The sequence below is a fragment of the Kogia breviceps genome, chromosome 5 (genome assembly GCF_026419965.1).
Source record: "Kogia breviceps isolate mKogBre1 chromosome 5, mKogBre1 haplotype 1, whole genome shotgun sequence".
Taxonomy (NCBI): domain Eukaryota; kingdom Metazoa; phylum Chordata; class Mammalia; order Artiodactyla; family Physeteridae; genus Kogia; species Kogia breviceps.
Window position 1 is genome coordinate 95,216,392 of NC_081314.1, and position 144,179 is coordinate 95,360,570.

The window sequence follows — 144,179 nt, forward strand, 5'->3', positions numbered from 1 at the left end:
ATCTGACTCCTTGACCAAAAAGTAATGTTCTATTTATTTATTGATATGTAACAAATCACTCCAAAACCTTAGAGTTAAAACAATAATTTATTATTCTCTCTCTTGGTTCTGGGGGTTGACAGGCTTATTGCAGATGGCGGTTGAGACTGGAATCATCAGAAGGTTTACTCATTTGCGTGTCTGGCTCCTGGGCTGGGATAGCTAGACAGTTGGGGGCTGGTTGGAAATCTCTCTTTTTGTGTGACCTCTCCATGTAGCTAACTTGGGTTTCCTCATAGCATGGCGGCCATAGGGGAGTTGGACTTCTAACATGGCAATTCAGGGCACTAAAAGCAAATATTCCAAGAGACCAAAGGTGCAAAAACTCTTGTGAGGAAGGCTTACAATACAGTGGAGTGATTCTGTGTGACACCCAACAGTGATGAGTCACAGGGGTAAGGTCTACACATGGCTGCGAACACTAGAGACTGTGGCTCCCTGGGGAGCCATCTTGTGGTAGACTAGTTCCCACAAGTAGGTGTATACCTCACTACCTCCTACTCCTTTAACCCCTGCAATTTCTTTTATTTCCTCTGATTATCTTTAAAGTATTTTCTTTTTTAAAAAACATCTTTATTGGAGTGTAATTGATTTACAATGGTGTGTTAGTTTCTGCTTTATAACAAAGTGAATCAATTATACATATACATATATCCCCATATCTCCTCCCTCTTGCATCTCCCTCCCAGCCTCCCTATCCTACCCCTCTAGGTTGTCACAAAGCACCAAGCTTTGTGACTAGCTATCTGTTTTACATTTGGTAGGACATATAGTCTATGCCACTCTCTCACTTCATCCCAGCTTACCCCTCCCCCTCCCCATGTCCTCAAGTCCATTCTCCACGTCTGCATCTTTATATTCCTGACCTGCTCCTAGGTTCTTCAGAACAATTTATATATTTATTTAGATTCCATATATATGTGTTAGCATACACTATTTATTTTTCTCCTTCTGACTTACTTCACTCTGTATGACAGTCTCTAGGTCCATCCACCTCACTACAAATAACTCAATTTCGTTTCTTTTTATGGCTGAGTAATATTCCATTTTATATATGTGCCACATATCCTTTATCAATTCATCTGTCAGTGGACACTTAGTTTGCTTCCATGTCCTGGCTATTGTAAATAGAGCTGCAATGAACGTTGTGGTACATGACTCTTTTTGAATTATGGTTTTTCAGGGTATACACCCAGTAGTGAGATTTCTGGGTCATACGGTAGTTCTATTTTTAGTTTTTTAAGGAACCTCCATACTGTTCTCCATAGTGGCTGTATCAATTTACATTCCCACCTACAGTGCAAGAAGGTTCCCTTTTCTCCACACCCTCTCTAGCTTTTATTGTTTGTAGATTTTTAAATTATGGCCATTCAGACCAGTGTGAGGTGATACTTCATTGTAGTTTTGATTTGCATTCTCTAATGATTAGTGATGTTGAGCATCCTTTTATGTGTTTCTTGGCAATCTGTATATCTTTTTGCAGAAATGTCTATTTAGCTTTTTTGCCTAGTTTTGGATTAAGTTCTTTGTTTTTTTGATATTGAGTTGCATGAGCTGCTTGTATATTTTGGAGATTAATCCTTTGTCAGTTGCTTCATTTGCAAATATTTTGTCCCATTATTAGGGTGGTCTTTTTGTCTTGTTATGGTTTCCTTTGCTGTGCAAAAGCTTTTGAGTTTCATTAGGTCCCATTTGTTTATTTTTGTTTTTATTTCCATTTCTCTAGGAGATGGGTCAAAAAGGATATTGCTGTGATTTATGTTATAGAGTGTTCTGCCTCTGTTTTCCTCTAAGAGTTTTTATAGTGTCTGGCCTTACATTTAGGTCTTCATTTTGAGTTTATTTTTGTATATGGTATTAGGGAGTGTTCTAATTTCATTCTTTTACATGTAGCTGTCCAGTTTTCCCAGCACCACTTATTGAAGAGACTGTCTTTTCTCCATTGTGTATTCTTGCCTCCTTTATCAAAAATAAGGTGACCATATGTGCATGGGTTTATCTCTGGTCTTTCTATCCTGTTCCATTGATCTATATTTCCATTTCTGTGCCAGTACTATACTGTCTTGATTACTGTAGCTTTGTAGTAAAGTCTGAAATCAGGGAGTCTATTCCTCCAGCTCCGGTTTTCTTTCTAATGATCGCTTTGGCTATTCGGGGTCTTTTGTGTTTCCATGCAAGCTGTGAAATTTTTTGTTCTAATTCTGTGAAAAATTTCATTGGTACTTTGATAGGGATTGCATTGAATCTGTAGATTGCTTTGGGTAGTATATCATTTTCACAATGTTGATTCTTCCAATCCAAGAACATGGTATATCTCTCCATCTGTTTGTATCATCTTTCATTTCTTTCATCAGTGTCTTATAGTTTTCTGCATACAGATCTTTTGTCTCCTTAGGTAGGTTTATTCCTTGGTATTTAATCTTTTTGTTGCAGTGGTAAATGGGAGTGATTCCTTAATTTCTCTTTCAGATTTTTCATCATTAGTGTATAGAAATGCAAGAATTTCTGTGCATTAATTTTGTATCCTGCTACGTTAGCAAATTCACTGATTAGCTCTAGTAGTTTTGTCGTGACATCTTTAGGATTCTCTATGTATAGTATTATTTCGTCTGCAAATAGTGACAGCTTTACTACTTCTTTTCCAATTTGGATTCCTTTTATTTCTTTTTCTTCTCTGATTGCTGTGGCTTAAGCTTTCAAAACTATGTTGAATAATAGTGGTGAGAGTGGACAACCTTTTCTTGTTCCTGATCTTAGAGGAAATGGTTTCAGTTTTTCACCATTGAGAGTGATGTTGCCTGTGGGTTGGTCATATATGGCCTTTATTATGTTGAGGTAAATTCCCTCTATGCCTACTTTCTGGAGGGTTTTTTTCATAAATCAGTGTTGAATTTTTTTGAAAGCTTTCTCTGCATCTATTGAGATTATCATATGGTTTTTATCCTTCAATTTGTTAATATGGTGTATCCCATTGATTGATTTGTGTATATTGAAGAATCCTTGCATTCCCAGAATAAACCCCTCTTGATTGTGGTGTATGATCCTTTTAATGCACTGTTGGATTCTGTTTGCTAGTATTTTGTTGAGGATTTTTGCATCTATGTTCATCAGTGATATTGGCCTGTAGTTTTCTATTTTTGTGACATCTTTGTCTGGTTTGGTATCAGGGTGATGGTGGCCTCATAGAATGAGTTTGGGAGTGTTCCTCCCTCTGCTATCTTTTGGAAGAGTTTGAGAAGGATAGGTGTTAGCTCTTCTCTAAATGTTTGATAGAATTCACCTGTGAAGCCATTTGGTCCTGGGCTTTTGTTTGTTGGAAGATTTTTAATCACAGTCTCAATTTTAGTCCTTGTGATTGGTCTGTTTATATTTTCTATTTCTTCCTAGTTCAGCCTTGGAAGATTGTGCTTTCCTAAGAATTTATCCATTTCTTCCAGGTTGTCCATTTTGTTGGTATATAGATGCTTGTACTAATTTCTCATGATTCTTTGTATTTCTTCAGTGTCAGTTGTTACTTCTCCTTTTTCATTTCTAATCCTATTGATTTGAGTCTTCTCCCTGTTTTTCTTGGTGAGTCTGGCTAATGGTTTACCAATTTTGTTTATCTTCTCAAAGAACCAGCTTTTAGTTTTATTGATCTTTGCTATCATTTCCTTCATTTCTTTTTCATTTCTTTCTGACCTGAACTTTATGATTTCCTTCCTTCTGCCAACTTTGGGGTTTTTTGGTTCCTTTTTCTCTAATTTCTTTAGGTGTAATGTTAGGTTGTTTATTTGAGATGTTTCTTGTTTCCTGAGGTAGGATTGTATTGCTATAAACTTCTCTCTTAGAACTGCTTTTGCTGCATCCCATAGGTTTTGGGTCGTCATGTTTTCATTGTCATTTGTTTCTAGGTACTTTTTGATTTCCTCTTTGATTTCTTCAGTGATCTCTTGGTTATTAAGTAGTGTATTGTTTAGCCTCCTTGTGTTTGTAATTTTTACATATTTTTTCCTGTAATTGATATCTAGTCTCATAGCATTATGGTCAGAAAAGATACTTGATGCGATTTCAGTTTTCTTAAATTTACCAAGGCTTGGTTTGTGACCCAAGATATGATCTACGCTGGAGAATGTTCCATGAGCACTTGAGAAGAAAGTGCATTCTGTTGTTTTGGATGGAATGTCCTTTAACTGTCAATTACATCCATCTTGTTTAATGTATCATTTCAAGCTTGTGTTTCCTTATTTATTTTCATTTTGGATGATTTGGCCATTGGTGGAAGTGGGGTGTTGAAGTCCCCTATTACGATTGTGTTACTGTCAATTTCCCCTTTTATGGCTGTTAGCATTTGCCTTATGTATTGAGATGCTCCTATGTTGGGTGAATAAATATTTACAATTGTTTATCTTCTTCTTGGATTGATCCATTGATTATTATGTAGTGTCCTTCTTTGTCTCTTACAATAGTCTTTGTTTTAAAGTCTATTTTGTCTGATATGAGAATTGCTACTCCAGTTTATTTTGATTTCCATTTGCATGGAATATCTTTTTCCATCCCCTGAGTTTTAGTCTGTATGTGTCCATAGGTCTGAAGTGGGTCTCTTGTAGACAGCATGTATATGGGCCTTGTTTTTGTATCCATTCTGCCAGTGTGTGTCTTTTGGTTGGGGCATTTAATCCATTTACATTTAAGGTAATTATTGATATGTATTTTCCTATTACCATCTTCTTATTTATTTTGGTTTTGTTTTTGTAGGTCTTTTTCTTCTCTTGTGTTTCCCCACCTAGAGAAGTTCCCTTAGCATTTGTTTTAAAGCTGGTTTGGTGGTGCTGAATTCTCTTAACTTTCCTTTGTCTGTAAAGGTTTTAATTTCTCTGTCAAATCTGAATGAGATCCTTGCTGGGTAGAATAATCTTTGTTGTAGTTTTTTCCCTTTCATCACTTTAAATATGTCTTGCCACTCCCTTCTGGCTTGCAGAGTTTGTGCTGAAAGATCAGCTGTTAACCTTATGGGGATTCCCTTGTATGTTATTTGTGTTTTTCCCTTGCTGCTTTTAATATTTTTTCTTTGTATTTAATTTTTGATAGTTTGATTAATATGTGTCTTGGCATGTTTCTCCTTGGATTTATCCTGTATAGGACTCTCTGTGCTTCCTGGACTTGATTGAGTATTTCCTTTACCATATTAGGGACGTTTTCAACTATAATCTCTTCAAATATTTTCTCAGTCCCTTTCTTTTTCTCTTTTTCTGGGACCCCTATACTTCAAATGTTGGTGCTTTTAATGTCGTCCCAGAGGTCTCTAAGACTGTCCTCAATTCTTTTCATTCTTTTTTCTTTATTCTGCTCTGCAGTAGTTATTTCCACTATTTTATCTTCCAGGTCACTTATCCATTCTTCTGCCTCAGTTATTCTGCTATTGATTCCTTCTAGAGAATTTTTAAGTTCCTTTATTGTGTTGTTCATCATTGTTTGCTCTTTAGTTCTTCTAGGTCCTTGTTAAATCTTTCATTCTCTCTGTCCATTCTATTTCCAAGATTTTTGATCATCTTTACTATGACTACTCTGAATTCTTTTTCAGGTAGACTGCCTATTTCCTCTTCATTTGTTAGGTCTGGTGGTTTTTACCTTGCTCCTTCATCTGCTGTGTGTTTCTCTGTCTTCTCATTTTGCTTAACTTACTGTGTTTGGGATCTACTTTTCACAGGCTGCAGGTTTGTAGTTCCCGTTGTTTTTGGTGTCTGCCCCCAGTGGGTAAGGTTGATTCAGTGGGTTGTGTAGGCTTCCTGGTGGAGGGGACTGGTGCCTGTGTTCTGGTAGATGAGGCTGGGTCTTGTCTTTCTGGTGTGCAGGACCACGTCTGGTGGTGTGTTTTGGAGTTTCTGTGACCTTATTATGATTTTAGGCAGCCTGTCTGCTAATGGGTGGGGTTGTGTTCCTGTCTTGCTAGTTGTTTGGCATAGGGTATCCAGCACTGTAGCTTGCTGATTGTTGAGTGGAGCTAGGTCTTAGCGTTGAGGTGGAGGTCTCTGGGAGAGCTTTTGCTGTTTGGTATTTCGTGGAGCCAGGAGGTCTCTGGTGGACCAATGTCCTGAACTCAGCTCTCCCATCTCAGAGGCACAGGCCTGGCACTCGGCCAGAGCACGAGGACCCTGTCAGCCACATGGCTCAGAGGAAAAGGGGAAAAAAAAAAAGAAAGAAAGAAAAAATATAAATAAAAAGAATTACAGTTATTAAAATAAAACCTTAAAAAAGTATTAAAAATAAAAAAATTAAAGTTTAAAAAAAAAAGAAAGAAGAGAGCAAGAAAACCAAAAAACAAATCCACCAATGATAACAAGTGCTAAAAACTTTATTAGAAGAAAAAAAAAAAAAAGACTGAACTCTAGGACAAATGTTAAAAGCAAAGCTATACAGACAAAATCCCACAAGGAAGCATACAGATACACACTCACAAAAAGAGAAAAAGGAAAAAATATATATATCTATATATTTTTTAAAAAGAGAGCAACCAAATCAATAAACAAATCTACCAATTATAATAAATTCTAAATACTAAACTAAGATAAACATAAAACCAGAAACCAGTCAGTGGCATACAGCAAACCCCAAGTTTACAGTTGCTCCCAAAGTCCACCGCCTCAATTTTGGGATGATTCGTTGTCTATTCAGGTATTCCACAGATGCAGGGTACATCAAGTTGATTGTGGAGATTTAATCCTCTGCTCCTGAGGCTGCTGGGAGAGATTTCCCTTTCTCTTCTTTGTTTGCACAGCTTCTGGGGTTCAGCTTTGGATTGGCCCCGCCTCTGCATGTAGGTTTGCCTGAGGGCGTCTGTTCCCAGCCCAGACCGGACGGGGTTAAAGGAGCCGTTGATTCGGGGTCTCTGGCTCACTCAGGCCAGGGGGAGGGAGGGGTATGGATGCAGGGCGAGCCTGCGGCGGCAGAGGCCAGCGTGACATTGCACCAGCCTGAGGTGCGCCGTGCGTTTTCCCGGGGAAGTTGTCCCCGGATCACGGGACCCTGGCAGTGGCGGGCTGCACAGGCTCCTGGGAGGGGAGGTGTGGAGAGTGACCTGTGCTTGCACACAGGCTTCTTAGTGGCGGCAGCAGCAGCCTTAGAGTCTCATGCCTGTCTCTGGGGTCCGCGCTGATAGCCGCCACTCGCTCCCATCTCTAGAGCTCCTTAAAGTGGAGCTCCTAATCCCTTCTCCTCGCGCACCAGTAAACCAAGAGGGATGAAAAAGTCTCTTGCCTCTTTGCCATCTCCAGACTTTTTCCCGGACACACTCCCGTGTGGCGAGTATTGCCCTCTGAGGAAGGAGCCATTAAGACCCTCATAAGCCTCAGGGCCCGATTGTACTCTCCTTGGTATGCATCCTGGACTTTATGGTATGAACGTAAAAAAGGAGATGGCCCTTGGCCAAATCGCTCCAGGGACCTGCTCAGTTACTGGGAGTCCCTGGTTGTTCCCTAAAGCTAGGAAAAGCAACCCTGGAGGGGAAATTGGTGCCTTTGAGGGAGAAGCCGAGAAGCCAATCAACCAGCTGATGCCGATAAGGCGTGACTAAGCCGAGAAGCCAATCAACCAGCTGATGCCGATAAGGCATGACTAAGCAAATTCCCTGCTATAGGGGTATACAGATGGCTATGCTTTGTTATTAAACTTGCCTTGCAACCATCAGTTGCTTGTGCCCTTCTGATCCCATACCTTGGTGCGTTCAGTTCCCTACCCCCTCTTGTCGATTGTTGCTGCACTTTGAGGACCCGCCGCGGCTGGCGGCACTCCCGGCTAGCTGTGGTGCACTAGCCCTCTTCAGGCTGTGTTCACGAAGCCAACCCCGGTCCTTTCCCAGGGATCTGACCTCCGCAGCCCGAGCCTCAGCTCCCAGCCCCCGCCCACCCCAGCGGTTGAGCAGACAAGCCTCTCGGGCTGGTGAGTGCTGGTCGGCAGCGATCCTCTGTGCGGGAATCTCTCCACTTTGCCCTCCGCACCCCTGTTGCTGCGCTCTCCTCCGTGGCTCCGAAGCTTCCCCGCTCCCCCACCCGCAGCCTCCACCCACGAAGGGGCTTCCTAGTGTGCGGAAACCTTTCCTCCCACACAGCTCCCTCCACTGGTGCAGGTCCCGTCCCTATTCTTTTGTCTCTGCTTTTTCTTTTTTCTTTTGCCCTACCCAGGTACGTGGGGAGTTTCTCTCCTTTTGGGAAGTCTGAGGTCTTCTGCCAGCGTTTGGTGGGTGTTCTGTAGGGGTTGTTCCACATGTAGATGTGTTTTTCTGATGTATTTGTGGGGAGGAAGGTGATCTTCACATCTTACTCCTCCACCATCCTGAAGGTCTCTCTTAAAAGTATTTTCTTAATTGGTTCTTTCAAAATTCAGTGATGTCTCCTTTTCCTCAAATTAGCATGTCGAAAACCAAACTTATCCCCTTCTCCTGAAGCTGACATATTTCCTGTGGACATTTTTGTTACCAGCAGCACCCTGTTTCTTCCGTCACCCAGACACTAAGCCTAGAATTGATTATTTGTTTCCTCTCTGTTCTTGGCTTTCCAATCAATTATTACAGCAGGTCAATCTTGCACTGTCTTGCAATTTTTCATTCCTATTCCCTCTCACATGTATGACTTTCATTATCTTTTAACTGGACTATTGCAGTGGTTTTCTAAATTATCTTTTTTTTGCTTTTAGGCTTTTTTCCCAATCTATTTTAAATAATATCTATATGCATATTTTGAGAGATGGCTTTATTGAATCATGTCCCTGCTTCAAAGTGAACTCCAAACTTGTGCCCTTCATGGGACCCTGTGGCTTGTGATCTGACTCCACTTGCCCTAGTTTAGATTCTGGTACTTTGTTTCCTGGACCCTCTATTTCAGCCAAATATCCACTTTCCCACCAATATGCCTTTTCTAACTGAACTGTCTCCGTGGAATGCTCAAGTTCAACTTTTCTTATTAAAATTTTATCTGTTTCTTAATTCTTGTAGCACTTTTGGTGTCCCCCTTTACTGCTGCATTGTATGGTCTTTTCCCTTTGCTTCAATAGAAGACATCTCTAAGGCAGAAGCTAGGTCTTATTTTACTCATGTTTACTCTATGCTTTCCATAATCTGTACACTCAGTTACTAGCATTAATCTGTAACATATGCCTCTTGGGAATTCTGTGGCTCATAGGTTTAACAATTTGTCCGGGGTCACAAAAATTATGTGGCAGAGCTGGGCCTCAGCTCCAAATCCTGTGTATATCTGTGGGTGACTGCATTCTGCCTTACGTATTTGTTGGTGGGATAAAGTGATTCTGTTCACCCTCATAGGCATATACATTATGCTGAACTTTATCTTGAATTGTTTACTTCATCTTTTCTTGACTTATAATGCCAGAAATGCCAATACCCAGTGATACAGTGGAAACTGAAGTATTTTTGAATGTATATTAGGCTGACAGAGAGGCCCAGGGCAATTTAGAAGTTATAGGCAATCTCACAATTATCTTGATTATTTTGAATTCCCATTGGTTCCTGAATTTCTAGGAGGCAGCATTTTTATGCATCATTTTAAGAGCCAGCGTTAGGGTGAGTGTGCATTATTTCATTAACTTTTTCCTTCTTGGTATCAAAATTTAGTGTCTATGTTTAGACTTAAACTTGAAGTTCTTTTGAAGGTACCACCCCTTTGAATGTTATACCCCTCCACAGGCCACCTTTAGATGAACAATCTCATTGTCTTTTGCAGATCTTGCTTATGAAAATACTTTTTCAATTGAAAACGCTATACCAGTGTAAACAATGCCCATGGATAACTACCATTTGAAGTGGTGCCTTTCCTGTGTGCCCAGTGGCTGCCTACTCTGCAGATGTGCACAGCTGGCTTCTCTTGAAAACTGGGGATTCTCTGGCTCCTTTGCTTGCCATATCCACAACACTGACTAAGTTGTCTTACAGAGATCTGTATTCTTTTACCTTCAGCAAACAGGTGTGTAGCAGAGCACACTCAGGACCACAAGCAGAATTGGCATTTTTCCCATCTGGCTGTGTTCCTCTTGGCCCCAGTTCATGGGTCATTTATTATTGGAGAGAACGTATAATAAAGACGGTTCACAGAGTCATCATATTTTTATCCAGTTTCTTCTGGGACCCAGGATTCGTGACAATTTGAGCCAACTAGGACATTAAGTCAATTAATCCTTAACATTTCCCTTGTTGTTATGTCATACAGTGAATGCTTAGGAATCTAGTATCTAGTGCCTGACTTTTTTTTTTTTTTTTTTGCATCTGCACAGGCAATTATCAGTTCAAATCCTAAACCCAATGCATACTAGCTGTGTGAAATGGGGCAAGGTATTTAGCCTCTCTAACTCTGTTTTCTCATTTATAAAACAGAGGCAATCTGAGTTCTTGAGGAGTATTGTGAGGAAAACAGCAAGTGTGCCAACTTTGACTATCAAATTACTTTCAGAAGTGGGAGCAAACATATTCAACATTTGAAATATTAAAAATTGCAGACTATCTAAAAATTGTTACCTGTGTCACTACTATAGCTTCTAGTAGCAAGTGGAGAATGTGGGTAATTGAGTGTGGCTGGCATTTGCCATCAGTGCTCTAAACTACATGATGCTGATGGCATTGTAGAGAGAGCTAATCATTGAATCTTTACCAGATCTGGTTTCATAACTACCACCAAGCGTGGGTGTGCTATGGAACATCTGAGAATAGAACTATTCCTTGTCAGCCTCCAAATGGGCAGGCACCTGATTTGCCTCTTCCCTTGTTTGCTAATCAGTGGATAATATCCCAAGTCAGTTAAAAAAAAAAAAACAAAACAAATTTGGGGGTTGGGGTTTATAAGGAAAGCTTGAAGGTGACTTCTAAGTAAACTGGGGCGGGTATGTTGGCCAACCTCTCACTAAGGTCTGCAGTAATTTGAGTGTCCTAGACATTTATTAAGTGCCTATTTTGTGTCAAGGACTACATGTGGCCTTGGGAATATAAGATGTAATCTAGGAGTCTTTCATAAAGAGTTTAAACTAGTCATTAGGGTAAGCTTAAAGAGAACAATCTTCAACAGAGCATAGGCTCCAGCAGAAGAGCTCCAATATTTGCTGATTCAGAAGTTTCCCAGAGGACCAAACCTGGTGTCATCTTTGAAATGTTTTTGGTCCTTGGCCATTGCTATATCATAAAAGTTAGTTTAACATTGAAACTGTTAGACTCACTACCAGATTTCACAGTTTTCCCTATTTTCTTGGGATGCCATTGGTGTGATCCTTTCTTTGTTGTTGTTGTCCCTCCCCCTTCTTCCCCTCCCTCCCTCCTCCTCTTCCTTCTTTTTCCAGAGTACTATTTCTTTATAGAGACGAAAGTCTCATGGGGCTGTTTTATGAATTGTGATTTAAAACATGTAAAGAACAAAACACAAAAACAGCTATGTGAAATCTACAGAACTGTGGTTCTATAGTACCACCAGTGTCATTTTATGACTTCTGACCATATTAATAATGAGAATGCAAATTATAGCTAAGTAAAGAGGATAGTACCATCTTATACTTGGCAGCCCTTCTTCCTGAAAATATTGGGTTTCATAGTCATTGGCATTAGTTTCCAGAGTGTGGCAAGAGTCTGATGATTAGATTGGTTACTTAAACCAGGTAGAGGTGAAAAGGCCACATGGCCTATCCATTTCTTCAAACATGAACAACCAATTCTGAGAAGTTAGAGTTTAGGATTGAAACGTTAACTCAACAGGGTAATCCGGAGCCTGCAGCCTTAGTGATAGGGAGGGGTCCAGTTGTTTTGACAGTTTAAATTTCTGTTATTGTGCTACCGCAGCTCAGATCCATCTGCTTTTTCCTATCCTTCTTGGTCAGCCCTTTGGATTTCCTTCCTTCCTCCTCCATCTCTTCCCATCTTTCCTTTCCCTTCCCTCTGAGCCTACCCCTTTGTTAACTGAGCTCCTAATATGTGCTAGACACGATTCAAGGCACTGGGGGCATAATCTGTGAATAGATGGAATCTCTACCCTCATGAAACATATTCTAGCAGGAAAGAAAGATGGTTAAATATATAATACGATGTCGGGAAGTGAATATGTACTTCATCACTGACACGTTTTCTTCTTCAGAAAAGCAATGAATTCTAGAGAGGGTCCCCAACACCCAAAGAGTCATTTCTCCATTAATACCTATAATCTGAAAAGTTTGGGCCTCTGGAGGGCCCAGACCCTGAGTGTATTGTGCTTTCCTAAATTAGAAGACATGGTTTCCCAATGCTGACTGTGGCTTTCAGGGCAGAGGAGAGCACAAGGGTCCCAGGAACCACCCCTCCCCTCCTTCCTTATGCAGCTAATTCAGCATGGCCTCTATAAAACATGTCCAATCTTTCCTTCTCAACTCGTAGGGTAATGCTGAGAAGCTCTGTAGTCTGTATGAGGAGCACTTGAATGAAGCAAATGCAAAACTAGATGAAGTGACTCAGTTGGCAAATGATCTGATAGCACAGAAAACAATGCTACAGAGTGAAAATGGTAAGTAAACTTTCAGTGCTGCTTCACTTATGAGTCTCAATCCCGCAGACTGGTAGAGAGACCACTGAAATGGTGAAACAGTTATTGAGCCTGAGTGGGCACTTAAAAATTCTAGGGGACAGATGAGGCCCTTGATGTTACCTTGTCCACAGACATGCTCTTGTCTGGGAAGGATCACCTCTGTACCACCTTGGGAGTCCCCACCCAGGTCTCTTCCATGAAGGGGAAATGCAATTTGCAGTTGACTGGAGCAACTTTCAAGATCAAAGGATGGTAGGGGCTGTCCACACAGTCTACAGACATGCCTCTTTATCACATCTACCTCATTGAAATAGGCATTTTTCCTAATTTTCAGTAATGAGCCCACACCTCTTTTTTTATATTTAAATTTATTTTTTTAATTGAAGTATAGGTAATTTACAATGTTGTGTTGCTTTCAAGTATACAGCAAAGTGATTCAGTTATACATATGTATGTATTCTTTTTCAGATTCTTTTGTATGGTAGGTTATTACAAAATACTGATTATAGCTCCCTGTGCTATACAGTAGGTCCTTGTTGTTTACCTATTTTATATATAGTAGTGTGTGTATGTTAATCCCAAACTCCTAATTTATGTCTCTCGCCCATCCCTGCTATCCCCTTTGGTAACCATAAGTTTGTTTTCTATGTCTGTGAGTTTACTATTTGTTTTGTAAATAAGTTCATTTGTATCATTTTTTTAAATTCCACATATAAGTGATATCATATATTTGTCTTTCTCTTTCTGACTTATTTCACTTAATGTGATAATCTCTAGGTCCATCCATATTGCTGCAAATGGCATTATTTCATTCTTTTTATGGCTGAGTAATATTCCAGTGTGTGTGTGTGTGTGTGTGTGTGTGTGTGTGTGTGTGTATGTATACACACACACACACACACACACACATATATATATATATATATATATATACACATATCACAGCTTCTTTACCCATTCATTTGTGGATCGACATTTAGGCTGTTTCCATGTCTTGGCTATTGTAAATAGTGCTTCTATGAACATTGGTTTTCTCTAGATATATGGTGGCCAGGAGTGGGATTGCTGGATCATATGGTAATTCTTTTTTTAGTTTTTCAGACACCTCCATACTGTTCTCCATAGTGGCTGCACCAGTTCACATTCCCACTAACAGTGTAGGAGGGTTCCTTTTTCTCCATGCCCTCTCCAGCATTAATTTTTTGTCGACTTTTTGATGATGACAGTTCTGACTGGTGTGACGTGATACATCATTGTAGTTTTGATTTGCATTTCTCTAATAGTGAAGCTGAGCATCTTTTCATGTGCCTGTTGTCCATCTGTATATCTTCTTTGGAGAAATGTCTATTTAGGTCTTCTGCCCATTTTTTGGTTGGGTTGTTGGTTTTTTTGATATTAATCTGTATGAGCTGTTTGTATATTTTGGAAATTAATACCTTGTGGGCATTGTTTGCAAATATTTTCTCCCATTCTGAAAGTTGTCTTTTTCCTCTGTTTCTGTATTCCTTTGCTGTGCAGAAGCTTTTAAGTTTAATTAAGTCCCATTAATTTATTTTTGTTTTTATTTCCTTTATCCTAGGAGACAGATGCAAAAAGATACTTCTGTGATTTATGTCAAAGTGTGTTCTGCCTATGTTTTCCTCTAGGAGTTTTATAGTATCCAGTATTACATTTAAATCTTTAATCAATTTTGAGTTTATTTTTGTGTATGGTGTTAGAGAATGTTCTAATTTAATTCTTTTACATGTAGCTGCCCAGTTTTCCCAGCACCACTTCTTGAAGAGACTGTCTTTTCTCCATTGTATATTCTTGCCTTCTTTGTCATAGATTAATTGACCGTAGTGTGTGGGTTTTTTTCTGGGCTTTCTATCCTGTTTCATTGAGCCATATGTCTGTTTTTGTGCCAGTACCATACTGTTTTGATTACTGTAGCTTTGTAGTATAGTCTGAAGTCAAGGCGCATGATTCCTCCAGCCGTGTCCTTCTTTCTCAAGATTGTTTTGGCTATTCAGGGTCTTTTGTGTTTCCATACAAATTAAAAATTTTTTTGTTCTAGTTCTGTGAAAAATGCCACTTGTAATTTGATAGGGATCACATTGAATCTATAGATTGCCTTGGGTAGTATGAACCCACACCTCTTTTTTACACTCAGTAAAAGCCATAGTCTGTACAGTGGCCTACAAGGGTCAGATGCTTGGGCTCCATTATCTCTCTGACCTCTTCTACTTTCTCTTCTCTCATTCTGCCTTGGTCACTTTGACCTCTTTGCTGTGTTTTGAACATACCATGCACACTCCCACCCTAGAGTGTTGCCATGACTATTTCCTCTTGCCCTGACTATTTCCTTTCCACCCTATTAATTCAGCAAAGACTTAAAGATGAGGGTTAATCAAATAGATCTGGGGGGAGTCAGGATAGGCCTTGTTGGGAAGGTGACATTTGAGTGCTCTCAACCAGTTTTCTCCACGTGCTTCTATTTTCATAGCATTTAATACCTTCAAAGAAGCTACATGCTTGACATAATAAATAAGTTTGTCATGTCTCCACCTGCCAGAATATAAGCTACACAAGGGCAGGGGTCTTTGTTTTGATCACTGATTTTTGTCAGTCATCTAGAACAATGCCTGCCACTTATTGGAGATCCACAAACATTTGATCAATTGAAAGTAGAACAATGTTCTGTTGACTTATTCTTAACTATCAACCACTATTGTTAGTGAGATCTTTTTCCTATATTTTACATGGTGGCAATCTATTTGAGGTTTTTCTTTTTCAATTTGTCATGAGCTTTTTTGTATCTTGCATACTCAGTCACTTATAAGAGTGCTGCTAATCCCTCAAGTAGATGGACAATGGTTACTTCATCTTGCCCTGTAACTTGCTTGTCTGCTATGAACAGCATGTGGCTAGCTGTTTGTCTGTAATTCGAATTATTTTTAGTAATATATTCCCAAAGATAGAATTCCTAGGTCAATGAAAATAAACAATGTGTTCTTGATGCCCAGATGCACTCACCTTAAAACGAGAGTGAAAACCGTTTATCCATCGGCCTATAGACACCTCTGTTTCTAGATGTTAATCTAGAGTCAAAGCTAAATTAAAATGAACTGGCAGGGCTTCCCTGGTGGCGCAGTGGTTGAGAGTCCGCCTGCCGATGCAGGAGACGCGGGTTCGTGCCCCGGTCCGGGAGGATCCCGCGTGCCGCGGAGCGGCTGGGCCCGTGGGCGTGGCTGCTGAGTCTGCGCGTCCGGAGCCTGTGCTCCGCAATGGGAGAGGCCACAACAGTGAGAGGTCCGCATACCGCAAAAAAAAAAAAAAAAAAAAAAAATGAACTGGCAAAATAACAAACCTGGAAATCTATAAGAGGAAAGAGTTTTGGATTCTAGCAGGGACACTAAGTAGGACTCTTATGCTGGTGACAGGGTGTATCACACTTGGCCTCATAAAATCTTCTGTGCCATTTAGGATGTAGTCTTCATGGGGACTGTGCAGTTCAGAGACTGAGCTGGAGTATACCTTTTTGTCCAACTCTGAAGGTAGTATTGTATACTAGTTTTTTCATAGGCATTGCCTACCTCTCTACCTATTGGCATTAATTTTCTACTCATTTTTTTGATGAGGAAATTGGTGGGTGAGTGAAATGAAAGTGGATCTGAGATGATAATTCTGCTTAGGATGCAGGACCTTTTATTTCCTCCTTTATTCTTAGCTTTACCTTTTGGCTTTTGTACAAATTAAATTTTAGGTATATACCTATCCAAACCTCCCCTCCTCTCACTAGGTCTATGCTCCAGATTTTTTTGCTGCTTTTTTTGCTACTATCACCAAAGTTTCTTTCTCATGCCCTGTCCTGTCCACTGATTATACTCTGCTTTCAAAGGAGACCAATAGTAAATGTGATCAATTAAGCCATATTAAGTGGGTCCTAGTTCTATAAAATATATGATATGTTTGTCTTAACCCCCTAATGCAGGGGTCCCTAACCCCTGGGCTGCGGTCCACAGCCTGTTAGGAACCAGGTTGCACAGCAGGAGGTGAGTGGTGGGTGAGTGAGCGAAGCTTCATGTGCTACTCCCCATCACTTCCCATTGCTTGCATTACCACCTGAACCATCCCCCCCACACACACCCCGTCTGTGGAAAAATCGTCTTCCACAAAACCAGTCCCTGGTGCAAAAAAGGTTGGGGACTGCTGCCCTAATGGATTGGCATTTCTCCAGAATACTTTTAAATATGACGTGTCACCCAGAGCTTCTCAATTTTGGTCTATGCAACCCCAGCAATTGTCAAGACTCTTCTAGGGGAACTAAGTAAGAGGTTAGAACTATTTCATTCTAATACTAAGATGCTGTTTGCTTTTAAAATTCTTTTGCTGCTGTTATTGATGGTGCAAAAGCAATGACGATTAAAACTGCTGGAGCCTTATCACAAGCTGAGGCAGTAACACCACACTGTAGTATTAATCATTGTTTTCGCTGGTACATACTCAACAGTTTAAGATAAAATAAGTCAATTTTACTTAAGAATGTCTTTAATGAAACAGTAAAAATTAATTATACTACATCTCAACCCCGAGTATATATCTTTTTAATATTCTGTGTGACAGAACAAAAAGTATGCATAAAGCACTTCCATTTCATACTGAAGTAGGATGTGTGATTGTACAAGTTCTGAGTTGAACTAGCAATCTTTTCAGGAAGAATCATATTTACTTGAAAGAACATTTGACAAACTATCCTTATTCAGACTTAGATATTGCAGATATTTTCTCAAAAATGAACAAAGTGAGCCTGTCACTACAAGGAAAACAGCTGACAATATTTGTTGCCAATAATAAAAGTGGAGCTTTTAGATAAAAATTAGATTTCAGAAAACAGGTAGATACTATCATAAGCTTGATGGCTCTCAATTCTTGAAGACTTTTCTTTTTTCTTCCTTTTTTATTGAAATATAGTTGACATACAATATGATATTAGTTTCAGGTATATAACATAATGATTCAACATTTATTTATATTTCAAATTGCTCACCACAATAAGTCTAGTAACTGTCACCATACAAAGTTATTTCAGTACCATTGACTATATTCCCTATACTGTACATCCTGTCCCCATGCCTTACCTATTTTATAACTAAAATAAGAAGTTTGTACCTCTTAATCCCCTTCACCTATTTCACTTAACCCTCCCACCGCCTTCCCCTCTGGCAGCCACCACTTTGTTCTCTGTATCTATGAATCTGTTTCTGTATTGTTTTGTTTGTTCTTTTTTTTTCAGATTCCACATATTAGTGAAATAATATGGTATTTGTCTTTGTTTGTCTGACTTATTTTATTTAGCATAATTCCATCTAGGCCCATCCATGTTATTGCAAATGGCATAATTTCACTATTTTTTATGGCTGAGTAATATTCTATTGCATACACACACACACACACACACACACACACACACTGCATCTTCATTATTTATCTATTGAAAGACAACTTAGGTTGCTTCCATATCTTGGCTATTATAAATAATGATACTATGGATATAGGGGTGCACATATCTTTTTAAATTAGTGTTTTTATTTTCTTCCAATAAGTATCCAGAAGTGGAACTGATGGATTGTATAAGGTTTTAAATTTTTTTTAAGTTTTTAAGGAACCACCATACTGTTTCCATAGTGGTTGCTCCAATTTACAGTCCCATCAACAGTGCATGAGGGCTCCCTTTTCTCCACATTCTCATCAACACTTGTTATTTGTTGTCTTTCTGATGTATCCATTCTGACAGGTGTGATGTGATATCTCATTGTGCTTTTGATTTGCATTTCCCTGATGATTAGTGATGTTGAGCATCTTCTCATGTGTCTGTTGGCCATTTGAATGTCTTCCCTGGGGAAAAAAAAATGTTTATTCAGGTCCTCTGCCCAATTTTGTTGTTGTTGTTGTTGTACGCAGGCCTCTTACTGTTGTGGCCTCTCCCGTTGCAGAGCACAGGCTCTGGACGCGCAGGCTCAGCAGCCATGGCTCACAGGCCCAACCGCTCTGCGACATGTGGGATCTTCCTGGACTGGGGCATGAACCCATGTCCCCTGCATCGGCAGGCAGACTCTCAACCACTGCGCCACCAGAGAAGCCCTCTCTGCCCATTTTTAAATCAGATTTTTTGTTTTGTTGATACTGAGTTGTGTGAATTCTTTGTATATTTTAGATATTAACCCCTTATTGTATATATCATTTGCAAATATCTTCTCCCATTCAGTAGGTTGTCTTTTCGTTTTGTGGTGGTTTCCTTTGCTGTGCCAAAGCTTTTTAGTTTGATTAGGTCCCATTAGTTTATTTTTACTTTTGTTTCCCTTGCCTGAGGAAAGAGATCTAAAAGCATATTGCTGAGACCAGTGTCAAAAAGTATACAGTCTATGTTTTCTTCTAGGAGTTTTATAGTTTCAGGTCTTACATTTAAGTCTTTAAGTCATTTTGAATTTATTTTTGTGCGTGGTGTGAGAAAATAGTCCGTTTTGATTCCTTTCATTTAACTTCCAGTTTTCCCAACACCATTTATTGAAGACTGTCTTTTCCCCACTGTATGTTCTTGGCTCCTTAGTTGTAAATTAACTGCCCATGTAAGTGTGGGTTTATTTCTGGGCTCTCTATTTTGTTCCATCGAACTATGTGTCTATCTTTGTACTAGTATCATAAAGTTTTGATTACTGTAGCTTTGTAGCATAGTTTGAAATCAAGGAGTATGATGCCTCCAGCTTTGTTCTTTCTCATGATTGCTTTGGCTATTCTGGGTGTTCTGTGGTTCTATACAAATTTTAGGGTTATTTGTTCTAGTTTTGTGAAAAATGCCAAAAATGTATTTTGATAGGGGTTGCATTAAATCTGTAGATTGCTTTGGGTAGGAATATTTTAGCAATACTAATTCTTCCAATCTATGAACGTAGAATATCTTTCCATTTACTTGTAACTTCAGTTTCTTTCATCAGTGTCTTATAGTTTTCCAAGCACAGGTCTTTCACCTCCTTGGTTAAATTTAATCCTAGGTATTTTATTCATTTTGATGCAATTGTAAATGGAATTGTTTTCTTCATTTCTCTTTCTGATAGTTTGTTATGAGTGTACAGAAATGTAACTGATTCTATATATTGATTTTGTATCCTGCAAATTTATTGAATTTGTTTATTAGTTCTAATAGTTTTTTGATGGAGTCTTTAGGGTTTTCTATGTATAGTATCATAGCATCTGACAGTTTTATTTCTTCCTTTCCAATTTAGATGTCTTTATCTCTTTTTCTTTTCTGATTGCTATGGCTAGGACTTCCAGTACTGCGTAGAATAAAAGTGGCAAAAACGGATAACCTTGTTTTGTTCCTGATTTTTGAGCCATCTTCACCATTGAGTTTTCACCATTGAGTGTTATGTTAGCTGTGCTTTTGTCATAGATGGTCTTTATAATGTTGAGGTATTTTCCCTCTATATGTTCTGTCTCTTTCTGTGTCCTTCTCTCTCTCTCTCTCTCTCTCTCTCTCTCTCTCTCTCTCTCTCTCTCTCTCTCTCTCTCCCCTCCTTCTGGGACCTCTATAGCACAAATGTTAGTATGCCTGATGTTGTCCCAGAGGACAACAATCTCTCTTAAAAAGAGAGATTTCTTTTTTTTTCTGTTATGATTGGGTGATTTCCAATACCTCATCTTCCAGATTGCTTATCTGTTCCTTGGGATCTTTTAATCTGCTGTTGATTCCCTTAATGTGTTCTCATTTCAGTCATTGTAATCTTCAGTTCTGATTGGTTCTTTTTTATATTTTCTATATTTTTGTTGAAGTTCTCACTGAGTTCACCCCTTCTTCTCCTAAGTTTGGTAAGCATCTTTGTGAGTATTACTTTGAATTCTTTTCTGATAAATTGCTTATCTCTATTTTGTTTAGTTGTTTTTCTGGAGTTTTATCCTGTTCTTTCATTTGGAAAGTATTCCTTTGTTGCCTCGTTTTGCCTAACTCTTTGTATTTGTTTCTATGTATTAGGTAGATCAGCTCCATATCCTAGTCTTGAGAGAGTGGCCTTATGTGTGGCACAATTCCCCATGGTCACCAGAGCCAGTTTTTCCAGGGGTTTCCCCTGTTTGGGCTGCATGCACACTCTTATTGTGGTTTGGCCACAATTGCTGTGGGCACACTGGTTGAGGGGGCTGGCCCCAGGCCTGGCTGGCTGCATAGCTTGGTTGTGACTGCTGTAGGTGTGCTGTGGGTGGTGCTGACCCCCAAGTGGGAGCTCCTTGGAGAGGGTGCTAATGCTGGCCAAGGTGGCTCACCAGGTTGGATGGGGTAAGAGCCACTTTGGAGGGGCACCAGTGCCAGCTCGTGCCACCTGCCCGATGGAGTGGACATGGAGTGGCTTTTGAGTGGCCTTCCAAGGTGGGTTGTCAAGGGGATGTTGGGGCAGGGTACACTGTGTTAGCTAGATTGATTGAAAGTAACAGAAATGGTGCCCACCAGTCCTGGGCCAGCCAGCTAGGTGGCAGAAGAGTTTAAAAAATAAAAATAAAAAGGTGCCCACAAGTGCTTCTGCCAGTGGAGAAAGTTCTGCCAGATCCCTGCCCCTACAAAATATGTCCTAATATTAGTCAATGAATTTCCTTCTTGTATGACTCAGGTGTTTTTCAAGCTGTTGCCTCTCTCTTGGGACTAGGAGCAAGTGCGTTTGTACACAGGCCTTGTCTGCAGTTTCCTGTAGTCCTCTGGCTCTTCCGGCCCTAAGCCCCACTGGTTTTCAAAGCCAGACATTATGGAGACTTGTCTTCCAGGTGCAAGAACCCTGGGCTGGGGAGCATGATGTGGGGCTTGGACCCCTCACTCCCCAGTGGGGACCTCCACAGTTGTGATATCCCTCCCACTTATTAGTTGCCTTATCGGGGGTGTGGGCTCTGATTAGGCCACGTCTCTGTCCTCTTACCCATTCCCCACATGGCCTTTTCTTTATAGCCTTAGTTGTAGAAAATCTGTTCTGCTAGTCTTCAGGTTGTTCTCAGAGATAGTTGTTCTATATGTAGTTGTAGTTTTGGTGTGTCCATGGGAGGAGATGAACTCAGGATCTTCTAACTCCCCCATCTTGAGCTGAACCTTAAAGGCTTTTCTTATGAGTTAAGTGGTGATGTTAACAAATATGATTTTTTAAATATTCTGTGATGAAATGTGTTAACATTTGGAAAATCTGCATAATTCACTAAACGTATACTTTTCAAATCACCACTGCTTGATGTTGCAAAATCATGTGTAGGTAAAAGATCCATTCAAAGTTTAAGACAGATGCATGAATTTTAATGTAACAGAGTAAAAAATTCATTTATATGGATTCTACCATTAACCCTTAAGAAACTTCTATTTGTTGAGTTTTGGTGCAGTATCAAACAATAGTCACAATTATCTGAAAAGACTATGAAAACACATCTTCCTTTTCTAACTACTGATCTGTGAGAGCCTGGATTTCTTCATATGCTTCAACCAGAACAGTTGGATTCTTCAACCAGCTGACTTTTATTAAGCCAGAGATTTTTTAAAAATATAAAATAAGCTTATTTTTCTCACTAATTTTTTGTTTGTTTTGGAACATACAGTTTTCCCTCTAAAAATCGTTGCTTCTGTTAACATGTCATTAAGATTTTTATTATTTTAAAATGAGTAAATACATACCTTAAATTTCTCTTTTAATTTCAAATACACTGTTAATATAAAACTCATATAAACAAAATCTCTGTGGGGTCCTCAAAATTTTTTAAACGTATAAAGTGTTGCTGAGACCAAAAAGTTTGGGAATTGCTGTTTTAACCCAAACACTCTTATAATGTTGAGAGTTTTAGAACTTGTTTGTAGCAAGAGGGGTGGGAATCATAAATATTGGGGGCTTTTATTATTGCACTAATCGCATAATAGAAGTAACTGCCTTTGCTCAGGATTGGCTCTGCTTTAATACCATTTCTAATAACCAAGGCATTTCTCACCTATCATTAATGAAATAAGCTAAGCTGGGAAAGTAGACTAGAGTGACATAAAATTTACCCTTCTCTTGGTCACATTCTGTACCATTTAATGACGATTTCTAATATTTATTTAGCAAGTCAGTCTACAAAGTACATTCACACTCATTTAATTTTCATTAACAATATTTTATTGCCATCCTCAATTTACAAATGAGGCAAAGAAGTTGTAATTATCTAAAAATCTTATGGTCAGAAATTTGTAGAGCCACACATAGTAAACAAGGGAGCATGGCACAGAAGAAAGAAGGCGTTCGTCAGGATTAAGAGCTTAACTTGAATCTACGTCCATTGCATAGCTAGTAACCAGGCTTGTGTTTCAATCACATTTAAGTCAGTTGCCATATTTTCCCTTCTGAAAAATGGGTAACATATTACCTATGTTATCAAGTAGCTATGAGAATTAAACTAGATAATATATATAAAGTACTTGCTCTATGGAAGAGTCTCAATAAATGGTAGCTCACTCTGGAAAGGATCTGGAAAGGAGTTCTGGAAAGGATCATTGCCATGGTTTGCTGATAACTGGACCCTTGACTCTTTATAAATATCAAAAATATGTGGATGATATTAGTTGCTCTTAAGCCAACAAGTTAAGTGGGAGAGGCAGTAGATAAGAAGACCATGATTAACTTATTTTGTGAAATCTTTTTGTAGGTGAGTTCCTAAAAAGGCTAGAAGAAAAGGAAGCTCTGATAAACCAACTTTCCAGGGAAAAGATTACCTTCACTCTGCAGATTCAAGACCTGAAATGGCAATTGGCAGAAGAGACCAAAGTCATGCATCTATTATTTCTCACCAGGAGCTTGATTGTATGTTAAAAAAAAAAAATAGTGCTTGCTAGGTCAGCCTGAATATCTTCTCATATAAAAGAAGGAGGGAAAGTGCCCTAGAAGTTATGGAAAAAGATGTGTTGGATCTTATACATGCCAGGAAGGACTCTGATCACTGAAGGAACATCCTCAGTAATTTAGATCGCTTCTCTAGTTTGTCAGATTTAGAGCAAACAAAGTATGTGTTTCCATTTTGCATTATTGCTAGAACAGAAAGTCGGCAAAGTTCTTTATGGGTCTTTGATTCTGAATTGCACAAAGAAGTGGAATTAAATAAAAGAGCAGGATAAAATGAATGGGGCTGGATTAGCTCAATATTATTTTCAAATTGTCAATATATTATAAATATTAGTCATTATTAGTCATTTCTTCCCAAAAGAATATATAATGTTGCTAGCAGGTGACCACCGTGAAAGTGGTTCTTTAATGTTAAAGCATAGTGACTAAGATGAGAGATGGATTTTTGAGCCCTGGTATTCAAGTCCGTTCTCAGTTCATGTTCAAGGCCTCTTTCTTACTAAGACCCCAAAGGACTTCACTTGTATATAATCTCACTGCAACTCTTCAGACCTCAGTTTTTAAATGTTTTATTTTATTCCTTCCTCTCTCCTTATTTTCTGTATCATATGTACATTTTCAAATTACTGTCATGATTTGTGCATCAAACATCATGCTAGACGCTTCTCTCATGCCATATACACCTTCATATATAAGTCCTATGAAACTGGTAGAACTATATTTTTTTACATGAAGTAACCAAGGCTTTGAGAAGACAACTCATCCAAGGTCATGCAGCTGGTAGTATACTGTAAAGGAAGTTTAGCAGGTTGTGAAATGACTAGATTTATAGTTTAGAAGATCTCTTTGGCTGACTTCCCAGTGGCTTCCAACTGGCATAGAAGGCCCCCTTTCTTGGCTCCAGCCTCCTTTTGTGACCTTACCTTCCACAGCTGCTTCTGTCATTTACTCCCCTCCAGTCACCCTGGCCTCCTTGCTGCCCCTTATACAAGCTGCCATCATTCAGGCCTTAGGATGTTTGTAGCTGCTATTCCCACTGTTTGAAGGCCCTTCCCCAAGGCCTTTGGGGGATGATGAGAAAGAACCAAACATTCCTCATCACGTCAATCTGTTTTATGTTCTCAGTGCCGTCAGCAATTTTATTTAGTAATTTTTGTACATGTTTGTTTTATATATCCTCTTACTCCTTTTAGCTCCTTTGGACAAAGGCTTTGTCTCCATCTCTTTTACTTCAGTTAACACTCTTGTTTAGAACAGGCGCTCAATAAATATATATTCAATAAGAGGAAGGGTAGCAATTTGAAGCCAGGTTTCCCAGATTCCAAAGCCTGTGTCCTTCTTAGGGTCGCTATTATTATTGCTCCTCATTCACTGCCCAAAGGTGTCTGCCTGAGGCTGCCATTTACCAAGCCTTGTGTTTTCAGAGCTGCATCTACCTAAGAAGATGCTGTTTCCTGATTTGCATTAAGGACCCATGAGGACTGACAGCGACCCTGGTTCTTCACACTAGGCTAGGTTATCTCTTGGGAATGATGTTGCTAGGTTAACCAGACCACCCCTTAAGTGCCAGCAATATTCATTAAACTGAGCTCTACTGTCCAGTAAATACAGTAGCCACTACTACACTACAGGTGGCTACCTGAATTTAAATTGACATGAATTAAAATTAAATAAATTTAAAATTCAGTTTTGACTGAATTTGACCTTGTTTGGGGCACATTTTGAGTGTTTAACAGCCACGTGGCTGGTGGTTACCGTATTGGCAGTGTACATATAGAATATTTTCATCACTATGGAAAGTTCTATTGGATAGTACTGTTTTAAAGTTTTTAGGGATTTACATGTGAAATAAAAGGTTTTGTTTTCCTTATGAATAGAATGAAAAGGCCAGACAAAACTCATTGGTCCTTTCTAGTCCAAACAAGATCTAACTCTTGTATATTGCTAAATATAAATCTTATGCCTAAATGATGGTGAGTGTTCTTCTTGCTGCCTTTGCATTCTGCACTATTTCTAGAACTCCAGGCCTGTCTATTGTTGAAGCCCACATAGTCAGGCTGGCATTTCCCTAAATAGAATGCTCTTCCTTGTTTTAAAAGCAGCAATTAGATACTCTCTCCTTTCTCTTCTTGTCCCCAATTCTATCCTTGGTATCATCTTACGAGGTTCAGGTTCAGCTTGCATTTGTGACAGGTGGTTATTAACCTTACCTAAAAAAGATGATGTCACCTCCAAGCCTTTCATCATTTGTTAATGGCTGTGGTGCCTTTTTGTAACATGTGGTGTGTCCCCTACAGTCACAGAGTGCCCTGGCCCAGGCTGTGAAGTCAGCCAAGTGTGACTGTGACCTTCTATGAAAGCAGTACCAGGAAGAGCAAGAGGTCAAGGCTGAGCTGCTCCGGGCCCTGTTCAAAGACAATGCTGAAACGGTGAAGTGGAGAACCAGGTATGAAGATGATACCATCTCGAGCACTGAGGACTTGGAGGATGCCAAGTGAGTGGGCCAGGGCTGCACAGAGGACTCTGAGAACAGTGACTTTGTCTTCAAGGCCACATGTGTACACTAAGCTAATCCTCACCAAGTGTGTGAACTAGCCCAAGACCAAAGCTGAAACAGTCACCACTGGCAAGAAACACATGCTCTAGAGGGGTTCAAAAATGAAAATTATAATACAGAGTGACAAAGACTAGAGAGAGGTCCTGGGGAAAAATGGAGGTTCTTTCTAGGGGTACAAGGGAAGTCTTCATAGATGTGACTTTGAACTAGGGTTTGAAAGTAAGCTAGCATGAAAATCCTGTGTTTCATTTGGAACACCAAAATAATGGAGTCCATGTGTGTACATGTCTCTGTACATTAAAGTCATCATGTCTCTGGTCTACAACTTGTACACTACAAAGTGGTCTGTGAAGATGGACAGGGGCAGCTGGAAACGTATTAGGATTTGTCATCCTGCCTATGGGACAAAGGTTTCTTTGAAAAGAAAGCACTTTGGGGCCACCTCTAAGATTAGGATATTGGTTTTATAGCCAACCCTACATAAAGGCTTTAGAAGTTCTTCTCAGGAGCTACAGAAGTTTGGGGCCCACATGAATCAAGACTTAGTACCAGGATGTAGTTCTAAAGCATTTTGCTCAGAGGTCAAAGGACTGTGTGTCTTTGAGAGAAAGTGTCAAACCATCCCCGGCTTATAATCATAAAAGGTTGACTCAAAAGAGTGTATCCCTGGCTTGGTAGCTTGGCAGAAATTCAGGGCAGATCAATACATTTCTCTTTAGCATCAACCAAAAATATTATTTTTTCAGTTCCTCACCTAAATCTTTCAAAGGCATTGCTGTGCACGTGCTGAACAGCTGCTGTGTTCTGTCCCTGAAGGGGTACCAAGCAATCTGTCTCTGTAGCCACAGTAACTTAAAAAGGGCTTTGGGATGACAGATACTAAAAATACCTGCAGTAAATGTGTTAAAAACTCTGGACTGCAGAAAAGTGGGGCTTTGAACTGAAATGGCACCTCATATCCAAAATATGGCATTTGTTTCTAAAGTAAGATTTTTTTTTTTCCTAATAATTGAAGAATTCTGGTGAAAGTGTCTACCAGTCATCCTGTTAGAAGGTTTCTTAGGGAGGACAGAAAAGAGGGAAAGTATATAGGTTACTTATGACCACATGGATTTGTTGGAACTAACAAATTGTGGTCCTGTAGTACATGACAATTAAAGAGAAATCATGGGCAAACGATATAATATCCAAAGACTTTTTTTTTTTTTTTGCTTTTAACTTAGTTGAACATCAAATAAATAAAGCATTGTCTGTATTATGATTTCCCACTAAAACCCCTAAGGAACGTGGAACTGCGAAAAAATCTAGTGTTCCATTTTTTTAAATTGAAAGTTGAGGATCTGTCTACTTAGATTTCCAGGCTGGGGTTCACATGGTGAGTTAGTTTAGTGGAATCAAGCTCCCCTGAGACCCCATTTACTGCTTCTGAGTTGCCCAAGGATAGGGATCTGATTTCTTCATCTCCCACACCTTCTTGCATATTCTAGGAAACTACATAGGTGCTTATGGTTGGCAAGTTGAGGAGCAAGATTGTAGCTGGTAGTAAATGTAGAACAACATTATCAGTCAAATGAAGGTGATCAATTGTCCAGTTTGCCCTGGACTTGCCCAGTTTGAGCACTGATAGCCCCATGTCCTGGTACAACCCCTCAGTGTCCCAGCAGTTGGTCACCCACCCAAAGTAAAATTCCCATTTTTCTGGTTCCAACTGAGCATTTCTAAAGTAGTTAAAATATGTGTAATTATTTTACAAGACTCCTGTTTTAGGTGGGATAAAGCAACAGAATCTCCTTTTTTTTCTCCCTTATTGAGATATAATTGACATATACCATTGTGTAGGGTGTACAAGTAAGGTGTAAAATGTGATAATTTGTTATATGCACATGTTGAGACATCTTTACCACAGCATGATTAGTTAACACTTCCTTTACCCCACTAAATTACCATTTTATTTTTGTTGTTATGGTGAGAACACTGAAGCTCTATTCTCATAGCAACTCTCACATATACAATACAGTATTATTAGATTTTTATAAATTTATTTATTTTATTTATTTTTGGCTGCGTTGGGTCTTCGTTGCCGCGCGCGGGCTTTCTCTAGTTGTGGCGAGTGGGGGCTACTCTTCATCGCGGTGTGCGGGCTTCTTATTGCGGTGGTGGCTTCTCTTGTTGCAGAGAACGGGCTCAGCAGTCGGGGCTCATGGGCTCCAGAGCGCGGACTCAGTAGTTGTGGCGCACGGGCTTAGTTGATCCTCGGCATGTGGGATCTTCCCGGACCAGGGCTTGAACCCGTGTGCCCTGCATTGGCAGGCGGATTCTTTAACCACTGCGCCACCAGGGAAGCCCACAATACGGTATTATTAATGATAAGTCACCATGTGGTACAGCAGAATCTCTTCTTACCAGTTAAGAAAAATGAAGCAGAGATGTGAAGTGACTGTGGTTAGAAAGCCAGTGAGCAAGGAGTAGTTGTTAGAGCCCAGGTCTTTCTTAGACACTGAGCACAGACTGGTTTTTGCAGGATTCCACCAAAAGGGGGCTTTATGAGCACACTGCTCTGCTGGGCTGCTGTGTGGAAGAGATCCTGAGGATCTCTTCCTGTTTAATAACTCTAGATTGGAAAAAGCTTTGGTACATACAGTACCTTTCATCTAAGAGGTGTGATGAGTGAATAAGAATGGGACTGCCAGGGTCCCTGCAGGAGATGGGATCAAGAGAACACTTTGCATCCATAAGGAAGCATAGGAGCATTGTAAGGACGGTAGAGGAAGCATTTTAATAAGCCACTGCATCTCAGAGGATTCTGGAGGGAGGACAGACAGGGCCTAATGTAACCCGACAGCAGTAGGACCTGATAAGTGAGCATAACGCTGGGATGGATGTGGGTATATAAATTTGGGAAGAGGAGCTGAGATGGAGAAGAAATTCAGAGAAAAGATAATTCGGGCATGTTTAGGAGTCCCAGGATGAGAGGGGGAGACAGCGAGCAGGAGAGAGCCAAAGAATGCTGCTTGGAAGCAATAAAGCCAAGGAGCTCTTTAGAGACTAGATGTGCCCCAAGACTTTTAACGGTTGCTTACTGTTGGGTGTTCAGTACCATCTTCCTCTTTCTCCCATTTCTTATGAAGTCTTCGATAAAGTCTGTATTGCTTACTTAAGGTCCAGGGGAAGCAGATACTTACAGAGATGCAGAGGTTCTGAGTTTCAAGTCCAGGTTGGCAAAGGGGGGGTGAGGATAAAGGACATGTGGACACAGAAGCCAGAGTGTGGTGGTCAGCAGACATCCGGGTTCCACAGGCACAAGGAGGTCGTTGTCAGACACAAGCTGCTTCCCTGTCAGACTATGAAGCCACCCTCAGCTCCCCCCCATCTGTACCCGAGTGCTGTGTTTAACAAGGACACTGCACGAGCTCTCTGAGGGTTGTGGCTTCACTCACCCTTTGCACCTCCCTTTCTCAGGAAGAAGCTGGCAATTCGGTCGCAGGAGGCTGCCGAAGCCATAGGGGTGGCCCATGCCAGAAGGGCCTCCCTGGAGAGGGCCAGGCTCCGACCGCAGCTCGAGCTCGGGGACACCCTGTCGCATCGTGGGAAGGCGCGCTGCGCAGCCAGTGCGCTGGACCGACAGCAGCAGCACTTCGACAAGTGCCTGGACGGCTGGGGGCAGGAGCTCGAGGAGCCTCAGGCGATGCCGGACGCCCCGCAGAGGAGGCCCGGGCCCTTAGCTCCCAGTTCCTCGAGCTCAGGCACACCTACGAGGAGAGCGCCGTGGGCCAGCGGACCCTCCGGAGGGAGGACAAGAGCCTGAAGGGTACGTTGCCCTGGGAACCGGAGCAGGGGCCCCGGGAGGACCCCGCGCCGAGGGCGAGGCTGCCTCGATGTGCGGAAACTTCAGCATCGTCCCGGCCTCGCTCGGGTCTTAACTTTTCCGTTTTGAATACTAACTGTGGATTTTGTTCTTTTTTTAAACCACAGATACTATTTTCATTAAAGGAGTTCTAAACATACGAGTACTTTCCTAACTTTAGCCCCAGTTCCTGTCCGTAAAGGAAGCCTATTAAGAATTTCTTTATATCCATAACCTGCATAATATGCGTGCAGGTATTTTTTACTTAAATTACACATTATTCTATGCCTTTTATTTTTTCCATTTATTAACTTATTTTCTAATTTAACAAATATTTCTATAGCCCATACTACGTGCCAGGCACTGTTCTATATATAACTATTCATTGTTTAAGTCTCAGAACAGCCGTATGTGTTAGTTTATCTGTAAAATGAAGATTAGATTGAGTTATTTAAGGTTAACAACGTGGCCAAATTCACATTTGGTAAGTAGCAGATCGGAGGTTTGAGCCCAGCCAGCTTGATTCCGGCATATACACACTTAACTTTGCGCTCTGCCACCTCCCATGTGCCTGTAGCTGGAGCCCTACCAAGTGTCTGTTTTTAGCAACAGAGTGTTTTATGATAAGGCTGACTAACACGTTTAACTAGACCTTATTAATTTTAGATAAAATTTTTCACAGTGATAAATAATCCTATATTGTACATCCGTGTACAATGGGGACGTGTACAAATATTTCAGTAGGGTAGATTCCTAGAAATGAAATTGCTGGATTAAAGGAGTGAATTTTCAAATTCTGAGCTATTGCCCAGCAGCCCTTCAAAGAGGCTGCCAACTTATACCAGCACCAACAGTGATGTGCATTACAACCCCGAGATGCCCTGGGAGTAAGTTCATTACTATTGGAGGCATAAATGAAACTTGCTTTTCTCTGTTGACCTACCTAGTCCATGAGCAGGTCACTGACTGGGCCTGTGAGAGGTGCTGGAACAGTTAGAAAACTTTCATGGCGTCCAAACTACCTGGAGAGCTTGTTAAAACATGGTTGGCTGGGTCCCACCGTCAGAGTTTCTGTTCCAGTAAGTCTAGGAGGGGGTCTAAGAGTTTGTATTTCTAACAAGTCCCCAAGCGAAGCTAGTGCTGTTCGTGTGGGGACCACACGTGCTCTGGGCTGGAGCCAGGGAAGAAGTCTTTTTCAAAAGCTCTCCAAGTGATTCTAAGGTATGGTCAGAGAAGAGAACCACTGCCTTGAGTTTTCTCTTGGGAGCCCCTCTTCTGGAGAGGCTTTATCAGAGAAGGATTTATTATTCATATGAGAATTGCCATCTCATGGGTTTGTTTTTGTAACTAAAAAATTCTTGTCACAGCCTATCCTAGCCAGGGATCTCAGAGCCAGAGGAGCGGTCAAGCTCTTGAATTCCTTCCACTGCCTCTGGACTGTGGGTAATTCCCAGAGCACTTGGCCCTGCTCCACACCTCTTAGGTTGCAGAGGCTTCCTTCATGAACAGGAAGAACTGACAGTAACAGTGTCAGGTGCTGGAGGTTTTGTCACTTCTGGATGCCTTGCTCTTTCAGAGACTTGTGTTCATCAGAGGGTTCATGCATTCATTGGCTTCTGGCAGACAGTGACCCAGCTTATGCTGTAAGTTCCCATTCTGGTGTTGAGCAACAGCTGACACAGTGGCCACCACCAATGTTGATAGCTAAGCTCTTCCACTGGAATAGTGATTCCAGGTCTATGTCCTAGAGCCCCACCAGGCAATATCTGGCATGGCTCTGACAAGCAGGACCGCCATGTACAGTTGCACAGGTTGTTCAATGCACAATACTCTCAGAAGCACCATCCTCACCAGTTGTTGTAGGCAACTTTGTGGCAGGTGCCAAAAGAATACTTTGAAGAGGGGATTCTTCTTTCTAATTCAAACAAACGTCCCATACGTGCCAGCAGTGGCCTTGCCATCAAGTTACCAAGGATGGCATGGCCAGGGTCCCTGTGGGCCTCTGGGAACAGTCTCTTGTGGCTGATATCATGGATCTGAGACTGGTTCTTTTCACTAACTTTGTTTTCATCCCTCTCCAGAAGAGATTTCTAATCTGAAAAGTCAGATGAAAGAAGGAAAGAAGAACTTAAGTGAAATGGAAAATGTCAAGAAGTAGATTGAACAAGAAAAGACTGAAGTCCAAATGGCATCGGAAGAGGCCGAGGTATTACCTCCAGGGAGCAAAGCAGGCTTCCATCACTGTGACAGTGCAGAACACCTGCATTCTAGTCACCACAACAGCAACAACACACTTATAACCCTTGACCCTTATTCAGGGGTTAACTGCATGCTAGGCAGTATGCCTGGCTCTTGGTATGCACCAGTTTATGTAATCACCCTAGCAAACTATTGTCCTCATTGTACAAATGAGGAAATCGAGTCTAGGGGAACAGGATAAACAATCGTGGATGCAAATCTCTTGATTATAAAGAAAACAAGAACCATGTTATCTTGTTCCCTAATTTATCCCCAGTACCTAGACCCTCACTACTCTAAACGTGGCATGTGGACCGGTTGCATGGGCATCACCGGGGAGCTACTTAGAAATTCAGACTCTCAGCCCTCTCCCCAGCTCTGTTGGATCAGAATCTGAATTTTAACAAGATCCCTGGGTGGTTCATATTTACCCTAACATTTGAGAAGCATTGGACTAGAACATTGCCTGGCATACAGTAGAGGTTCAATAAATATTTGTTGAATGTTGAATAACTAAATATCCTCATACCTGCCCATCTCTTTAAATAAAATCAGTTGAAACACGTTTTTTTTTTTTCCAAAAATATCTTTAGGTAGTTTTAAAAATGAATTCAAAGCAATGTTCTCAAACATTTGTTGCTGAAAGCTCATCTTTGTGTGGGTTGTTTGACAGGAGTGTTTTCAGTGTTACGGATTAAAAGTTCAGGAAAAATCTCTGACTTTATCCCTAGGTGTGTGCTAGTGATTGAAAGGACCCCTGAGAAAATCTTTTTGCCAAAGAGGGTGAACTCAGAAGGAAGTTATCCTGTCACGGTCATTAAGTAGTCAACAAGGCCTACAAAGCCTCTTTTCTCACAGCTGAATTTCATTTTCTTGACCTACCCTTTGACTAAGCACCCAGTCACATTAAAAATGCGTCCTCTACCCACTCACCCTCCAACAGAGACAATAATTTTTAAAAGGCACAGCAAATCCAGTTCAGGGAGGGGTCTTTTGAAAGGTGTGATAATGAAAAAATTAGACCCCAGAGGATTGCTCTGAGTCAAGCAATGTCTGATCAATTTATCTCACCACCACATTTCTGTAAGAGATCTACCAGACCAAAGATGTGTCAAGTGGACCGCTCTTGACACAGCTCTTGTCTTTTTATGCAAATTGTTTTCTGAGACCTTCTACATTTTATATAGAATCCTTTCAGTTGGCAGTGTGGTGTCCCCTAACAAGGCTGGTCCTCGTAAAGTGGGTGAACTTTGTCTCATTTACTTGCTTCTTTTGGTTCCCGTGGGTTCTCTGGCCACCCTGGCTAGGGACTTTCTAAGGCCACCACCTTAACCCAAAGAAGTAACTTTTATGGTAGAAATTTCAAGCAACATGAGAAGCCAATGAGAGCTGTGATTAGGTGGGGCAACTTTAGTCCTATATAACGTATAGACATCTTTACATTAAATTGACCCGCCCGTTGAAGGTGAGATGACTAAGGCCACAGCGCTCATACCATTCAGTAGCTCTAGATGGCGTTATATTCTATTCGCATTTTGTCAAGTTTTGCCTTCAGCTGCATCCATAAATACTTCATCAGCTTGGACATGTATTTGTAAAACTGGGTTATTTCTTTTCCTGAGTGAGCCTTTATGAGAAAGGTTATCAGATTATTTTTGAAGTCACAAAACTCAAATTATCCCAGGTCACCTTCAAAGATTCACTTTCTCAGTGCATTCAGAAGGGTTACAGTGACAGTTTCCCCCTGAAGGAAGGGCATTATTCCCTCGGAGGAAATTTCTATACCAGCATTTGTTTTTTATTTATTTTCTTTTATATTGAAGTTAGTATTGAGAGAACAGCAGCAAGGCTGTAAGCCATATTAAAGTCCCAACATCTTTCTTATTTTTATTTTGAAATTGCTATTCAGCTTTACCTTTTACTTTTGATGGTATGTGCTAAGCACTCCTCACAAGAGGCTAGAAAAATTGCGTTTGCCCTCAGGACTGTCTGCCAATGATTAACTGACCAATAGATGGTGGTCACCCCTTGTGCCCTTTATAAACATCCTCCTCAGTATCCTCCAAGTGTTTTGTTTCTTCTATATGAATTTTATCTTTGGAACAGGCTTTAAAGATTTAATCAAACCTACACTTTCAAACTTGAAACACCTTTATAACATCCCTGGCAGTATTTACTTTGCCTATATTTAAATACTCAAAGGGGCAGGAGATCTCCCTGCCTGTCAAAGCAATCCATTTTAAGTAATAGAAGTAATTATGGTGATAATGGCTCACACCAAGCATTATGGGTCAGGTACATCATAAATTCCTTTATTTGAGTGCTGTCCTGTTTCTTGCTCTCTGAATGCTTTCAACTTTTTTTCTATCCCCCTGTGATGTCCAGAAATAAATAAAAGTTTCCAGGTAGGAGTTATCACCTTCCTTGTTTTAGTTTTGATGCTTTTATTGATTCATCCCAAAGATGGAAACATTAGAAAAAGTCAAGGGTAATAAATTTAAAAATTGAAATATAGTCACAGACAAGATTGAAAATGTCTATTTTAAAAATGCTTTAGATTCCAGTTCTTAAACTACAGCTGAAAGCCCTCAGAACATCAGATCTATAGGTGACGTGACAAACTAAAGTAATCACTTGTCTCTCATCCTGTTTCAATCTTCAGGGACGTGATTTGAACTTAGATTATTCCTAGCAATTCTAAAGAGAGCTCCATTAATGACATACGTTTAGAGAAAAAAAATACTTTTGTCCAAAAGTGGGCTGAATTTAGTGCTTTTTATTTATATATTTCAGGGAGCTCTGGAACGCAACGAAACCAAGATTCTTCGTCTGCAGCTTGAACTTTTGGAAACTGAAGCGGAACTTGAAAGAAAGCTTTCAGAGAAAGATGAAGAAATAGAAAAAGGTAGGGTATTTACAGTTATTTTGATGAGCAACAGTTGCATATTTTAGAATCCTTAACTGAACAGAACCTGCAGTGTTTGGCTGCTTTTATGACCCTTGTTGGACTATTACCAAAGAAACAGCCAGTCTAACCCAACACTAGAATCTTTCTAGTAAGCTCAGTACTGTTAATATGAAGGAATACCTCTACACGATTACTATCAGTTTTTTATGATTTTCTTATAAAATTCTTTTCGAGCAGCTTCTACTTGCATACAAGACTCAAGATAACACACCAAAAAAGAATAAGTATGTGGACAAGGACTGTGTATACTGTCTGGGTTTCCCTACAACAAGCCGCTTTCTTGAGCGTTCAAGACACTGACTGGTAATGCTAAACAGTGGAGGAAAAGAACTAAAAAATGTGATGCTGGGCATTAAAATTAATGTCAGATCAGGGTGAAGTTTCCACATCCCCCCTGCCTGTACCTGTAGCCATTTGTTTGGAGAGGGGCCGAAGCCAAGAGCTAAGCTGCTTATGAATCCCTGTTGAAGCAGCTGAGTCTTAATAGTCAGGAAACTGAATTAAACAGGAATCCTGGGTTGCAGGATCTCTTCTTAGCTTCATCATAACAAGCTGATGATTTTAGAAATTTTGCTTCTTAGCTTCTCAGTGAAGTGAAGGGATGAAAGCAGCCCCATCCATGTCACAGAAGGTGGTGAGGAAGATCAGTAAGCTGATGTTGGCAAAGCACTTCACACTCTAGATCAAAGGCACAATTATAAACACATGGAATTAACTATGATTGTATTATCCATCTGATCTGTTCCCGTAAGTCAATGCCATATGTCAACATGGAAAAGCATTTTTGAGTCAGGGGTTCAACTGGCAATTTGCTTTTAACGTGTTTGTTAAACAATTAAAAGAAAAAGTTACCATGTTCAGTTGAACTGGCCTCTTACCCATAGCCCATCTTCAGACAAAACTCCCATGGGGGCCATTTTTTTAATGAGGATGTCAAGCCAGATTTGGTCCTCTGTGTGCTTTGAGTTATCTTTGCTCTCACTCACTGGCACTTTCCTCTATAGGACTGACTGTGGGGGTGAATTCTGGTCTACTTAAGAGGCTCTGAGTCCGTGTATAACAGAATTTTATTTTTTGATGGAGGGCAAAAACATTGGGCCTTGATATTTGCCCTACTTCCTTCCATGAGGAACAAAAACGAATGTCTCCTTGCGCAGTTAAAAAAAAAAAAAAAAAACCAAAAAACCCCCCCTCGTTTCAGGTAATGTCAAACCTGTGCCTATTAATAAACCCAGCTAAGTAAAACTGAACCCTGAGAGTCTGCATCTTGTCAGGTACTTCTGAATGTTGTAGAGCTGTTCACCAATTATAATAATTTTAGTGCAAAGGAAGCTGGAGATCCAAACAGCTAGGGCTGGGAGAAGAAAGAACTGAAGACGAGGCAGGAGCTGCAAAGGGGCTGAAAAAAGAAGGGCGGGCTGAAGGGAGGAATAAGCTATTCATGAGTTTTAGTTAATGATTCATAATAACTGTAATAGGTACATCCAGAAAGGAAAGATGAGCATATCTTAACAAAATATCACAAATACCATGTAGACCCTTTCGGTGTGAGTGCCCTGTGCCAGTGGAGATTGGATCAGAATGCCTCGGTCAAATCCAAGGGCTTAATCTGACTTCAGGGCTAGGAGAGGATGGGATCTTAAGGAAACTGAAGAGACTGCCAGGGGCAGATACTAGCAAAGCAGATGATTTTGAGCAATCAAGGGTAAACAAGGTAAAAATCCAGAACTCAAGGGAAATATTGCCTGAGGGAAAGATGAGGTTCGAGGTCCTATTTCACATAATCCTTGGGAAGCTCCGTAGAAACTGAAGGAGGCCTGTGAAGCAGGACCCGAGAAGCTGGAGGGACCAGGAGGACAGGAGAGAGACTCAGGGGCAAAGGCAAAACCTCGGTAGAGCTGCAAACTAGGTAACTCACTCACTCATTCTCTGCCACCCAGCCCGCTGCTCTTCCGCTCGGTGAGGACTGATCCTGCATGAGCCGGGCTAGAAGCCTGTTGGTGGTGAAAGAATGAGCAGCTGGTACACGAGTTGTATGTTTCACTTGCTCAACAGATATTTGAGCGCTTCATGTTGGCAAGATGCTGTGCCTGCTCTTCTAGACGGGGCTTCCCAAACTTTTACGGATTGTTAGGGCTTTTGTGTTTCCCTACAAATGTTATCATTAGCAGAGCTAGAGGTAGGCAGGTGACAGTGCAGTCACTGCTGGAAGGAGGGGAGGAGCTTTGATGGCCGACTTTGATCCTTGCCCTCCTCCAAACAGGAAAGGAAGAGTGACATCGTGGCTCCTTGAAGGCCGGCTGGCGGCCATGACTGCTGTCCAAGTCAGGCCCTGCTGCAAGGCCCCAGACTGGGTTGAGAACAAGTTGGTCAGTTGCGTCCTGAATCTTCTGGGGCCACTGACTATATACGTCCCCCTCCCAACTCAGGGAATTCAAGGAAATGCTGAAATGTGTGGTAGTCTTCTCAGTGGCCCAGAGCCAGGGTGCCCCTGACCTGCATTCTGCTCTCCCTGGACACACCCAGTGAGTTGCTGTGGAAGGAGCTTTTGGGAATGAGGTATCGAAATGCCTTACTCTATCGAAATGTGCTTGTTTGCTTTGGTTTGATCATCTATGGGAGGGTTAGATGTATGGGGTCCCATGGTAGATATTTTTGGCTTTGCAGGACATAGAGTCTCTGTTGTAGCTACTCAACTCTGCAATTGTAGCTTGAAAGCAGCCATAGACCATAAGAAATTAAATGGTCATGGCTGGGCCCATAGCCCGTAGTTTGCCCACCCCCAGCCTATGGCCCTAGGTACCTGGTAACATTCCGTCATCTTTTCCTTCCATATTGTTCACTCCTCTGAACTCAGTAATACCGAACTTTGCCACATGGTCTCAATTTACATGTACTATCCAACTTAATTTCTTTTATTGTCTGAGTCTCTGCCAGAAGAATATGTTTAAATCTCTTCTCATTTCGAAGTAAAATATTTCAGTGCGACTTCACGAAGTAGGAGATCAAACTCAGACATGGCATTTAGTTTGCAAAATATCTTGTTAATCACTTTAAAGCTGAATCATATGTATTAGAATTAAGGAAAATCTCTCATTTCCTTGATATAGGTGAGCAACATGGCAAGAGAAAAATATTACTGATTGAATTGACTGTCAATTTAAATCCTTAACTTTTTCAAGTTTTAAAAAAGAATGGTTTTGTTTTTGTTTGCATTTGATTTCTTTCCTCAAATTGTGTTTCACATTTCAGAAAAAAAGAGGAAAGAAAGAAAAGGAACTTCTTACTATATTGCCCTGGTCCTGACTGCTTCATTTTTCTTAAAAAACGTACTCAAAGAGCTTTCATTTTAAAGATTTCTTGACTCTGTATGGAATGCACTGATTGTTTAGTGGCCATTCTGTAGGCCTGTGTTATACAGAAGCCTCTTAAACCGTAGCACTTTCTACTTGTCTGTAGGCACTCATGAAGCTTCATAAACAACTGTGGAAAAAGTACAATTTGAAACATTCATTTTGTCTGCCTAAGTAGAAAATATCTCTGTACAGAGGATTTTGACACCAGCTTAGAGAAGCCTTAGTGTTCCTGCATAGGGAGAGTCAACTGTGGCAAAAATGAGTTTCCTCATGTAAGACAGAGCAGTGTCTTAAAGCTTTCAGTGATGCTGAGTGTGTGTCCCTGTAGTATTATGGGCTAGGGCTGCCATAACAAAATAGACTGCATGGCTTAAACAACAGAAATTTCTTTTCTCACATTTCTGAAGGCTGGAGGTCCAAGATCAAGTTGCTGGCAAGTCTGGGCATAAGACCTCTCTCCTTGGCTCGCAGGTGGCCAACTTGCTGGGTCCTCACATTTTCTTTTCTCTGTGCACACCTGTCCCTGTGTCTCTTTGTGTGTCCATATTTCCTCTTCTTATAAGGACATCAGTCAGATCGGATTAGGGCCTACCCTAAGGGCCTGGTTTAACTTAATCACCTCTTTAAAGGCCCTGTCTCCAAATTTACTCGAATTCTGAGGTACTGGGCGTTAGGGGCTTCAACATATGAATTTGGCTGGGGGGAAGAGAGGAGGGACAAAATTCAGCCATAACAGTCTCTAGTAACATTACATGCTGGCATTCCTATAGGATTCTGATCTGGGAGCAGAACAAAAGCCCCGGACTTAAGGATAGGCAGGAGAGGCTGGCCGCAGCATATGAGAGCCAGGACATGGCACTGGCAAAGGAGAGGTGCTGACTCTGGAATCAGAAAGAGTTCTTTCCTGTACATTTGCATAACTACTTCTGAAACCTTCACCCCATCAATGGGGTGACGGTGGTCACAGAAAGTGACACCTCCACCTGTCACCCAACGGGAAACTCTGACCACACTCTTACGCCTCTGTAGGCCGTGTGACTTGCTGCTGGCCTCAGAGATCAGAATACAGGCTCAAAGACAACTCAGTGTGGAACCTAATTCTGACTCAAGATGAATATGTGTCTGCTATTTGTGCTGATGGGCTCTATGAGTATGTCTTGTCTTATCTTATCTGCCCTTATCTTATCTTGTCTTACCTGCCCTGTTTCATAGGGTGAGCTTAACAGGGCCTGTGTTGTAACAGTTACACTGTCCTGACTCACAACCACCACATCTTGATGGCTTAAAGCCATCAAAGCTTATTTTTGCTTTGTGTCAGAGTCCAATGTGGGGTAGGATGGAGAGTGGGCCACTATCCCAAGTCACTCAAGAACCCAGGTTCCTTTCATCTTCTGATGCCAGATCATCCATGTGTGGCCACCAAGGTTGCTATAGATGGGGAAGAGAGAGCACAGGATCACACAAGTAAAAGGCTGTATGTGTGAGGCTTGGAAACACTTCTGCCCGTAATCCATTGGTCAGAATTCAGTCACATGGTCCCAGACTTACTGCAAGAGTGCTAGGAAATGATTGCCATGGGTTCCCCACAGTTTTTCATAGTCTCTCTGAACACACATCTATTGTGTAAGCTTCTGTCACTTTGCAAAAATGATTTCAGCATGGACCTTTCATTGTTATAAAGGCATATTGAAGTAATTCAGTATCACACAGCAGTTGGTTTTCTCAGCCTATCCTTGGCTGTACTCCCAAACTCCTGGAGAAAGATAACCATGCTATTCTGCGGGAATTTCGTGTCACAGGCTGTTAGAGCAGGATTGCTGGCGATCAGGACTTATTCCAACCTGGGTGGCTCTTTCTTGCTGTGTTCAGACATGTTTCACCATTGAAAGTATTTAAATATTACGCCTGTCTGAAAGTGCATACTTCTTTCACCCTTAGCCACTCTAGGGAATCTAGACCATCCTGGAGGGGGTCTTAGATAACGCAAAGACTGCCCCACAGGAACCTCAGAAAGATTCTGGTGCTTTTCTTGATTTTTCCAGGAAGTTGGTCTGGGAATCTTAGTCTGTTACGATGGACAAATGCTCACTGACCTAACTCTTCCATCTCCATGGTTTCCAAATGAAGACCCTTTAGACTCATTTTGGTAATTACATAGAATTTTTCTTGAATTTTACTGTTTTCTGATTCCTAAACAGTTGTGTGTACACAGCAGGTAACCTTTCTTAATTTGGGTGCATGATTTTTCCCCTGAATGTTATTCTAAAATTAGGAGGAAGCAGCAGTGTGCTATTGACTCCCTGCAGTCGAGTCTGGATTCTGAAGCTCGGAGCGGAATTGAGGCCACTGGGCTGAAGAGGAGCATGGAAGGGGACCTCACTGAGACGGAAGTCCAGCTCAGCTGTGTCAACCAGCAGATGTCAGTGGCAACCAAATCCCTGGGCCAGCTTCGGATCCAGATCAAGGTATTTTCAATTGTAATGCAGGGGTGAGGCAGGGATGTCTCTGCTTATGGGAGCAAACCAAGCGGCAGGTTGTGTGAGTACAACAAATCTAATCCTTCAGGAGAGCAGGAAGATGCTTACGTTGAATCGCTGGGGCTTGTTCAGAGCGCGCAGGCGTAAGCACAGGTCCCACCGAACTGCCAGGGATCTGTGTCCCCGGCGCGTGTTTTCTCTCGCAGGACCTTCGGGCGCAGCCGGAGGATAGCACACGCCTGAACAGTGAGCTTCAAAGCAGCAGTTGGCGGTGGCAGAGCTGCGCAATGCTCTTCTCCAGGCTGAACTCGAGGAGCTGAGGGCCTCGCGTGAGCAGACAGAACGTGGGCTCAGGCTGGCAGAGGAAGAGCTCCTGAAAGCCACAGGAAGAAAAGCAATCTTTTCCATGCCCAGGATGAAAAGCAATCTCTTCATCCCCAAATGCATTGGTTCCCTAGGGCTTCAGCAGCCAAGTTCCCAAACTGATTACAGAAATGTAATCTCTCACAGTTCTAAAGGCTAGAAGTCTGAAATCAAGGCATTGGCGGGGTCGTGCACCCTCTGAATCTTGCAGGGAGTCCTTCCTTGTATTTTCCCAGCTTCTGGTGGTTTGTTGGCAATCACTGGTGTACCTTAGCTTATAGATGCGTCACTCCAATTCACCTCCTTCACATGGCATTTTCTCTGCGTCTTAACATCATCTTCCCTCTGTATCTGTCATTGTCCAATTTTCCAAATTTTTATGAGGACATCAGTCATATTAGATTCGGACCCACTCTAATGACCTCATTTTAACTTGACTACCTCTCTAAAGACCCTATTTCCAAGTAAGGTCATATTCCGAGGATTGGGGGTTAGGACTTCAACATATGTTTTTTGAGGGAGGGACACAATTTGACCCAAAACACTAAGCCCTGCCAGAAGAATGAACTGTCAGGGCACTCATAGCTAGGATGCTGGGGAGAGAGAGAGGAACATTCGCTAGTGTTCCAGAATCATTTGCTTGCTTCTCCTGTTCCTGCTAAGCCATGCATTCCCTGAGCATCCCAGGATTCGAAAAAAAAAAGCTCCTGCCTCAGAGCCAGGAGATTTCAAACAATTCTGAGTGGCTGTTGACAGATATGATGAACTGTTAGGACTCTGGCTTCTCATGGAAGGTTATGTAAGTGACACAAAGCAAGAATTCTTAAATCGTTGCCATTCTCATGGAATCAGGAGAAGCCATAGTGGCTAGGACAAAAGCTCGATAAACATTTTTAGGGCACCCACCATAAGCTGAACAGGTATGTATGGTATAGGCAGATGCAAAATATCTCCATCGTCCTAAAAAGGTGGAGATCTAAGTTAACAAACTGCAGTGCACTGCTGGGATTGTGGTGATAAAGCAAGCACACCCCTACAGAAAGCCTTCCCTGACGATCCTAGACTTAGGTAGATGCACAGTATGCTTAATCTGAGTCATGAAGGACATGGAAAAAGTCAGCCAAGTAGAGAGAAAAGTCAAGGGCAGAGGCATGGGGAAAAGAGGGAATTTAGGATGTTAAGGAGAATTGATATACTTACTATAGCATACGGTAGGGGGTAGGAGAGATCAGCAGAATTGATGCTAAGGGAGAGGCAGGGAGAGCCAGGTCACCAGGGATCTTGATTTTGAGACTGATGGAGTTTGAATTCTATCATGAGGCTAATGGGGGTCTGTTGGAGAATTCTGAGTAACTGGGAGGGAAGTTATTAGATTTGCATTTTAGGAAGTTTACTCTGCTGATTGTTGTGAAGGATGGATTAATGCAACTAGGGGAAGATGTGCCATGCTCTGGGATATTTAGAAACATCTGTGGGATCATTTTGGTTGCCATAGAGACTGGGAAGTACCACTGACATTTAGTGGGCAAGGTTCAAAGATACAAATGCTCCTGCAAGATACAGGATAATTCAACATCCCAAAGAATTGCCCCTCCCAGAATGCCAACTGTGACCCCACTGAGAAACACTGGATAAAAGGAAGTATTAATATAAACAAAGATGTACCTTCTGGAAGGCACTGCATTTAGTTTGTGCCTACAGTTTGTGCCCATGTGTATGACACGATCCTATTAGGATACCATGTAGTATAGAACAAATAGGCTATACGTTATTCATAATTCCCAACAGGCTAACTTACTTCAATATTTTCTTTATCTCTCAAGAAAACTTAACTAAATACAATGAGTGGGAATCTTAGAAAGTAGAATATTGAATTTTTAAAAGTAAATCATTCAGTATCTGTAGTACCTAATATCTATCGGTAACAAATTATTTGCCATGCATGTTATAACTGATGATATACCAGTGAGTCCAATATGATGAAAAACCACCAGCCTAGAGGGAGATAAGGACATCAACCAGAGCAAAAGCAGACATAGAGAGGAGGAGATAGATTTGGAAAAAAAAAGAAAGAAAATTAGGTGATAGACTTGACCTCCAGAGCAGAGTTTCTGAAACTTTACATGTATAAGAGAAACTAACACAAAAATTCACATTCTCAGGCCTCACCCCAGACCCACTAAATCAGAATCTCTGCAGTAGGAGGAATCAAACGAGTTTTCAGGTGATGCTGCCAGTGCAGAAACTACCCTTTGAGCAGCTCTGGTCTAGGTGACGTGTTGCTCACAAAGGACTTCTCCCCCACCTTAGCCATTGGTGGCCCCCTTGCAATTACTAGAACACTGTCAATCTTCTGATTGACATACAATGAGTATTTTCTAGAACCTTCTGCATCCCCAGATTTCTAGCCTAGAACAAACATATGAGGCCAAACTTATCCTTGTCTAATTACATGTGTCCTTTTTCAAACCTGAGCTGTGACACTCTAGATTGCTCTTCTGCACAGTACACCCTCACCCCCTGCTTCCCAAACAAAACCAATCATTCAGCTTGAAAAGATTTTAACCATCAACTCCCTAGCAGATTTTAAATGATTCTATGTATAAATGAATCACCATTTATATTGTAACTTTCTTTACAGAGAAAGAGTTTCTATAGAGTTATGTGCAGTGAGCATCCCAGCATACTCCAGGAAATACCCTCATCCCTCCAGGCCACGCCCATGGCAGTGGGAGGCCTGAGGCACACAGAGCCTGGCTCTCCATAAGGACAGAGGAAGCAACCTTGATGAAGATGCTTCACGCCATCAAGGAGGTAAGGTAGAACCTGTGAGGCTGGAATACCTTTCTTCCTATTTCCAGAGGCTTCATCTTGCCACTGAGAGAGGTACTAGCTAGAGGAAAAGTGAATGAACAGAAGAGAAATTAAAAATAGGAAGGCTATGACTTTTAAATACATTCTCTATGCTAAGATTTCACACCCTCAGAAAAACTGTGCTACTAACACAGACCAAAAAGGAGTTTCAGCCTCTAATGTCACAACCCGGGAAGGAAAGAATTAGGGCAGCATCAGCCAAAGAACACAAATAATCCTCCAGTGTAATGGAGGCTTCTCAGGCCTGGAGGATGAGGCTCATCTAAATTGCTTTTCCCACCCCCCTCACTGCAAAATTAATAGAAGCAGAGGTAGATAATGGGGAAGATTTTCTTCCCCTGGAGCAGCATGCAGGAAATTGATTTTTATTCCCCAAACCCCTGCTTTCCACATGTCTGCTTTTGACCCTGGCTTCTGCTCTGGGACACTTGCTTCTTCCCTAAATAAAGAGCAAAAGGCAGACAAACATATTCCTCAACCAGCTGAAAACCAAACACATTTGGGGCTTATAGGTTGTCTGGGTCCATTTCTCCTTTCTGACTCAGGCAGTCATCTCTCCAGTACTAAACCTCTAATGGATGAAATCCCTTGCATTCAAGTCTAACGTGGTCTCCTGGGCCTGGAAGTATGGCTTCATGAGTATGGCTGATGAGAGGAAAACCCCCTCCTGGCCAGAGCCCCTCCCATTGCATGTCCTGAACAGACCAGCTTGCGTATGAACCACTGATCTCAACTTGCCTAATGAGGGTGCTGCGTTTCCTTAGAACACGAGCCTCCTCAGCCAGAAGAAGAAGCTGGAGGTTGATGTTGCCAGGATGCAGAAGGAAGCTGAAGAGGCGATGCAAGGGTGTCAACGTGCAGAAGAGAAGGCCAAGAAGGCAGCCACCCACCGAGGTGAGTCCATTGACTGCCTGCTTACTCCTGTCTTTCAGAGTTGATGGGAGCAGTAGCCAAGGGGCAGGGGCAAAGCTGCACACAAAAAGGATTCCATTGATTCTCCATATAGCTAGGGGGAGGTCAGCTGACCCCTCTGCCTCTGTCCCCAATTTGAAAAATTAGGCCAACTGGCTCCTCCCTTCTACCCTGTCCACACAATGAAAAGGAGCAGCTGAATTGCTATAGGCAAAATCTTATGAAAGCAAGAGGTTTTTTAAAAAGTTAATCCACTTTCCACTTGTGAATCAATATATCTAGTGTCTAGAAACAATTCCTCTTGTGTTTCCTTACCCATAGCTATTTTTCCTAAGGTCTGTAATAGCTTTATGATGATTTGCAAAGAATGCTTATTTCACTTATTTTTAAAAAATTTTTATTTATTTATTTTTGGCTGCGTTGGGTCTTCGTTGCTACACACAGGCTTTCTCTAGTTGCGGCGAGCGGGGGCTGCTCTTCACTGAGGTGCGTGGGCTTCTCATCGCAGTGCCTTCTCTTGTTGCGGAGCACGGGTTCTAGGCACGCGAGCTTCAGTAGTTGTGGCGCATGGGCTTAGTTACTCTGCGGCATGTGGGATCTTCCCGGACCAGGGCTCGAACCTGTGTCCCCTGCATTGGCAGGTGGATTCTTAACCACTGCGCCACCAGGGAAGTCCCTGTTTATTTTTTACAGCCCATACTATTGCTTCAGTAACAGAGTCAGGTTGGTGATGAAGGGCTTCAGGATTGGTGTACCTTCGTTATCTGCAAGTTAAAAATTGTTGATAGTGGTGCTTTTCCTGAATGAGACCAAGCTCAGGGTTGGCTGCCAGCCTTGACTGTACCTTTGTGGGAACTGGAAAAAGACACCCGCTGGACCCCCACTGTGGGTAGATGCAGACTTCTCTCAAAAGGTATGGCAAGCAGAAGGCAATACTCAGAAAAAAAAAAAAAATGTCATGGAGGAAGGAGGTGAGGAGAAGTCTGTGTGTGAAGAACCCAGCCTTGCAAGTGCCAGTGCTTGCTGAGCAGAGCTTGGGCTTGATTTCAGCCTCCACCCACTCCATCCCCATCAGGTGGCTCTGTATAGCCCATCAGACACAAAAACACATGCAGCAGCCCTGACCATGCCCTGTGCATGAAAACTGATCCTCTTGCTAAAAAGTATATGGGAATTGAGGAGACAAGATATTCAATTAGATTTTACATTAGTCATTTTAAAATTCAAAAGGAGGGAAAAGCTTACTGAGTTATTTAGCACTTGGGGAGCTAAACAAAACTTTTGCACTAAATCTTAGGACCAGATCACTGTAGAATCCAGAAGAATGGGGAAGCATGCCTAGCACTCAGCCATTTTGTATCAAAGCAGACACTTCCTGATGGAAAAGAGGTGTGTGAAAGCTTAAAAGCATTTGGCCGAGGAAAAAATAATATGCTTAACATTCATGAAAATCCACATAGATAGGAAGGAATAAAAAGAGCTCTTACTCTTGCTTGGTAGGTATATGCAGTCACACGTTAGGAAGACTCTATCTGCATAACCTCACCTTTATAAGATTTCCTTGACAATGTTGAAAAATGAACTCACTACCTTTTTCCTCGCTTTAATTCTCCAGTAGTTCAGGTGTGATTCCAACCCCACATAGCGGAACCCAGTTACCTCTGTCATTCATTCTTTGCCCCTACCATCTACACAGACGTCTCACACTTAAATTATACAGTTGTTTGGTAACCTGATAGACAGAGAAACTTTGTCTGGGAGGGCAGTGTTCTTACATTAAAGGCACTGAGAGAGTCATGAAACAGTTCTTAATAATTGCGGCAAGACACTAAACCCTTAGTATACATAGCCAAAGCCAAGAGTGGGCTTCCCAAGAATGAACCCTCCTGTGCTGGATTATTGGCACTGAGAGCCTCATTTGCTACCAAATTCCTGGAGCCTAAATTTGTTTGCAGTTGTGAATCACAGAATTATAGAAGTGAGACGTGAAAAAGGTTCTCATAGGCACTCCACACTCTTCCTGGTGCATGATGTTACAGGACGTGTCCTGGTGCTTTACTCAGTTAAAAGCTGTGCCTTCAGATGGTCATCTTTCTTTCAATACAGGTGTTGTATAATAATATTCACATGGTGTTTCATCTCTGGTCTGTTTCCACCACCTCTCACCCTAATCTCCAGTAGCTGCTGCTATCTTGATTGCCTTATAGTTAACAAACTCGAGGGCCACAGAGGTTAGGGAGAGCATGGTGGGAAGAGATTAAGAGCACAGAGGCAAGGCATGGCACCTAGTCACATCAGAAACAGAAGACTGTGGGTAGAAATGTTAAGTTTGATTGGCCGCTGGATTGTCTCAGTCCCTTTCCTTCTTTTCTAGGTAGCAAGCATGTCAGAAGAACTGAAGAAGAGCAAGATACCAATGCCCACTTGGAGAGGATGAGAAAGAACGCGGAGCGGACAGAGACTTACAGGAAAGGCTGGATGATGCTGAGCAGACTGCCATGATAGGGGATAGAAAGCAAAGCCAGAAACTCGAATCCAAGGTAGGAGTTTCCCTGCATCATCGTGGGGTCTTGACAACTCCCAATTCGAAGCCTTATTATCCTGTAATATCACACCAGACAGTCCCTATACCTCCCTCCTCACTTTTGCTTGTTAACATGTTCAGATCTTTGACAGTGTCAGAGCTCAGTATATTCTTTCATTCTTCTTGACTTCGGGCCACTAAATAGGACTTTTCTTGGACTGGGTGAAATCCGCCATCCTGCTAAATGAGAATGCGGTTTCTCCCACTCACCTGCCCCAGCTCTGGGGCTCCCCACAGCCAGGGAGACCAACTGCTTCCAAACACACCCTCACAGTCTTGCTTCTGTGCCTTTGCTCCTGCTATTTCCTCTGTGGAGAATGCCCGTTTCCTAACAGCCAGAGAAAGGGGAGGGAAATAACTAAATCAAGGATCAAAAAAGATTTCGTGAAAATATAGTAAGGCCTGACAGAAATGATGTAGTACCTGCCTTCAGGGAGCTCAAAAATAAATAGGAAGACCTAGCTTGAAAATAGGATTTTTAACATTATTGATTCAATTTCGTTGACACCGTATAGGTCATGTGACAAATGCTATAAGGATGGAAAGAATATTTGACTGGGATTTCATGGTTCAGAAGGGCCCCTGAAAAATAAAGTACTGCCTTTGCACATGTATGGTATATCCGTATAATGGAATACCAATGCACATTTATGGTACATCCATATAATCACACTGATTACAAAGGAGTGAGGAAGAGCTCTGTAATGTCCTGGAGATCATGGCTAGTGGTATAATGATGATAAAAGGTATAGGCGATGTTGAGAGTATACAAACTTCTGTGCAAGAAAGAGGGGAAATATGAAGACATGTACACATTTGCTTGTATTTTCAAAAAGAATTGGTGACAGAATAAAACAAGGACTAATAAAAACAATTACTCATAGGAGGAGAACACAGAGATAAAAGCTAGACCTTCTGAATGCAACTTGTGTAGTTGGTGTGATTGCAAAATCATATGAAACACACCCTCACCCTTCAACCCCCTACCCCATGTGCTGCTTTATTTCTCTCCATACCACTTATCACCATCTAACACAGTCTGTATTTTACTTTGTTTCGTTTGTGTGTTTCCCTTCCTTAGAATGGGTGCTTATAGAGGGGAGAGATTTTTGTCTGTTTTGTTCCCTGCTGTATCCCTGGCCCCGGTGTCTGGTGCATAGTAGGCAACAAATATTTGTTGAATGAATATTATGTTAACCGTGGTTGCATAACTCTGTAAGGCTGCAGGCCAGCTGTTCATCTGCACTACAGCTCTCCCACAAAGCAGGGCTATGGGGCCGTGGGTGACATATGTGTGACAAAAACTCAGAATCTGATTTCTTTAGAGAGTCAGAGCTTAACATGGAGAAAGAAGCTTAAGATGAGGCAGTACATTGGCTGAATCCTTAAAGAGTGCTATATATAGCTTATTCTCTCTATATACTTACGTACATTTGTAATACACACGTGTGTGTAATTTTGTAATCCAAGAGGGGAAGTTTATCACCTCTGCATGGATTAGCCTTTCACATCCTTGAGTGTAATCAGCCCTTTTACGAGCTCACATAGTTCAGCCAGCTCCCTTTTGGCAAGGCGGTTTTCCCAGAGACTTTGCCCTGTTTCACCACGGCCAGAATGAGAGTGCACCCGTCTTCCCTGATGGTGTCACTATTTCAAATGATCGTGCCGACAGGCAAATGCAACGCCCGCCTGGCTTGCTGGCTGCCCGCCTGTCATCTGAGACCGTGGTTTGCTTGCAGGTCCGTGAACTGGACAGTGAACTGGAAAGCGAAGTCCGATGCATTGTGGAGGCCCAGAGGGGAGCCCGCAGGTTTGAGTGATGCATCAAAGAGCTGACCCACCAGGTACTCCAGGAAGCCTCTCCCTGTTCGCATGGCTGCGCTCTACCTTGGGCAGATGTGCTCCTTCAAGTCTGAAAGGACGCCCTAGGTCTCCTGTAGTTCTCTCTCCATCTTTGCTCTCCTTCAGCGGGAGACATCAACCTGCCTTTCCAGGGCTCCTGTGCTATTATTGGTTCGGGATAGTCCCTTTTCAGAGCTCTCAGGAAGCAAAATGTGAGCAGCAAGTAGCAATTAGAAGTGAAAAGCTATTTATACTGTCCTTGTTTTTTCACACATAATGTCGGCAGCACTTTCAGAAAGATGTCTTCCTGTGAGAGGCTGAGTGAGAACAATGTGTAAATGAAGTGACTGTCAGAGACGGGGAAGGTGGGGGGGGCGACTCAGCCAGCAGGTTGCATGGGACGCCAGCTAAATTGGAGCAGGGGACATTTCCACTCTTGTTTTCTGGCCGCATGAACACTCCAGGCCACCGAGGACTCTATCTGGTGCTGGTGCCAGGTGGAAACACAGCAAATGCTGAGAGGCCCCTGCAGCTTTCTGACTGTTTCCCTGTGGACTGGCCTTGGTCTAAGCAAATAACTGAAAAGAGGTGGGCAGACTTCTTGCCAGTAACTAATGTATTGCCAAAGTAGCAACGTACTCCTTCACTTGTGTTTTCATTTTCTAGTCTTTCTTCCCTTCTCTTCAAATGGAGAAGACCAGAGATTCCATGGTAGCAGCGGCACAGTCTTGCTCACCACTCTGGGCCCAGCACCTTCCTAGCACAGAGTAAGTGCACGTGTTTCAGTTGTTAAACACAGATGCCAAAGGTCACTTCCTAGCCCTCTCCGCTGCACAGGACAGCTTGTTCCAATGGAAAGAAACTCATCCTAGGCGCCCGCTTTACAGCAACTTGGACAGCACTCATGTGAGATCTGCTGGCCCTGATGCTGGTTCCTGAGGTTGAGTTGGTGTCAAAGACATCAAAGTCTTCCTTCCTTGCAGTAGGAAGGATAGTGTTGATAAGAAAGCAGAACGCTTCAGAAGCATCATCTTGGGCTAATTAAGATGAAATGAAATGAGCTATTTGCACAGTTCTTCTTTGCCGAATAAGTGCTTTTCTAAGGCGAGTTAGTCTGACACTGAGGAGTGCGCCCATGGAATGTGTGGCTGAGGAAGTAAACACCTGGGCAACGTGAAAGGTGCGCTATTCTACTCTTTTTTTGAGCAAGGATAAGAAAACATGAGGAAGCAAAATGCTGCTTGTTAATTATCTCTGGCTTTTTCTTTCTATTTTCCTATGGATTATCCTTACAGTTTTCTTCTGTAAACAGGTTCGTCATACAACAATACACCAAAGCTATACCTTCTTTGGTTCTGTTGTCCCAAGGAACACAATCTTATTCTGTTGTATTTTTATCTTTGTTTCTTGGTAGCAATAATCTTAGTGTTTCCCTTGTACTAGTATGGTGGTGTATTTCTTAATTTCTTCCAAGTGTCTGCCCAATGTTTAGAGTATATCTACTCAATTACGCAGTGATTTTCTTCCATCAAGTCAGATAATACCTATTGAGTACCTTTTTATGCAGATAACAGGCTAGACCCTGTCAGTTTAAAGAGACATTAGAGAGCTCTCCACGTTCTTTGATATCAATGCCTGGTTTTGAAATATTCAAGGTAGATGTCGAGTCAACTCAATCTGTTCTCCTTTAACATCAAAATAACCATCACGACTATGAGGCAGGGTGTTTTGTGATAGTACATTGTAGATGCCATTATGAAATGTCATTTTGAAAGGGACATAAATATGGTTTTCCTTTCCTAGGAAAAATCCTCCAGGAGGATCATACTTTATTGGAAAAGGGAATCAAGTGTCACCCCATCCACAATAGTTCTATGGCCAGTCCCCACTGAGCATTTATCTTCCCCAGTATGTCCCTCTAGCGTCTGCAAATTCATTCTATTTTTCTCTCTCCAGTGTCTAAAAATGTATGCTATAAAGCAGGACATAGGATTAGGAAACTGTACTCGTTATAGAAGGTAAAGACAGTTTTCCTCCCCTCCTCCCACCTCTCCATCCACCTGCTCCATGTTACCTTTGTCTGCTTCCTATATTCAGGGATCTGTGTGTAGATGTTATTTAATCCTTACCAATCTAAATATGGATATAGTATCTTCATTTCTAGAGATAAGAAAACAAAATTTAGTCTTGGGTGTGTTCTCCAGGAACCAGATGCCAGGATGGAGTTAAAGTACAAGAGATTTATTGGAGGTAACACCTGGGAAAGATAAAGGGGAGAGCAAGCGGGCTGAGGCAGAGGAAGCTTTCAGAGCACCTTGGAGTCTGACACCTGTGAAAGGAAAGGGTGAAGGAAGGAGGATGGGATAGAAGGAGCCTCTGGTTGCAGTGCGGCTCTGGGCAAGTCTCCAGCACAGAGATTGCTGTAAGAAGTCCCATGCTGGGCAAAAAAGCCAGATTCTGGTAACTTGGCCATGCCCTACTATCAGCTGGGGGCTGCTTGGGGAGTGTGTGATCTCAGTATAAATGCTACAGCAGATCCCAAAGGCACTGCAGTTGGAGGGTTTCAGGTACCTGCGCTCCTCACAGCTGAATGGCAGGTTGTCTTCTTGAAGGGAAATCTGAGCCCTGCACAACTATGGCAACCACAGTTACTTAATGCCTTGGAGGGAGCTGAGATGTGAACCTAAACCTAATAAAGGCTTTGCCTCCCCACCCCCACGTGGGGGGAACATCAATATCAGCAGCCACCTAGCCTTTTTCAGTTTTCTTCTGTGTGGCTTCCTTTACCACACAGTAAATTTACTCACCTGAGTAAATTGGTTTTAAGCAGTTAAACCTCTACTGGGTTTGGAATTCCCTATGACCACATAATTCTATGAGTCTTCAAGTTTCTTAAACCTGAGAGGTAGAGAGCTAAGCAGATTAAAAGAAAGAGGGATTTTATTTATAAAGTAGATATCTCATTTCCCCAATCAGGTTATTTCTTATATATTGGCCCCTGCCTCAGGAAGCTTAAAATGAGTAATTAATTATCTACTGTCAGATTGTACTTTAAGGTGGGAGTGGGGGAGGAGTGCTCTAGGCAACACAGAGTTGGTTAAACCAAACTCTCCTTCCTCCCTCCCTTCCTTCCTTCCTTCATATATATATATATATATATATATATATATATATATATATAACAGATAACATGGTATCACTTTGGGGTGTACAACTTAATTATTTGATATATGTTTACATTGCAATATGATTATTACAACAAGTTTAGTTAACACCCGTCACCCCACATAGTTGCAAATTTTTTTTTCTTGTGATGAGAACTCTTACAATCTATTCTCTTAGCAACTTTTAAATATACAATACAGCATTGTTAACTATAGTCACCATGCTCTATATTACATTCCCAGGACTTATTCATCCTATAACTAGAAGTTTGTACCTTTTGACCACAATCACCCATTTCCCCCACCCCCCAATCACCCCCCTCTGGCAGCCTCTAATCCGTTCTCATATTTATGTGAGTTCAGTTTTTTAGATTCCACATATAGATGAGATAATATATTGTCTTTCTCTGACTGATTTATTTCATCTATTGTAGTGCCCTCAAGATCCATCCATGTTGTCACAAATGGCAGGATTTCCATCTTTTTTATGGCTGAGTAATATTCCTGTGTGTGTGTGTGTGTGTGTGTGTGTGTGTGTGTGTACATACACCACATCTTCTTTTTCTGTTCATCTGTTGGTGGATACTTAGATTGCTTCCATATTTTGGCTACTGTAAATACTGTTGCCATGAACATGGGGGTGAAGATATCTTTTTAAGATAGTGATTTCATTTCCTGCAGATAAATACCTACAAGAGGAATTGCTGGGTCATATGGTAGTTCTATTTTTACTTTTTTGAGGAAACTCCATACTACTTTTCATAGTGGCTACACCAATTTACATTCCTACCAAGAGTGTACAAGGACTCCTTTTCTTCACATTCTCACCAACACTTGTTATTTCTTATTTTATTGATGATAGCCATTCTAACTAGTGTGAGATGATATCTCATTGTGGTCTTGATTTGCATTTCCCTGATGATTAGTGATGTTGAGTACCTTTTGATATACCTGTTGGCCATTTGTATGTTTTCCTTGGAAAATTGTCTATTCAGGTCATCTATCCATTTTTTTTTTTTTTTTTTTTTTTTTTGCGGTACACGGGCCTCTCACTGTTGTGGCCTCTCCTGCTGCAGAGCACAGGCTCTGGACGCGCAGGCCCAGCGGCCATGGCTCACGGGCCCAGCCGCTCCGCGGCATGTGGGATCCTCCCGGACCGGGGCACGAACCCGTGTCCCCTGCATCGGCAGGCGGACTCTCAACCACTGCGCCACCAGGGAAGCCCCATCTATCCATTTTTAATCAGGTTTTAAATTTTTTTGATATTCAGTTGTATAAGTTCTTTATTTTTTTAGATATCAACCTCTTCTCAGATATATGATGTGAAAGTATTTTCTCCCATTCCACAGGTTGCCTTTTCATTTTGTTGGTAGTTTCCTTTGCTGTATAGAAGTTTTAAAGTTTGATGTAGTCCCACTTGTTTATTTTTGCTTCTATTGCTTTTGCTTTTGGCATCAAAAAAAAAAAAAAAAAATCCTTGTCAAGACCAATGTCATGGAGCTTACCCTCTGTGTTGTCTTCTAGGAGTCTTATGATTCCAGGTCTTAGACTCAAATTTGTATCCATTTTCAGTTCATTTTTATGTATGTTGTAAGATAATGGTCAAATTTCATTCTTTTGCATATGGCTGTCCAATTTTCCCAACACTGTTTATTGAAGAGGTGGCTGTCTTTTCCCCATTATATATTCCTGACTCATTTGTCATAAATTGGGCATTTATATATGAATATTTCTGGGCTCTCTATTCTGCTCAGTTGATCTCCATGTCTGTTTTTATTCCAATACCATACTGTTTCAATTACTATACTTTCATAATATGTTTGAAATTGAAATCAGGGAGCATGATGCCTTCAGCTTTGTTCTTCTTTCCCAAGATTGCTTTGGCTATTCAGGGTCTTTTGTGGTTCCATTCTATTTCTGTGAAAGGTGCCATTGGAATTATGGTAATGATTGCGTTGACTTTGTAGATTGCTTTGGGTAGTATGGATATTTTAACATTAATTCTTCCAATCAATGAGCACAGAATATCTTTCCACTTGTGTCTTCTTCAATTTCTTTCATTAATGTCTTATAGTTTTCAGTGTGCAAATCTTTCATTCCCCTTGGTTAAATTTATTCCTAAGTATTTTATTCTTTTTGTTGCAATTATAAATGGTATTGTTTTCTTAATTTCTCTTTGTGATAGTTCATATTAGTGTACAGAAACATAACTGATTTTTGTATAATGATTTTGTATCCTGCAAATTTACTGAATCCTTTTATTAGTTCTAACAGTTTTATTGAAGTTTTTAGAGTTTTCTATATAAAATATCATGTCATCTGTAAATAGAGAGACTTTTACTTTTCCTTTCCAATGTGGATGCCTTTTATCTCTTTTTCTTGCCCAGTTGCTCTGGCTGGGACTTCCAATACTATGTTGAATAAAAGCGGCAAGAATGGACATCCCTGTCTTGTTCCTGATCTGAGAGGGAAAGCATTCATTTTTTCTTCACTGAGTATTATGACAGGTTTGGGTTTGTCATATATGACCTTTACTATGCTGAGGTATTTTCCCTCTATATCTACTTTGTTTAGAGGTTTTATCATAAATGAATGTTAAATTTTGTCAAATATTTTTGGCTGACATTTTTTAGATGATCATACAATTTTTACCCTACATTTTGTTAATGTGGTGTATCACATTTATTGATTTGCAGATGTTGAACCATCCTTGCATCACTGGAACAAATCCTACTTGATCATGGTGTATGATTCTTTTAATGTATTGTTGAATTCAGTTTGCTAATATTTTTTGAGGATTTTTGCATCTATATGTGTCAGGGATATTGGCCTATAGTTTTCTTTTTTCGTGATGTCCTCTTCCAGTTTTGGTATCAGGGTAATCCTGACCTCAGAAAATGAGTTTGGAAGTGCTTCCTACTCTTCCATTTTTTGGTATAGTTTAGAAAAGATTTGTATTCTTCTTTAAATGTTTGGTAGAATTCACCAGTGAAGCTGTCTGGTCCTGGACTTTTTATGTTGGGAGGTTTTTGATTACTGATTTAATGACCTAACTAGCAATTGGTCTGTTCGGATTTTCCATTTCTTCATGATTCAGTCATGGTAGGTTGTATGTTGTAGAATTTATCCATTTCTTCTAGGTTGTCCAAACTGTTGGTACATAATTGTTCCTAGTAGTCTCTTATGATCCTTTGTATTTCTATGGTATCAGTTATAACATCTCCTCTTTCATGTCTGATTTTATTTGAGTCCTCTCTCTTTTTTTCTTGGTGAGTCTAGTTGAGGGCTTGTCAATTCTGCTTATCTTAAAAAACAGCTCTTAGCTTCCTTGATCTTTTCTACTGTTTTTTTTAGTCTCTGTTTATTTCCACCTTGATTTTTGTTACTTCCTTCCTTCTGTTAACTTTGGGCTTTATTTGCTCTTCTTTTTCTAGTACCCTGAGGTGTAAAATTAGGTTGTGTATTTGAGGATTTTCTTGTTTCCAAAATGTAAGCATTGGGACTTCCCTGGCAGTCCAGTGGTTAAGATTCCATGCTTCCCAGCTCATGCAGCTCAATATCAAAAAAACAAACAACCCAATCCAAAAATGGGCAGAAGAACTAAATAGACATTTCTCCAAAGAAGATATACAGATTGCCAACAAACACATGAAAAATGCTCAACATCACTAATCATTAGAGAAATGCAAATCAAAACTACAATGAGATATCATCTCACACCGGTCAGAATGGCCATCATCAAAAAATCTACAAACAATAAATGCTGGAGAGGGTATGGAGAAAAGGGAACCCTCTTGCACTGTTGGTGGGAATGTAAATTGATACAGCCACTATGGAGAACAGTATGGAAGTTCCTTAAAAAACTAAAAATAGAACTACCATATGACCCAGCAATCCCACTACTGGGCATGTACCCTGAGAAAACCATAATTCCCAAAGAGTCATGTACCAAAGTGTTCATTGCAGCTCTATTTACAATAGCCAGGACATGGAAGCAACCTAAGTGTCTATATACAGATGAATGGATAAAGAAGATGTGGCACATATATACAATGGAATATTACTCAGCCATAAAAAGAAATGAAATTGAGTTATTTGTAGTGAGGTGGATGGACCTGGAGTCTGTCATACTGAGTGAAGTAAGTCAGAAAGACAAAAACAAATACCGTATGCTAACATATACATATGGAACCTAAGGGGAAAAAATGGTCATGAAGAACCTAGGGGCAAGACGGGAATAAAGACACAGACCTACTAGAGCATGAACTTGAGGATATGGGGAGGGGGAAGGGTAAGCTGAGACGAAGTGAGAGAGTGGCATGGAGATATATACACTACCAAATGTAAAACAGATAGCTAGTGTGAAGCAGCCGCATAGCACAGGGAAATCAGCTCGGTGCTTTGTGACCACCTAGAGGGGTGGGATAGGGAGGGTGGGAGGGAGGGAGATGCAAGAGGGAAGAGATATGGGAACATATGTATATGTATAACTGATTCACTTTGTTGTAAAGCAGAAACTAACACACCATTGTAAAGCAATTATACTCCAATAAAGATGTTAAAAAATAAAAAAAGATTCCATGCTTCCACTGCAGGGGGCATATGTTCGATCCCCAGTCAGGGAACTAAGGTCTTGTATGCTGTGTGGTGCAGCCTAAATAAATGAAGGCATTTATCACTGTGAACTTCCCTCTTAGAACTGCTTTTGCTGAGTCTCATAAGTTTTGTTCAGTAGCATTTTGTTTAATCTCCATATATTTGTAAATTATTATTTTTTTCTTGTAATTGTTTTCTAGTTTTATACATTGTGGTCAGAAAAGATACTCAGCATGATTTCAATCCTCTTAAGTTTATTAAGAGTTTTTTTGTGGCCTAACATATCATGTATCCTGGAGAATGTTTTACGTGTGCTTGAGAATAATGTTTATTCTGTTGCTTTTGAATGAAATGTTCTTCATATGTCTAAGTCCATCTGATCTAACATGTCATTTAAGGCCAATGTTTCTTTAATGATTTTCTGTCTGCATGATCTATCTTTCGATGAAAGTGGGGTATTGAAGTCCCGTATGTTAATTGCTGTTTATTTCTTCCTTTAGGCCTGTTAATATTTGTTTTATAGATTTGGATACTCCTATGTTGGTGCATAAATATTTACAAATGTTGTATCATATTATTAGATTTACCCCTTTATCATTAAATAATGACCCTTGTTGTCTCTTATTAGCCTTTGTCTTAATGTCTACTTTGTCTGATATAAGTATAGCTACCCCACCTTTATTTTGGTTTCATTTGCATGGAATATCTTTTTCCATCCCTTCACTTTCAGTCTGTGTGAGCCCTTATATCTGAAATGAGTCTTTTGTAGGCAGCAGATAGATAGGTCTTGTTTTTTAATCCATTTGGCCACTCTGTGTGGAGTAGAGAATTTAGTCCATTTACATTTAAAGTAACTACTGATAGGTATGTACTTATTGCCCATTTGTTAATTGTTTTCTGACTGTTTTGTAAGTCCTTTGTTCTTTTCATCTTCTCTTGTTCTCTTCATTTATGCTTTGATAATTTTCTGTAGTGGTATGCAGGATTCCTTTATGTTTATCTTTTGAGTATCTACTATAGGGCTTTGCTTTGTGGTTACCATGAGGCTTACATAAAACAACTTGTGTTTATAACAGTCTATCTCAAGTTGATAACAACTTAAGTTTTGTTGCATTCTAAAGGTCTACGTTTTACTCTCTCCCCACCTATGTTATATATATATATTTTTTTTTAAATTTATTTTTTATTTTATTTTTTAAATTGAAGTATAGTTGATTTACAATGTTGTGTTAGTTTCAGGTATACAGCAAAATGATTCATATGTGTGTGTGTATGTATGTATATATATATATATATATATATATATATATATATACATACTTTTTCAGATTATTTTCCTGTACAGGTTATTATAAAATATTGAGTACAGTTTCCTGTGCTATAAAGTAGGTCCTTGTTGGTTATCTTTTTTTTTTTTTGACTTAAATGAATCAAGTGTTTATTAGCTCCTGTATTTTTTTTTTCCTACTGCCAACTTTTTTTTTAACATCTTATTGGAGTATAACTGTTTTACAATGGTGTGTTAGTTTCTGCTTTACAACAAAGTGAATCAGTTATACATACACATATGTTCCCATATCTCTTCCCTCTTGCATCTCCCTCCCTCCCACCCTCCCTATTCCACCCCTCTAGGTGGTCACAAAGCACCGAGCTGATCTCCCTGTACTATGCAGCTGCTTCACACCAGCTATCTATTTTACATTTGGTAGTGTATATATCTCCATGCCACTCTCTCACTTCGTCTCAGCTTACCCTTCCCCCTCCCCATATCCTCAAGTCCATGCTCTAGTAGATCTGTGTTTTATGCCTGTCCTACCCCTAGTCTCTTCATGACATTTTTTTTCTTAGATTCCATATATATGTGTTAGCATATGGTATTTGTTTTTGTCTTTCTGACTTACTTCACTCTGTATGACAGACTCCAGGTCCATCCACCTCACTACAAATAACTCAATTTCATTTCTTTTTATGGCTGAGTAATATTCCATTGTATGTATGTGCCACATCTTCTTTATCCATTCATCTGTATATAGACACTTAGGTTGCTTCCATGTCCTGGCTATTGTAAATAGAGCTGCAATGAACATTTTGGTACATGACTCTTTGGGAATTATGGTTTTCTCAGGGTACATGCCCAGCAGTGGGATTGCTGGGTCATATGGTAGTTCTATTTTTAGTTTGTAAAGGAACCTCCATACTGTTCTCCATAGTGGCTGTATCAATTTACATTCTCACCAACAGTGCAAGAGGGTTCCCTTTTCTCCATACCCTCTCCAGCATTTATTGTTTGTAGATTTTTTGATGATGGCCATTCTGACCGGTGTGAGATGATATCTCATTGTAGTTTTGATTTGCATTTCTCTAATGATTAGCGATGTTGAGCATTCTTTCATGTGTTTGTTGGCAATCTGTATATCTTCTTTGGAGAAATGTCTATTTAGTTCTTCTGCCCATTTTTGGATTGGGTTGTTTGTTTTTTTGTTATTGAGCTGCATGAGATGCTTATAAATTTTGGAGATTAATCCTTTGTCAGTTGCTTCATTTGCAACTATTTTCTCCCATTCTGAGGGTTGTCTTTTGGTCTTGTTTATGGTATCCTTTGCTGTGCAAAAGCTTTTAAGTTTTATTGGGTCCCATTTGTATATTTTTGTTTTTATTTCCATTTCTCTAGGGGTTGGGTCAAAAAAGATCCTGCTGTGATTTATGTCATAGAGTGTTCTGCCTACATTTTCCTCTAACAGTTTGATAGTGTCTGGCCTTACATTTAGGTCTTTAACCCATTTTGAGTTTATTTTTGTGTATGGTGTTAGGGAGTGTTCTAATTTCATACTTTTACATGTACCTGTCCAGTTTTCCCAGCACCATTTAGTGAACAGGCTATCTTTTCTCCATTGTGTATTCTTGCCTCCTTTATCAAAGATAAGGTGACCATATGTGTGTGGGTTTATCTCTGGGCTTTCTATCCTGCTCCATTGATCTATATTTCTCTTTTTGTTCCAGTACCATACTGTCTTGATTACTGTAGCTTTGTAGTATAGTCTGAAGTCAGGGAGCCTGATTCCTCCAGCTCCATTTTTCGTTCTCAAGATTGCTTTGGCTATTCGGGGTCTTTTGTGTTTCCATACAAATTGTGAAATTTTTTGTTCTAGTTCTGTAAAAAATGGCAGTGGTAGTTTGATAGGGATTGCATTGAATCTGTAGATTGCTTTGAGTAATAGAGTCATTTTCACAATGTTGATTCTTCCAATCCAAGAACATGGTATATCTCTCCATCTATTTGTATCTTTTTTTTTTTTTTTTTTTTTGTGGTACGTGGGCCTCTCACTGTTGTGGCCTCTCCTGCTGCAGAGCACAGGCTCTGGACGCACAGGCTCAGTGGCTATGGCTCACGGGCCCAGCCATTCCGCGGCATGTGGGATCTTCCCGGACCGGGGAACGAACCTGTGTCCCCTGCATCAGCAGGCGGACTCTCAACCACTGCGCCACCAGGGAAGCCCTATTTGTATCATTTTTAATTTCTTTCATCAGTGTCTTATAATTTTCTGCATACAGGTCTTTTGTCTCCATAGGTAGGTTTATTCCTAGATATTTTATTCTTTTTGTTGTAATGGTAAATGGGAGTGTTTTCTTAATTTCACTCTCAGAGTTTTCATCATTAGTGTATAAGAATGCCAGAGATTTCTGTGCATTAATTTTGTATCCTGCTACTTTGCCAAATTCACTGATTAGCTCTAGTCGTGTTCTGGTAGCATCCTTGGGATTCTCTATGTATAGTATCATGTCATCTGCAAACTGTGACAGCTTTCCTTCTTTTCCGATTTGGACTCCTTTTATTTCTTTTTCTTCTCTGATTGCTGTAGCTAAAACTTCCAAAACTAATTTGAATAAGAGTGGTGAGAGTGGGCAACCTTGTCTTGCTCCTGATATTAGTGGAAATGGTTTCAGTTTTTCACCATTGAGAATGATGCTGGCTGTGGGTTTGTCATATATGGCCTTTATTATGTTGAGGAAAGTTCCCTCTATGCCTACTTTCTGCAGGGTTTTTATCATAAATGGGTGTTGAATTTTGTCAAAAGCTTTCTCTGCATCTATTGAGATAATCATATGGTTATTCTCCTTCAGTTTGTTGATATGGTGTATCATGTTGATTGATTTGCATATATTGAAGAATCCTTGCATTCCCAGAATAAACCCCACTTGATCATGGTGTATGATCCTTTTAATGTGCTGTTGGATTCTGTTTGCTAGTATTTTGTTGAGGATTATGGCATCTATTTTCATCAGTGATATTGGCCTGTAGTTTTCTTGCTTTGTGACATCTTTTGTTTTGGTATCAGGGTGATGGTGGCCTCATGGAATGAGTTTGGGAGTATTCCTCCCTCTGCTATCTTTTGGAAGAGTTTGAGAAGGATAGGTGTTAGCTCTTCTCTAAATGTTTGATAGAATTCGCCTGTGAAGCGATCTGGTCCTGGGCTTTTGTTTGTTGGAAGATTTTTACTCACAGTTTCAATTTCAGTGCTTGTGATTGGTCTGTTCATATTTTCTATTTCTTCCTGGTTCAGTCTCGGCAGGTTGTGCATTTCTAAGAATTTGTCCATTTCTTCCAGGTTGTCCATTTTATTGGCATACAGTTGCTTGTACTAATCTCTAATAATCTTTTGTATTTCTGCAGTGTCCATTGTTACATCTCCTTTTTCATTTCTAATTCTATTGATTTGAGTCTTCTCCTTTTTTTTCTTGATGAGTCTGGCTAATGGTTTATCAATTTTGTTTATCTTCTCAAAGAAGCAACTTTTAGTTTTCTTGATCTTTGCTATCGTTTCCTTCATTTCTTTTTTATTTATTTCTGATCTGATCTTTATGATTTCTTTCCTTCTGCTAAATTGGGGTTTTTTTGTTCTTCTTTCTCTAATTGCTTTAGGTGCAAAGTTAGGTTATTTATTCGAGATGTTTCCTGTTTCTTAAGGTAGGATTGTATTGCTATAAACTACCCTGTTAGAACTGCTTTTGCTGCATCCCATAGGTTTTGGGTCGTAGTGTCTCCATTGTCATTTGTTTCTAAGTATTTTTTGATTTCCTCTTTGATTTCTTCAGTGATCACTTCGTTATTAAGTAGTGGATTGTGTAGCCTCCATGTGTTTGTATTTTTTACAGATCTTTTCCTGTAATTGATATCTAGTCTCATAGTGTTGTGGTCGGAAAAGATACTTGATATGATTTCAATTTTCTTAAATTTACGAAGGCTAGATTTGTGACTCAAGATATGATTGATCCTGGAGAATATTCCATGAGAACTTGAGAAAAATGTGTATTCTGTTGTTTTTGGATGGAATGTCCTATAAATATCAATTAAGTCCATCTTGTGTAATGTATCATTTAAAGCTTGTGTTTCCTTATTTATTTTCATTTTGGATGATCTGTCCATTGGTGAAAATGGAGTGTTAAAGTCCCTACTATGATTGTGTTACTGTTGATTTCCCCTTTTATGGCTGTTAGCATTTGCCTTATATATTGAGGTGCTCCTTTGTTGGGTGCATAAATATTTATAATTGTTATATCTTCTTCATGGATCAATCCCTTGATCATTATGTAGTGTCCTTCTTTGTCTCTTGTATTAGTTTTTATTTTAAAGTCTATTTTGTCTGATATGAGAATTGCTACTCCAGCTTTCTTCTGATTTCCATTTGCATGGAATATCTTTTTCCATCCCCTCACTTTCAGTCTGTATGTGTCCCTAGGTCTGAAGTGGGTCTCTTGGAGACAGCATATATATGGGTCTTGTTTTTGTATCCATTCGCCAGTCTGTGTCTTTTGGTTGGGAGCATTTAATCCATTTACGTTTAAGGTAATTATCGATATGTATGTTCCTATTACCATTTACTTGTTTCAGGTTTGTTCTTGTAGGTCTTTTCCTTCTCTTGTGTTTCTTGCCTAGAGAAGTTCCTTTAGCATTTGTTGTAAAGCTGGTTTGGTGATGCTGAACTCTCTCAGGTTTTGCTTGTATGTAAAGGTTTTACTTCGTCCATCAAATCTGAATGAGATCCTTCCTGTGTAGAGTAATCTTGGTTGTAGGTTTTTCTCTTTCATCACTTTAAATATGTCCTGCCACTCCCTTCTGGCTTGCAGATTTTCTGCTGAAAGATCAGCTGTTAACCTTATGGGGATTCCCTTGTGTGTTATTTGTTGTTTTTCCCTTGCTTCTTTTGTTTTTTTGTATTTAATTTTTGATAGTTTGATTAATATGTGTCTTGGCGTGTTTCTCCTTGGATTTATCCTGTATGGGACTCTGTGCTTCCTAGACTTGATTGACTATTTCCTTTCCCATATTAGGGAAGTTTTCAACTATAATCTCTTCAAATATTTTCTCAGTCCCTTTCTTTTTCTCTTCTTCTTCTGGGACCCCTATAATTCGAATGTTGGTGTGTTTAATGTTGTCCCAGAGGTCTCTGAGACTGTCCTCAGTTCTTTTCATTCTTTTTTCTTTATTCTGCTCTGCAGTAGTTATTTCCACTATTTTATCTTCTAGGTCACTTATCCGTTCTTCTGCCTCAGTTATTCTGCTATTAGTCACATCTAGTGTATTTTTCATTTCATTTATTGTGTTGGTCATTGTTGCTTGCTTTCTCTTTATGTCTTCTTGGTCCTTGTTAAATGTTTCTTGCATTTTGTCTATTCTATTTCCAAGATTTTGGATCATCTTTACTACCATTATTCTGAATCCTTTTTCAGATAGACCGCATATTTCCTCTTCATTTTTTAGGTCTGGTGGGTTTTTACCTTGCTCCTTCATCTGCTGTGTGTTTTTCTGTCTTTTCATTTTGCTTACTGTGTTTGGGGTCTCCTTTTTGCAGGCTGCAGGTTCGTAGTTCCCGTTGTTTTTGGTGTCTGTCCCCCGTGGCTAAGGTTGGTTCAGTGGGTTGAGTAGGTTTCCTGGATTGGGGGGACTAGTGCCTGTGTTCTGGTGGATGAGGCTGGATCTTGTCTTTCTGGTGGGCAGGTCCACGCCTGGTGGTGTGTTTTGGGATGTCAGTAGCCTTAGTATGATTTTAGGCAGCCTCTCTGCTGATGGATGGGGCTGTAGTCCTGTCTTGCTATTTGTTGGGCATAGGGTGTCCAGCACTGTTCTTTGCTGGTCGTTGAGTGAAGCTGGGTCTTGTTGTTGAGTTGGAGATCTCTGGGAGATTTTAGCCGTTTGATATTACGTGGAGCTGGGATGTCTCTTGTGGACCAGTGTCCTGAAGTTGGTTCTCCCACCTCAGAGACACAGCCCTGATGCCTGGCAGGGGCACCAAGAGCCTTTAATCCACACAGCTCAGAATAAAGGGGAGAAAAAATAGAAAGGAAAGAAGGGAAGGAAGGAAGAATGCAAAGAAAGAAGCAAGGAAGGGAGGAAGAAAGGAAGGAAGGAAGGGAGGGAGGGAGGGAGGTAGAAAGGGAGGAAGGAAGGGAGGAAGGGAGGAAAGAAGGGAGGAAGAAAGGGAGGAAGAAAGGAAGGATGGAAGAAAGGAAGGAAGAAAGGAGGGAATAAAGGAAGAAAGGAAGAAAGAAAGAAAGACGATAAAATAAAGTAGGATAAAATAAAGTTATTAAAATAAAAAATAATTATTATGAAGAAAAATTTTATTAAAAAAATTTTATTAAAAAACCCCATTTCATTCAGAAACCTAGGACAAATGGTGAAAGCAAAGCTATACAGACAAAATCTCACACAGCAGCACACACATACACACTCACAAAAAGAGAAAATGGTGAAAATAATAATATATCTTGCTCCCAAAGTCCACCTCCTCAACTTGGGATGATTAGCTGTCTATTCAGGTATTCCACAGATGCAGGGCACTTCAAGCTGATTGTGGAGCTTTAATCTGCTGCTTCTGAGGCTGCTGGAAGAGACCTCCCCCTCTCCTGTTTGTTCACACAGCTCCTGGTGTTCAGCTTTGGACTTGGCCCCGCCTTTGCGCGTAGGTCATCTGAGGGATCAGACAGGACGGGGTTAAAGGAGCAGCTGATTCGGGGGCTCTAGCTCACTCAAGCCAGGGGGAGGGAGGGGCATGGATGCGGGGCAAGCCCACAGCAGCAGAGGCCGGCATGACGCTGCACCAGCCCGAGGTGCACTGTGCGTTCCCCTGGGGAAGCTGTCCCTCGATCCTGGGACCCCGGCAGTGGCGGGCTGCACAGGCTTCCGGGAGGGGAGGTGTGGAGAGTGACCTGTGCTCGCACTCAGGCTTCTTGGAGGTAGCAGCAGTAGCCCTAGCGTCCCACGCCCATCTCTGGTGTCCACACCGACAGCCGTGGCTTGCGCCCATTTCTGGAGCTCCTTTATGCCGTGCGCTTAATCCCCTCTCCTCTCGCACCAGGAAACAAAGAGGCAAGAAAAAGTCTCTTGTGTCTTCGGCAGCTCTGCGCCCGTCTCTGGAGCTCCTTTAAGCTGCGCGCTTAATCCCCTCTCCTCATGCCTCAGGAAGCAAAGAGGGAAGAAGAGGTCTCTTGCCTCTTTGGCAGCTCCAGTCTTCTCCCAGACTCCCTCCCAGATAGCTGTGGTGCACTAACCCCTTCAGTCTGTTTTATATTTTTGATGTCACAATTTTTATCTTGTATATTCATTAGCAAGTTTTTGTAGTATAGTTTTTACCATTTTTGTCTCTTAATCCTACATAGTAGATTTATAAGTGTTTATCTACCACCATTACAATATTAGATTATTCTGAATTTAACCTATATTTATCTTTATCAGTGAGATTTATACTTTACTGTTACACATGAGTGCCCTTCTGTTTCAGCTTAAAGTCCCTTAAACATTTCTTGTACGGCCAGTATAGTGGTGCTGAACTTCAGCTTTTGCTTATCTGGAAAACTGTTTATCTGTCCATCAATTCTGAAGGACAACTTTGCCATTAGAGAATTCTTAATTGGCAGGTTTTTTTCTTTCAGCACTTTGAATATATTGTGCCACTTTCTTCTGGCCTGGAAAGTTTCTGCTGAAAAATATGATAGTCTTATGGAAGTTTCCTTTGTATGTAACAAGTTGTTTTTCTCTTGCTACTTTTAAGATTATCTCTTTGTCTTTAACTTTTGACTATTTAATATAGTCTTGGTGTAGGTCTCTGTGGGTTCATCTCATTGGGAACTCTAGGCTTCCTGAATCTGGATGTCTATTTCCCTCCTAGGTTAAGGAAGTTTTCAGCCATTATTTTTTCAAATCACTTTTATGCCCCTTTCTTTCTCTCTTCCCCTTCTGAGACCCTTATAATGCAAATGCTCATCCACTTGATGTTATTCCATAAGTCCCTTAAGCTGTCTTTACTCATTTTCTTTTTTTTTTCTACTTTAATGGGATGAAGTCCACTGCCCTGTCTTGAAGTTCACTGATCCTTTCTTCTGCTTCATCTAGTCTACTGTTGAATGTCTATTATATTTTTAAATTCAGTTATTCTATTCTTCATCTCTTTGATTTCTGTTTGGGGTACTTTCTTATATTTTCTCATTTTTGAAATGTTCACTTTGTTCATGCATTGTTCTCCTGAGCTTGGTGAGCATGTTCATGACCATTATTTTGAACTCTTTATCAGCTAAATCACTTTATCCTTTTCTGGGGTTTTATCTTGTTTCTTCATTTGGAACATATTCCTTTGTTTCTCTTTTTTTTACTCTCTGTGTTGGTTTATATGCGTCAGATAAAACAACTACCTCTCCCAGTCTTGAATGAGTAGTCTCATATAAGAGAAGATCTTTATTGTTCAACCCTACCCTAGCTCTTGGTTGTCTCTGAAACCTTTATGATTGTCCAAGTGGCCTTCTTTGTTCTTAGTGGCTCCCAGTAGTTGAGGGTGTCCAAGAGCTGTCAGTGTCCCAAAGGGGAAGATCTCAGTCAGTACCTAGATTCAGGCTAACTGGAAGCCATACCCTCAGGTGGGAGCTTTTAAAGTATGCAAATATACCTCTTCCAGGAAAGACTGGGAGATGGGAATTTGTTTCCTCTGTTCTGACCCTTGGGGTGACAGCCAGTTAAGAACTGTTTCTCTGTTTGCTACCATCCTGTTGAACCTGTGAACACAAGCCCTGCTTGTCACCAGAGATAGGATATCAAGGGATGTATCCTCGGGGCATCAGCTACAAAAGTCAGTGCACCAGACCTGTGCATAAGCTCCTTTCTCAGAGATACTGGTGACTTGGGTGGGGCATGTGAAGATGGTACCCACTGGCTTTCCCAGGCATTTCAGTCTGCTGCCACTGCCCTGAAGTAGCGGGTGGTTGCCGGTTGGAAACTCTTTCTGTTTGTTGCGGTACTGTAGGACCCATGAACATAAGTCCTGCTGGCCACCAGAGCCAAGCTTTCAAGGGGTGTCCCCTAGGCAGCAGCTGTAAAAACTGGGCCACCAAACATGTGCACAAGTTCCTTTGCAAGAGATACCAGCAACCTGGAGTGAGGCAGAGGGACAGTGTGAAGATGGTGCCCACCAGCCTCCCTGGTCTCTGGAGAGTAATGCAGTCAGCCCCTTGATGTATGTTCAATTAGAAACCTTCCCCTTGGGCCGAAGCTACTAAGAGAAGCAAATAGACCTCTTTCAAGAAAACACTGGGCATTTCTGTCTGCTGCCTCTGTGGTATGTCCTGGGGGATAACGGTTAACCCTAGCAAGGAGGGAACAAGCAGGATAGCTATGGAGGCATAGGAGATGAGACTAGTTGGAGTGAAGGGAGTCTGTGGAGGGCTGTGGGAGGTAAGTGGAGAAACCATGAAAGCCACCAGAAAAGTTGGTACTTGATAGAATAGGTAAGATGGAGCCAGAAAAAATTTTTGAGCAGTGGGGGTATGTCTTGGGTAAATTATTTATCTCAGTCATCAGCCAGTTAAGATACTTTCTTCTTCAGGGAAGTTCAACAGCTCCAAAATGGAGATACTCTATTTAAAAGGGTGTGGGAAAGGGGGTGACATGCAGAGCCTTCCTACATGTCTGTCTCTCCACTGCTTTCTCTTCAGAATACCAAGGGATTCACAGAGCATGGTTGAGAAACACCACCTCACTAGATTTTCTTTCTCCAGCCCAAGCCTGGATTGCAATGGAAGCAATGAGAACACACCAAACAGTGTCCCCACAGCTCATGGAATTTTCCTCACTATCTCTGCTGATGCCCACACCAGAATTCCAGAAAACTTAAACTTTCCTATAGTTCCATTATCCAAAGCCAAGGATCAACTAGAAAGTTCAAGGGAGGAATTAATTTGATGGGGGTTGGAGGCGGGCACTGAGAAACCACAGGCAGATGTGGCTTGGCTGGGATGGGAGGGCTGAAGACCAAATTGAAACTAGTGGCTTTAACTTCCATTTTAGCAAAGGCTGGGAGTTCTGTGGTGGATCGGGAGAAATGACTGTCATTACTCTGAGCTGTGTTTATTAATTTCTTAGAACTTGGGATGAGTAGAGTTAAACCCATTTTTCAAATCATAACTCTAAATTTGGTGTTTAATAAAATTTCTTTACTCTCATTTCCTCATATGGGGCTACACCCAATGCATACTGCTGGATCCCTCAAATCACCTTCACATACATACCTATACATTGCAGGCAGAGGAAGATAAGAAAACTATGAGCAGGGTGCAGACTCTGATGGATAATCTTCAGCTTATAACTTCAGCTAAAGTTATAAGCAGGAAATCGAGGCAGTGATAAGTACCTGAGGCAGTTGCAGCCTCATGGATTTCATAGCCATTTACTTTTGATTAATGGAGATATGTGGCCCTAAGCTAGATGAACAGCTTGTCAGAGAGGACCAGCTCAGCTTAAAGTCTGCTCATTCTGTTTTTTCTCATGCTAGAATTATTACCTATGGTTAAACTTTGTGCAACTTTTCCCTCCAGAGAGCCAGAGCTCTCTCCCTTGACCTTGTGGTTATGCCCAAACATGTGCATTGCAAAAAAAATGAGCCAAATAAGAGCATGGTATCATGTAAAGATGGAAAATTTTTGGTTGGGTTAATCACCCTGAGACCTCCCTCACCCTACGGCTTTCCTCACTCTATTGCTTGAGCATACATAAATGCAGCTCACAGTCCTTTTTCCTGATGCTTCTGGACATAACTGTGGCCAAAACGACCATCTCTTGAAATGTACTTGTCAATCCTGGTTAGTAGCCATAGGTCCATGGAATGTAATTGATAAGCACAATATATATTGGCTTATGCCTAATAATAATATATCTTGAAGGGTTTTGAATTGATTATTTAAATGCTTTGGGCTAAAATACTTCTATGTCTAATAATTACCTGTTGACCCTTATAATTGTAAAGACAAGCTCCCTCTACCCAGAATAGGATGTTAAACTGATTACAAAACAAATAACTGTGGTTAATCTATCACATACCAAGTCTGTGAAAGCTGGACTACATCCAGTTGGTGGAAAGTGCTGACCATGTTCTAAATTTCCAGGGAACAACAGTTATAAAATGGATCTGGTGCCTGCTAGGAATCTGAATCCATACATATATCATACCAAAATATGATATTCCATTCGATACTCAGAAGTTTAGATTCCTTTCACACATTTTTCAACTTTCTAATGTCAGAGCAGAACAAAAATATGACTAGTAGGCTCAGGGATTCCTCTTTTTTTTCATTTTTTATTTTTACAGGAAGCAGAAGCTAGTCAATACCTTTCCAAGTATAAGAAGCAGCAACATGAGTTGAATGAAGCTGAGGAAATGGAAGAGAATGCTGAATCTCAAGTTAATAAGCTCAAGATTAAAGCAAAAGAGTTTGGGGAAAAGGTACGTCAGATATTCAGCTCTGCTCTAACTTTTAAAGCACTTATATTTCAGGTTCATGTCATCACATGGAAATTTCTTGTTTCTCTCTTTAAAGGCTTTTTAAAAACTACATCAAGAAACAGGTTCTGACAAAATCTTCCTATATTTATTAATTCTACTTGTCCAGGTAGTATGAAGCACTAAGCATTTGAGTGGTATGCACATTGTATTTACGCTTCTCAAATGCTTAATTCTAGGTTAATGTGCAGGCTCTGAGCTCCAGGGCCTAGATTCATGTGGGTAGAACCGTCAGAAGTCCAGGGAGCAAAGATGATTAAAGAAGCACAGATGGATCTGCTGGATCTGCTTGAAATTCTAAGTGAACTCCTTCTATTGTGGGCAGGTATGTGACTTTGTATCATATTGACGTGGAGACCCCAGGCAGACACGTTTAAAATTGAGGCCATGAATGAGAACAAATGCAAGAGTCCTGCTTTTTAGCTATCTTCCCTAAAACAGAGAAAGGGACTGTCTACATCTCTGGTCCCCCAAACTTTAGTTCTGATCCAATAGTAGGGGCCAGTGCCCTAATTTTCCTGGTAAAGTGATAGAGTGACAGAGAGTGCTAAACTGTAGGCTTGGCAGGGTCATTGTCTTAGTCTGTTCAGGCTGCCATAACAGAATACCAGAGACTGAATGGCTTACAAACTACAAACATTTCTCACGGTTCTGGAGGCTGGGAAGTCCAAGGTCATGGTGCTGGCAGGTTTGGTATCTGGTGAGGGCCACTTCCTTGTAGACGGCCCTCTTCCCACTGTAACCTCCCATGGTAGAAAGAGAAGGAAGAAGCTCTCTGGGGTCTTTTTTGCATAAGGGCATTAATACCAGTCACGAGGACTCAACCCTCATGACCTAATCACTTCCCAAAGGCCCCATCTCCTACTACCATCACCATAGGGGTTAGGATTTCAACCTATGAATTTTGTGGGCGGGGACACAAACTTCATACTGTGGCAGTTAGGGTAGCCTCAGCTTCCTCATTGAGATTGTTCCCAGAAACACAGTTTTAAAGTGCGATCTGGCTTTAGAAGGAGAGAATTAAAGGAGGTTGGATACCCCCCACAGAATGCCTACAGGGCACTTAGCACAGGCACTGTCATTTCAGTTTTAAAAACATGGTACACGCTTGGTCTTTCTTATTTATTATAAATGAATTACTAATCGTGCAAGATAAGTAGATAGGGCAGCCAATAATAAATACTACCTTACGGGAGGGCGAAGGATTTCTTTTGAAGAAGAGACTAAAAGTTGGTTATATTGAATATATATGGATCCAAATATGAGAAATATGAGACATTTGCAGACCAGAAATTTCTTATCGATGAGCAAATAGTTGTCTCAGGGATAAGGCCTATATGGAGAGGTCCAGTTAAGTGGTTTGAACTCTGGCCTCAGTTTGAGAAGTGTTATGGCCTCAGATTGGGGTCTTCTGTGCAGAAGCTGCCCAGCAACCCCATGTAATGGAGTTGTTTAGGGAAATACTTCACACGTGCGGCAATTGCACTCAGCTGCAGGAGGTCGAAGGGCCTCGGAAACAGATGTAATGCATTCGACTTTGTCACGATTATTTCCAACAAAGAATAAAATGTGTGAAGCAGAAATTGCTTCTGAGAGGCCAGAGATGAATAGGAAAATCGTCCTTGGCAGTGCAATGACTAACTGTTTTCCATTCACAGGAGGAGAGCCTGAAATTCCTTCCACTGTCATAAACCAAGGGAAAAGGTTTTCTGATAGAACTGTGCATCAGGTCTGTGGAGCAAATTGGCGATGTGGCTAGTCTCTCCCTCATGGGGTCTTCTATAGAGGGCGCTGCCTTCACCGGCAATGCAAGGTGAGCAGAAAATTGCGTGACCGAGCACACCCTTGCGGTGAGTTACCGGTGTTGGGTTTCTCTCATGCAGATAATTGCCTCAATTTCCTGCCTCCCTTTGAAGCTAAGGAAGAGTTGGCTAAGTCCTGCTTACGTCTGGAAAGCACTGGGTTTGGTTCTTGGTATGCGTGAAAGTCACAGGAATCTCACAGAACACACTGATATTCCGTTTTTCAGGTTCATGAAGAATGACCAGTCCTTGTTTATGAAGGACAGAGGCTGGAGAAGTACAGGAGGTACTGTTTTATGGCCAGAAACTTAAGTTGCATTTGAAACATACACTTAATTTTTTTACTGAAGTATAGTTGATTTACAATGTTATATTAGTTTCAGGTGTACAACATAGTGATTTGACATTTGTAGATTATACTCCATTTAAAGTTATTATAAAATGTTGGTTATATTCCTTGTGTTGTACATTGCATCCTTGTGTCTCATTTATTTTATACCTAGTAGTTTGTACCTCTTAATCCCCTTCCCCTCCCTCTACTCCTCCCGCTACTGGTGACCACTAGTTTGTTCTCTGTATCGATAAGTCTCTGTTTTCATATATCCACTCATTTGTGAAACAGACATTTTAAAAAACATGTTTATGCTGTGTCAAAAGTAGTTTAAACAAGGTGATCAGAAAATGAAATAAAAGGGAATATTGTTGCCTCCAAGTGTAGTGGGGATTTTTTTGATCCTCAGAGGCAAGTAAACATTTCCCATGAAAGATTAAATAGATGCAAGAATCTTTTAAATTCTGATGTTAAAATAAATACTTTGTCCATATTCCTTCTTAATGAGTAATATTCACAGAAGACATGAGCTATGTTATGGTCCACGGGGACTATAAATGGTTATTACTGAAGTTAGTGAACTCGGCTGGCCTTATTTCTACATCCGTGAGTCTATATTTTTAGCCACTAATGGTGGGAGACAACAGGCTTTTCTTAGCATTCTATAGTGATTTACATATAGTCATAGTTAAGCATTTTGCACTTATAGGTAAAACCCTCCTGCTGGACAACCACGTAGGCTACATACTTGTGCAATACTGAAGCAACACCCCACACAAGATGTTCAGATCAGTGATAGCTGGTATGCTGTCTTTGTATTGTACCAATTTGGCTAAGCTGGAGGTATGTTTCCTGTGTGGTTCTGGATTAAAGTTGGTCACAAGAGAAATATGCACCAGATTTGAGAGGAAGAAGTGAAGGAACAGCTGGGTTCATTCTGTGCTCATAAGGTCAATGTATGGCCCCAGGCACAGTGACAGCTGGCAAATATTACTCCAGGCTAAAAAGGTGAGCTAGCTGAGATGGGCCACAGCTCTGTGGACCCGCAGCTCTCTCAGCTCCTGTCAGAATCCTCGCCTGGCAGGTGTGCAGCTCCATGGCAATGGGCGCCAGCTTATCTTACAGGTCACTCACAGTGTTGACTTTGGAGGCCCTGAGAGACCACATGGGGTCCAGTTTGTTCTTATAAATTCCAGTCCATCCTCAGTCCATCTCCAGCTGTCCTTCCTGACCTCAGGCCCAGCACCAGATGCAGAGGGGACAGCCTGGTGCGGACTTCTTCACCAGTGCCCACAATTGTATAATGTTGAATCTCTATAATAAATCCTTATTCTGTCGTTCTCAGCAGTCTGCCTCTCTGATCCAACCTGCTTCACACAGGTGGCTCTAAGATTAATTCAGGGACTCAGCGGCATTGAAGGACACAGAGTCCTTCTTGTCCGCCATCCTCAATGTGTTGGCTTTGGTCTTTAAATTTATCACCCTCATCACCGTAAGTAGACTAGAGTGATTCTGAGCACTTTCTACTCACCAAGTATCCTATGTCCTTTTCTCAAGTTTTTCTTTCAGTGTCCTTCATACTTCACCGTTTGTGATGAACACTGGTCACAACATTGTAGCAAATACCTGAAGTCAAGAGAACTATGTGCAAAGTAGGAGATTGTGAAAGAAGTCCAGCTGATAAAGAAAATTGGACCAGGTAGTATTAATACACAACTGAGGATTGGTTTTCTCCTGTAAGCTATACGATTAAAAACTTGAATAAGTTAAAAAAAAGTCCTGGTTAGGCTTTCTTTCTTATTTATTGATAATGAAATTGAAAACAGATTATCCAGTCATCTGAATTATCCATTCTCTCCTTGCATAAAAAATTTATATGAAAATCTAAATTTATTAGAAATCTGATTAACAATATGACAACTGAGCCAAAAGAGTAAATCAAATTATCTTCATAACTAGGGTCACTCAGCTATGCAAACCCTGGTGTTGAAAGGTACAACCCAACCCCAGAGATGTCAATTTTTTAGTTCGGCCCTTTGCACCCTGGGTAGTCTTAGAGATACTGACATTCTTACTCTTTGGGGGTCCCTAAGACTCACCATACTAAATCTAGTTGATTAAACTGATATTAACCATTCATATAAAACTAGAGTACAATACTTTAGCAAATCCATTGCCTTGTTTTCTAGGCTCTGGCTTTTCACCTTTTCACTAAAGTGACTTCTGCTTCTACCACTCACCCATCATTAGTTAATCAGATTTTGAATCATCTCTTAGTGATTCATTTCTTCTGAGTTCTTGGCAGAAACCTCACTGTAGCCTCTTGGGCTGATTGCAGCAGGAATGTAAATGAATGGGATAGTTCTTTTCCAAGCTGAACTGGAACCCTTGGCATCCAGGCATTTATAATCTTGATGCATGTAGGGGGAATCAATGAGTGATTCTTAGGTCGTGAGAAAGAACGTACTTATTCTCTTTCCAGTATCACAAGTCTTTGCAATGGTAGAATTGTCAGGTCATGAGAAGCCTTTGCTGGAATTGCAGTGAAGAAAGGGGAGGTGAGATCACTGGATATTAAGGATGTTTGTGCTGTGTTGTCAACTCCTGTCTTCACTTCCTTTACTGAATGAATATTCTGAAAGAGCCTAGAACCAAGAAAAATGGACTCAAAATCACTGTTGTTCATGTCAGAATAGCCATTTTTATCTTAAGTATTTAATGCTGGTAGTGTTTGGTTTTGTTTTTTGGGAGGAGGGGGTTTTAAGCTACTGTTTGCATCAGAGATCCATGAGACAGGTATAAAATAAGTAGTTATGAAGTCTGGGTCTTATCAGTTAATTTTAATTTTCCTGCTAGATGTTCCTGAGATTTTAACAAGTAGAAAAACAAGTTTACCCCACTCTTTACTGTTATTTATGCTAATTAATGGAACTCATAAATAATAAAAGATGTGCAGCAAAAAGGAAGTATGCAATCAAGCTATAATTTGTAAGTGAATTATAAGTTCTGAAGGAACCTAGAAGTGGCTGGAAAAGTGTAGGTCAGCAGTCTGAGTCCGGTCAGAAATTATAGTCTGCTTTTTTCTTCTTTATCTGTCTGTATTGCCTTCCACTCCTATGCAATCCCATGTTTCCATCAGAATAATAAGTATATTGGTGCATAGTGCCATTTGAAATCATCTTTACAAATAATAGTTGGAGATGATAAGAGCAAGCACTTATTTAAGCGAGTAGAGCATGTTTAATTACAGTGGGAAAAGCCTAAGTGTATTTTTTTTTTTTTTTTTTTTTTGCAGTACGCGGGCCTCTCTCTGTCGTGACCTCTCCCGTTGCAGAGCACAAGCTCCGGACACGCAGGCTCAGCGGCCATGGCTCACGGGCCCAGCCGCTCCGCGGCATGTGGGATCTTCCCAGACCGGGGCACGAACCCGCGTCCCCTGCATTGGCAGGCGGACTCTCAACCACTGCGCCACCAGGGAAGCCCTAAGTGTATTTTTTTTTCCCATGCTATTATCCTGCAATCCCTCCTGCCTTTTTTTCTGTGTAAAAGTCCTGCATGATGATATGTGAATCAGTCAAAACTTCAATTACCTTTTACAGTAGCATCCTTATACTAGAAATAGTTTGATAAAGGAAATGCCTTACCATGTTTTCTTCTTCAGTACCTGTATGGCTAGATCTCTGATCAGTAGGTGGATGCCCTTCTACAAGAAAAAACAGAACTTAAGAAAACATGTCTTTGCAAACACCCAAATTCTCCTTTATTCCCTCCTCAGTATAATTATGTTATTAGAAGCACGTTAGTTACTCCCCTCTTCAGATCTTTTTTCCAACAAACAGCATTAAAAAGGCATTTAATGTACAAATATCTCATCAGAAACAGACAGCAGTAAATTCTTATGGCTGATTCAGGTCCTCCAAAGCAGGGATAAAGGCAATTCAACCAGGCCAGCAATTCCTGGCCCTTTAAGATGGTTGGCCTGATTCCTACCAGATATAAACAATGGAAAATAGCCAAGGTGGTGATGGATAGGGAAAAGAGACATAATGTCATTTCTCAAGGAAGGCCTTCCTTCTGGGTCTTGCTAAAATCTAGGATAATTTATACTAAGGGCATTTTAAAACAGAGTAATAGAAAAGGGACTTTTAAAAGAAAACATACAAGCCATAGTCATATGAAACAACAACCTGGGAACTGGAGGTTTTGTGACTTTTAGTTTAACAGCTTGAAATATATTTTCAGCCCACCTAACTACAGAACCATGGAACTTCTTTTTATTTTAAGTGGTCAATACCCTAACATGGTTTTTTCCGATATCTCCTGACTGCTCCTCCAGAATCAGAATCCATCCTGCTCTCTGCCACGGGAAGCTGACCTGGATGGGTTCTACCTGCAGGGCTTCTCTTTCCTCTGGTTTCCAGTTGGAGTGGAGATCAAAGGGAGGTAAGGGCAAAATCAGGTACTTATTCTAGCTCCTTCCCTATAGTCTGCCTGTGTCCTCTGAGTGCAGGCGTCCCCCTTACAACACAGCTTGTCCCATGACTCTCCTTGCAGGTTTTGGGCACTGCTCTTTCTCCTTGTCCCTTCAAGTTCAGGTTTTCTAGCAAAGTTCTGGGGGAATGCACTATCTTCTGTGCTCCCCTTCATCCCGTTTTGAGTGTGCCAGGTACTTTGTGTTGGAACTTCACTTGTGCACACTTCCAGTCTAGAAACTAAACCATCATTTTTCAGCAGTATGTAATGCCCCCTCTCCTATACTTGGAACCTAATCTAATCACAAGTATCATTATATTAGGGTTTGCATGTGGGGGACAAACTAGGCTACCTGCAACCTCCCATCTTTTTCTACTTCTGGCAGCTAAGAGACAGGAGCAACAAGTAAGGGGACTGACCTATTAGTATAAACAATCACAGGGCTACAACTGGTGAAATCCTCACTCACTATCACCCTTAAAATCCTACCTTCAATAATGGTGTCTGCTAGATCAAATAACCCTAACTTCCGCAGGGGCAATAGGCAAATATCGGTCAAAAGAGGGGACATGGGATCTATTTCAACCTCCCAGGACACTCAGAGCTTTCTCGGAGAGATGATGAAAGAAGGGAGAGCTTCTTGGGGCCTAGATCTACCTCTGCCACTGGTCAGCTGCATCATCTTAGGCGGTGAAGGTAAGAGTCCGTTTCACATACCTACTTAGCATTTGTGTTAACTTTCTGGATTCTAGTTTTCTGATCTGTAAAATGTGGAAATAAGTAAATTCAAGCTTTTCATAGATCTAATTCTGCTGATAAAAGCAAAGTCTTTTAAGAAGTCCTGTGACCATGGAATCTTAATGTAGTTTCCAGCAGAAAATTTAGAAAAAGTGTTTTTAAAAACTTAACAAGGATTAAAATAAAATAGCCCATCAAGGACAATGCTGTTTTGAGCAGTAGCAACTATAGGCGAAACTCAAAGAAAGAGAAAAGAGAGCCCAGGGACTTAAGGAAGTCCAGACATAATAGAAGTACTTGGGCAGATGTATGGTGGAGAGATGTGTAGTACCTCTCTACAAAGGCAAAGAACATCTTGGCTTCTTTCCAGCTATTTTTCAATGCAAGATAATTCAGATCATCCTGTGTATTATTTTACTGCCAGATCTAAATTTTCTCTCTTTAGTAGAAAAAAGACAAAAAAAACAACTTCAATAACACGTGACCTTCCATTAATTTAATCAATTTCCTGTTATTTATTAAAATATTCAATGAAAAACTGGCAGTGTAATTCAATGGATGTGCTTGTATATAGCTTGCTGTGTCTCTGACCATTTAACTCAGGATAATTTCCTAGAAGTAAATAGTTAGGTGGAAATGTGGGCACCTTTTAAAGAATTTTTGAAAAAGTTTAAAAACAACTCTGCAGAAAATTCAGATCTATTTGCATGCCTAGCAGCAGTGTAGGTGTGCACCTGCAGGTGTATCTTTCATACACCTCTACCTGAACACCCAGGCACAAGACCAAATCCTCCATGAGATATTACCTGTGCAGAAACAGATGCATCTTCTTGATTTAATGGCTCGAGTTACCCCTGAAAGCAACAAAACTGCCACCACGACTGCCACCAATGTTGGAACAATTATTCCGACAACTGTTCCTTGACTTGCTTCTAAATAAAACAAACAAAAGGTCTATAAGCTGGAAGAAAAGTTACCAGAAAATAAAAGAAAATGTATAGATGGGTGAGTAGAGTATGTTTATTAATTTTATAACTAGTTATTTCTGCATTCTGGATGGGAGACAGATTTCATATTAGTGAAAAAACTCTTCCTAGTGAAAAGACCCATTAAAGATATGAACAACAGTCCTGTCTGGACCAGAGTTTTTCATAAGCATAAATAATAACTCCCAACCTTAGTGTGTCTATTGTGGGAAACCTGCCAAAGCTGTGATATTAACCAATTTGGGGCCTAGTGGGGATGAGAGTCAGGAGAGAAAAAGTCTGAAAACTTGAGAGAGAATGAGTCTTCTATGTATTTTAAGTCTTTATTATTTTTAATTGTAATAAGATAATCAACACTCTTTTACAAAGGAATAATTATGACTACAAACTAGCCTCAGCCTAGTGTATTCCTTGGGGGATGAAGGGAGGTTGCAGTGTACCCTTGGCATGGAGAAGGCAGGATCCTAGAGAAATAGAGATGAGCAGTGCAGGCGTGATGAGAAGAGTAGAGAGGAGCCATGATCTTGAGTAAAAGGTGACAGGTGACCACCAGGATAACCAACAGTGCTTGGAGCTCCTCAGGGATAACTGGAGGAGCCAGAACTCTTTCAGCATCTTGGTTGGAACTAGCATTGTTATAATTAGTATTAAAGGAAGTGGGGAACTCAGAAGCCAGGAGCTTGGAGACCTTGAGTAACCAAAGTCAGAACCAGCTAATCTTATAATCCATTTTCTACCAAAGAGTAAGGAGCAAGCATTAGAGAACAGAGGTCAAATTCAGGGGGGAAGATAATTATGGCTTTTCTTTAAAATGAACAGCTCTGTATAACAGGTGTCAATTTTTATGAATATACTTTTACTTAATGTTTTACAACCAATAAAACATTAATCTCTCCACATATTTGTCACCCTGAAATTCTATACCCATGTAGAGAAGGAGTAATTAAGTAGAAATGTTGACTTCCTAATGTGTTTTCATAGGCATATTTTTCCTCCTGAAGAAAATTCTGCAATGTATAGCTTCTTACTTTATCCATGACCCTCAGTTCCCCCATCTGTAAAGGGATTTGTCCAAGATCACGTATTGATTCAGCAGCAAAATTTAGCAAGAATTATTTAATTTCATTCAATTCAGTGCAACCTTTCTAGAGAAGATCCAGACTCTAGGAATCATAAGCCCCACTATCTGGGCCTCCTTTTCAAATACTGCAGTATTTCCTGGGCAAGGCAGCAAGCAGAAAATTGCAATTCAGTAAAGAACACCAAGTTTCCTTGAAAGAGTGTTTGTGCTGTTCCCTGCCCTGATGGGGTAGTTCCTGCTATCGACCTCTTTCTGGGGGGAAGTACGGGCAAACCCTCTTGCAGTCTCAACTGACCAGTATTTTACTTCAGAATGAGAGGTTCTGAAAAGCTTTTCTTTGACAGAGATGGAATGGTCACTTTGTGTAAACTGAAAATTAGACCTCTAATTAGAAAGATGGGCCAGATGTGGTCTTCAGACTGTTTCTTCCTGATTATTTTTCTAAACTCCAAAATGAATCCAACATTTAAGAAAATAGAATTAAAGCTTAAGTGTATTTTATGTAAAAGTGACAGTCCTATTTGGGGGGAAAATAGGAGCTTCATCTGCATCTCAGTTTTCAGTACCCTCAAAGTAGCAACTCTACAAAGGGAGTGTTATCACTTAGTGTCTTGAAGTTTCTATCTATTTGAAGTTGTCCTTGACCCAAGGACAACTCTGTATTCTTATCTCCAAATGTACTACATAGAATCTCCAAACCTTCAAATCTGTTATTTCTCCTAATTTTCATATATAGAATGATAAAAATATTTCTAAAGCATATGTTTCACTGACTCATATTTTAATAAAGAATAGAAAGAGACGTGCCATGGTCTCCCATGATGTCAAGTTGATCACTTAAGGGTAAGGGTGATCAGCCCACCTTGAAAGTCAACTTCATGAGTACACATTCCATGACTCTATGGATACTGGACTAGAAATATTTTAATTAATGTGTTTTACCAGTTAGCTACCAATAGAGGTAAGAAAAAAAAAAAGAGCTGAATCAGGCATACATGTAATGTTTCAAATGTCCTTTGATAACTGTTTTCACCAGATTCACAGACCATGCTTCCCCAGCATCCAGCAGAGTCCAAATTCTAACTTTCTCCTATACCTACACAGCTTCAACTCCCCAAACCCAGACCCTGAGGCACAGATGAGGCACAATGGTAAGCAGGAACTGAAGATGCTCAGCTCACAGAGTAACAAAACATATAGGTTCCCTCTTCATTTCTGAAGCCCTGAAACCCTAAAAAGGAAGTCTTCTGGGAGTAATTTTTTTTTTTTTTTCCAATGCAAGACTTGCCTGCGGTTGAAGGGGAGATTGTCGTGACTGGAAGTATCCCTGTAGACAGTATTTTCAGAATTTCTATTCAAAGGTATTCTTGAAATGGCAACCTAATTTTCCTGTTTGATGTTCACAATCTCTAATGCTGTACCCAAAACCCATTATCCAACCCTACTTGTAACTTACCTACATGCAGTGTTTGGATGGTGAGTAAAGTATACTTGCTTGAAGAAATATTGCACAGGTATTCCCCACTGTCTGAAAGACGAAGATCCTTCAAAGTCAAAGAGAAGTCATGCAGGTTTATCAGCTCTTTGTTCCATGAAAGTAGGGGTTCATTGATAATTGTTTCTTGTGAGGAGTTCAGAAAGTAAGCCAGGACCAAAGAATTCCCCCTGTCCACTCTGGACCAAGTGACTATGAAATCTTGATTTGGTAGGAAAGAACTGTTTTCAGGTTTACACGAGAGTGAAATGTTTTCACTTTGCATTTTACGAAGGCCATCTAACAACAGAATAGAAAAGTAAAGATTAATGAAAATTTTCAAATGAATTTTCTAAGTTACACTTAGAAATATCTTTGAAAATACCTTTTGGAAAGCAATGAGATATTTGTACTGTGGAGTTTATTAAAAGCTTTACTACCACTATTTCAAAGTCTCCCACCAAGGTTAAGCTTAGGCTTCAGGATACCTAAGCCTGGGCCAGCTAGAGAGGTGACACACCTGGGTTTTAACTCCTACAGCCTGACAGTGATCACTCAAGAATGTTGCTATGGTTATCAGCCTTTTAAACTCAGTGATCTTCTTCTGCTGACCCTGAGTGCTGGAGTTACGGCCTTGTCACTATCTACACCATGGCAGTCTCTGCTAGTGTCATGGTCTCAACCACTTCTTAATCTCTCTTTCAAGACAGAGTCTCTTTTCTTGCATGTAAGAAGTGTATTTCTGGGCTTCCCTGGTGGCGCAGTGGTTGAAAGTCCGCCTGCCGATGCAGGGGACACAGGTTCGTGCCCTGCTCTGGGATGATCCCATATGCCGTGGAGCGGCTAGGCCCGTGAGCCATGACCGCTGAGCCTGCACGTCCGGAGCCTATGCTCTGCAACAGGAGAGGCCACAACAGTGAGAGGCCCGCGTACCACAGAAAAAAAAGAAGTGTATTTCTAACTGTGCAGGTAATTCCTCACTGGACCGAGCTCTTAGAACAGGGACTCTGCTGGGTATTCTTAGCTTGCCCCTCCAGGGCTAATTCCATCTTGTCCTTCCTATTCTCTGGTTCTGTCAGCTGACCTCTATGGACTACCGTGAATTGTTCTCCCTGGTTCTAGACATACCTACTTTGCAGTCCACCTGTGAGAGAGTGATGCCAAAGCAAGCCATCTAAAATGCCACTTCCAGTCGCTCCAATATTTCATATCCTTTGGCTCCATAATACCTCCAGGGTTGGCTCAAGCTCTTTATCAAGATGAAGGCATTTGATCTGGTTTTTGCCTTCTACTCTAGGCTTATCTTTTGATACTTCAGTTTAACCCTCAACCATTTATATTTCCACAAATTCAAGCAATATTTACTCCTCTGTGCTTTTGCATATAGTATGTTTTTGCCTGGAATGCCTATGTTCTCTTGGAATTTCCTACTGCTCCTTTAAAATTCTGCCCTTACGCAAATTCCTTAAGCATATATTCCGTAAAAACCTGATCCATACCCAACCACAGTGAACAGAATTACTCACTCTTTTTGTATGCTACGTTCCTGGTTTAGTTTTATTTTTACATGTTTGTACTAGATGCTGTGGATCCAGAAGTAAGAGTCCACAGCATCTAGTACACATCTGGTTCTTAAGTTCACAGTCTGAAAGTGACAAAGCTTGGCACATAATAGATCCTCAACAAGACAAAATAACGTTGAGCCTAAGGAACTGTTGGAACTCCAGGATACTCATTTCTGAATAAACATGAGAAATTATGATTTTTCCATAGAAAATATTTGCAATTTAATATTTTCAACCCTTTCCCATTTTTCCATTGCTACCTGGCTGATGAACAGAGAACACTGGCTGCTCACACTATTGACATAATATAAACGTAGTGAATAATTCATATTTTTAGTGTATTCTTGGTGAATATTTTGAGAATTTGAAACTCAGGGGTGGAGGCAGCACCAAGATGGCAGAGTAGGAGGACCCCAAGCTCACCTCCTCCCACAGACACACTAAAACTACAACTACGTATAGAACAACTCTCTCTGAGAATGACCTGAAGATCAGCAGAATGGCTCATCTATAACTAAGTATATAAAGAAAAAAATACACCAAGGTGAATAGGAGGGGAAGAGAAGTGATCTAGTCAGGACCCACACCCATGAGGGAGACCCTGCACTGCTCCAGCTCCACCCCTGTCAAGGCAGTAGTCCTCACATGCCCCAGGAAAAGCCCTGGCCTGTGATTGGCTCAGCTCTAGTCCCCACCCCTCACCAAGGCAGCAGCCCCCAACACACCTGAGGAGAAGCCCCAGTCCATACCAGGCTCCAACTCTAGCCCACCCCACCCCCCAGCTCCAGCCCGTGCCAGTGATAGCCCTGGTGTGCCCCAGAAAAAGCCCCTCTCCATGCTTGCTTCATATCCAGCTCTCCCACCAAAGCCACTGGGCACACAGAGACTGCATAGGGAGACTCTCACATAAGGACATACCTTCAAGACTGAGATAGGTATTTGTCTTGCCTAATTTTATAAACACAAACAGAGAGTTGAACAAATTGAAAAGACAGAGAAATATGTTCCAAATGAAAGAACTACCCTAATGAAATGGAGATAAGTAGTTTACCTGATAAAGAGTTCAAAGCAATGGTCATTAAAATGCTCACCAAACTCAATAAAAGAACAGAGGAACACAGAACTTCAACAAAGAATTAGAAAATATAAAAAAGAGCTGAAGAATACAATAACTGAAATGAAAATTAGAGGGAATCAAGAGCAGATTAGGTAATACAGAAGAATGTGTAAGTGACCTGGAAGATAGAATAGTGGAAACCACCCAATCAGAACAACAAAAAAGAAAAAATACATTTTTAAAATGAGGATAGTTTAAGGGGACCTCTGGGACAACATCAAGCATACTAACATTCATATTATAGGTGTCCCAGAAGGAGAAGAGAGAGAGAAAGGGGGTAGAAAACATTTAATGAAATAGTGGCTAAAAATTTCCCTAATCTGAAGAAGGAAACAGATATTCAGGTCCAGGAATCTCAAAGAGTCCCAAACAAGATGAACCCAAAGAGATCCACACCAACATATCATAATCAAAATGGCAAAAGTTAAAGACAAAAAAATTTTCAAGGCAGCAAGAGAAAAAGAGTCACATAAAAGGGAACGCTTATAAGACCATCAGCTAATTTTTCAGCAGAAACTTTGCAGGCTAGAAGGGAGTGGTATGATATATTTTAAATGCTGAAAGGGGAAAAACCCTACAACCTAGGTTACTCTACCAAGGAAGGTTATCATTCAGAATTGAAGAAAAAATAGTTTCCCAGATAAGCAAATGATCTTAAATGACACATTAGACTAAACTGACTTAATAGATAACTAAAAACCATTCCATACAAAAAAATCAGAATATACATTCTTTTCAACTGCACATGGAACATTCTCCAGGATAGGTCACAATGCTAGGTTATAAAATAAGTCTCAATAAATTTAAGAAGACTGAAATCATATCAAGCATCTTTTCTGACTACAATAGTATAAAGCTAGAAATCAATTACAGGAAGAAAACTGGAAAGAGCACAAACGTGGAGACTAAACAATATGCTACTAGAAAACAAAGTGTCAATGAAGAAATCAAAGAGGAAATCAAAAAACACCTTGAGACAAATGAAAATAGAAACACAATGTTCCAAAATCTATGGGATGCATCACAAGCAATTCTAAGAGGGAAGTATATCATGATACTGGCCCACCTCAAGAAACAAGAAAAATCTCAAATAAAGTATCTTTTCTAAAGGATATAGAAAAAGAAGACTGAATAAAGACCAAAGCTAGTAGGGAAATGAAATACCAAAGGTCAGAGTGAAAATAAATGAAGTAGAGACCAAAAAACAATAGAAAAGATCAATGAAGCCAAGAGCTATTTCTTTGAAAAGATAAACAAAATTGGAAAAACCTTTAGCCAGACTCATCAAGAAAAAGAGATGTGCTAAATAAATAAAATTAGAAAGAGGAGAAGTTACAACCAATATCACAGAAATACAATCATCAGAGAATACTATAAACAGTTATACACCAACAAATAGGACAACCTGGAAGAAATAGATAAGCTCCTAGAAACTTATACTCTTCCAGGACTAATTCAGGAGGAAATAGAAAAGCTGAACAGACTGATTTCTAGTAATAAAACTGAATCAGTACTAAAAAAAAATTCCAACAAACAAAAGTCCAGGATGAGATGGCTTCACAGGAGAATTCTACTAAATATTTAAAGAAGACTTAATACCTATCCTTCTCAAACTATTCCAAAAAATTGAAGGAGAGAACACTTCCAAAAACAGTCTACAATGCCACATTACCCTGATACAAAACCAATCAAAGACACTACAAGAAATGAAAATTACTGGCCAATATCCCCAAAGAACATAGATTCAAAAATCCTCAACAAAATATTGTAAGCCAAGTTAATTCAACAACACATTAAAAGGATCATATGTTATGATCAAGTATAATTTTTCCCAGGGATGCAAGGATGGTTTAATATCAATCAATCAATCTGATATACCACATTAATAAAGCAAAGGATAAAATTCACATGATCATCTCAAAAGATGCAGAAAAAGCATTTGACAAAATTCAACAACCACTTATGATAAAAACTCTCAACAAAGTTGGTTTGGAGAGAAAATAACATTCACATAAAAAGGCCATATATAACAAACCCACAGGTAACATCATACTCAAGCATGAAAAGCTGAAAGCTTTTCCTCTAAGATCAGGAACAAGACAAGGATGCCACTCTTGCCACTTCTATTTAACATAGTATTGGAAATCCTAGCTACAGCAATCAGACAAGAAAAAAAAAAAAAAAAGGCAACCCAAATTAAAAGAAAAGAATTAAAATTGTTGCTATTTGCAGATGACATCATACCATACATAAAAAACCATAAAATCTCCACCAAAAAACTATTAGAATAAACAAATTCAATAAATTTGCAGGATACAGAGTCAATGTACAAAAAATCAGTTGTGTTTCTGTACATTAATAAAAAACTATCAGAAAGAGAAATTAAGAAAACAGTCTTATATATAATTAAATAAAAAAGAATAAAATATGTAGGAATAAATCTAACAAAGGACATGAAAGACCTGTACTTTGAAAACTGTAAGACACTGATGAAAGAAATTGAAAACAATACAAATAAATAGAAAGCTGTTCTGTGTTCATAGACTGGAAAAAATTAACATTGTTAAAATGTCCATACTACCCAAAGCAATCTACAGATCCAATGCAACCTCTATCAAAATACCCATGCATTTTTCACAGAACTAGAACAAATAATTCTAAAGTTTGTGTGGAAACACAAAAGACCCCAAATAGCCAAAAAAATCTTAAGAAAGAAGAAAGCTAGAGTTATCATGCTCCCTGACCTCAAACTACACCTACAAAGCTATAGTAATCAAAATTGTATGGTACTGGCACAAAGATCAGACACATAGATCACTGGAACCGAATAGAGCACCCAGAAATAAACCCATGCACTTATGGTCAATTAATCTATGACAAAGGAGGCAAAAATATACAGTGGAAAAAAGACAGTCTCTTTAATAAGTGGTGTTGTAAAAAGTAGACAGCTACATGTAAAAGAATAAAACTAGAATATTTTCTCATACCATATACAAAAATACACTCACAACAGATTAAAGACTTAAATGTAACAACTGAAATCATAAAATTCCTGGAAGAAAATATAGGTAGTATGCTCTTTGTTATAAGTCTTAACAATACTTTTTTGATCTGTCTCCTCAGGCAAGGGCAACAAAAGCAAAAATAAACAAATGAGGCCTAATCAAGTTTTAAAACTTTTACACAGGGAAAGAACCCATCAGTAAAACTGAAAGGTGACCTACTGAAAAGTAGAAGATATTTGCAAATGATATACCTGGTAAGGGTTTAATATCCAAAACATATAAAGAACTCATACAACTCAATATGAAACAAAAAACCCAAACGATCTGATTTTAAAAAATGGGCAGAGGCCTGAGTAGACATTTTCCCAAATAAGACATACAGATGACCAACAGGCACATGAAAAGATGTTCAACATCACTAATCATCAGGGAAATGCAAATCAATGCAACTGCAGTGAGATATCAGCTCACTCCTGGCAGAATCACTGTTATCAAAAAGACAACAAATAACAAGTGTCAGTGAGCATGTGGAGAAAAGGGAATCCTTGTGCACTGTTGGTGGGAATTTAAATTGGTGCAGTCACTATGAAAAACATGATGGAGGTTCCTCAAAAATTAAAAATAGAACTACCATATGATCCAGGAATTTGACTCCTGAGTATTTATCTGAAGAAAATAAACACACTAATTCAAAAAGATATATGCACCCCAATGTTCATAGCTCATAGCCTAATTATTTACAATAGCCAAGATATGTAGGCAACCAAGTGCCCATTGACAGCTGAATGGATAAAGAAGATTTGAGTTACACACACACACACAAAGTAGAATATTACTAAGCCATAAATAAAGAATAAAATCTTGCTATTGTGACAACATGGATGGACCTGGAGGGTATTATAATTAGTGAAATAAGTAGAGAAATAAAGATGAATGCTGTATGTTTTCACTTATATCTGGAATCTAAAAAACAAACAAACATAATAAAACAGAAACAGACTCACAGATACAGAGAACAAACTAGTGGTTACCAGAAGGGAGAGGGATGGGAAGAGAAGCAAAATAGTTAAAGATGATTAAGAGATACAAATTTTCAGTTACAAAATAAATAAGTCACAGAGATGTAATATCCAGCACAAGGAATATAGTCAATATTTTATAACAACTTTGTATGGTGTGTAATCTATAAAAATATCACTACGTTTTATACCGCAAACTAATATAATATTGTAAGTCAACTATACTTCAATAAATTTAAATATTAAAAAAAAGAAACTCAGGGGAAGAGAAGGCTAAAAAGGAAAGCTAACCTCCACTTTCCTCATATAATAGAGATTTATAGAAAAAATTTGCTTTGCTTCTAGTGAAGTATAAAACAATATTGATAATTGTCCTCAGAATTAGATAAATGGTGCCAAATTAATTTTTCTTTTCCTTAAAATCTTAAACAGTAGCTTATAGAGACTGGTAAGAGTTTGGGTTTGTTCAAATAAATGAGAGGAAGGAGTAGAGGTGCTGATAAAGATTAACGGGCTAATACTACTTAAGAAGACTAAACATAAAGAGACTAAACAGAAACAATACTAATTTCTGTTAGTTGAAAAACTGGCAAGAATCAGAGGTTGTGACCTGCTGGGAAACAAGTATCCTTTCCTTCTCCTCTGATCTTCTAAAGTGCAATGCAGGTAGAAAATTTTATGTAGAAGAAACATAGAGAAATACAGTAATGTTCATGGATGTATTTTCTGCTTTCCATTTCACAATTGTTTTCCTTCACCTCATAAACACCTTGCAAGGTAAGAATTACTTCCATTTTACCAACGAGGAACCAACGCTCATTAGTAAAAATGATTGCTTGAGGTAATAGAGCCAGTAATATTAGATCTGGGACTCCTGTTCTGGTCTTCTAACTGCTGCAAATGCATTTCCTTCCTTTGTGTTCCTCTCTTAACCTGTAAATCAAACCCCATTCCCTCCCAATCTCTGACAGCACAGGTACACAAAAAGCCTTGTGGAGCCTACCTTTCATTGTCCATCTCCCTGTCCATGTTTGCTTCAACAATGTGTTTTCAATAGCACATTGATAAGATGAATTTGATCCTGTAATATTTACTCTACTGTTAATATAAAAAGGACCCAAAGATCCGATTTCTTCCTTATTGTTTTCAGAGATTGGTGTATTATCCACTTTCCATGTGATAATTGGATAAGGATAAACACATAACACATTGCATATTAAGAAGCTGTTTGTGGTGTTCTTTTCATACTTCATCACAGGTGTGACAAAAGCTATGTGGGAGAAAGAAGGACATGTGAGGAACTGTCTTTAGCTTCTTTTTAGCCCATCTGTGCAGAACACATTATTTTAATACCCATGCAATGAAAAGCTAAGATTTGTGAGCAAAACTTGGCAGTTTCTGAAAGGAAAAACAGCAAAAACTCTGTAGAACCTTAAGATATAGTCTGGTGATCTATAAGGAAAAAAGAGCATGTATGGATACATAGCAACTAGCAAGCTCAATTCTCTAGAAAGAATTCTAGAAAAAAATCTAATGGCCTCACTGAGCAGTCAAAATGTGGGTGTCAAAGCTGATAAACTAGAGCTCACACAGCAGTTTGTACTCTTCAGGTACTGACTCAGAGCCTTTTTGCTTCTTTGTTTACCCATAATTCTTAGATTTCTGAGTCAAGTTCTGAAGCAGATAAATGGAACAGAGGGAGAAAGAACAAGAGCTAGATAAAACAACCCATTAGAAAATGCCCCTCTCAATAAATAAATGATTATTAGATAAATAAAGTTAATACAAACTGGAGGAAATCATATAGTATTACAGTTAACTTCATTTAGAAAACAGAAAAATATACTTTAAATCAATTCAATATGTTTAAGCTATCATATTGGCAGAATGTCTTAAGATGGGTAATATTAGGTGTTGATAAGACTTAAGGGGAAAATATATACTCTTATGCTGCTGGTATAAGTGCCATATTAAAATTTTACTTCTGATACTTTTGTTTCAGATCATTTCCCAGTATTAAATATAAGGATGTTCATCACAACATTTTTTCTAATGTAAAACACTAGAAATACCTAAATACCTACTAATGGAGGAACGGGTGCATCAATTATAACATGTCTAAACTATGAGACACTATGCATTAAAAATAATGAGGTAGTTTGTATGTATTATCTTGGAAGGAAGCCCATAGCATATTAAATTAAGAAGGCATTACAGAAAACATGGAATGGTATCATTGTCATGTTTTGTAAAATGTTATATGTACACTTACCTCCCACTTTTAGTACCACTTTGTTTATGATTTTTCCAGGTGATGTTCCCACATAGCATATGTAAATTCCTTCATCCTGAAGCTTTAATCTTTTGAAAGATAAGGAGGCATTCCCATTGTGAATTTCACCATGGAAGAGGGATGTCCTATTTACATATCTGGGATCTTGCTTTTCCAACTGGTCACTGTCTTTGTAGTATGAGTAAACATAGTTATCTTGATTCTTCCAGTGAACTACAACATCGGGCCCACTCTCAAATGAACAAGGGAGAATTACATCTTCATCAAGTCTTCCAATGACTATTTGTTCACTCATACTAACATGACTTAAGGAAGCTAAAAAGAACATATCTAAAAGCAAGAGCAGTTATGAAGAGAATTAGTGATGGGTGCTTATCAAGGGTTATATCAGGACTACCTAGAAGAACTATCCTAGGTCAGCAGCCTGATCATTAACAGACCACATCATCTATCGAGAACACTTGCTAGTCTAATTACTAGAAACAAGCCATGAAGCTCTATGTTTGAGTGTCTGCAATTTCAATTGAGTATCTGTTGTATTCAATGTAACCATGAGAATTGACAACAGCATAAAGCATAGAAACTTTGTTCCATGCTTGATCAATAGTCTCATCTCTCCTCTGATCCTGGCCTGCTACAGCTGGAAATTATGTATATTATATAAATTAAAGATTCCTGTTGATTTTTATTCCCTGAACACATTCATTTTTAACACCTACTATAACAATAACAAATTAGTTTATCCAGCTAGCTGGAGCCAGCAGGCCCTAAAAGAATAGAATAAACTTAACTTGGTTGGGTTAGGAAATATTTGGAACATGTAGAAGACAATGCTGCATTAAGGGGTCTGTTGGGAACATGTAGACATTAGTTTCAAGAAAGGGTGCACATAAGAGGAGGAGTCCAAAAGGGGAAATGAAGTGATTCATTTATTTTGGCTTTAAGACAACTCTCAGGATATACTATGAGTCCATCAAAATATAGTTAAGGAATATTATTCTGGATATAAATGTACAGGTCCAATCCTCCTAATATATATGTTTGTATATGTGTGTCTATATATATATATATGTATTTATATATATTTTTTACTGTCAACTTCAGAAGGTGATTTTAAAGAGCAAACGGACTCATCACAATCAGGTTTTTGCAAAGACTATGTACTTACCCATTTCATAATCACTGAAGGCAGTATCCAGATTTTTTAACCAATTCACAAAACATTTTAAGTAGATCATATGCCCTATCTATGAATTCTGTGATATTTGCACTGGAGAGGACCTTATCTTACGGACAATGGACTAAACTCCTTTGACCTTGGTCAAAGCCACCCGAGATGGGATAATCGGGTGTTCATATGGCCTTGTCACAAAGTCTTTTTCCTCTGCCCCCTCCTCTGAGGCTCTTTCTACTCTGCCATGTCCCACTTTGCCTTAGAGAGATTTAGTCTATCTCTGTACAAAGGGCTAGAGGAATGTGGCACCATCTGAGAAGAAAGACATGGAAAGGTGGGAAAGAAAAGGAGTGTTTTTGTCAACCTCCCTAATTGCTCTACTAAACACCTCTAATATTTCATTGGATAATTTAAAATGACTGCCACAGGGCCTAGCAAAGCTGATAACGCCTTTTGTCAACTGTCAAGTAAGTACTAAGCTTACACTTAAAAAAAAAAAAAAAATCAACCAATCAATCAAACTTGCCTTTCTAGAGATTTTATATTTGGTAGCAGATGACAATTAGAAAGAACCTTAGAGTAGATAGAAGAAAAGTTAGAAAAGTTGACAAGCTATGGCTACAGAGGAAACAGCCCCCTTGCCTTGTGGCTCATGTTCCTATCTAATGATACAAACAACTGACACTTGAGTGTATTATAAAGGTGCTTACCTTGAGATCCACATAGAGATGGTATAAGAATGAAGAAGAAAGATAGAGCTGCCTGTGCCTTCATGTCATGTGGAGGTCATATTGGTTATACTATCAAAGAGAAGCAAAATATACAAGTTACAGATTTTAAGTACAAACAGGAATTGGAAAAGAAAGAATTAAAGTGTCTGCTTATAGGAGATTCATTAAATTAACTATGGTACATTCACACAAATAATTCTTCTGCAACCATTAAAGATAATACTGTAAAAGATGGTTCAATGGCATCAAAAGAAGCTCTTAATGTTACAGGAGAAAAATCATATTACAATGCAACTTTTAAGAAGCATAGTCCCTTTATAAAAGCACACATATTTCTGCACATAGGAGGCTGACATGACATATCACTAAATTTACAGAAGGATGTTAACTCTGAAGAACAGGTTTCACATCTAAAGCAGTACCTGTTATATAATAGGTACTGAAAAATGGCTGTTGAATGAATAAAGATTTGGTTTATGTTAAATAGTGGTTCTCTGGATAATAGTTTTTGTTGGTTATTTTTTAAAGCTTTCTACAGTGGACATGTATTGCTTTTATAGGAAATATACTAAAAATAAATTCAATTAAATATTAAATGTCAATGGTGTTAACTATCGTGTTATTTATAATCACACATTAAAAAACAGTAAAACAAAACCTGAAAACATATTCTTAAGTCCAATAATTGTGCAAATTATGAAGCAGCCATTAAAATCATGGTTTACAGGGCTTCCCTGGTGGCGCAGTGGTTGAGAATCCACCTGCCGATGCAGGGGACATGGGTTCGTGACCCGGTCCGCAAAGATCCCACATGCCGCGGAGCGGCTGGGCCCGTGAGCCATGGCCGCTGAGCCTACGCGTCCGGAGCCTGTGCTCCACAACGGGAGAGGCCACAACAGTGAGAGGCCCGCGTATCACACACACACACACAAAATCATGGTTTACAAACAGCACTTTGAAAACTAAAAAAAGTGAGAAAATATAGATGGCAAAATGCATATACACGATATAAATTCAAGTAAGTAAACAGAACTGATTTTCTCTAGTGATGGGATTATAGATAATTTTTTAAACCTCTAAAAGAAAATTTTGAAGAAATCATTTGGGAGCTCTACTATTACAAAGTTGTACTCAATCTGTTGTAGGATATGAGATGCAAGAATGATTAAAACTATTCTAAAAAATAAAGTTAGATTCCTTCATAATATCCTATCAAAATGAAACCTGGTAAATTAATAATTTATAGTTTCATTTTTACATTTTAAATACTAAAATAAAATAAATGAATATACAGCCTTGGAAAAGGGCCTTTTTAACATGGCTATACTATTCTATATCAGATATGTCTACATAAAAATGGGAAAAGCAGGGAATTCCCTGGTGGTCTAGTGGTTGGGACTCCATGCTTTCACTGCCAAGGGCGCAGGTTTGATCCCTGGTTGGGGAAATAGGATCCTGCAAGCCATGTGGAGCAGCCAAAAACAAAACAAAAAAAACCTTTAAAAAACTGGAAAAGCAACAAAAACATTAAAATACAAATAAATAGGGAAAACATTTGCCATATGTCAAAATTATCACTCTAATAGTTTCCATCTTTCTCAGAGCAATAGCTAAAATGTTTGGCAAGTGGCCAAATGGCAGTGTAGGAAGACCCTAGGCTCATCTCCTCCCACAGGCCCACCAAAATTACATTTATGGAGCAACTGTTGACGATAAAGACCTGAAGACTACCAAAAAAGATCTTCTGCAACTAAAGAAACCACAAAGAGGCGGGTAGGAGGGACAAAGATGTGGTATGGTCATGACCCACACACTTGGGTGGGTGATCCACAAACAGGAGGATAATTACAATTGCAGAGCTTCTCTCCAAGGAGTGATCGGTCTGAGCTCCACATCAACCTTGCCAACCAAGTATCCTGCACTGAGAAGATGAACCCCCAAAATGCTTGACTTTGAAGGCCAGTAGGGCTTACATTCGGGAGAGCCAGATGGCTGTGGGAAATAGAGACTCCACTGTTAAAGGGTGCACACAAAATCTCACATACTCTGGGACCCAGGGCAGAAGCAGTAATTTGAAAGGAGCCTAGGTCAGATTCACCTGCTGGTCTTTAGGAGCTTCCCAGAGAGGCAGGAGGCAATTGGAACACATGCTGGGGACACAGACACTGGTGGCAGCCATTTTGGTGAGGTCGTTCTACTGTGAGGACACTGGTGCTGGCAAGTGCCATTCTGGAATCCTCCCTCTAGTTTATTAGTGACGGGACCTGCCCTCACCCACCAGCCTGTCAGCACCAGTGTGGGGACAACCCAGTCCTGCCCACCAGAAGGCCTGCTACCTCAAGACCTCCTGAGGCCTCAGCAGCCCCAGGACACAGCCCTGTCCAACAGAGGACTCAGGACACAACCCCACCCAATATACACCAGCAGTAGGCCTGGGAGTCCTGGGGCCCCAAAGCTAGCCATTAGGGCCCCGCCCCAACCACCAGCAGGCCAAACACCAACTCTGAGACCTTCAGGTCCCTGTAACCAGAGGCCCCAGGACACAGCTGTACTCTCACTGGACCAGTATTAGCCCTCGGACCCCTGGGCTCCCACTCTGCCCACCAGATGATCAATAAGAGCTCTAGGACACCCAGGTCCTGTAGCCAGAGAACCTGGGACTTGGCTTGGCCCACCAATGATCCAGAATTAAACGCTGCACAGCCCACTAGAGAACCAGCATCATCTCCAGGATCCCCAGACTGGCAGCCAGAGACTACAGGACACAAGTTGGCCCAGCACTGAGCCAGCATTAGCCCTGGATCCCCTAGGTCATGGACCAACCCACCAGCAGGTGGACACCAGCCCCAAGACCACTGCAGCCCCACAGCCTTCTGTATCAGGATTCAGCCCACAAACCAGCAGGATGGCATCAGCTCTGGAACCCCTGGGGCTCCTGCAGGCCAATACCAGCAGGCCAATACCAGCTCTGGTACACCTTGGGCCGTGTAGCCAGAAACCCCAGGAACTGACTCTACCCACCAGTTGACAGGCTCTATTCCCAGGACACCCTGGCCCCAGGCCCCACCCACCAGCAGGAAGACACCTGCTCTGGACACCCTTGGACCGTAGCCATGCCGACCAGCTGGCCAATGCCAGCTACAAGACACCTTGGACCCCTCAGTCAGCCTCCCCATGATCCAGCTGCACTCAGCAGTAGGCCAATACCAGCTTTGGGACAACATAGAGCCCATATCCAGCAGTGTCGGAAAACTGGTCCTGCCCACCAGTAGGCTGACACTATATCTGGGACCCCTGGCTAAGCAACCACCCATCCAGAACCAGCTCTGCTCACCAATGGTCTACAGCTAGCCCCAGGGCCCCCTGGGGCTCTGCAGCCAGCCACCACATGATGTGGGCCCACCCACCAGTGGCTGGCCCCCACACAACACAAGGCCTGGCAACCAGCAGGACCAGGGGCCAGCCACACCTACCAGACCACCCACAGTAGATAGCCCACCACAATAGAAGGGCACATGCAGCCCACAAGGGAGAACCACTAGAGCATACAGCTCTGGTGACCAGAGGGGACAGCACTGATGGGACACACAGGATGCTTCCCATAAAAGGCCATATCTCCAAAGTCAGGAAACATAACCTACCAAATACATAGAAATTAAAATGGCAAATTAAGGCAGCAAAGGAGTATGTTCTGAACAAAGGAATGAGATAAAACCCCAGAAGAAAACTAAGTGAAGTGGAGGTAAGAAATCCACCCAATAAAGAATTCAAGGGAATGATTATAAAGATGCTCAAAGAACTTGGGAGAAGAATGGATGAAGAGAGTGAAAAGTCAGAAGTTTTTGACAAAGAGTTAGAAGATATAAAGAGGGACAAAATAGAGACGAAGAATACAATAATGGAAATGAAAAATACACTAGAAGGAATCAATAGTAGATTAGATGATACAAAGAAACAGGTCAGTGAACTGGAAAACAGTAGTGGAAATCACTGAAGCTGAATAGAAAAAACAGAATAAAAAGAAATGAGGACAGTTTAAGAGACATCTGGGATATCACATGCACTAATTTTCACATTATAGGGGTACCAAAAAGAGAAGAGAGAGAGAAAGGGACAGAGAACATATTTGAGGACGTAATAGTTAAAAACTTCCCTAACCTGGGAAAGGAAACAGACATCCAGGTCCAGGAAGCACACAGAGTCCCAAACAGGATCAATGCAAAGAAGAACACACCTAGACACACCGCAATTAAAGTGGTAAAATTTAAAGATAAAGAAAGAATATTAAAAGCAGTGAGTGAAAAGCAACAAGTGATGTACAAGGGAGCTCCCATAAGGCTATCAGCTGACTTTTCAGCAGAAACTCTGCAGGCCAGAAGGGAGTGGCATGATATATTTAAAGTGATGAAAGGGAAAAATCTACAACTAAATACTCAACCAGGGAAGGCTATCATTCAGACCTGAAGCAGAGAACAAAAGTTTTACTGACAAGCAAAAGCAAAATTGCTCAGCTGCACAAAACCAACTTTATAAGAAATGTTAAAGGGACTTCACCAAGCAGAAAGAAAGGGTCATGCATGAAGATTACAAAAGGAAAAATCTCAAAAAGGCAAGTAAACATTGAAGGTAGTAAATCAACCACATATAAAGCTAGGAGGAAGATTAAAAGACAAAAGTAATAAAATTATATCCACAATGAATAGTTAAGGGATACACAAAATAAAATATGTAAAATATTATGCTAAAACAGTAAACATGGAGGAGGGAATAAAAATGTAAGGTTGTTACAGTTGTTAAAATGTGTTCAGGGCTTCCCTGGTGGTGTAGTGGTTAAGAATCCACCTGCCAATGCAGGGGGCACGGGCTCGAGCTCTGGTCCAGAAAGATTCCACATGCCACAGAGCAACTAAGGCCATGCGCCACAACTACTGAGCCTGCGTGCTTCAACTACTGAAGCCTGCATGCCTAGAGCCTGTGCTCCACAACAAGAAAAGCCACTGCAATGAACAGCCTGTGCGCCACCACAAAGAGTAGGCCCCGCTCGCTGAAACTAGAGAAAGCCCACATGCAGCAGCAAAGACCCAATGCAGTCAAGAAATTAATTAATTTTAAAAAAAAGAAAAAAAAATTTAATTTGTATGGAGACCCAACGCAGCCAAAAACAAACAAATAAATAAATAAATTTATATTTTAAAAAAGTGTTCAAACTTAAGACATCAGCAACTTTAAATAATCATGGATACATATATAAGTTGTTATATATAAACCTCATGATAACCACAAACCAAAAATCTATAATGTATAAACACACACAAAAGGGAAATGAATCCAAACATAATACTAAAGATAGTCATCAAATAACAAGGGACAAGAGCAAAAGAAGAAAGGAACCAAAAACAACACCAAAACAATTACAAAATGGCAATAAGAACATACGTATCAACAATTACTTTAAATGTAAATGGACTAAATGCTCCAGTCAAAAGACATAGAGTAGCTGAATGGATACAAAAATAAGACCTGTATATATGCTGCCTACAAGAGAATCACTTCAGATCTAAAGACACACACAGACCAAAAGTGAGGGGGTGGAAAAAGTATTCCATGCAAATGAAAATCAAATAAAGCAGGGTAGCAATACTTCTATCAGACAAAATAGACTTTAAAATAAAGATTGTTACAAGAGACAAAAAAGGATATTACATAGTGATCAAGGGATCAATCCAAGAAGATATAACAACTGTAAATATATATGCACCAACACAGGAACATCTAAACACATAAAGGAAATATTAACAGACATAAAGAGAAAAATTGACAGTAATATAACAGTAGGAGTTTTTAACATGCCACTTACTTCAATGCATAGATCATCCAGACAGAAAATCAATAAGAAAAAGTATTAGACCAAATGAACTGAAGAGATATATATATAGAATGTTCCATCCAAAAGCAGCAGATTATACAGATTTTTCAAGTTCAAATGGAACATTATCCAGGATAGATCACATGCTAGGACACAAAACAAAATTCAGTAAATTTTTAAAAATTGAAATCATATCAAGCATCTTTTCTTACCACAATGCTATGAGACTAGAAATCAACTACAAGAAAAAAAAAACTGCAAAAGCAAACATGTGGAGGCTAAAGAATATGCTGCTAAACAACCAACGGATCACTTAAGAAATCAAAGAGGAAATTTAAAAAAATACCTGGAGGCAAATGAAAATGAAAAGCCAGGGATCCAAAATCTATTGGACACAGCGAAAGCAGTTAAATGAGGAAGTTTATAGTGATACGAGCCTACATCAGGAAACAAGAAAAATCTCAAATAAACAATCTAACCTTACTCCTAAAGCAACTAGAGAAAGAACAAATAAAATTCAAATTTAGCAGAAGGAAAGAAATCATAAAGATTGGAACAGAAATAAATGAAATAGACTAAAAAAAAACTATGGAAAAGATCAGTGAAACTAAGAGCTGGTTCTTTGAAAAGATAAACAAAATTGATAAACCTTTAGCCAGACTCATCATCAAGAAAAAAAAAGAGGGCCCAAATCATTAAAAACAGATATGAAAGAGGAGAAGATATAACCAATACCACAGAAATACAAAGGATCATAAAATACTGTGGACAACTAAATGCCAATAAAATGGACAGCCTAGAATAAATGAACAAATTCCTAGAAATGTACAATCTTCCAAGACTGAACCAGGAAGAAACAGAAAATATGAACATACCTATTGTCAGTAATAAAATTTAATCAGTAATTTTAAAACTCCCAAAAAACAAAAGTCCAGGATCAAATGGCTTCACAGGTGAATTCAACCAAACATTTAGAGAAGAGTTAACACCTATCCTTCTCAAATTATTCCAAAAAACTGCAGAGGAACAAATGCTTCTAAACTTATTCTATGAGGCCAACATCACCTTGATACCAAAACCAGTCACACATATAACAATAAAGGAGATTACAGGCCAATATCACTGGTGAACATACTTGCAAAAATCCTCAACAAAATATTAGCAAACCCAATCTAACAATACACTAAAAGGATCGTGCACCATGATCAAATGGGATTTATCCCAGGGATGCAAGGATTTTTCAATATCCACAAATCAATGTGATATACCATATTAATAATTTGAAGAATAAAAACTAAATGATCATCTCAATAGATGCAGAAAAAGCTTTTGACAAAATTTGAAATCCATTTATGATAAAAACTCTCCAGAAAGTGAGCATAAAGGGAATATACCTCAACATAATAAAGGTCATATATGATGAGTCCACAGTTAACATCATACTCAACAGTGAAAAGCTGAAAGCGTTTCCTTTAAGATCAGAATGCCCACTCTCACCACTTTTATTCAAAATAGTATTGGAAATTATAGCCACATCAGTCAGCCAAGACAAAGAAATCCAAGAAATCCAAGAAATCCAAACTGTAAAGGAAGAAGTAAAACTGTCACTGTTTGCTGATGACCTGATACTATACATAGAAATCCTAAAGATGCAACCAGAAAACTACTAAAGCTCATCAATGAATTTGATAAAGTTGCTGGATACAAAATTAATATTCAGAAATCTGTTGAATTTCTATACATTAACAATGAACTATCAGAAAGATAAATTAAGGAAACAATCTCATTTACCATTGCATCAAAAAGAATAAAATACTCAGGAACAAACCTACCCAGGGAGGTAAAATACCTGTACTTGGAAAACTATAAGACACTGATGAAAGAAATTGAAGATGACATAAACAGACAGAAGGATATACTGTGTTCATAGATTGGACGAATATTGTTAAAATGACCATACCACCCAAGGCAATCCACAGATTCAATGTCAAAATACTGAGGCCATTTTTCACAGAATTAGAACATATAATTTTAAAATTTTATGGAAACACAAAAGACCCCGACTAGGCAAGACAATCTTGAGGAAGAAGAACAGAGCTGGAGATATCATGCTCCCTGACTTCAGACCATACTACAAAGCTTCAGTCATCAAAACCGTATGGTACTGGCACAAAATCAGACACATAGATCAATGGAACAGATAGAGAGTACAGAAAGAAACCTACACACTTATGGTCAATTAATCTATGACAAAGGAGGAAAGAATAAACAATGGAGAAAAGACAGAATCTTTAATAAGAGGTATTGGGAAAACTAGACAGCTACATGTAAAGGAATGAAATTAGAATATTCTCTAATGCCATATACAAAAATAAACTCAAAATGGATTAAAGACCTAAATGTAAGACCAGAAATCATAAAACTTATGGAAGAAAAAATAGGTAGAACACTCTGACATAAATCATAGCAATATGTTTTTGGATCTGTCTCCTAAAGCAAAGGAAATAAATGCAAAAATAAACATATGGGACCTAATTAAACTTAAAAATTTTTGCACAGCAAAGGAAACCATCAACAAAATGAAAAGACAACCTACCAAATGGGAGAAAGTATTTGCAAGTGATATGACAGATAAGTGGATCATATCCAAAATATATAAACAGCACATATAACTCAACATCAAAAAGCAAACAATCCAATTAACAAACGGGCAGAAGAACTGAATATACATTTTTCCAAAGAGGAAATGCAAATGGCCAAAAGGCACATGAAAAGATGCTCATCATTGCTAATCGTCAGGGATATGCAAATCAAAGCCACAATGATCTATCACCTCACATCTGTCAGAATGGCTATCATCAAAAAGAACACAAGTAACAAATGTAGGTGGGGATGTGGAGAAGAGGGAACCCTCCTACACTGTTGGTGGGAATGTAGATTGGTACAGCCACTGTGAAAACAGTATGGAGATTTCTCAAAAAACTAAAAATAAAACTACCATATGACCCATCGATTCCACTCCTGGGTATATATCTGAAAAAAACCAAAAACATTAATTTGAAAAGATGCATGTACCCTAGTGTTCATAGCAGTATTATTTACAGTTGCCAAGATATGGGAGCAACCTAAGTGGCAATCAACAGATGAATGGATAAAGAAGATGTGGTATATATATATATACATACACACACACACACATATATACAATGAAATGCTACTCAGCCATAAAAAAGAATGAAATTCTGCCATTTTCAACAACATGGTTTGACCTGAAGGGTATAATGCTAAATGAAATAAGTCAGACAAAGAGAGATAAATACTGTATGATATCACTTTATGTGGAATCTTAAAAATAAAACAAACTACTGAATATAACAAAAAAGAAACATACAAATATAGAGAACAAACTAGTGGTTACCAGTGGAGAGAGGGAAGGGGTGAGGGGCAAGATAGAGCTTGGAGATTAAGAGGAACAAACTACTATGTATAAAATAAATAAGCTACAAGGATATATTGTACAACACAGTGAATAGAGCTAGTATTTTATAACAACTATAAATGGAGCAGAACATTTAATAATTGTGAATCACCTGAAAGTTATATAATATTGTACATCAACCATACCTCAATTTTAAAAAGAATTAAAAAAAAAAGACAACAAACTACAAGTGTTGGCAAAGATGTGGAGAAAGGGGAACCCTTGTGCACTGTTGGTGGGAATGGAAACTGATGTAGCCACTGTGAAAAAGAGTATGAAGATTCCTCAAAAAATTAAGAGTACAACTATCATATGATCCAGAAATTCCACTCCTGGGTATTTATCTGAAGAAAATGAAAACAACAAGGACTTCCCTGGTGGCACAGTGGATGAGACTCTGTGCTCCAAATGCAGGGGGTCCAGGTTCGATCCCTGGTCAGGGAACTAGATCCCACATGCATGCCGCAACTAAGAGTTCGCATGCCACAACTAAGGAGCCCGTGAGCTGCAACTAAGGAGCCTGCCTTCTGCAACTACAACCTGGTGCAACTAACTAAATAATTAAATAAAAAGAAAATGAAAACACCACTTAGAAAAGATATATGGACCCTTATGTTTATTGCAACATCATTTACAATAGCCAACAGGCAAACAACATAAGTGCCCATCAATAGATGAATGGATAAAGAAGTTTTGATATACATATACAGTGGAATATTATTGAGCCATAAAAAGGATGAAATCTTGCCATTTGTGGCAACATGGATGGAACTAGAGGGTATTTTGCTAATGGAAATAAGTCTGACAGAGAAATACCGATACTGTATGATTTCCCTCATATGTGGAATCTAAAAATCAAAACAAATGAACATAACAAAATAGCATGAGTTATAGACACAGAGAACAAACAGGTTGTTGCCACAGGTGAAGGAGTAGGGGGAAAAAAAGACATGCGTGAGGGAGATTAAAAGGTATATACTTCCTATTGCAAAATAATTGAGTCATGGTATGAAATGTACAGTGTGGGAGAAATAGAGTACATAATTATATAATATCTTTGTAATGTGGCAGATCATAACTAGACTTCCCATAGTGGTTATTTTGAAATATATAGAAATATTAAATCACTGTCATGTAATAGGAACCAACATAGTATTAAAATAATGTAACATAAAATAAAAATAAAATAAAGTGCTTGGCAAAGTAAAAACTTGTAAAAGAGTAGTAGTTATGAAAATAAGACCTTTATATTTTTCCTATAGTTGTATTTGCTTGTATAATATATGAAAAGATATATATCACAAGGCTTATCTCTTGAATAGTAAGATTAAAAGTAATCATTAAATTCATTTTCTACTATGAATATATGTAAATATGTAATAATGTATTTTACCTTTATAGGCTATTAAAAAACAATTTAAGATTTAATCAATCTCTTTCAAGCAAAAATTAACTCCACCTTGTTTAACGTAACTCTGGAGCATTCCATTTCCACTTTTGTACTACAGGTTCAACTTCCCATTCTCCATGATGACTGCAATATTTTCTACCTTTTCTTGAAATTTCCAATATCCCCTTTTCCCACCCTCCTTTTAGCTAATGTTCTTAATTCATTAAAATTAACTATGGATGCTCCCTCATCCCCCTACCACCAATTTAACCAAACCATTAACACCTGTCCACTCTTTATGCCTCCCCTTATCCTCTTACCCAAATCCAAATCCTTCACTTTTGCTCTGCATCACACATCATTTTTTATATTCAAGAAATCTGTCCCTGTAATTACATCCCTTCTCTACTCTATGATTAGGTTCTTTCTCTCTACTAGATCCATCCCATGAGCAAAATATTTCAATTTGTCCCATTTTAAGAACATGAGAGGAACTTCTCTGGTGGTCCAGTGGTTAAGAATCTGCCTTCCAATGCAGGGGACGCGGGTTCGATCCCTGGTCAGGGAACTAAGATCCCACATGCTATGGGGCAACTAAGCCCACGTGTCACAACTAAGCCTGCGCGCTCTGGCACCTGTGTGCCACAACTAGAGATGAGCCCACAAGCCGCAACAAAAGATCCCACATGTCGCAACAGAGATCCCACATGCCACAACTAAGACCCAATACACCCAAATAAATAAATAAATTTTTTTTTTAAAAAAAAGAACATGAGAGGGCTTCCCTGGTGGCGCAGTGGTTGAGAGTCCGCCTGCCGATGCAGGGGACGCGGGTTCGTGCCCCGGTCCGGGAAGATCCCACGTGCCGCGGAGCGGCTGGGCCCGTGAGCCATGCATGGCCGCTGAGCCTGCGCCGCCGGAGCCTGTGCTCCGCAACGGGAGAGGCTACACCAGTGCGAGGCCCGCGTACCGCAAAAAAAAAAAAAAAAAAGAACATGAGAAAAAACAGCATTCTCCTCTGACTCTGGATTAACCATATACCTATTTCTCAGCTCTATTAACTTTGTGAAATAATTGTCTAAATAGCCACCCCCATTTCCTCCTTACAATTTCCCCCCAATCCACTCCAGGCCCCTGCTAACATGACACGTCATAAACTACCCTTTGTCAGTATCACCAAGAAGTTCTATGTTGCAAAAAATGGTGGATACAATTCGTCCTTATCTTGTTCAATCTCACAGCAGCATTCAGCATAATTGGGTCTCATCCTTTTTATGAAGGATTCTTCTCTTTGTTTCTGGGCCACCACATTCTCCTAGTTTTTCCTTCCTCATTGATGCTCCTCCTTAGTCCTTTACTGGACCTCCTCCTTTGCTTGCCCTATTTATGTGAAAGTATAGAAAGTTCTCAGGACTTATACTTTCATGGTACTCTCTCCCTAGATAAGCCTGTTCCTGAACTCAGGTCCGGCTGCTTGCTGCTTGAAAATCAATACCTGAGAGAAACACAAGTGTTGATAGAAAGGAAAGCTGCTTTTAATCAGAAAGCCAGCAATTTGGTAAGAAGGCAGTCTCATGTCCCTCCAAAACCAACTCCGAAGATTCTGCTTGGCAGTGAAAATTTTTAAAGGGAAAAAGGGAAGTAATTTCAGTGAATCATTGAGATAGGGGGTCAGAGTCGTCACCATCCCCGACTGTGTACAGGCTTGTGTGCAGGCTTTTCGACTTCTTGTAATCTTTCTTTAGATGCTGGCTTGTTCACAGAGTTTGTTCACAAGATTACTGAAGGGGAAGCTAGGGAAGAGATCTGGTCATCTGTTAATTACTTATCCTTCATTTCTACTTCTTTGATTTACGGAAAGAACCAACAGGTTAGGCAAGGTATTGTGTGATCCAAAGACCTGATAGGTGTGCTTGGGCCGGAGATGAGTAGAGCATGGGGGTGTCTGGTTTAAGATTAGTTACAATATAGCTCTGCTAAAGTGACAAGGCAAAGGTGTTTCCTGCTAAGTGTGGTTTCCTGGAAAGAGCTTCTTACAAATCCCTGTATTCCATGGCTCTGAATGACATCTGTACACCAAGGATTCTTAAATTTATCTGCTGAGTCAAGGTCATATTTTCAATTGCCCATTTGACCTGTTCATTTAGATGCCTTAAAGGCATCACACAACAAATATGAGCCCTTGATTTATACCTCATTCCTTTTACCATTGTTCTCCACCCTGAACAAGACCATAAAAATTACCCTATTTCTCCTCCAGTCTTTATCTCAATATCCTCCACGCTGTTTAGTCCAGAAACTTAGAAATCAACCTTGATTCTTCCTTTCCCTCATGTCCCATATTCAATCCATTAACCGGTCTTTTGTTAATGGATTAACAAAACTCCATTTATTTATTATGCTCTTCTCTCAAACTCTACCATTATCATTCTACTCCAAAGCCACTATCATCTCTTACCTGGATATCAAAAGTAGTTATCTGGATGGATACCACTGTTCTACCCTTGCCTCCTTATAATCCACTGTCAACACAGCATCCGAGGTTATACCTTAAAAATATAAATGAGTCTACAACAGCCTCCTAATTAAATCCCTTCAGAGACGTCCAGCCACACTTCGATCAAATTCTTAACCCTAGCATACCAAGGTTTGGATGGATACCCTGACTCCTGGTCCTGCCCGCCTCTCCAGCCTCTCCCATAACAGCCCACAACATACATTCCAAAATGTTTGTGAACACAAGTGCTCCAATTCAAGGGTCAGCATGAGTTGAAAATTAGGCCCCTGAAAACTAGTTAATTCATGTCTTTTGGACAAAATGAGAAATTACAGTAACCCGTTTATCATCTAAGATAAAGTACTATGAATAAAAAAACAGACTCAACCTCTTCTACACAAATGCTTGATTTAGCGCTTTTGAAATAATTTCAGCATTCAGCTAAGTGAGGCAGTTAATGAGTATTTGGCCCTATTTTTATGCCTAAGTTTTATTTTTAGACATTTATTTTCTTCCCTAAAAGCAGCAGAAATCTTCCACCTTGGATTAAACTGAAACTACCCAAGTTGCAATCAGCACCCTTTACAAAAGGGCTCAAATGTTAGAAGCGTCTTGTTCTGGTACATTTTGGCTGGATTCCAGATGTGGGGGAGAAAGGCAAAGAGAAGCAGCCTCTGTAATGAAACATGGCAAAAAGAAATCCAGATGCTGAGACTAACCAGACAGAAGAAAAAATGTAGGCCATTCTACAACATAAAATAAAGAGAACGGAACAGCTACTCCTATACTCATCTCGATAGCTACAGACCACACTGACTGAGGCCATCAGCACTAATTGGGACAGTGACAAACTTCACTTGTGTTCAGGTCAGTTTCTCTAGCCTGCACATTAGTAACATTCAAGACTAGTCCTGGCCTCATAACTGCTGGCCTAGATATGACCAGCTGCACTTAGAAGGTCAATTTTCTTGTTCAATAAACAAGAATGTTTCACATCACTTGAATCATGCCGGTTCACGTTATGAATTCCTTCAGGAAAAGTGGCTTCCAGGGTGCTTCTTTCTCCTCTGCATTGTTTTTAAATTCAGTGCCTCTCCACAGTGCTCAGGGCACTGAGCCAATTTGTGAAAGAAGTCATAACAAAGGAAAACTCTCTGTAGCATCCTAGGGATTTCTCCTCAGCATCCACTTAGATTTTAATAGGATTGACTTTGTTTAGATAGGAAAAAAACAAAAGAACAATTTTAGGATTACCTTCTCCTTACTCAAAAAAATCTCCCCTGTTGTTTTATGATGAAAATCCTCCACTTGAGGATTAATATATTGGGTTGAAATTTTGAATCTCTAGAGGTACTGTCTTCGCTTCAAGCTTATTTTGGGGGTGGGGTGCGGGTGTAGGGAGTAGCTCTTGGTTTGTTTGGAACCCAGGTTAAACGTATGTGCTAACACATTTTGGGGGAGGTGAAAAGGTGCAGCCGCAGAGCAGCAAGAGTGAAGGAAAGGGGGAGTGAAACAAGAAAGGAGGAAAAGCAGATATTAGGTAGTGGTTGCCCTGCTGGCCATAGCTTTAGAACACAGAGCTACTTGCTCCGTTACCGGGGACGCTCTCCAGGCATCCTCTGCAGAAACATAGCACCTCAGAACAATCCATCAGAGGAAGAGAACAAAAGGAACTTATCTATAGGTTTTCTCCACAGGTCAAAGTTGACCCCGTGGGGCTTTAACTCTCATGCTCTTCCTGGTTGTGCACCTGGCCCCTCAGGACAGCCACTAAGGAAGCCAGATGTCATGTCTCCCAGGATGACACTTTGAATCTGGAAACATGGGGCAAGGGAAATTGCAGCCTCTGGGAGTCACCTTGGGTCATGTCTGGATCCTGTAGCTGTTGCAGCTTCCACTGTGCAGGGTACAACGGAGGACATGCTGAAGTTGGCCTCCCCAGGGGAGGCAGGGTCAGCTGCTGAGGTTTGGAAATGAGGCAGTGGCACTGGGGAAGGAGCTGTCTTTGTCCAACCAGTTAAAAGCCCAGGAAACAGGTGAGGCCAAGAAAATCTAGGGAGCCTCATAAATTGGGCCGAATAAAAGCCGCTATTTCAAAAATGCCACGTATTTAATATTTGATATTTTGTATGTTAGCAGACCATGAATCACCTGTTCAGATCCCCTGCAATCACTTTTATCCATTCATTTTCAAGCACACATTGCTCAGTTAGTGCTACCTGCTCACGTCACTGTAGCCTTTTTCAGAGGCTTGTCCTTAGGTGATGGAAGCTATGGTTTCTGGCGGTTACACTCCTTCCCTACTCTGTGCCCCAGTGGTGGCTTCAAGTCAAGAGACATTCTGTGGTCCAGAGCCCCACTGTGGAAATGAGGTTGAGACTTCACCTAAAGCCCCATCCTTGCTTAGCTTCTATCTCTGCCCCATCTTGCTTCCCACACTTCCTTACGGTTTTCTTCCTTATGGGACAAGCTTCATTCTTGTCCACAAACCCCCATCTCCAAAGGGGTTGGTTTCCTAGAAGTGGAGCCCTAGACAAAGCACATGTAAAGGAAACTACATTACACAGAAGGGACCAGGGCACTTACTAGCCTTCAAGGACCATTTTCCAGTTCAGACTTCTATCATGAACTATTTCCTCTTGCCAAAAGTATAGATTAGGGGCTTCCCTGGTGGCACAGTGGTTGAGAGTCCGCCTGCCGATGCAGGAGACACGGGTTCGTGCCCTGGTCCGGGAGGATCCCACGTGCCGCGGAGCGGCTGGGCCCGTGAGCCATGGCCTCTGGGCCTGCGCGTCCGGAGCCTGTGCTCCGCAATGGGAGAGGCCACAACAGTGAGAGGCCCGCGTACCGCAAAAAAAAAAAAAAAAAAAAAAAAAAGTATAGATTACATAATCCTCCTCAATAGCACTCTATATGAGAAAGAATATAGCTGGACAGAGTGGGGTTTTTTTTCTGTTTTGTTTTTTGTTTTGTTTTAGCAAGAAGGCTGCAAAGCCAAGATGACAGACAAAAAAATGCCAGGGTTAACAAGGCAGACAGCAGGTGTTCTGCCAAGCACATAAAGGTAGTAAGTAATTGAACAAGACTGCATTAAGCGAGGTGAGTTTGGAACATGTGCAGATGTAAGTCCAAGGACTTCCTGGAAACAGTCACCTCTCCCTCTTTAACAGACACCGATAGATGCCTATGGCACATCAAATGCCTCCGGGAAGCCTGTTGGCTGTGCCTGTCTACTTCTACTCCCTTCTGTTCAGAATGTGTGTTATCATCATTAAATAATTTAACTATATATTACGTTAACTGATTAAATGGGAGGACAAGACAAACTTGGTGTTTCTCCAAAAACTAAGTTAAATAAGATGAATGCTTTGGAGAAGCTAAATAAAAGCACAAAAAAGGAGGGAAGGAAATTCAGCTATTTATATTAGGTGTGGGAGAAACAATAGTAAAAGACTGAAAGCAAATTGTAAAGCTCTAGAAGGAGTTGAATTCTTTTTAACAATCTAAATGCCAAGCTCCCTGGACACTTTTAAGAAACAAAAACTGGAAATACTGGATAGTGAGTTATTGATTTAGTCTGTGTAAGAAAGATAATATAGAAAATCATACAGTGGCCCCATACTCAGAACAAGGCCTTGGTGCCCTCCACTCAAAAAATTAGAAAATGAATAGACAACTGTGTATTTTAAGTTTAAAAACGTTTAAAATACATAATTTGGATACCTCACTTTCTTTTAACCAGACCAACTACTAGGGTTGACCGTGTCCAATGGAAGGATTTCAGCTAAATAATGAAAGCTCTAAAACGGTACTCTGCATTCTCACCACAGATAGTGTGAGACAATGTTTCTGTATTTCGGAGGGCCAGCAACAGTACCTGGAGGTGAAAGAATCTGGGCTAGACTGCAATAGAAGGCTTCCTTCCTAACGTTGGTTTAGGTTTATCACCTAATTCTGATATCAGAATCCCATCCTGTGATGGCCACAGTTGTTGCATTTAAATACCTTATTGTATGGTAAGTGATACATTCAGTATTCCTCAGAATGAGATTAACCATTCTAACTCAATCCCTGTGTCACCCTTTCAAATACAGAAGTAAATAACTCCTCTTTGTATCTACATATCAGGGTGTTTTAGGGTTGAGTGATCTGTAGCGAAATATCAGAATCAAGGATTTAGTGAGAAGAATAGGCAAAACTCAATCTTGACAAGACTTATTCTTAGCTGCTATGTTACCAGTGCTATTGCCCCAGAACCATACCCCTGCTCCTCCCTCCAGGTAAACCTACAGAAAACCACAACTAACCATACTCTCTAGCTGTGTTCACAGCACAGGAATAAGAGAGTCCAACTATAAGAAAACTAGTTCAAGCTGGTTGAGCTTCAAAAGTGGGACGAAGGTCCCCCTGCAGCTCATTACCATCTCACTGTTATAGTAAGATCTCTGCCTGTCTGCACCAAGATGGTTCGACCTGCTTCCTCCCCAGATGCTGAAGGACCATACAAGGGCAGAAAAGAGATGGCACCCCAATTCCAGAAAGAGTCCAGCCTATTCCCAGAAAACCAATGAATATGCCTTCCCTTCATTAGCCTTGCCCTTAAAGTCTTGCCTTAATTGTCCCCCAGGTGAGCAGTTATTTTTGAACTAAGTTCCTGTTTCTCCATTCTCTGGCCATTGAATAAAACTTGTGCTGCTTCAATCTCTGATTCAGTTTTGTTTTTTGGCTGCATGAACCTGAGCAGAAAAAAAACCTTCCCCACTGAGGCAGGGGGCCTCGGCCAGCCCAGGGCCCAAGCAGGGGTCTATACGACCTCATTCGGCAACACTTAGAGTGTTCATTAAGTGATGCTTTACAATGGACTGCTTTCTGGCGGGTACATGTGCCTATGTAGACCTGAATTAGTGGCTTTCAGTCCTTAGAATTTAAAGCTGTAGCTAACCCAAAGAATAAACCAGAAGAAAAGAAAGACTGCTGGCCTAGCTCTGTGTGCACAGCTCAGTGGGTCATTGCCAAAGTACAGTGGTTATCAGGTTGGCTTTGTACCAGCGAGCCTTTTGTACATCTCAGAGTCAATCCTGCCAAACAACTTTTGTTTGTAAAGCTCTATTGCTTCAGCCCTATCTTTTACTCACAATCCATTTCTAAATTAAAGTCAGAAAGCGTTAAAGTTCTGAGAAACAAGAGAAAGTGAAATACCTCAAATTTATCCTGACCTTCTAGGATACAGGACTAGATCTTTTTTTGGATGGAACCCCAGTCATCCATCAAGCCTACCATCTTTTCTGTTATTAAAAACATACAACTTGGGGCTTCCTTGGTGGTACAGTGGTTGAGAATCCACCTGCCAATGCAGGGGACGCAGGTTTGATCCCTGGTTCAGGAAGATCCCACGTGCTGCAGAGCAACTAAGCCCGTGCACCACAATTACTGAGCCTGCGCTCTTGAGCCCACAAGCCACAATTACTGAGCCCATGCACCTAGAGCCCACACTCTGCAACAAGAGAAGCCACCGCAATGAGAAGCCTGCGCACCACAACCAAAAGTATCCCCGGCTCACCACAACTAGAGAAAGCCTGCACGCAGCAACGAAGACCCAACTCAGCCAAAAAAATATAAATAAAATAAATAAATTTATTTAAAAATCAAACAAACAAGCAAACAACAACAACAAAAAAACCCACACAATTTGAACATCTCCTACAGATCACAGGACTGTAAGTCAGACAGTCCCTAATCTCAAAAAGCTCAGTCTGGTACCAAAAGATAGATGGATTATATAAACACATAAATCAGAATGCAGAGATACAGGCAGCACTAAGGACTCCCACCAGGTGTTATGGAAGGACAGAGGAAAAATACTGGAGCTTAAGAGGGGACGGGGTGTTAAAGAAAGCTTCCTAAAGCATCAGTTTTGAAAGATAAGGCGAAACTGACCTGTAAGGAAGAGAAGAGGGAAGTGGATGAGGGAAGATAGTCTAGGCAGACAATAGAACAAAGATGCAGTTAAAAGAGAGAACATAAAAAAACAAGCAGGCAACTTGGAAGAGAAATGCTGGAAAGGTGTGCAAGGGTCCAGTCATGACCATTTTTGTAATCGATACTAAGGAAATGGAAAGCTAATGATGAAGTCAGATTTGTTTTTTAGAAAATGAATAAAAGGAGCCAGCTTGTAAGCATCAATACATAGATGTGACAGAAAACCATTTAAAAGCAAACTTAACAGTGTGAAATAGATAAAGTGAAAAGGACACTGTGATAGCCACTGGTACCATTTCCTTCCTTTCTTGCTAACCAAATTCCTTTACCCTCCACCCAACCTTGTGCAGGGTGTGACCACCTCTAGCTAAAAGGAGAACTGAGACAGGGTTCAGAAAATGTAAATGAGATGACCATGACTCATGTGGGATAGATGTCCTCTTCATTTGTGAAAGGAGAAACTGGGGTGCTGAACACTGTAAAGAGATGGGCCTGCATCAGGGGTGCAAACCAGTAAGAACTTCCCAACTTTCTTGCAAACTAGAGTCTGGCAGCTAACCATATTTATCCCACTCTTGAGTAGTGAACCAATTAAATGTCTGTATGTCCACCTTTTCCTCCTTCTATCTCTGAGACTAAAGAAAGAAGTAGGAAATTGTGGCCAGCCTCTTGTACTGCTTTGTATCTAAAATTAACTACTAAAATCAAACTGAAAAAACAAACATTTTGATACTATTTTGGACAATGGAAAATAAACAGAGGTCTGTTGGGAGGATTGCTATGGAATCCTTATAACAGGGATAGACGCAAGAGCAGAACTTAATGGCAAACCCCTTCCCTCTACTTTCTGAGCACTGTTTTGATGCCTGGAGCTGTAGCAGCCATCCTACAGACGTGAGGAAACAAGTATGAGGATTACAGAGTCAACAAAATAAGAATAATAGAGTGGAGGGCTTCCCTGGTGGCACAGTGGTTGAGAATCTGCTTGCTAATGCTGGGGACACGGGTTCAAGCCCTGGTCTGGGAGAATTCCACATGCCTCAGAGCAACTAGGCCCGTGAGCCACAACTACTGAGCCTGCGCATCTGGAGCCTTTGTCCCACAACAAGAGAGGCCGCAATAGTGAGAGGCCCGCACACCATGATGAAGAGTGGCCCCAGCTTGCCACAACTAGAGAAAGCCCTCGCACAGAAACGAAGACCTAACACAGCAAAAATAAATTAATTAATAAACTCCTACCCCCAACATCTAAAAAACAAAAAGAATAATAGAGCAGAAAGATGGAAAGAATCTGAGTTTTTAATAATATTTTTGAGTCCCTATATCTGCCTGTTATGGATTTTATATCTTTAGACTTCCTGTTAAGTTTAAATTGCTGTTAGTTGGGTCTTCAAATGTCTCCAAACATTCCAAAGTGACACAAAATAAAAATAAGTCTTTTACCTGAGGAAGAGCTGCTGACACAGGAAGTAGGCTCCATTTTTGTCTACCTAAATAATAGAAAAAAAAAATCTCTTTTCTCACTACAACAAAATACTGAAAGAAGTTGTATCATGTTGTACCAGAGCAAAGTTAGAGACATGCATTCAGAGTAAAGTTAGAGACATGCATTTTCTTGCTAATGGTGAAAAACCGCTTTTAATCTTGAAGCTAAAATAAACATTAGTTATGAGTCAATGGAAGTTTGTAATGTGCCTTATATTTTTTATAGGAAGAGTTTTCTAACAACAAAACAACACTAACCTTAAAATTCCTATTTCTTTCTAGTGTAAGCATTAAAAGGAAAATACTGATTCTCAGCTGAAGCTTTATCTTGCAAATAATATAAGTTTTCTATTATACAACTAGAAAAGAGTTTGCCTAGCTATTTTGCTCTCTAGGTTTCCTGCTTCTCCTTCTTTCTTTCAAAACAAAAAAGAGTAAATAATTGTTTCAAAGAGCCTTTAAAAATAAGGTTATACAGCAGTAAAGTAACTTAGTATACAACTAGGACACGAACATTTGTAGAAAGAATAAATTGGACATGTCATGACATAATCATGTGTACTTCAATACTGTAAGTTTAGTGTTGAGTCTGTAGAGTTAAGACTAAAGAAGGGACAATATAAAAGCATTAAGTTGGTCTTTTGACATTTCAAATGCAGGGTATATGTGTTTGACGCATCTGTGCACATGAATATATTGGTCTCCTCACAGACCAAGCTGACCAGATAATACAATGACTGAGGCAGGTTCAGATATTGAATGATGCCTGTGACAATTCCTAATAAGAGAATTGCAATAAAAGTTCCTAGGTTTTGAAGAAAGGCTTTACTCCCTTTAGCAAGGTATATTTCTTTCAGAAATTGTGTCTAAGAGGATGAGATAACACAGAGTTTATGAAGAAGATACTCAAGTTTTAGATTCTACAGATCAGAGACCCAATATCTACAACAGTAAAAACAAAGTTGAGCGCACCTTCTAGCATTCCATTAAGCTCTGAAAGAACAAATAAATTCCACACGCAGATTGCTTACATGCCCACAGAGCCTACCATGCTGCTGTTTCATCCTCAACCAGAACTTATGGCCTCAAAGGGGGTTCCTCTAACAAGCTGTTGAGTACCAAGGATGGTTTTGCAGAGTAATAGCTGCCACCACCTGTAAATAGGCTCTGTAGGACTAGAGCCCCTGGTGGGTAACCCTGAAGGACAAGGGAGTAGTGGAAACCTCCAGTTCAGTAGGACGTTGAGTAGCGTGTAATGTAGTTTTGGCTAAATGAAGAAGAGGCCTTAAGCCAGGCTCTGTACCACTTTTTTGGACTTTTATGAGCAACGCTACAGAAGAAGGATGATTAGAAGATTGAGAAAAAGGGTGTTAGTATAGAACATTCCGAATGAATCCAGAGCATGAGACCGTCCAGGAGTCCATTGAGCAAGTAGGAAAAGGAGGCCCAGCTGACCTGACTCCATCATTACCTATTCATGTGATTGAGAGACTCTTCAGTGGTGAAACCTTTCTGGCAAGCATTCACATGGAACCTGAATAAGGCAGCCATGGCAGCAGGGAGAGAGATTCTTTCCCTCTAATCCTTTCCTGCATCAAAGTGGACTAGGCTATGCCACAGCTGAGGGCTCAATTTGTCAGCCTTAGGGATCAGTTCACCTCTCTGATGTGGCGTCATACCTAACAAAGACAAGTCAGCTTCTTGTTGGATAATATTTAATCACTTTCATTAGAGAAGGGGACAGCATTTCCCTTTTCCACTTTCCCCTGGCCATGCCTCAGTCAGAACCACCAACTGCAGACTTACTGAACACTCCATACACCAACGTATTATCCCACCCAAATTGGCTGTGAAGGGAGTTCCTTGGTCAAAAACAAAGAAAGAAGGCCAGGGACTATTTCAAATGTAATTCACTATTTTATGTTTCCTATCAATGAAGCCTTTAGCCTTCTAACATAGCGGAATGGCCTATAAGAACCTAGCTCTACTATCTTACAGGGCATCTTCTTCCACCTTGGAAGCTACATGACATAGCTACCTGGCAGACTACTGGTTAGGTTCCGAACCACGTGCTAAATAAGGCACTGCCTCCCCATGGTTACAAGATGTGGATCTAGGAACCACAGAGTGAAGAGGGACTGGTGTGTCTAACAAGTATAACTGATTAACCAGCTCTCATGACTTTTATTCACTGTCCCTTTAGTGTCCACTCATCCTTTCTTTTAGTACGTAAGGGAAGAATGCTTTTATCATGGGACACAGCATGGTTCTTCTGAACTGGAAGCTAAAACTGGTCATTTGAGTTCTTCATGCCAGGGGAAAATGGCAGAAAAGTGGGAAATTGTCTTGCCTGGGGTGATTGACCACGACTAATAAGGGGGCTTGCAATTACTGCTGTACAACTAGGAGGAATATGATAGGAACTTAGTGGATCCCTTCCATTTTTTTTTTTTGTTTTTGATGTTCTGTGGAAGAAGTTAATGGGAGACTATTTCTGTATTATAGGCAAGAGCACCAAGAACTAAAACAGCTCAAGAATCAAGGTTCAGGTTACCCTGCTGGGGCAATAGCTGAGGGATGGGCCCCAAGGTAAGATCACAGAATGGGTAATAGGAAAAGGAAGGCATAAATGTCAGCTCCGGCTTAGGGGGTAAGTGGCAGAAAGAATGACTATAGCCTGTGCCATGACTTAGAATAAAATGTCTTCCTTTATATCTATATTGTATGAGAGTGTTTTGGTGGTGGTAAAGTATTTCTTTTGGACCATAGACAGAAGCAGAATTTGAGGGGGAATATCATCTAAAGCAGAGTTACTCAAAGTGGGGGATCTGCAGGGTGGTGTCAGTCAGTGAACTGTTTATTACTGGTTCATAATCTAAGTATAGGAATAGAGCGTAAGTATTTAAAATTACTCTGTCAAATTGGTATCAAAATCTCTATGCTTATTGTATGTAATAATAAAAGAAAATCAAGGCTTGCATTTTATGTTCTTTTGAATTTCATTTTTCTAGCAATCCATTTTTATTACCTCTTCCTGAAGAATTTTTCCATGACAGGTTAGAAACAAACCTTTCCTGTTCCTTTAACTACAGATAACTGAGAAGCACTGATTTTAATGAGCACTGGCTTTGTCAAGTCTATTATTACTACTGGATGCAGCAGCTGTGTAGGGAAAAAAGTCCGGTTCACAGAACTTTAGTTAGTACGTAGTGAGAAGGAACGGCAATAGATATGGTCCCAGATACAACTCAGAAGGCTAAGGTAAGGTAGTTGGGAATTGAGATCATAATTAGAGAGAACAATGCGGCCAAGGAATGTTACTCAGTGTGTCTGTAGGCATGGGGAGAGAGGGAGGGCAGGGTGGTGGTAGATCCATAGAAGGGCTAGGGTCTAGAGAAAGATTAGAGGGGACAGAAGTGAGACAAGGAGGAATTACCAGAAGATAGGTTTGGTAAAGAGGTGAGTAGATGAGAGAATTTATATTTCTCAAAGAAGGTGATAGCTAATCTTTGGAGAGTAAGGACCAGAATCCAATGCAAGGAGAAGCAGAATCATCATTCCACAGTGAATCATGCTGGGCCTGGATCTCACTGCCTGAACAGATGGGGACATGGGCAAAGAGGCCTCACTTTAAAAAATCTTCCTAGTAGCATTGGTTGGTATCTCCCTCTCTCTGCCTGAATTTGCCAGTGTCTTTATTGAACCCAGGAACCCCTGTAGGAGAATTTCTAGCTATAGAGACAAGCAGAACTGAGCAGAGGCTGACCTACCAGGAAACAACATATGGGCAGCAGTTACAATGAGAATCACCACCTGAGTAAAGAATAAGGTGCTGGGCAGCATTTCTGGCACGAGCTCCATCTTTTCCATGGTTCACACTTCTGTCAGGCAGACCTGCCAGGGTTCCAGATTCCACAAGGTGACCTCATTCTTGGGATCCCATAGCATCAATTCCTTCCACCATAGAAGTAACTTCCTACTGTTTCCTGAGTCCCTCACTCTCTTCTATTTGATTTCCCTACTTCTCTATCACCTGGTTTCCTGCATCAAATTCTCTCTGCTGTAAATACTTGAAGTGGATGCTATTTTCCCAGAAAGACTATCTGTGGGTCAGCTAGGTTTACTCACAGTAGTCCCTGTGGGACTATAATTAACACATTTTTCTCTGAGTATATACTAGAAATGTCTATCCTTGACAACTTTTGGAATCCCTACATTAGCCCTTTGACCTCTTTTATAAAGGCTACCTAGAGTAGGAAAGCCAAATGGTAACTATTTGCATGCCCCGTACCTTCAAAACAGTTGATCAAAAGCAATACCACAACCTAGGATATTTTCAAAGGCTTGAAAGATGTACATATGGATAGTCATACCTGATCACATCCAGTGCCCTGGTTTAGCTATTGAAAACATTGATAACAATTGAAGATTTTTTTTTTAATATATCAAAAAGTAAAAACAAACAAGCAAACAAAAAACCCAAGAAACAACAACTAGACTATAAAGGCTGGATCATCAATTTAATTCCTAAAAATTCCATGTTTGATTTGAGCCAAAGATTTCTGGTTGTCTATTTCCTGAGCCCTGATTACTACATTGGCTTTGGATCTCTGACCACATCCACCTGGGCTGCAATCACGTGCCTTCACTGTGACTCTTAACTCTGCTGAGTTTAGGGATCCCATTTTCACTGCATCTTCTCTGTAGTCCTGGCCTACGAAAAGAGTTGGCAATGTGCATTTTTAAAGGACTCTGCAGCCTGGCTCAGCAATCTATCTCTTGTAGGAAAGAAGATTTTTCTGATCTCCAATAGCAGAACAAAATGAGAAGTAGATGGGCCAGACACATACATATATATCCAAACCAATGGGGTTTTTTTTAGGTTTTGCAGACTTTGAGAGCAAGGAAAACCCCAGAATGACAGAGGAGAAGGAGTTCAATGTCACCTAGTGATAACCAGTGACTAAGCAATGGTTTGCACTTACCAGGCCATCACACTTGAAATTAACGCTGGCTGCCTAGGCTAGCTCACTGAATACAGACTACCTGGCGAGTGCTACTGCAATGATTTCAGCAAATCTGAATTTCTGAAATTCCCTCTGAAAATGTTTTCTCCACTGTCTCGTCTAAGGCATGTGTGTGCTGAATTTAAATTACTTTGTGTTACTTAGAGAACAATAATGAAAAGAGACATAAAGGGTTGGGCCATGTAGAATTGCCAGATAAAATATAAGACCTCCAATGAAATTTGAATTCAGATAAACAACTAACAATATTTTAGTACAAATATGTCCTAGGCAATATTTGGGACATATGCACACGAAAACAAATCACTTATTGGTTATCTGGAATTCAGATTTAATGGATAGTCTTGTTTTTTGGTTTGCTAACTCTGGCAACTCTGCAGTGGGGGCAGTTGGCATTAGCTTATTTTCATAAAAGATGACTTAGCTGCATTTAGCAGAGCCTATGAAGAAGTGGTTAAGAACTAAGGCTATACAGTGAGATCGCCTAAATTTGAATCATATCACATCCACTTAAAGACTTTGTGATCTTGGACCAGAACCAGCAGCATAATATGTAGGACCAGGGTGACTCATCAGCCTCCATTCTCTTAATTTTGGCAACAGCTATCCAGACACTCAGCTATACCACCCAAGGAGATGCCCAGTCACCTGAGAGTGAGAGATTGGTGAGATATTTGGCAACCCCTTACCACAAGCTTTCACATTTCTATCCCAGATCATAGAAGGGAGCCTCACTGCCTTTTACCTCAGCAAGGTCCAATGGCTAATTCCAAATATCAGTACTACCTTTCTCTATGTACCTGCTGTATGCAAACCACCATCAGGATCAGTTAGAGGTTTCGTTTGTGGTAGCAAGAGAAAGGAACCCAGAATAACACGTAAAACATGGATTTGAAAGGAAGGAGTTAAAGTGCTCACGTGATTCAAACAAGGGCTGCACAAAGTAGCTTTAGGAAGGACAGGAGTAGGAGCACTGCAGCGTCAAAACCCAGCTGCAGGGCTTCCCTGGTGGCGCAGTGGTTGAGAATCCGCCTGCCGATGCAGGGGATACGGGTTCGCGCCCCGGTCCGGGAAGATCCCACATGCCGCGGAGCGGCTGGGCCCGTGAGCCATGGCCGCTGGGCCTGCGCATCCGGAGCCTGTGCCCCGCAACGGGAGAGGCCACAACAGTGAGAGGCCCGCATACCACCAAAAAAAAAAAAAAAAAAAAAAAAAAAAAAAAAAAAAAACCAGCTGCAGAAGCCTGAGGTCATTGCACCTGGTCCCTACTTGAGATGACCCCATCTTTTCTACCTCTGTCAGGTTTCCAAATCTTTTAGGGGGACCAGGTTGAATTCAAGTGTTCTATTCCTGGATCAGAATGATGAGGTACAAGGACTGAGAATGATGACACAGCCAGAGCCTCTGAAGGAGTCAACATGAGCTGGGCACACATCCCAGTTAGAGTCTACTGTAAGCTTTGCACCAGCAACCCCATTAGGATTCTATAATGATAATCAGAGATGTAACAGATGTATGGACAAAGCTTTCTATTACAGTGAATAATTGGAAGCAATTTAAATGTCCAATAAAAGGAAGATTAAAATAATAATATGGTATATAAATGTACATTATTTATGAGGTGATTTTTAAATGCTAGATTGATATTTAATGTTATGGGAAGTTCTCCTATGAAATTTACAATGCAAGTCAGGATTTTACAATGATTCCTTTCTGCAAAAAACTGGCAGGAAATACACTAAAAAATTAAAACTCACTAGTCTCACCACCCAGAGACCATTTTGCCATTCACAGTCAATAGTTTCCATACTATATAGCACAGGGAACTATACTCAATATTTTGTAATAACCTATATGGGAAAAGAATCTGAAAAAGAAACCATAAATAAAATGAAAAGACAACCTACAGAATGAGAGAAAATATTTGCAAACAAAGTGACTGACAAGGGATTAATCTCCAAAATATACAAAAAGCTCATGCAACTCTATATCAAAAAACCAAACAACCCAGTAAAAAAATGGGCAGAGATCTAAATAGACATTTCTCCAAAGAAGACATACAGAAGGCCAAAAAGCACATGAAAAGATGCTCAACATCACTAATTATTAGAAAAGTGCAAATTAAAACTACAGTGAGGTATCACCTCACACCGGTCAGAATGGCTATCATCAAAAAGTCGACAAAAAATAAATGCTGGAGAGCGTGTGGAGGAAAGGGAACCCTCCTACATGGTTGGTAGGAATGTAAATTGGTACAGCCACTATGGAGAACAGTATGGAGGTTCCTTAAAAAACTAAAAATAGAACTACCATATGATCCAGCAATCCCATTCCTGGGCATATATCTGGAGAAAACCATAATTTGAAAAGATACATGCACTCCAATGTTCACTGCAGCACTATTTGCAATAGCCAAGACATGGAAGCAACCTAAATGTCCATCGACAGAGGAATGGATAAGAAGACGTGGTACTTATATACAATGGAATATTACTCAGCCATAAAAAAGAATGAAATAATGCCATTTGAATAATCTCTAGGTCTAACGGACCTAGAGATTATCATACTAAGTGAAGTAAATCAGACAGAGAATGACAAATATCATATGATATCACTCATATGTGGAATCTAACTTAAAAAATGATACAGATGAACTTATTTACAAAACAGAAACAGACTCATAGATATTGAAAACAAACTTATGGTTACCAAAGGGGAAACATGGTGGGGGGGTATAAATCAGGAGCTTGGGATTAACATACACACACTACTATATATAAAATAGATAACCAGGACTTCCCTGGTGGCACAGTGGTTAAGAATCCATCTGTCAATACAGGGGACACGGGTTTGAGCCCTGGTCTGGGAAGATCCCACATGCCGTGGAGCAACTAAGCCCGTGCACCACAACTAATGAGCCTGCTCTCTAGAGCCCATGAGCTACAACTACTGAGCCCACATGCCGCAACTACTTAAGCCTATGTGCCTAGATCCCATGCTCCTCAACAAGAGAAGCCACCACAATGAGAAGCCCGTTCACCTCAACCAAAGAGTAGCCCCAGCTCACCACAACTAGAGAAAGCCCATGCACAACAACAAAGACCCAATGCAGCCATAAATAAATAAAACAAATAAAAGAAAAAAATTAAAAATACTTCGAAAAAATAGATAACCAACAAGGACCTACAGTATAGCACAAGTAACTCTACTCGATATTATGCAATAACCTATATGGGAAAAGAATCTGAAAAAGAATGGAGGGTCCCACATGTCACGGAGTGGCTGGGCCCATGGGCTACAACTACTGAGCCTGAACGTCTGGAGCCTCTGCTCCTCAACAAGAGAGGCCGCAATAGCGAGAGGCCCTCACACCACGATGAAGAGTGGCCCCCGCTTGACACAACTAGAGAGAGCTCTCGAACAGAAACGAAGACCCAATGCAGCCAAAAATAAATAAATAAATTTAAAAAAAATCAAACTTGGAAAAATCTATTTAAAAAAAAGAATGAATATATGTATATGTATAACTGAATCACTTTGCTGTACAACTGAAACTAACACAACACTGTAAATCAACTATACTCCAATAAAAATTTTTAAGTTATGTTTACACTATACTGTAGTCTGTTAAACGTGCAATAGCACTAAGTCTAGAAAAACAATGTACATACTTTAATTTTAAAATACTTTATTACAAAAAAAAAACCCTTACACGATTTTCTGTGGTTAGTTTCAAAAGCATAGAAGAGTTTTTAAATTTCACATTGTTTTTGCCAGTGTAGATGAAGGGAAGAGAGGTAAACAAAAAGGGAGCAGAAGGAGAAAACAAAAAGAAAATAGGAAAACCTTGGACTATTCTAGTTTAAAGATGCTAGAGGGTAAAGAAAACTTTGATAATCAAAATGAACATGATCCTTGATTAGGTCCTCAATCAAAAAACTGCTACGGGGCTTCTCCAACTGATGCACATGTGAACCACTGGATTCTTGTTAAAATACTGTGATGCCTAAGCTGCTGGTTTATGAATCAAACTTTAAGAAGCAATAATCTAAAGGGCAGTTTTGAGGACTACTGGAAAAAAATTACTATATATTAGATAATACATCAATGTTTCATTTCTTCAGTGTGGTAAGGGTCTGTGATTATATGAGATTACTTCACTTGTAGGAGATCTATATTAAAGTGTTTAGGGGTAAAGTGTCATAATGCTTGTAACTTACTTTCAAATGGTTCAACAATAGAATAGTGTACACATACATGTATACAAGAAATAAAGAAAATTGGGTAAAATATTCATCAACTGAATCTTGGTTAGAGGCAAACAAGGGTTCTCTGTACTTCAACTTTTTTCTGATTTCAAAAATCTTCCAAATGAAAAAACTCTATGAAATTGATAAATAAAAAGAATGCATGGCCCTAAGCTATACCCACCAAGAGACTGAGTCACTATATCTGAAGTGAGGCCTATATTTTAACAAACACTCCAGAGAGTTCCATTACAGGTCGTACAGAGATCACATTTTGAGAACAATGTTTTAGACATTAGTGGAGGATATTGTTTGCTTGATGATTCACATCCTTGAAATAGCTAGGGTCTCCAGGTTTAAAATGTTATAATAAAATCTGAGAGCTAAGTTGTTTTGCTAGCAGCCTTGCCATTCTCTCATTTCTCTAACAGCATCTTTCTTTCCTTGGGGATTTTCCTCCCAATTCACGATATGAGGAGAAATCGACAGAGGTGACATCCACCTATCTCTTACCTTTCACAGGTAGGCACCTATGTTAGTTCCTATGCTGCATAACAAATACCACACATTTAATAGCTGAGAACAACACACATTTATTATCTCACAATCTGCGGAGGTCAGGTGTCAGGCACAGCTTGACTGCATCTCGTGCTCAGAGTTTCACCAGGCTGCAATCAAGGTGTCAGCTGGGGCTGCTATCTCACCTGAGGCCTGGAGTTGTCTTCCAAGATTGCTGACTATCAGTGGCATCTGGTTCCTTGCAGCTGTAGTGCTGAAACCCTCAGCAACCAGAAGCCACCCACCATTCCCTGGCACAAGGCCCTCTCCACAACCTGGCTGTTTGCTGCTTCAAGGCCAACAGGAGAGTGTCTTCACTGCTTCAAGTTTCGGACCCTCTGTTAAAGGACTCACTGCTTAGGTCAGACCCACTCAGAATCATGTCTCTTTTGGTTACCTCAAAATCATTTGATATGGGACCTTAATGACATCTGCAAAATCCCTTCACCTTTGTCACAGAGTGTATTCTAATCAAGGCTGTGACTACCCAATCATATTCACAGGCCCAGCCCACACTCAAAGGGAATCATACAGAGTGTGTACACCAGGAAGCAAGAATCCTGGGGCCATCTGAGAGTTCTGCCTATTACAGCCCCTGTGGGAGCTGACCTCTAAATGGCCCTCAATGATCACTCCATTTCCTGGCATTCAGACCCTTGTATCCTAGACAGACCAATGCTGGTACAGTGTAACCAATAGAATACTGCAGAAATGATATGTTACTTCTGTGATTAGGTTATAAAAGAACTGTGGCCTCCATTTTGGTTTCTCTTGCTCTCTGATTTCTCACTCTGGGGGAAGCCAGCTGTCATGCTGTATGAGTAGCCCTAGTGGAGAGATCCATGTGGCAAGTAATTGAATCTCCCAACCAACAACTACATGAATAAGCTTGGAAGCAGTTTCTCCAGCTTCTTTAGATGACTGCAGCCCTGGCCAACATCTTACCTGCAATCCCATGGGAGACCCAGAACCATCCACCTAAGCTGCTTCCAGATTTCTGACTCTCAGAAACTGTGTGAGATGATCAATGTTTGTTGTTGTAAACTGCTGAGTTTGGGGATTATTTGTTATGCATCAGTAGGTAACCAATACAACACTTGCCTCAGGCCTGATTAATCTAGAAAAAGTGAACTATACCTGTGTCCCTCTTCTCTAATAACATAGGAGAAGCACATATGCAGTAGGAGTTAATAAGCCCACAAAGAGAGGAACAGAGAGCATGGGTAAGTTGGATCGTGCAAGGGCAACAGTGGTATCTTTTCAGCCTCTGGATCCAGTCAAGTGTAATTTAGTGCCCTGCCTGTTACTCCCAGTATTTAGAGCCAATGCATTCTTTCTCTCCTCCCCACCCCCTTTAAGTTCAGAGCCTTCCAAAGTACATTTAGTCCTGTTGAAAATATTTTGGTCCTCTGTCCATTCAACAAAATGAGCATAAATTTATTCTGATATGCAGTGTAGTAAACCCAAAGACCATAATTTGGTTCTCTTCCCCATCTCCTGATGGCTGTGATTAGGCTGAAATCTGGTTTCTGTCACTTGCAGCTAAGAGGAGTTCTGACTCAAAAAGTCCTCTGTAGGATTAGTTTCATGCCTTACTCTAATCATTTTCTTTTCTTATTGCATCTTTCCCTCTAAGGTCATATTGGCTGGCCCTGAATCATATGTTAAGTCATGCTCTTCAGGTTCCTCGAAAATAAGTTCTGTTTACTTGTGTTTCTAAGAAAGTTCCTATGGTATTTTCTCCCAGGGAAGCCATAGCATGCTGAGAGTCTAGCAATTTGACTAAATGATCTACATTTATCCAGGATAAATTTCCTCTATGTTGGATGGCATCTTGCTTCCTAACTTAGCTAATCAAACACTCTCCGGGTATTGAGCCAACTGTTCTGAAACAGCCTGAGCAGTCACTGTGAAAAGAAACACAATAAACAAATCCCACACATGAATCAAGCAAAGATTCTGAGTTCTAAGATGCAGTTTCTCCATCTACTCTCAGTGCAAAGGAGTCTACAGAGGCCACACACTTAACCCACTATTCATTCTGCTTGCTCCCAGTTCTGAACCACAGCAGTGAGTTTACACAAAATGGGATCTCTCTCAGTGAGTCCCCACACCCACATAATAATCCTTTTGTGATTTTCTCCTAAACACTCAGCACCACTGCCAAAATAACAGATAATGCATATTAAATTTAAATTTGTAATCATTAAACAAAGTCGAGAGCCCCACTCCTAGCTGCCCTTCCACACATAATTCCAAATTTTGCCATTTCCCAGAATAATATAGTACTCAGAGTCTAAATTCACCTCAACAGTATTATTTCTTAGCAAACCAATTTCTTTAACTTAGCCTAGTGACCATTCACAAAACTTGCCCCTAGAAAGAACTTAAGTGAAATGATTCTATTAATGGTGTTTGCCCTTTGGTTCAATACATTCAGCATCCAGGAACTGAGCTAAGGAAGCTCAGAGAAATTGGTGTAAACAATAACCTACAATTTTTTTCCCCTAAAGAAAATTCTCAGTCTACCTCATTGGTTAGGATTAGAGACTCTGGACTCAGGTTACTTGGATTCAAAGCTCAGCTTTTCCATTTAAAGCCATGTACCATTGGCTAAGTAACCCAACCCCTCTCTGTCCAATTTTACATCCATAACATAGGAATAATAGTAATATCCATCTTGGAATCATTGTTATAAGAACTATATTAATGATATTTGAAAGCACTTAAAATACTACCTGGTACACAGTTGATGGTTAAACAAATAGCCAGTAAAGATTATATTGAAATCTGATTGTGTATCTCCCAATTTACCATAGAAGATACTTTAGCATCATTCAAAAGAGGCATCACCATAACATCTTGTGTAGCATTTGTACTCTTCTACATGCTGTGTGGATGAAATTAGATTAAGGTTATTTCAGAATACTGGTACTCCATATGACTTAAAAAAAAAGCAGAATGCAAATCCTCTTTACAAGAAGATATTATTCCAAGCTGAAAATTATTTCTACAACATTTTTGTAAATATAGCAATCTGGCACACAATAAAAAGTAACCAGGCACTCAGAGACAAGATAATAAACAGACAGAAATAACTGAAAATAAAACTCGCAAGTACTTCAGAGGCGGAGTTTTTAGACATAGACTTTAAAATAACCATACTTACTTTGTTCAAGGAGACAGGACAAGATAGAGAATTTTGGCAGAAGACTGAAAACCATAAACAGAAATTACAAGAACTGGAAAATAATAACTAAAATTAACAACAATTTAATAGACTGATTTAACAGCTGTTTAGATAGGCAAAGGAAATTAGTAGTCTGGATATTGATCAGTCAGAAAGAACTATCCACAATGAAGCAAAGAGAAACAAAAGAATGGAAAGATTAGAAAGGAAGGTAAGAAACTGAAGATACAGTGAGAAAGTGCAATATAAGTAGAATTCTAGGGAGGGGAAAAAAAGAGAGAATAGGCAAGAAGAATCATTTGAAGGAATAATGGGTAAGAATTTTCCAAAAATGAAAGACATTAATTTACAGATTTAAGAAGGCAGAACAACTCTAAACAGAAAAAATAATGAGGAAACAACCAGGCACCTAATAGTGAAATGTTAAAAACCAAAGAAAAATTAAAATCTTAAAACAGTTGGAAGTAAACAAAGACAAATTACCCTTCAAAAGAGCAACAATTAGGCAGATAGCTGACTTTTAGTAGAGATAATGGAAACCAGAAGATACAAAATAATATCTTCAAAATACTAAAAGAAAATAACTCCCAACCTAGAATTATAAGTTTAGCAAAATATATATTTCAATAATAGAGTGAAATAATTTTAAGACACACAAATCAAAATTTGTAACCAGTAGATCAGCACTAAAAGAGATATTAAAGGCATGTTTTCTCAGGCAGAAGGAAAATGATACCAGGAGTCCCAGATTTAGGAAGGAATGAAGAGCAATGAAAAGGTGAATTTAAATAAGTAAACTGATAATGATGATGATGATGATGATGATGATGACAGTGTTCAGAACATAGACAGAACTAAAGGGCATAACAATACTGGCTTAAAAGTTTAAAGGCTAATACTGTGGGCTTCCCTGGTGGCACAGTGGTTGAGAGTCTCCCTGCCAATGCAGGGGACACAGGTTCGTGTCCCGGTCCGGGAAGGTCCCACATGCCGCGGAGCGGCTGAACCCGTGAGCCATGGTCACTGAGCCTGTGCTCTGCAACGGGAGAGGCCACAACAGTGAGAAGCCTGTGTACCACAAAAAAAAAAAAAAAAAAAAAAAAAAGTTTAGAGGGGTTAAACAGAGGGGATAAAAGGGATAAAGGAGTTAAGATATCTAAAAGGAGTCTCGGGTTCTTGCATTGCCCATGAAGAGGGTAAATACCAATTAACATAAGGATTTGAAAACCAAAAATGTATGTCATAATTTCATGGTTAGCCAGTAAAAGAATTGCAAAAGAATGTGTAACTTTCAAGGTAGTAAAGAAAAAAATAGAGTAATGAATTTTTGGTAAGGGCCAGAAAGAAGAAACTCTTGAAGGAAAAAAAAAAAAAAAAAAAAAAAAAAACCCATAAAATAAATGGGACAAATAGAAAGCACTAAGTAAGCCAGACATGAAACAATTCAAGTATAATCAAGAATTTTAAATCATTGCTAAATTTGCATGATTTAAATTGCCAGAAATCCTAACCCAGGCAAAAATTTCTAAACAGGCAAAACTAAGCTATAAGAATTAAGGATTTATATGTAGGTAGCAAAACTAAAGGAAAGAAAATGATATCATAAAAGTTTGGAAGGGGTTTCCTTTGAGGGAGAGATGGTAACAACTTGGAGGGGACATAAAGGGTTAGGAACGTCCTATCTCTTGGCTAGCCAGGTGGTGTTTAACTGATGGGCTTGTGTTTTGTGCTGACTCGTTTAACATATGTATTTTGTGTACTTTCTTGTATTTGTTCTACCACAAAAAATTCTGTTTCCATAATAAAAATATAAGGGAGATCTAAATGTGATGATATGATATAGTCTTCAGAAATAAACAGTTAAATAAAATAAGGTATAGAACAGCATACGTAATATGATCTTGTTAGCATAAAAAAGCCCACATACTTATATACCTGCTTATATTCACACAGATCATTTTTCAAGACATAAATGTAATATGGCCTGCTGCCTCTAAGAAAGAAAACTAGGACTCTGATTAAGTTTATGGAAGAAAGGGACTAATTTTCATCTATATGCTTTTACTGTGAACATAACTTTTGAATGTTTTTAAAAATAAAAATTTTTTTACCAACCTATAAATCAGATGTGAAGCCAAAACAGGCTTACCATTTGATGAGATTGTTGTTTTCAAATTAACAACTGCATTTTGAAATCATAATTTAAATCTGGAATGTATAACCAAGAATTTTAAATCATTGCTAAATTTGTTCAAAAGATGGGTCAAATTTTCATAACCAAGAAGGGAAGAAGAGTGGCTTTCATTTTAAACAGACACCCATGAATTGATTATCTTTCCATCTCTCACACAAATGGAATAGAGATAGGTATAGATAATTCATTTTCATTTCAACTTGTTTCTAGAATGTTGATAGAAGGCTTCCATCTGCCTTACAATGGAGTGACACTAAAAATAGGAAGCAAAGTTAGGGTAAACTGAATGGTTGAATTTAAGAATCTGCCATGAATCATGAAATTGTGCTTTAGATTTTTAGTCATATGAACAGAAGAGCAGATCAGAATCCAATAATATCAATAATCTGAGTTGTCAGAGCAATTAGAACTAAATGCAGTATACATTTCAGGAATTTAGCAATAAATGAAAAGATAGCACCTATTGTCTACAAGTTCTGAAGAAATGAGCTGCCCAGGATTTCCAGGTTAAAACAGCAGTTGAATGCATGTTTCTAATTTTATTTTTTACCTCCTTAAATCAATAAAAATTTAGGGAAGGAATTTTTTTTTTAAAGAGAAAGATACAGGGAATTCCCTGGTGGTCTAGTGGTTAGGACTCAGCAGTAGGCCCAGGTTCGATCCCTGGTCTGGGAACTAAGATCTCAAAAACCGTGTGGCTTGGCCAAAAATTTTTTTTAATAAAAAATAAATTTAAATAAAAGATAGTGAGAGAGATACAAATCAGAAAAACAGAAGAGGGAAAAAAGTAAGCAAAATTTTGGAAGCTAGAGATAGGTGGGCAAATAGTAATTGACTTAGTAGACCCAATAAATCTAATCTCTAGCTACTACTGGGAAGGTGTGGGAGCCAGTCAATTTATACCACAATGTGCTCAAAGGCATAGGACTGGCAGGAAAAGAAAGACTAAGAAAATCTTCTACGAAAGCTATTTCTTGTAGCCATCCAATGCAGGTGACCTGGACCCTCTCTGTTATGTGCTTCATGTTTGTATCCCCCCAAAATCCATATGTTGAAACCTATAATAACCCAATGAAATGGTATTGGGAGATGGGGCTCTTCAGATGGGATTAGTGTCCTTATAAGAAGAGAGCTTTCTTCTCTCTCTGCTCTCCACCATGTGAGGATATAGTGAGAAGACAGTCATCAACAAACCAGATGTCTGGGCCCTCACCAGACACTGGATCTGAAGCACCTTGATCTTGGACTTTCCAGATTCCAGAACCATGAGAAATAAATGTGTGCTATTTAAACCACCTAGTCTATGGTAATTTATTATAGCAGCCCAAGCACACTAAGATACCCTCCCTATAAACAGGTGGGACATCTAGATTGATGACACCATGCATATATTAAGAGGTAAGAACAAATTGTATTATTCACATCATGAAACTTTCTGGGCAGAGCAGGACAACACCCAAGCTGGTCTGGAATTGGCTTGAGTGTCTTGAGAGTGAGAACGAGTGACCTTGGTGTTTATCATGGTTAAGGGGTGGGATTATGGAAGAATTCACTCCTGGAGTGGTTTGAACTTCCCTCTGGTGCCAAAGGAAGGAGTGCCCTGGCTTTTTTATCAGCTTGCCCAAATAGGGGGCAGAAGGGGCAGGAATAAACTAGAGCTTGAAATCTCTCAGCAATCAGAGATTTAAAAAATATGGAGTCAGACTCTATTATACTATTTAAGAAGTTAAACCTTCCAGATTCCCTCCTCTACTCTACTTTGCTGAGCAATAGCTCCTCCCAAGAGAAATCTGGAAGCTTGTTCTCTGGAGAAACTAAAAGCAAGATGTCTGGATTGATGATCCTGGCACAGATTAGAGTTAGGGTAAAGGTTAGGATAAAGCACCCAACATATACCTAATGCTGAATACAGAGATCCTCCCCCACCCTCACTGTAGATCACTCTACAGTGAACTCAGTTGATAAGCTTGGCCCATAGTTCAAGCTCTCAGAGCCATAGATGAGCTTTTTAGATCCCACCATTCTTTTTTTTTTTTTTAGATCCCACCATTCTTAACATTAAGCAGACATTTAGATATTACCAGATATCTGAGGAAAGCTCCTATTATGGAAGACAGTAATTAAAAACAAAAAACGATCTCCCTCATAAAAAGGCATCTTGAAGTAAATAAATAATGCAGGAGGGGGAGGAATCAACAAAACCAAATGAAATAAAATTGTCATCATCCTCAGAGAAATAAGAAAATGCTACACCTATAAAAGAGGAACAGGATGCCATAAAAATTTAGGAGAACAAACAAGAGCTTAAAAATGAGAACATAACAGAAAAGAAGTCATTAGAAGGTTAGAAGAGCAAGCAGGGGAAGTCTCCTAGAAAGTAGAGCAAAAAAGGCAAAGAAGCAGAAAATGGGAGAAAAAAAAAAAAGAAAATTGGATGACAACCCCACAAAATTGATGGGGAGAAAAAGAGAGAAAAGAGGAAACAGAACAGAAAACAAATAAAAATTATTCAAAAAAATTTCCCAGTAGTTTGTACCACTTAATCCCCTACCCCTATCTTGCCCTGCTCACCTTCTCTCTCCTCATTGGTAACCACTAGTTTGTTCTCTATGTCTGTGAGTCTGTTTTGTTATATTCATTCATTTGTTTTATTTTTTAGATTCCACATATAAGTGATAACATGTTGTAAATCAACTACACTTCAATAAAAAGGAAAATTTCTCAGAACAATAGAAAGTAAACTGCTATTACTGAAAAAATTTTACTGAATGGAAGTAGTAGATGAAAATACCTACACAAAGACGTCTCAAACTTAAAAACACTAGAGGAAAAGAAGATTCTATCAACTTCCAGGAAGAAAAAGAAGATCAGAAGGGATGAGGAATCACAATGTCTTTAGACTTTGCAATAGGATCACTGCAAGCAGAAAGAAAATGGTGTTATGTTCAGAATCCTAAAGGAAAATAACTTGTAACATAAAATTATAGTCAAACTCTCAAACTCTGTGAGGGTTGAATGATGGTCTCAAAAAAATAAATTTACTACCCATAAGCTTTCTGAAGAAGCTACTGAAAATGTGTTCCACCAAAATGAAAGTATAAACAAAGAAAAAGGAAGACATGGTACAGGAAAAAAAAAAAAAAAAAAAAGAGTTCCAAATAGAAGAGGGATGAAGGAATTCCTAGGAGGACAGGGAACAGACATCCCAAGATGCTAGATGGAAACTAGACCAGATTGGGGCATCAAGAGTCCACACAGACATGCTGCAGGATATATGGCCATGATCCCTACCGCTCTGGTGTAGTCTTTTTAAAAATAAACACCTGGATAAATGCCATGGAGAGTCTGACCCAGGTAAGAATGTGGTCTTCTTGACAATTTGCTGATAAGTTTGCTGCTCTTTCCTTCAGGTCTTGCTGCCTATATTGCCTGTGGACATTTATTTCATCCCACTGAACTTTCCTGTCTCTAGTTCTGAGAGCTGAAAGAAGGCCATGGTGAGTTTAGAAGCAAGAAACCTAGGGCCGTTCACTTCACTCTCGCATATCAGATGTTTAGTACCTGTTTTACACTACAACCCTTCCAAATTCATAGACTGTGGTGAGCCTCAGATTCCCCAGAACTCATGAATGGCCTTCTCTCACTGAATATCCCAGAAGGTGCTCTGTAAACTCCCAGGAAGCAGAAGCCTAAGAGCCAGAGATTATTGAGTTTGTCTTGCTTTTTTTCCCTCACACAGCTAGCTTTGTATTTGCCCTGCTGTGAGAGGGGAGGCCTGGTAAGGAATGTTTCAAAGCAACAAACACGGAAAGATTTTAAATTCTAATTTGTAACCTGGGTGGAGGATTCAAAGGTTTTTGTTGTTGTTGTTGTTTAGATTAAACATTTACATTTTACACGTAATTTCACATGCAGAAAATAAAGGATAAAGAAATAAGTCTACTCATACAGTAATAGTTGGACTGTAAATTGGAACAAACTTCCTGGATGACTCTTTGGCAATGAATATCAAAAACCTTCAAGCTGTGCATGCTTTTTGACCAAATAATTCTACTTCTAAAATATATTCTATAAAAATTTGGACAGTGTTCCAAAGTATACATAAAGGCTTTGCTAAATCAGAAACTGACAGTTAAAAATTTGGAGCCCCAAACCCCAACGCTTGCAGAACTGATTAAAATAAGTGGGATATTCATGCAATTGACCACTATGCAGTCATTAGATATGATGCATTTACTGACACACTGACATGGGTAAAGTTCACATTCCACTGTGATTAGTTTAAAATAATTAAGCATAGACCATATAATAGGTGTATGCACTGGTTTTAATGTACTCCCCAGGGGTAGTTAGTTAATATTTGAGGAACACTGTTCAGTGTGTACACTCCGGGAGCACGTGCTTCAGAAGCAGCTACTGTCAGTGCTTCAATGATAACTATCAGCACTGAAGGACCTGCCAATTAACATGAGAGATGCTAAAAATATTTATTCATTGGTGAAAGGTACAAGCATATCTGCTCTTGCATAAACAGGAGTGTAATAGAAGCCTATGCCTACAAGAGCAGTTAGCACTAGAATTAGTTTATAAGAGCAGTGTCTGCCTCTTATAAACCTGTCAGGCAAGGAACTTTCAGTACCTATAGGACAAGAGTTTCAGTACTTCACCAAACTTGCAGAAACAGGTTTTATGATGCTTTATGGTCACTTGCTAAATGTCTGTATTAGTTTGGGTACTTCTGAGAAGCAGATGTCAAGAGAGGATTATTACAGGAGATTTATTGGGGGGCACACCCATGAAGGAAAACAGAAGAGAGCTGGAGAAGGCAGAGAAGGCCTTCAGGCGATGAAGAAGTTCTGACACTTGTAAAGAAGACAGGGAAGGAAGATTGAGTGGGAAAAGTTTTAGATTACAGTGGGGTTCCAAGAAAGCCGTAACCAGTCTGATGGGGAATTTTTATGCCAGTCATCCATCTGAGAAGTCACTCGTGTTGCAGCAAAGGGCCTGCATTAATACCTCCAACTGTGCTCAGTGATTGGGATTGGCCATGGGAAGCATGACATCAGTACAAATGAGGTAGATCCAGAGTTGCAGCAGCTGGCACTGCCAGTCAATTATACTCCCCGCAGCAGGAGACCTGAGTATTTTCATGGCTGCCATAGTATGTGCGGCAGAATTCAGACGGAGACAAACCATCTAGAGAAGAGAGATTGTGAGTGCAATCTGATGGTTGTAAAAAGGCCAAATTTGCTGAAATCTGTTAACAACATAGTTAGATGTATGTGTGTGGTTTCAATGTAAACATAGCATGGTCCCATTCTTTATTTTAAAGTCAATAACATTATATGATGGGATTTTTTTAAAGCATTTTACTAACGACCACTAGAATTCCTTTAGGGACACTGACATCTTCCCATCCAGGTCCTCAGATCCTAAATGCCACATGCAACGATCTTATCAAGGCCTTTTCCTAAGGCACTATGAATAAGAAATAGACACACTGTGAATTTGTGGTGTGGGAGATGTGAAGAAGAAAAGAGTAAAGAAACAGAGAAAGAGCAAAATAATAAGGCATTCAGAGGCCAAAGGACTTTATGCTGCCTTGTGAGTGACACTGTATGTGTTTTGGAGAATGAGGAAAAGGAGCTGTATGCCAAGTGGAGATAGGGGAACATCTACAAGATGAAGAAAGAAATGATAACCAAGGCTGACAATGTCCCTGAGTAATTCTAGAAATCTTAGGACATTCACTGAACTTCCCACATGACTTGGGGGGGTGCAGTTGTAGTACAAGCTGATCTGAGGTAGATTGTAAGAGGCAGGGTCAGCACAACTGACATTTTAGTTAAAAATATACATGGACACATAATATATGTAAGTAGAAAATATTTGACAGCATGAATAAAATGCTAGTATTATTTCTTTACGGGATAGGGTTATGAATGATTTTTTCTCTTATCTGTATCTTCTAATTTTTCTACAGTGAACATGAATTGGTAAAATACGAAGAAAAAGATGCTGGGAAAAAATAATTTGAGTAATTACTGATTTCCAGCAATTAAGACTGAACATTAGCAAAGTCAAGTCATTGTTTTCAGCACAGTCGTCAATGTAATTGGTCAATTATAAAGGAACTCCATAGAACAGGTCAATTAACCCTGTAACCTATGGATACGTTTTGCAGATAATTCATCCTCTGAGGCATATTTAGTAGACCATATTAGTGAAAGTAGACCTTTTAGTTAAGATCTATGTTCCCATGGCTATTGATGATGACTAGCTATACCCTCCCTAAAAAGCTTCGAAAGAGAACCATCTCTACTTTATAATGAGGGCTTAAGAAAAGTACTGCTCCAATAAGGACTAAATTCCAAATTGACTGTAGTTAAAGCTAATACTTTTCTCAAGAAGCAAACTCCCTGGATTATAGGCTACCTTACCCTCTCTAGGATATGACTCATCAGGATTCTTTTGGTAAACTTATGTACTATTTATGTAAAATAATAGGGTACCTATATCAATGACTGGGACATGAAGCTATCCCCTTCTTTCCTTACTGTTACTTACAATTCCACTTGTCAGCTTAATTTCTAAAATATCTAGATCCATTTTTAATCAGCAGCAGCTAGCACTTTAGACCCATACTAGAGGGTATTGAAGAATAGTTGTGTATGTTAAAAAATATACCTGGCTGAAAGAATTGTCTCAGAGATCCTAACTGCATTCCATATACATTTCTATAGGCTTGTTAAGTTCTATCCTTGAATCAAACTAGGTTGCTGGAAGATGCTGTGTGTTGCCACTGGCCACAGTGTCTTCCTATTTAAAAAAAAAGAAGGCTCCCTTTCTTCCAGGCAGACCCTGCCCTAAACCAGGGTACATGATTTGGGGAGAGGAATGAGGACAAAATTTCAACGTCCACTCACCCCAGAGCCGGATGCCCTAGTACACTGTGTAATTTAAATAAATGTCCAGGGCAGCCACGGCTTATGTGCTTAGAAGACATTACCTTAGTTCCCTGAGGAAATCCTGTCACTTAATCATGCTTCAGCTCTAAACCTTTATTATCCTGACAGACATCTCTCTAGCCATATTTGTTGAGGATCCTATGCAGACCAATGTTTCCCAGCTTTTCGGATTTCAGGGACCAATTTTCTTTAAAGTTATTTTGGGAACTGACATAGGGTTGCCAAGTCTTATTTGAAAGAAATAAGACTTAAAGTATGTAATTTACTCAGCATAGTAATTTTAAAATAAAAGGCCAATATTTCTCAAGAAATAAAAGCTATCTACTTAGACCCACATTTTTACTTTGATAAAGTAAAGCTGAATCAGTGTGTTGGGGAACTGCTGACATGTTCGCCACCACCTGCCTTTGCAGTCTCCTTTGTACCACTCTCTTCAGGTTCTGCAGCCCACCTAGCCTTCTCTTTCTGTTCTCTTAACCTGGTTGATGTCTACTCATCTTTCAGGTCTCAACTTGGAAAATCAGGGAAGAATTCTAAGGCAGAGACATTTAAGCGAATATAAGAATTATTACTATTTCACTAATTGATACAGAATAAAAGTATAATTGGTTATAGATCAATAAGTTTAATATTTATCACACCTATAGACTGTGAGCTTCATGAAAAGAGCACTCAAATCTACATAGCTTTGCCTCCAGCACCTGACACAGATCTGAATACATAATAGGTGCTTAAATATTTGTTGAATGGATTAAACCAACATCTCTTATATAATGTGCTCTCTTAGAGGTCTGAGTTTTGAACCAGAAGAACTTGTTCCCTTCTTTTGAATATTAAAGATTATATAATTTGTTTCTCACCTTGCCTAGTTTCCAAGAATCTTAGGCACAGGTTTATATTTCATCACAGCAACTATGTTGACTCCTATGGTTGGAATATTTACTGTTTCCTCTTTCTGATTTTTTCATATTATTTTACCCTTTATTATAAGCTGCTTTAAGCTGCTTCAAATTCCTTTTCTGAAAGACACAGGGTGTAAATAAATAAATAAAGGCCTTATAGTGCAATAGCTCACCTGTTCCTGAAATAAAATGCTGACATTTCAAATGTTCCTTACTGTAAAGGTTAGATGATTAAATATATTCCTCTTCTGCTACCTCAGATTATGCAAATAAACATCAGCCACATACAAACCACACAAATAGATCAGGTTTGTGAATGGAGGTAGTTTTAAGGGAGCAATAGGTATTTGAAAGTCAAGAGAAAAGAACATGCAAGGTATAGCATTCCAGTTTTAAAACAATCAACCTTAAGAAAATCACCACATATATTTCTATTTATGCTTATTATGTGCCTTTTAAAACATCAAGAAAAGCCAGCTGCCAGCTGACATACTTTTCCAAAGAACTTGAAGAAGCATCAAGACTCTTTTCTCCCATGAAAACAAGGCTTCTGTAGGTCTGCTTTTAACATTCAAAATGATCAGACTAGCCATCTCTAGTTTGGTAAATAGTACTTAAAACTGGGCCAAATCTCAATTAATCTTCTAATTCTGCACTGTTTTCTAATAAAAAGGATTTAACCCAAAATATATATAGGCTAATAATCCCCGACTGGTTTCATTACTCAGCTAAGGCATCCATCACCTGTAGTTGACTGACAGAGCTTTATTATCGCAGAGAAAAGCCCCCTGAGTTTCCAGAAGAGAAAGTTCCCACCATAGATAAGTCATCTCAGTTTATCTAATAGCTTGCCTACTCAAACAAATTAGAATCCTCAGAGTCAAAATCTTCTTGGAATGCTAGCCAGCCTTGTCCTCTCACATGACAGATGAACTGTAGCAGAAATTAACAGACTTGCCTGAGACTACACAGAGGGTGAGCAGCGGTGAGGACCAAATGCTTCCTCTGCACCTGCAGCCGCTGCGGGAGATACTGACTGGCTGGCAGGATGAACTGAAGAGTCAAGTGGCAAAGGAGAGGCTCACAGCTCTGAGGCAGCACACAGACATGTACCCTGAGCACGGACTCAAGCTCCAGGAGACTGTTACCCCCATTCCACATAGTAGGAGGCCACGTTCTCTCTGTCATATCTGAGGATTCTCCAGCTGCCAATGTCCTTGTCTCCAGAGCCACAGAATACACTCAATCAGTGTGCATGGCACTTGTACAAAATACCCAGGGCTCAGTTCTGATCTCAAAGCTCTTCCGAGGGTGGGGAGACAGAAGAATGCACCCTGGCACATGCTCGGTGAGCCACCTTAAAGATAATTTCACAGGGTGAGAGGCTCTGAAGAAAGACTTAACATAAGTACAAAAAGCACCATTTTCAACCCTTCTGAGAAAATAAGGGCATTTGTTCTTCTGAAGAGCTGAAAATAAGTTTGGGTACAGAGCCTGGCATCTTTCTCGGTAGGCACAGCAACATTTGTATTCAGATGAGTAGGGGGTCAAGTTCCAACTCAGAGTGGTGGGCTCCTTCCATAGTGGGGAACCTGAGCCTTGTTGTCAATACCAGGAGGTGTCTTAGCAGGAGGCAGGTGAGAGCATGAGTTCTGGAGTTAGGCCTGGTTTTTTACTTCTAGCTTCAAAACTTACTAATTATAGGACTTTGATCATACAATAGTCTTTAAGCTCTTTCCTCACCTGTAAAATGGAGGTTGGGTGTAGCAGTGGATACAAATAGTCTTTTTAATCCCCACAACAAGTTGATGAAGTAAAATGCCTAGCTCTACGGGGTAGGTACACAAATATTTTTTCACATTCTATCATCCTCTCCTTACTTTCTGTTGTCTTTCCAGCTTGTCTTATGGCAGGAAGAAATTTCAGAAGACATGGAGAAAAGAGCTGTGGGGATAGCCAGGCCCTAAGAAATCTGGGGCCAAGGCAAGCTCCTCACCTTCTCCTGCCAACTTCCCTCACCCCCAACAGTATTCCTGTCATATTTAAAAATTGAGAAGCAATGACTTTCAAGAACAGATTCAACAGAAGAAGGAATCCACAAAACGGCAAAAGGCAAGTCTAAGGATGTGGAAGTGGAGACAGCTTTTTTCCAAGAGAGACTACAGGATTTGCTTTGCTCATGGTGACAAAAGAATAGGGGCTCACAAAGATATGGAATGTGGTTCAATGGCTGCTCCCCAATCTCCTCTACTTTCCCTCTCAATATCTTTTTCTCTGTTAGTACAACAGTTTGTACTAATAGTACTTGTTAGTACAACAGTTTGACTGCCAACTTGCTGGTGTTGTGGGCACAAAGACAAAAATAAATGTGTTCCACACAGTCCAGTCCGGCAGAAAGGGATATACAACTACACTAAACATGGGATGCGCTAGACATCTACTGGGAATAATGTATGCTCAGAAGAGAAAGTGACGCCTCCACTGTGAAGCCATCCATAGTCCCTCAAATATATTATCTGAACTGTGCCTTATAAATTAGGGAGGATTTAGTTGGGGCCTGAGGAGAAAAGGAGGGCCCTCATGAAGTCACTGTAACCCTGAAGAGGGTATGACAGTCTTTGTTGTAGCTTGTGTTTCCCTCAAAGTAGAGTCTGAGACAGTCACTCTCGAGATTTTATCCCTCCACCTTCCCCTCAAATGGTCCAAGGATGTATTCTTCCTGATCTAGATGTCACTGAGGAACTTTATTTTTATTTCTGTGATAAACTGACCCATATTCTCAGTCTCCTAGGTGACCACCTTAAAATGCTGCTACACAATTTCAGTGTTAATGTTGCCTTTGCTTGGCATCAAGCTGGACCATTTTCTTCCATATTAATAAGGACAGGGCAGCCATGTTTTCATCAACTGAAGACCAAATAACATGCCACATGGGAGGGTCACCAGTACCTCAAAAAAGTAATAATTTTGTACTAAAAATAATTTAAGTCATAATGGAGGATACAAGAGAATTTTTCCCCCAAAGGAGAATTATGTGTTATTCAAATCTGAGAAAAGTGGCCTTTATATAATTGTCTCAGAGAGTTTGTATACCTAGTCTTAGATCAGACTTGCATTTCTAATCACCCCCCAGTATTTAACCCTTGAATACTCTTGGGGCTCTAAACTCACTTAGTCAAAAACACAATATCATCTTTTTGCCATAGCCTTTCTACATCTTCTTAATTCTATAAGACACTATTTTCCTATACATTTAAACTTTGAGTTCTCCAACAACTGCAGATTCCTCTGAGGATCCTCCAGCTGTGGGTTTTTTTCATTCTCACCATCACTACCCTATTAGGCACTGTAGTTAAAACTCTGTTCACAACTTCCATTTAACCATTTCAGAAGATTAACTGATTTTCTCCATTTCCTCTATGAACTATATTTTCTTAGGTCAGGTTCCCTAGAAGCACAGACAGAGATAGGGATTCTCATGCAATTGATTTTCTAAGAGTGTACTTTCAAGAAAAAGCTGTAAAAACAATAGCAAAGACCAATAAAACTAAAAGCTGGTTCTTTGAGAAGATAAACAAAATTGATAAACCATTATCCAGACCCATCAAGAAAAAAAGGGAGAAGACTCAAATCAACAGAATTAGAAATGAAAAGGGAGAAATAACAACTGACAGTGCAGAAATACAAAGGATCATGAGAGATTACTCCAAGCAACTCTATGCCAATAAAATGGACAATCTGGAAGAAATGGAAAAATTATTAGAAAAGCACAACCTTCCAAGACTGAACCAGGAAGAAATAGTAAACAGACCAATCACAAGCACTGAAATTGAGACTGTGATTAAAAATCTTCCAACAAACAGAAGCTCAGGACCAGATGGATTCACAGGTGAATTCCATCAAACATTTAGAGAAGAGCTTACACCTATCCTTCTCAAACTCTTCCAAAATATAGCAGAGGGAGGAACACTCCCAAACTCATTCTATGAGGCCACCATCACCCTGATACCAAAACCAGACAAAGATGTCACAAAGAAAGAAAACTACAGGCCAATATCACTGATGAACATAGATGCAAAAATCCTCAACAAAATACTAGCAAACAGAATCCAAGAGCACATTAAAAGGATCATACACAATGATCAAGTGGGGTTTATCCCAGGAATGCAAGGATTCTTCAATATACGCAAATCAATCAATGTGATACACCATATTAACAAACTGAAGTAGAAAAACCATAGGATCATCTCAATAGATGCAGAAAAAGCTTTTGAGAAAATTCAACACCAATTTATGATAAAAACCCTCCAGAAAGTAGGCACAGAGGGAACTTACCTCAACATAATAAAGGCCATATATGACCAACCCACAAGCAACATCATTCTCAATGGTGAAAAACTGAAACCATTTCCTCTAAGATCAGGAATAAAACAAGGTTGTCCACTCTCACCACTTTTATTCAACATAGTTTTGGAAGTTTTAGCCACAGCAATCAGAGAAGAAAAAGAAATAAAAGGTATCCAAATTGGAAAAGAAGAAGTAAAGCTGTCACTGCTTCCGGATGACATGATACTATACATAGAGAATCCTAAAAAGCTTCCACAAAACTACTAGAGCTAATCAATGAATTCGGTAAAGTAGCAGGATACAAAATTAATGCACAGAAATCTCTTGCATTCCCATACACTAATGATGAAAAATCTGAAAGAGAAATTAAGGAAACACTCCCATTTACCACTACAAAAAAAGAATAAAATACCTAGGAATAAACCTGCCTAAGGAGACAAAAGACCTGTATGCAGAAAACTATGACAGTGATGAAAGAAATTAAAGATGATACCAACAGATGGAGAGATATACCATGTTCCTGGATTGGAAGAATCAACATTGTGAAAATGACTATACTACCCAAAGCAATCTACAGATCAATGCAATCCTTTTCAAACTACTAATGACATTTTTCACAGAACTTGAATGAAAATGGTACAATTTGTATGGAAACACAAAAGAGCCCGAGAAGCTAAATCAATCTTGAGAAAGGAAAATGGAGCTGGAGGAATCAGGCTCCTGGGCTTCAGACTATACTACAAAGCTACAGTAATCAAGATAGTATGGTACTGGCACAAAAATAGAAATACAGATCATTGGAACAGGATAGAAAGCCCAGAGATAAACCCACACACATATGGTCACCTTATCTTCGATAAAGGAGGTAAGAATATACAATGGAGAAAAGACAGCCTCTTCAGTAAGCAGTGCTGGGAAAACTGGACAGCTACATGTAAAAGAATTAGAACACTCCCTAATACCATACACAAAAATAAACTCAAAATGGATTAAAGACCTAACTGTAAGGCCAGATACTATAAAGCTCTTAGAGGAAAACATAGGCAGAACACTCTATGACATAAATCACAGCAAGATCCCTTTTGACCCGCCTCCTAGGGAAATGGAAGTAAAATAAACAAATGGGAGGGACCTAATGAAACTCAACTGCTTTTGCACAGCAAAGGAAACCATAAACAAGACAAAAAGACAACCCTCAGAAAGGGAGAAAATATTTGCAAATGAAGCAACTGACAAAGGATTAATCTCCAAAATTTACAAGCAGCTTATGCAGCTCAATATCAAAAAAAAAAAAATGACCCAATCTAAAAATGGGCAGAAGATCTAAATAGACATTTCTGCAAAGAAGATATACAGATTGCCAACAAACACATGAAAGAATGCTCAACATCATTGATCATTAGAAAAATGCAAAGCAAAACTACAATGAGGTATCACTCACATCAGCCAGGATGGCCATCATCAAAAAATCTACAAACAAGAAATGCTGGGGCTTCCCTGGTGGTGCAGTGGTTGAGAATCCACCTGCCAATGCAGGGGACACGGGTTCGTGCCCCGGTCCGGGAAGATCCCACATGCCGCAGAGCGGCTGGGCCTGTGAGCCATGGCCACTGAGCCTGTGCATCCGGAGCCTGCGCTCTGCAATGGGAGAGGCCACAACAGTGAGAGGCCCGCATACCACAAAAAAAAAAAAAAAGAAATGCTGGAGAGGGTGTGCAGAAAAAGCAAACCTCTCACACTGTTGGTGGGAATGTAAATTGATACAGCCACTATGGAGAACAGTATGGAGCTTCCTTTAAAAAACTAAAACTAGAACTACCATACGACCCAGCCAAGCCAGTACTGGGCATATACCCTGAGAAAATCATAATTCAAAAAGAGTCATGGGCTTCCCTGGTGGCGCAGTGGTTGAGAATCCGCCTGCCGATGCAGGAGACACGGGTTCGTGCCCTGGTCCGGGAAGATCCCACATGCCGCGGAGCAACTGAGCCCGTGAGCCATGGCCGCTGGGCCTGCGCGTCCGGAGCCTGTGCTCCGCAACGGGAGAGGCCACAACAGTGAGAGGCCCGCATACCGCAAAGAAAAAAAAAAAAAAAGAGTCATGTAGCACAATGTTCACTGCAGCTCTATTTACAATAGCTAGGACATGAAAGCCACCTAAGTCTCCCTCAACAAATGAATGAATAAAGAAGAACTGGCACATATGTACAATGGAATATTACTCAGCCATAAAAATAAACGAAATTGAGTTGTTTGTAGTGAGGTGGATGGACCTAGAGTCTGTTATACAGAGTGAAGTAAGTCAGAAAGAGAAAAACAAATACTGTATGCTAACTCATATATATGGAATCTAAAAAGAAAAAATAAATGGTTCTGAAGAACGTAGGGGCAGGACAGGAATAAAGACACAGACATAGAGGATGGACCTGAGGACACGGGGAGGGGGAAGGGTAAGCTGGGATGAAGTGAGAGAGTGGCACGGACATATATACACTACTAAATGTAAAATAGATAGCTAGTGGGAAGCAGCCACATAGCACAGGGAGATCAGCTCTGTGCTTTGTGACTACCTAGAGGTATGGAATAGGGAGGGTGGGAGGGAGGGAGATGCAAGAGGGAGGAGATATGGGGATATATGTATATGTATAGCTGATTCACTTTGTTATAATGCAGAAACTAACACACCATTGTAAAGCAATTATGCTCCAATAAGTTTGTTAAAGAAAAAAAGAATACAATGTGAAATGAAAAAAAAAAAAAAAAAGAAAAAGAAAAAGCTGTAAGGAAGTAAGGGAAACAGGACAGAGAAGGGAAAGAAGCCAAGCGAAGATGGGCTTAGCTAAGTCTGGTCTCTGATGAATGGCATGGGAAGCACTGGAGCATGAATGACACCATGGTCTTGTTCATCCTTGAGTCAAGGTATCAACATTTTGTATCCTCAAGTCAGTCAGTCGTTGGTCACGGGCCATCACAGGTGGGATGGCATAGCCTCCAGGCATCTGTGGACAAGGGCAATTCTCTGGAGAAGAGTACGTCTATGAGCTAATAGTAGCCAACACTCATAACAGCTGGAGGTGGGGTGCACCTGCCTGGCAAACAGGATCCAAGCAGGACATCAACAGGGGCTACTGCTCATACTGACACCTGTCCACTGACATAGCTAGCAGTCTACAAGGTCCACGCAGGAAACAGCAAGAACCATAGGTCTTTCACAAAGAAGAAATTAATTATAGTAAATTGGCCATATGAGTGATGGGAGAGGTGGCAAGCAACAGAGATGAATGAGGCAGTCCAGTGATTAGCAGTAACAAAAAGGTGCTACAACCCCTAGGGCTGGAGGGACAATGGAAGGTGGTGTTAACAGTCAGGGGTGTAGGGGTAGAATCCCTGAAGGATGCAGAGGAGGCACCCCAGGAAGTAAGGATGGGGGCATAGTTTGGCTTTCCCCTCCAGCAATCAAGTTTTTTTCCTGTACTTCCTAGTAGCAAACCTACCAGAAGCCAGAAGGAAAGAGGGCCAGAGAAATGTAGGTCCTTGTGATGCACAGCAGAGTATGGGAAGGACAGAAAGAGAACAGGAGCCAACAAGCAGGTAACTGACACAGCCACTACAGTATACCTGCACACTCCGTTTCTACCAAGTGAGCTATAAGGTTACCAAAACAACTGTGTGTCATCCGTTTTCTCTGCTATTTTATAGAATAATCCAATTTGGCGACACAGACTTCTCTTTGGATTAACCTAGAAGTAATAAAATTCATGCCAGGTCTTAGTTGATGAAATCAGATGTACACCATGTGTTTTTTCTTCTAGCTCAGTCCCTTGTTGGAAGAGACCAAATTTGATGGCCCTCTGATGTCCATTCCCAGCCCCAAATAAAATCTAGGCAAAGGGATAGGGAAAAGTTGAAGGATTTTGAAGGTAACATTAAGAATTGAGTTCCATTTTATTAATAATTTTGGCATAGGTTGACTTGGCAGGACCTTCCCTTTGATTGAATTTCCATTTTCCCCTTTATACATTTGGATAAATCATACTTAATATTGGATATTACTTGATATTTTCAAAATGTTAGTCATCATCTGAAATGTTTTACCATGTGCTAAATAACATAATTAAGCATTAACTCAAGGTCCAAATTTAGTGGGCATACTTACATGTGTCTAATTATTTGTCAATTTGTGTCAGTACTTGGGACCACTCAAGAGACAGTTTAGGCAAAGGCTGCCCCTAGGGGCT

At 40.0% G+C, this 144,179-nt stretch overlaps 2 protein-coding genes and 2 long non-coding RNA genes across 4 annotated transcripts; 3 read left to right on the forward strand and 1 right to left on the reverse strand.

Annotated features, from left to right (window-relative positions):
• The first annotated feature begins 44,024 nt into the window (after positions 1-44,024).
• Positions 44,025-70,070, forward strand: MYH15 (myosin heavy chain 15). Its single transcript, XM_067033514.1, has 5 exons — positions 44,025-44,045; positions 44,870-44,999; positions 49,150-49,340; positions 69,833-69,967; positions 70,062-70,070. The coding sequence occupies exons 1-5, from the start codon at positions 44,025-44,027 to the stop codon at positions 70,068-70,070; spliced, it is 486 nt and encodes a 161-aa protein (XP_066889615.1).
• Positions 70,071-70,226: 156 nt separating this feature from the next.
• Positions 70,227-73,738, forward strand: LOC136794264 (uncharacterized). Its single transcript, XR_010840788.1, has 3 exons — positions 70,227-70,349; positions 71,683-71,837; positions 73,715-73,738. It is a non-coding gene; the product is annotated as an uncharacterized lncRNA (long non-coding RNA).
• Positions 73,739-74,754: 1,016 nt separating this feature from the next.
• On the reverse strand, positions 74,755-91,856 carry HHLA2 (HHLA2 member of B7 family). The gene is made up of 7 exons (XM_059063628.2): positions 91,793-91,856; positions 89,888-90,238; positions 88,619-88,885; positions 80,896-81,209; positions 78,175-78,322; positions 75,802-75,860; positions 74,755-74,802 (listed from the first exon to the last, which is right to left on the reverse strand). Exons 1-7 carry the CDS (start codon positions 91,854-91,856, stop codon positions 74,755-74,757), a joined length of 1,251 nt encoding a protein of 416 aa, XP_058919611.1.
• On the forward strand, positions 76,338-90,154 carry LOC136794265 (uncharacterized). Its single transcript, XR_010840789.1, has 3 exons — positions 76,338-76,600; positions 77,224-77,326; positions 90,118-90,154. It is a non-coding gene; the product is annotated as an uncharacterized lncRNA (long non-coding RNA).
• Positions 91,857-144,179: the final 52,323 nt, after the last annotated feature.

What these genes read in the sequence shown, in the direction of transcription:
- MYH15 (XM_067033514.1), top strand. Translation starts at nt 44,025, where the DNA reads ATGCTTCACGCCATCAAGGAG. An exon ending in TGCTTCACGCCATCAAGGAG is followed by an intron (nt 44,046 to 44,869) that starts GTAAGGTAGAAC and finishes GCGTTTCCTTAG; the next exon opens with AACACGAGCCTCCTCAGCCA. An exon ending in GAAGGCAGCCACCCACCGAG is followed by an intron (nt 45,000 to 49,149) that starts GTGAGTCCATTG and finishes GAGCTCACATAG; the next exon opens with TTCAGCCAGCTCCCTTTTGG.
- HHLA2 (XM_059063628.2), bottom strand. Translation starts at nt 91,856, where the DNA reads ATGAAGGCACAGGCAGCTCTATCTTTCTTCTTCATTCTTATACCATCT. An exon ending in ATCTCTATGTGGATCTCAAG is followed by an intron (nt 90,239 to 91,792) that starts GTAAGCACCTTT and finishes TCTTGCTTTTAG; the next exon opens with ATATGTTCTTTTTAGCTTCC. An exon ending in ATGCATCTGTTTCTGCACAG is followed by an intron (nt 75,861 to 78,174) that starts GTAATATCTCAT and finishes TTTTTCTTGTAG; the next exon opens with AAGGGCATCCACCTACTGAT.